Source organism: Peromyscus leucopus, chromosome 2 (genome assembly GCF_004664715.2).
Source record: "Peromyscus leucopus breed LL Stock chromosome 2, UCI_PerLeu_2.1, whole genome shotgun sequence".
In the NCBI taxonomy this organism is placed as follows: domain Eukaryota; kingdom Metazoa; phylum Chordata; class Mammalia; order Rodentia; family Cricetidae; genus Peromyscus; species Peromyscus leucopus.
In genome coordinates this window covers 24,296,825-24,441,003 of record NC_051064.1, presented here as the reverse complement: position 1 = coordinate 24,441,003, position 144,179 = coordinate 24,296,825, and the positions used below count along the sequence as shown (strand labels likewise).

The 144,179-nt window shown below is 41.9% G+C and overlaps 2 protein-coding genes and 1 pseudogene across 4 annotated transcripts; 1 reads left to right on the top strand and 2 right to left on the bottom strand.

Moving 5' to 3' along the window:
• Positions 1-37,027: 37,027 nt before the first annotated feature.
• On the top strand, positions 37,028-63,821 carry LOC114699452 (syndecan binding protein). Of its 2 annotated transcripts, none has more exons than XM_028878524.2 (9): positions 37,028-37,131; positions 48,083-48,149; positions 50,121-50,199; positions 51,670-51,779; positions 55,571-55,729; positions 57,446-57,621; positions 60,769-60,940; positions 61,767-61,858; positions 62,687-63,821. In XM_028878524.2, exons 2-9 carry the CDS (start codon positions 48,099-48,101, stop codon positions 62,739-62,741), a joined length of 894 nt encoding a protein of 297 aa, XP_028734357.1. In that variant the 5' UTR covers positions 37,028-37,131; positions 48,083-48,098; the 3' UTR covers positions 62,742-63,821. The 2 variants fall into 2 exon arrangements, with proteins under 2 accessions (XP_028734357.1, XP_037058326.1); XM_037202431.1 differs by having other exon boundaries at positions 37,107-37,131; positions 48,084-48,149; positions 55,568-55,729.
• Positions 63,822-64,369: 548 nt separating this feature from the next.
• Nsmaf (neutral sphingomyelinase activation associated factor) lies at positions 64,370-123,602 on the bottom strand. 2 transcript variants are annotated; one of them, XM_037202430.1, is made up of 31 exons: positions 123,466-123,602; positions 110,105-110,194; positions 108,116-108,194; positions 107,948-108,015; positions 107,838-107,874; positions 105,299-105,349; positions 102,811-102,882; positions 102,363-102,410; positions 102,224-102,276; positions 93,487-93,616; positions 91,376-91,447; positions 89,814-89,922; positions 87,889-88,065; positions 85,988-86,067; positions 85,484-85,574; positions 85,335-85,398; positions 83,902-83,953; positions 83,694-83,814; positions 83,148-83,279; positions 81,489-81,531; positions 80,702-80,865; positions 79,302-79,410; positions 76,881-76,939; positions 73,697-73,764; positions 72,926-72,993; positions 72,406-72,529; positions 70,506-70,589; positions 66,618-66,768; positions 66,195-66,297; positions 65,981-66,090; positions 64,370-65,025 (listed from the first exon to the last, which is right to left on the bottom strand). In XM_037202430.1, the coding sequence occupies exons 1-31, from the start codon at positions 123,471-123,473 to the stop codon at positions 64,931-64,933; spliced, it is 2,712 nt and encodes a 903-aa protein (XP_037058325.1). In that variant the 5' UTR covers positions 123,474-123,602; the 3' UTR covers positions 64,370-64,930. The 2 variants fall into 2 exon arrangements, with proteins under 2 accessions (XP_037058325.1, XP_028734355.1); XM_028878522.2 differs by lacking the exon at positions 123,466-123,602 and adding an exon at positions 123,292-123,458.
• On the bottom strand, positions 123,505-138,250 carry LOC114699433 (annotated as a pseudogene).
• Positions 138,251-144,179: the final 5,929 nt, after the last annotated feature.

Genomic DNA, 144,179 nt, shown 5'->3' with positions numbered 1-144,179 from the left:
TTAGAATCCCAAACAACAGGTTTTATTAGCATGTTCTCACACATACATATCACCGTACTTGGCTTGCATTCATCCTGCACTGCTCTCTTTAGTCTCCTTCCTGTCCCCACTGATACCCTTCTTCCATGTAAAAAGCCCTTCTACCTTTGTGTCATGTATATGAATATATATCTGAATCTTTATTATGTATTAGAGAAAATAGGTGTCATTTGTCTTCTCAGTTGTACTCTCTTCTTCCTCTTCTTCCCCTCCTGTAGAGCCTGTTCTATTTCATTCCTATTACTATAATAAAGTAATCTAACCAAAAAAAAAAATAATAAAACCCTTAGGCTTGGACGTAACCCTCTATCTGATGTTTCCCCCAATGTATGTAGGCCTACTGAGGTTTTTTTTATAGGTTTAACACTGCATCTTATACAATATTAAAAGGTTCCAAGTTTTAATTGATTGACTGGGTGAAGTATTTAGAAATATTTACCAAAAGATAACCAACTAAGAATGAGCTGGAAATGCATGATAACTTTGGCTTACCATTAGTGAAGGTACTCAAAGACTCAAGGAAATTAGGAAGTTCGAGTGAGTTTAAAACTTAATCCTCCCTGATGAGGGCCCAGAAAACTTGCCTCTCACCGGTACTATGAGACACAAATTGGTGAGAGGAGCACAGGCACATTTTGTTGGACCCCAAAATTTAGGGTCTCAAGTGGGTGCCCCAAGAACCCAGACTCCAGTCCAGTTGATGCAATAGCAGGAGGATTTATTAAGCTTCTGTACAGAAGGGCTCCTCTGCTCCCAAGAGCAAGAGTCGCATCTTACTGCAGCCCCATAAGGGCTTATAAAGGAAAAACCCACAAAACCCACAAAACCCACAAAACCCACAAAACCCACAAGATTACAATTCCCATACAATTTCGTTTCACAAGATCATGGTCTGATCACAGAGTGATCACAGAGGGGGTACAGTTACGTCAATAGGTACATTCTTCCTGAAACCTCAAGGGGGGAGGTATCAAGGCGGGAGTGGAGTTTACACACAGTGGTCCTTCCTGGAACACCTGCAACTATCCCAGTCACAGTTGAGTACATCTCTTAACAGAAATCTTTTTACATTGTTATATGGTTGCCAGGGAGATTGAACAATGGCTAAGTCAGGTAGCCCTTGGAACTAGATGTTTAGTTTCTCATTTCCTGGTACTTGAAGTTTCTCCTTTCCTGGGGCTTGAGGGTGTAAGCCTGAAGGGCTAGGGTCTTTCACATTTAAAGAGCTTTGTAATGGCCTCCTCCTTGTGCCAAACATTTTGGAGAGATGCATCTACTAATTGAATGAATTAAATTCATTGGGTCTAATTGGATCCTGGAATAGCAGGGACCAAGTGTCAACACTGAGTCACCAATGTACTTAGATTACAGCATGGGCAAAATAATGTCTATAATGACCTGAATCTCTGAAGCTTTGGCTCAGGCTACTCAATCATGGTATTCCCAGGGGTGCCATAAATACTCAGCCTACTAGGTTCTTGCTTCATCTCTATAATAATAAAATATAAATAAAAAAACTTTAAAACTCTGAAAAATTAAGAAAAAGAATACCCTGAACCAGAACAATAGGCAAACACAGCCTGTCAACCAACTTCCAGATCTGAGCTAATTTATAGGTCCAGAACCCCTTGAATGGAGGCCATGCCCCCTTGAAGAAGGACCTTGTTACAATAAAAAAAAAAAAAGTTTAATACTTATCCTTCTCCCATTGTTCCCCCAAAGGGATTTATAGACCTTTACTAGGACAACTGTACATTAGGGGAAAGGAAATAATTAGACCATTTGTGACCTACTTGATACTGGTTCTGAATTGTTACAGATTCAGGGAGACTCAAAAAAGATCATTGTCCTCCAATTAAAGTATAGGCAGGTGAATGTTAGCCAAAGTCCAACTCGCAGTAGGTTTGGTAGACTTCCAGACTCATGCAGTGTTTAGTTCCTCAGAATGAAAAACTGGCATAAATGTACTTAACAGTTGGCAAAATCTCCATATTGGTTCCCTGACCTGTAGAATGAGGCCTATTATGATTGGAAAGGCAAAATGGACTGCACTAGAGCTGTGTCTATCAAAGAAAATAGGGAATCAAAAACAATATTGCAGCCAGGCAGTAGTGGCGCACTCGGGAGACAGAGGCAAGCGGATCTCTGTGAGTTTGAGGCCATCCTGGTATACAAATCAAGTTCCAGGAAAGGCGCAAAGCTACACAGAGAAACCCTGTCTCGAAAAACCAAAATAAATAAATAAATAAATAAATAAATAAATAAATAAATAAATACCAATATTGCACCCCCGGTGGCATTACAGAAATTTGTGCCACTATCAAAGACTTGAAAGTTACAAAGGTGTAGTTTCTACAACATCTCATTTTATCTCTTCTCTTTAGCCTATGCAGAAAACAAATTGATCATAAACAATGACAGCTGACCATGACAAACTTAATAAAATAATTACTCCCAAAGCAGCTTCTGTACCAGACATGCTGCCCTCACTTGAACAATAGAAGGATACTCCTAGAATATAATATGCAGCTATTGATTGTGCAAATGCTTTTAGCTCCATATTTGTCCATAAGGACCACTAAAAGAAGTTTGCGTTTGCTGCCAAAGCCAGAAGTATGTTCTCACTGTTATACCTCAAGGGTCTGTTAACTCTCCAATGCTGTCATTTCCTGTCTCTTCCACAAGGTATCACACTGGTTCACTGCATTGATGACATTACTGTGATTGGAGCAAGTGAGCATGAAGTAGCAACTACTCTGGACAACTTGGTAAAATACATGCATATCAGAGGATTAGAAATGAATCCAACCAAAATTCAAGGGCCTTCTACCTCAGAGAAATTTCTTAGAGCCCAATGGCATGGGGGATGGGAAGATATTCCTTCTAGTATAAGGACAGTCCATGTGGCCCTTCCCACCAACAAGAAAGAATCACATTGTGTAGTGGGCCTATTTGGATTTTGGAGGCAGCACATTCCTCACTTGGATGTGTTTCTCCAGCCTGTATACCGAAAGACTGAGAAAGCTGCCAGTTTTGAGTGTGGCCTGGAACAGGAGAAGGTTTTTCAACAGGTTTAAGCTTTAGTGCAGGCTGCTCTTCCATATCTACCTTAGCATACTTGAGGTGTTGGTGGCAGATAGGAACACTGTTTATACCTGTTGGTAGGCTCCTACAGATGAATCATAGTAGAAGACCTTGGATTTTTAGAAGGTCCTATTGTCACCTACTGATAACTATTCTGCCTTTGAGTGACATCCAGTTTGCTGGCCTTAGTAGAAACTGCACAATAGACAATGGGTCATTGAGTACCATGAAACCTGAGCTGCCCATCGTGAGCAATATTACCTGACCCATCAAGTCATAACGCTTGCATAGTAGCAAGGAAGTGATGAGATCAGGCCTGAGCAGGTCATGGTGGCACAATCAAGTTACACAAAGTTCCTGCTCTTGCTTTCTGTCTCCAAGCATGTACCTATGGTCTCACGGGTGTGCTGTATAACCAACTGACTGGGGAAGAGAAGATTAGGGCATGGCTTACAGACAGTTCTACACATTAGGCAGGTACCACTCAGAAGCTGACAGCTGCAGAAGTATAGCCCCATTCTAAGGACAGTATAAACCCATCCTGAAGGACAACTGGTGAAGAAAAATCTTTACAGTGGACTTTGAAGGCCCACAAAGATTCCCAAGTGAGATCTGAGCTTTCTTTACCCAGCAGACTGCATTAAAGGATTGCTTGACCCTGTGCGTGGTTACTAAGTGATTGGAAGGATCCTCACTTGGCTGAGCTAGGGGGAGGTCTTTTGCTCCTTCTGTTGCCATTCCTATAAATAGCCTGTGAGAAGAGCCAGAAGGGGCCAGTGGATCTTTTCTCAATAAAACATGGATGGAGGATAGTCCGCTTTTACCCCAGAATGGTCCTCCTTTGTAGAGGCATGGAGGTCTTTGTGCTCAGAGACACAGTGTTGTTTCTTCAAGGGAAGAAATGCAATACCTATCTACCCAGAAGGTTAGCAAAGGGTGTGTGAGGTCTGCTGTCACAGGTAGCAAAAATGTCACCAGGTCATTGACGATATCCACTCCCAGCCTTCTGGGCAAGAAAACAGGTATTTTATCTCCTCTGTGGGGGAGAGAGGCCCCTGTGTGTTTAACATTCCCGGTGCCCTAGTGCTCTGTGGGGCAAGGACCTTTCACTGTGGTGCTAAGCTATGGTTGCCTTTGCCTGCTAGGCTTCAAGGAAAGATGTTTTTTCCAGAAACTGTAGAGACTGATTGCTAGTGTTTCACAGTGAACTGTATGGTCCTCGAGAAAAATGAACACAGGAAGGGAGGATATGGATCAGCTGAAGAGGTTAAAAATTGGAAATTGGGAGAAAAATAGAGAATGGATACATGAGCAGAGGTGGAATCCGCCTGGGCAGATCTACAGCTTAGATACCACAGCTCTCGACAGCTCCTTCCCGAACTGAAGCACGCTCACAGGTCTCTTGTCAATTATCCTGCACTTAGTGGTGTTGTTTCCTTTGTGACACACATACTTAGCACACCATCCCTCCCTACGAATACCACTTTTCAACTATATGAAGATGTTTCAACATTCCACGGCTTGTCTCTACTTAGTTTGTGGTGTCACTGGGTTGGACACAGGTGCTAGTTTGAAAAACTGAACCTATAAAAATAGCTAAGTACTGCTGATGGCTCCTGTGCATTGCATTGTGAGCAGTGCACAGTTACAATGTGCCTAGAGCTTTCTCCTGCCCATTTTCCCATCCTGCATACATTCTTGACATGTCAAAGCTGGTTATTTTCTAACCCACTTATTCCTTCTCTGAATGTTTCACTGGTCCACAGAAATTTTTAAAAATAATTTTTCTTTATTTTTATTTAAATGTACACATGTATTGGCTGTATGTTTGTCTGGACACCATAAGCATGCAGTGCCCAAGGTGGCCAGGAGAGGATATCAGGTTCCCCCAAGATTGGAGTTACTGATGTTTGTTAACCATCATGTAGGTACTGCATGTTGAACCTCTGAAAGAGGACTGTTGTTTGTTTCAACATACAGATTTTTCTCATTTAACTATTTCAAAAAAGTATGATCACATCTATAATGGGACTTGCTCTTCTGTAGTTCATCTTTCCCATCATATACTTCCCAAGTGTCCCTCTGGTGCTATCTACCATCTCTCTATCTTGTGTGCATGCATGTGTGCATGCCTCTGTGTGTGTGTGTGTGTGTGTGTGTGTGTGTGTGTGTGTGTGTGCTGGGAATTAAACCCAGTCTCATATATGTTAAGTATACACTTTACCACTGAGTTACACTCTGAGTACTTTTTTTTTATTTAGAGTTTTGGGATATTTTCCACCATGCAGGCTAATGTGTAGAGAAGGAGTACACACAGTAAGACTTTCCCAAATATGAAGATTTATCACATAGTTATCAGTCCTTCTATTACCAGCAGAGAAAGAAGAATATCATTCTGAATACTATTTTGGAGTTACAGTTTTTGGAGCATAGATACTGTGTGTGTGTGTGGAGGGGTAAGCATATTTAAAAGCAAAATTCAGTTAAATGATCAACTCAGCCGGGCGGTGGTGGTGTACTCTTTAATCCCAGCACTCGGGAGGCAGAGGCAGGTGGATCTCTGTGAGTTCGAGGCCAGCCTGGGCTACCAAGTGAGTTCCAGGAAAGGCACAAAACTACACAGAGAAACCCTGTCTCGAAAAATTTAAAAAAAAAAAAAAAATGATCAACTCAGTGAGCACAGGATCTCAGACTACACCCACTGTACCTTCTTCACGGGGGTTTGACCACTCTACCATGGAGACTCTGGCCTGAAGTTTAGTTCCTAAATTGCGCATTTGAATAAAGTCAACTTTCCTTGATAAAGGGCACGTAGAAAAGCTGTGAGTTCTGATCCTGACTTACTCAGTAGACTGCTATTTAACTGTTTCCCCAGCTTGTGCAAATAGAAACTCATAAAGACAAAGTGAACAAATAGAAAGCTTGATTCTAACCCAAGTGGTGGATAATAAAAATCAAGTCTACCCTGTCAGAATGGTAAGAATGTCCCTCTATTTGGTATGTTTTGCTTTTATATATGATATAGTATAAAAATAGCCAGAGCTACACAGTAAGACCCCGTCTTGAAAACCCAAAAACAACAACAAAAAATTATTATTTTCATGTACTAGTGGGCATTGTCATGCTCACTCATCCTACTTTTTTGTTTGTTTGTTTCTCAATAACCACTGTGTTTTGTCTCCTTCTTCCTGTGTTGGACCGGGGAACTCTCATTCATATTTCTTTTTTTTTTTAATCTGTGACATAAGTGTTGAATGGGAAATGTCTCCCATAGTCTTGAGCAGCTGAACATTTGATCTGCAATTGGTGGTGCTGTGTGGGGAGGTGTAGGAAGTCTAGCCTTGCTGGAGGAAGTATGTCACTGGGGACCATTTTTGAATGAACAAGCAAGTCTTCCCTATTCTAGTTTTCTCTCTTTTTCATGCTTGCAGTCGGATGTGAGCATTCAGCTTCCTGCTCTGGCTGCCTCTTTTGCCTGTTGCCTTGCTGCGATGCATGAAGGATTCTTAACACAAGCTTTCCTTCCTTAAGTGCTTCTGTCTTGGTGTTTGCTCACAGCGATAGGAAAGGAACTAACATGGTGATTAGACACATAGTCCTTTTGATTTGGGGAACAGGATCTTGCTATGTAGCCATGGCTCACCTGATACTCACTATGAACTTTGTACTTAAGGCTGGCCTTGAACTCTTGGCAACCCTCCTGCTTCAATCTCCAGAATGCTAGAATTACAAGTGTGAGCCACCATACCTGGCTTTTTGTCATACATCTTTAACACATGTATTTAATTTATACCCTTCTAGTAGACCAGACATATCTGTTCCCTTGTAAAGCATTCGCTAGTGTGAGATGAAGTGAACAGGATTTGAATTTCCTCACTCTCAACACCTGTAAACTATGCAGATATAATTGTTATTTTAAATTTTTTATGTTTCCATTTATATACCAGCCGTTAGATGCAACTACAGATTTTTTTTTTTTTAAGATTTGTTTATTTATCATGTATACCGTGTTCTACCTGTATGTCTGCCTGCAGGCCAGAAGAGGGCACCAGATCCAGATCTTATTATGGATGGTTGTGAGCCACCATGTGGTTGCTGGCAATTGAACTCAGGACCTCTGGAAGAGCAGGCAGTGCTCTTAACCACTGAGCCATCACTCCACCCCGCAACTACAGATTTTAATAGTATTAAAAAAAACTACTTTAAAAAAATCTTACATTTATTCTGCTTCCTATGGTCATCTTAACTTGCTTACTTTGCATTTTATTTATGGTAGGATGTAGCCTCAATTCTTTTAAAAAAGAGTGTGTAGGCATAATTTTTCCTTGTGTGTCTCTGAGGATTGCTTAAGCTTGTTCTGTTTTTCTCCAGAAACTGGTCATTGGAAACAATTTGCAGCTTGTCTGGCCCCAGTTTCCTCACTTGGGGGTTTAATCTCTGAGTTGATTGCTTGTGCCTGTTGTCCAAAGAAGGGGAGGAGAGGAAGGCTGGGTAAGTGTGTGGGCCCCACATCCAGTTTCTCAGGTAAAACCTGCTGAATATTCTAACTTTCTTGCTTACTTTATCTACTTAATCTTTGGCTGTAACTGCTCTAAAACAGACATGATCCGAATTAGAATTCTTCTGCCTGTGCTTATGGCTAAAATTGCCTTCAGTGTGGTTGCCCTGAGAAATTTCCAAAGAAGCCACTTCACTACCACCCTGTCACTGAGTGCTTCTGAGTGTCATTGGTAAGTTTGTTTCACTGGTTCCTACTCCTGCTCTCAGCTGCAGGGGCAGCCAGCTATGGAGAACAGGGGCGTGGACAGCAGTATAGTAGATCCAGGCACTGCAGTGATGGAGCAGACAGAACAAGGTCTTCTAAAGAAGTCCTTGGCACTTGAGAATATGTGGAGAAGCAGGGGCTTATCTGAAGAACTCTGGTGAGTTCAGGTGGCATGAAATGTCCTTGGACATAACATGAGGAATAGATGACCTAAACCCACAGCATCACTATTGACATTTGTACCATACTAGTTCCTTCTTGAGGTGGCAAATTTCTATAACTTCAGTGTCTTAAGACAACATAAATGTATATTATTTTTCATTCTGAAAATCAGAACTCTGAAATGGAGCCATGGACTAAATCAAGGGTTTTGCCAGAGCTAGGTCCCTTTGGGATACTGTAGAAAAGAATTGGTTTCTTTGCTTTTTCTAATTTTAGAAGCTTCATACATCCCTTGACACATGATATTTTCTTGCCTGGAATACTTTGCTACATCACCCCATGCTCCCAACACATTTTGGATTGGTGTATTGGGGGGGGGGGTCCCACGATGCCCTTAATTCCTCCTCTATCTTTCTTTTTCTTTTTCAACAAGTGAAGGGAAAGAATGTTTGATCTAGTTAGGATTTTATTTGGTTGTACACAGAATCCTAAAATAAAGTAGCCTAAGCAAGGTTAACATTTTTTGTTGTTGTTACACAAGAAGAAATCTAGAAGTGAAATCTCAGGATACAAAAATTCCTGCTCACTAGTTACCACACCCACATTCCAGATAGCAGGAAGGAGCTAACACAGATGAGGTCAAAACCTCCGGGAAGCTTCAAAATACTTGAGTTATATCTCCCCAGCCACATTTAGCTGCCAAAAGTCTGAAATATCACTGCTTTGCCCAGCAGAGTTCCCGGTTCCCACTATTAAGGAAGAAAAGAGAACAAATGTTTGCCAGATAATTGGCTTTCTCCACTTCACACTGCAATTCCAAGTGTGAATATCATATACCATAAGCTCTATGAAGTGGGGGTTTAGAATATTCCTTTACACTATGTGAATATATGTCACTATGATTAGGTTAATAAAGATGCTGGCTTGCTGATAGCTAGGCAGAATAAGGTTAGGTGGGAGAACTGGACTAAGAGGATGCAGGGAAGAAGGAGGGAAGAGTCTCAGGAATCTTGAGGAAACACAGAGAGAAACATGATGAACTTGCTGTGTTGGGAAAAAGGAATGGCCACGTGGCAGAGTATAGATAAGAAATATGAGTTAATTTAAAATTTAAGAGTTAGCTAGTTACAAGCCTGAGCTGTTGGGTGAGCATCTATGATTAATAATAAGTCTCAATGTGGTTATTTGGGAGCAGCTGCCGGGACACAGAGAAGCTCTGCCTACGTGGTGGGAATTTCAAACTTGGCTCCTCCCATTACAGACACATATCCTGTGATATGAAAGTTCCTGGGAGGGGCTGGGAGTGTAGTTTAGTTGATGAAGTGCTACCTGAGTCCTATCCCAGATCCCACAAACAACCCGAGCACACTGGCCAGCCAGCTTAGCCTACAGGAGGAGCTCTGGGGCAATGAGGTGGACAGTAGCTGAGGACTGACACCTAAAGCTGTTCTCTGGCCTCCACATGCATGCACACACACATACACATGTAACCAAGTTTACACATAAACACACATGTGCCCAAACATTCAAGAATGATCAGAAGGCTGTAGGACAAGGATTCAGTCATGGTAGAGTATATACCCCGAGTATAGCTCAAATTTTGTTCTGTTTAATTAATTACCATCCACTTATGGGTCAGGGAAGATTTTTCTCATATAGGAGGATCAAGAACAAATTTGATCTAGTTAGGATTTTATTTGGTTGTACACAGAATCCTAAAATAAAGAACACACTTCCTGGAGGAAAAGAACTTAAGTCCTAATGTTTGTTTATTAAGATTTGAAGTTATAGATATCTTCCAGAATCTTCCAGTATGACACAAATAAAATACGAGGTTAGATATGGCAACAGGAGCTAGAAATAGTATTACTACAGAGTGGGAGCCAGCTCTGATGTAGACTCAGAGAGGAAGCAGGTGAAGAGGAAAGCACCTTGGCCATGTGAGTTTGGGTCCTAGTTCAGGGTTTGGACCTAAGTCAGTTTGGAGTGTATGGATCAGTTACGAATTATGAGATGGGGTGATTATCCTGAATCACTAGAGTGGGTTCAGTGTAATCTCCAGGCTCCTAGATTCCTGGGGCCTGGAGAGTGTGGAGGACCACAAAAGCAGAGTTTAATCGTGTGCTTTGAAGATAAGGAAGGGATCATTTTTTAATTAAAACAGAATTACATCACTTTCCCCCTTCCCTTTCCTCCCTCCAACCCCTCTCAGGTCCTTCCCTCCAACCCCTCCCAGGTCCTTCCCTCCAACCCCTCCCAGGTCCCTCCCTCCAACCCCTCCCAGGTCCTTCCCTCTAATTCCTCCCAGGTCCCTCTCAAAATGTATAGCCTCTTTTTCTTTGATATCCGTGTGTGTGTGTGTGTGTGTGTGTGTGTGTGTGTGTGTGTGTGTGTGTGTGTATTATGCACAAATGTATAAATACAACCTTTTGAGTCTGTTTTTGTTGTTTGTATATATGCAGCTTCAGGACTGACACTTTGTATTGAACAACCAATCAGAGGGTTCATCCCCGGGAGAGGCTCAATCCCCCTCTCCCAACTACCAACTCTCATCAAAGAGGTTTTTTTCTTTCTTTCCTTCTTTCTTTCTTTCTTTCTTTCTTTCTTTCTTTCTTTCTTTCTTTCTTTCTTTCTCTCTCTCTCTCTCTCTTTCTCTCTCTCTCTCTCTCTCTCTCTCTCTCTCTCTCTCTCTCTCTCTCTTTCTTTCTTTCTTTCTTTCCTTCCTTCTTTTTTTTTTTTGGTTTCTCGAGACAGGGTTTCTCTGCGTAGTTTTGCGCCTTTCCTGGAGCTCACTTGCTAGTCCAGGCTGGCCTCGAACTCACAGAGATCCGCCTGCCTCTGCCTCCCGAGTGCTGGGATAAAAGGCATGCGCCGCCGCCGCCAACGCCGCCGCCGCCGCCTCCCGGCAAAGAGGTTTTTCTTTACAGCAAATAGAGGCCACAACAGCAAACCATGTGTTTAAATCATGTGAATTAGCTCACAAGAAATAATAATAAATGGGGAAGTGATGCAATGTAATAATATCAAAGCAGTTTGAGTCATAAGCATGAGATGCTCCCAGTGTGCCCAATCCATTAATCAGTGACAACCTTTCTCCACAATTAAAGAACAAACCTCAACTCATAAGAAAACCCTTAAAAGTGGTGCCTTCCTTTAGTGAATCAAAGGCTAAGCTGGTGGTTTCAGGAGTTGCTATGAGTTTTTTGATGTTTAAATGGTTTATAAAGTGTGGTAACCGGGAAGGAAGCTGACAGAAGACAAAGAATGATTAGAGAGACGGAGGGAGGGGGAGAGGAAAAAGAGAAAAGAATGCCTCTTGGTTTCCAAAAAGGATGATGGCCCATTTCTCAAGCTTTTGATTTTTATAAAGCTGAGCTGTTAAAAACAAACATGTTGAAAAAGAGGAGACAAGTCCTTGCTGTGGCATTTAAGGTACCAAGGGAGAGATGAGAAAGCCCATGAACAGAATTGCCAAATGCTGGCACACACTATCTGAGCAGCTGCCTGAAGGTTTCCAGGTCCCTGTTTTAAGTGGGCTAGAAAAGGTCACTGGGTTTATTCATGCCCTGTCCAAGGCAGGCCATCAATTGAGCCTTGTCCGAAGTGCCACTGAGAGGGACACTGGTCAGCTGACTCCCCCCCACTCCCACCCCCGTGCACCTCATGGCATGGGGGCATCAAACCAAGGCCACCCTCCAGCTATCTCCTAGGCCTGGTCACGAGCTCACTGGGAACCAGGATAGCCATTGCAATATTGGGGCAATCCATTTCCTTTCTTTTGGACACCAAGCCACTTAATCCTGAGGGAGTTTTGGGGCCCCACCTCTCCTCCTTTCCCTGTCATTGGGTTAGGGGGACAGCCTTTCCCACCTCACCAGACCCCACCACTCAGTTGTACTTTCAGGGGTACCTAATGGGAAGAGAGTTTCCAGCTAAGGTAGGAGCTTTCATTGCATTTTCTCCCTCCATTTGCCTCACTCCAGCCCGGCCAGCAGTGCTTCTCCTCCTCATGCACAGTGACACAGACAGGGCCCTGCTCTCTCTCTCTCTCTCAAGTTTCAGAGGACATCAGGATCCACTGCCTTGTCACCAATTCCAGAAGAATAAGGTCTCACCCCACAAGCTCTTCCTTCCTGTTTCCCTCTTCTAATTAACTATTCAGCTAATTGTTACAGGATCACCATAGAGCTGGAGGCCAAGAACCATCAAGCATACCCAGGCGGTAAGGAACAGTAACAGTCCAAAGGTATTTATACCCCTGACCTACAAAGGTCTGGGCTCTGCAAAAAACAGACTTTAATATAACAATATATTACTGTTAGCCATCAGCAATTGATCACCTGTGTCTCCTGAATGCTAAACTAATATTGGAAACAGGTGCCTTAAAATAATCTATCTCAGATAAGACTTATCTCAGGTAAAAATTAAAAGCATGTTCCAAATATCCTGTCCCCACTAACACTAACCAATACAGCAGATTACTAAAACATTACAATATCATGGTCACCAGCTCAAGATTTTAAATTTCCGCACTCTGGAATTGCTTTAGTTAAAGTCATTTTAGATATAACTTTATCATTGTGGATCCAGTTGTCAGCTGTTGAGTTATCAGGTCTTTGAAAAATGAATTTTATGAGAGATACATCTTATAATGTGTTACGATGAAGTGTATCATTGACTTTTGACTTGTAGGAGTTATGGGTATTTAAAATTTGTGGTAGCAGCACTTGAAAGGCAGAAGCATGAGGAGCACAGGCTTTAGGCCAGCCTGGCCTACATAGCGAGACTCTGTCTCAAAAAAACAAGGGCTCAGGTATAGCTTAGGGGAGCACTTGTCTAGCATGTGTAAGCTCATGCCTCAGCACTGCAAAAGCAACAAAGTCCACTGTGATGAACAGTCACAGGAATTACAGAAGTTTATGAGCTCAGCCAGCAGGTTTCAGTGGAGTTCTGTCAGGATAGAAGGACCTCAAAGGACCAAGTGAATGGCAGAGCCAGGCCCTGTTGCTCCCCATTTGGTTGTTGCTGTTTACATTCCTTTGTTGGACCCACACTTTCATAAGCTTTTTCACAGGTAAATTCACTTCTGCTTCACGGTGAAGACAGAGACAAAGGCCATCCATACAGGCAGCTCCTGGCTTGTCTGTTTCCTTCTGTCTTTTTATATGAGTATGTCTGTCTACTGCTTCATCTTGATTTATAAGCAACACTTACAAAAATAAATGTTTTGTGGTTTATCTAAATAATACAGAAAATATTACTGTTATTTTTCGTGAATAAGATCAATTTTGTACAGTTTATTTCAATCTAAATAAAATGTGAATTTTGTTTAAAAAAAGATTTTAAATTTCCCATAGCTGCTTCTTAATATGTTTAAAAATTCTTCCCAGCTCCATAGAATCCACCTGGACAGGTCAGCAAGCTCCAGAGCCAGCTTGAATCCACCTGGACAGCACCTTGTCAGACTGCTCCAGAGCAGCAGATGACAATCCTCCATCCCAGGATGCCTGGCCACCTCAGAAGCCCCCTTCCCTACCTGCCCCGCCCACAAGAGTCAACCAACACCAACCAAGTCAGCCGGAAGCAGTTCCCAGGAGACACGGTGACCCTATTCCTGTTCACCTGCCTTTTTTTTTTTATAATAAGCAAAGACCGTGGAATGTTGGAATTCCTGGCCACTCCTCAGCTACATGATGGCACATGCGCAGTTTAGTAGCCAGGCAAGGGATCTTACGTCCTTCGAAATCTGTGCTCCACGTGATCTTGTAATTTGCATGCAGCGTGATCACACAATCTGTGCACATGCATGGTGCAGCTCCATAAGCCCATATGCACATGTGCAGGGGAATCCATAAGAAGCAGATCACAGACTCCTCTCCCTCCTTCTGCTCCCCTCCCCTTGCCTTCTCTCTCTGCACATGTCTTCCACAGGCCTGGTCATGTTCTCTTCTGCCCCTCCCTTCTCCTAACAAAACTCTTATAGTGAGTTCTGTCATACCTCGTGGCTTTTCTCGCATGATAACAATCCCGCTTAATGAATAACATTGTGCTGCCCCATAAAACCAACACTGGTGCCATGTCTACTACCTTCGTTTCAGCCACACCAGGCACTTTATTGGAATAGCCCCAGGACACTTCTTGGACCCATAGTCTACAGTGACACTATAGAGAAGAACAACATATGACCAATAAACAGTGTGTGCTCAGGCTAGGGCGGTCCACTTTAGGCTAGTGGAGATGCTATTCTAGCATTGCTCTAGGGAATCTCCAGTGAACTGCTAGATAGTTTACACCACAATGTCTACTTTTAATAAAGCAGGTGTTATATTTATTTGGTTGTCTGGAATATATATATATATATATATATATATATATATATATATATATGCCACAACTATGAAAGGTTGTAGCTGCACACCATGCTTTACTCCCACGCCCTGAGGAGTCACAAGCCCCAACTAACAGTGCTCAGAGCTTTCTTCCCTTAGTCCCATTTCCATACATAACCCTCCTCTTTTCTCATCACTGTATGTATGTGCCGGCAACAACTGACTCTGGGGCCCAAAACATGGGGTGAAAAGGCAATCCTCCTCCTCCCCCTCCAGGAAGTCTCAAGGAATATCATGCTCTGTAGCAGAACCTCAAATGGGGGTGACCTGATCTTCCCAGACAGCTCATTTAGGATATGCACTGCTCCATTCAGGCAGATATTCCATTCCTTGAGGGGCAGAGGATCTGTTTCCACACATGACTTGTCTTTTAACAGACCATTATACATCTCTATAATCCCTGTGGTTCCAGTTTGCTTTCTGTTGTTGAAATGAATACCATGGCCAACAGAAACTTGGGGAGGAAAGTCAGCTTATGCTTTACAGTCCATCATTGAAGGGTACCAAGGCAGCAATTCAAGGCAGGAATTTGAAGCAGAAACCACAGAGGAACTCTGTTTACTGGCTTGCGTTCCATGGATTGCTAAGTTTTCTTTCCTATTCAGCCTAGGATCACCTGTCCAAGGTAATCACCTTACCAGTGTGGGCTGGTTTCTCCCATATCAGTCATTAAGAGAATGACCCCCCCCCCCAAAAAAAAATGCCTGTTGCAGGATATTTGATCACACTGTGAAACTCTGAGACTGTGTTAATAAAATTAACCTTGGATCAGGGGCATCAATGGATCCAGCAGCTAGTTGACAAGAAATAGCCATAGAGAGTACAGATGACCTTGTTACAGACAGATAGATCCACAGGAAGGAGTAGGGAGAGAGTTAGAGATTTGCAGTCCTTTTGGATTTGGTACGGGAAGAAGGATGCTCTCTTGCTGGGTCTCTGGCTAAAAGGGGAGGTCAGCTGGCTGCCTCTTCACTTCTCTGACCTAGCAGGTTTTCACACCAGCATCTGACTCCCAAGTCCTTATTGGTAAATAGAATAACTTAGATAAAAACAACAAATGCCTACAGACCAATCTGATGGAGGCAGTTTCTCAATTGAGGGTCCTTCTTGTTAGTATTCTGGTTTGCCCCTTGGGGACCTGCCCAGCATCCTGACGTCATTGAAGACCCCTTTAAGAGGAAAGCCCCCCCCCTCTTCCTCCCTCCCTCCCTCCCTTCCTTTCTTCCTTTCTCTTTAATAATAAAACTTTCTACACGGATGCCATGTCTGCATGGTGTGAGTGACTTTCCACCCAGGTTCACTGCCTCCGCCCTCCTCTTCTGCATGGTGTGCCTCCTTTTCCCATCAGGCACCTAAGGCTCAAACCTGACAAGGCCTATAGAGCTGTTTCACAACATTGGTGCTGCATGAATCAGCAGGCCCTCATGGCGCCCAACGTGTTGCAAGAGTTTCTACCTAAAAACTGAAAAAAGATTCTAAAATGGAGCTAAAAACAGCTTCCTAATTGTCTCTCTCAAATGAGCAGCAGCCTGCTGGTTTGAGCTACTGGCGGGTTCCTAGCGTGCGAGCTCGATCTGCAGTACGGCAGGAATGAGGCCTCTGCAAGTGGCACATTAAGCTTCATGGTGGATTTAGCCTTTGCTAGTATAAAACAAAAAGAGGTTTCTGGGCTACACACTGCTTGGATAAAAGCATAGACCCAGGATGGCTCCCAGAGCTGGCGGAAAAGGTACCACCGCCATGTTGGGAAGCTGAAGTGGGCAGAGCCAGCAGCCGCAGCGCCGTTTCAGGCTTAAAAGGTGCAGTTTAAAGCAATAGGCTCAAGGTAATATAAAAAATAAGCCACATAAAGATGGCTACCACACAGAGAATCTGGATTATGTTGTCTTTGATATTCGTAACTAAAGAAAAACATTTAATTGCAAAAGCTGTTGAGTTATGCCAAAATGTATATTTTAAAGGTACCTTGACTTCAAAATTTGGATTTAAGGATATGTTGCTTTGGAAAAGAGGTTCTGCTTTTGTTTCCACAGAAAGCCAGAGGCTGTGGATTTGTTCCAGATTAAGATACATCAGGTTTGACCAGCCAAGACCCCCTGAAAGGTCTCTGATGACACCATGGCCCAGATGATCCAACATCCAGAAAGGTTTCAAGGCAACTGTCTCAGACGATACAGCCTCACGGACTACTCCATGATCCTTAAATTTTCTTTGTGTCCCCATAAGATACAGCGCCCCCCTCCAGCAGGAAGTAGTAAAAGAAGCTACGCCCAAATTCCCAAATATACCAAGCTAGCTTTGGAGATGTGTAAAAGTTAAAACCTTCCTTTTTAAAAAAAGAAAAGGAGAAGTGCTGTTGGATGGTCTGTATGGCAAATTGCTCTGATTGGTCAATAAATAAAACACTGATTGGCCAGTGGCCAGGCAGGAAGTAGGTGGGGCAAGGAGAGAGGAGAACTCTGGGAAGCGGAAGGCTGAGGCGGGGAGACACTGCCAGCTGCTGCCATGACCAGCAGCATGTGAAGACACCGGTAAGCCACCAGCCACATGGCAAGGAATAGATTTATGGAAATGGACTAATTTAAGCTAGAAGAACAGTTAGCAAGAAGCCTGCCATGGCCATAAGTTTGTATGCAATATAAGTCTCTGTGTTTACTTGGTTGGGTCTGAGCAGCTGTGGGACTGGCGGGTGACAAAGATTTGTCCTCACGTTTGTATGCAATATAAGTCTCTGTGTTTACTTGGTTGGGTCTGAGCAGCTGTGGGACTGGCGGGTGACAAAGATTTGTCCTCACTGTGGGCAAGGCAGGGAAACTCTAGCTACAGCCCTCTTGGCACTTTCTCCTACCCAGTGGCAGTCTGAGAAATGCTGGGACCCTGTACCTCCCAACACCATCACTTTTCCAACTGGAGGATCGCTAGGACCCTTCATCCTATCGGTAAGCCCCTCCCTTCTGGCCATTTTCCACGTGAGGATTCGTCTCCGCTCGACTGTGGTTTCTCAACTTTTGGCCTTGTCCAAAAGCCCCAGTACCAAACAACAAGGTGTCTCAGGCAGCCCTCATGATGACTCACCCCACGACCCCTAGATCTTTGGATGACAATCCACTGACGAGCCTGCACCGCCATAGGAGTTCAGTCTGTGGGACCTTCTACCTCACTCATGGAAAATACACCTGCCACCACAGTCAGACTTGGTCCCATACCCCTCATCCATCGGTCTCCCACCGCCTGTTTGTCCTCTCGCCTGACCACTTGCTCTCTCATGCTTTCGCTCAGTGTCTGGTACTGTTATGTCTCTGTCAGCTCTCTGCTTCCCACTGTCACTGTAGGCACCACTGGGGAGAGCCGCTGAGCCCATGTACCCCCCCCCCACCTCCTCCACCCCTCCCCGACCCCGGCAGCCCACCCTCCCACGGCCTTGGTTTGGGCTCTACCACGCTGCAGTCAGGGCACTCCCTCTTTCCCACCGCTCCAATACTGTGTTTCCCAGTTTTCTCCTCACTCCTGAGGCCGCTGCTGCCTCGGCTGCTGCACCAGGACTGACCATGGCCAGCTGCAGCGCCCAGGGTCAACACCTCCACCACCTTGGCAGGAAATGTCTTTCAGTCTTATGTTCCTTACAGGCTGCCTTATATTGTAAACTCTTATTTTATGATTTTCAACTTGGTCAGCTGAAACTTTCCCAGGATCTCCCTGTCAAAAAAAGTCTGTTTCTTCTGTATGGATGTGAATGTATGAATGATGTGGCCATGTGACTGTGTTTCTGACTGATCTTTGAACAATCTATGTTCTGTATTTGTTCCTTTTGTCTTACCAAAAAAAAAAAAAAACCAAAAAACAAACAAACAAACAAAAAACAAACAAACCAAAACCCACGTGACCATTTGGTCAGGCACCATCTTGACTAAGGTCAAAGACAGACAGGTCTTATGGCCTCATCACCACTCCGGGGCCGTCTTTACTAAGAGCAGCAGGAAGTCACTTCCTATTTGTGGCTCAAGCATTGGTGGGAAGGGTGGGGCGCAAGGGGAGGTCAGTGGGGTGGCCCGGAAATCTCAGGGCATGCATGCCGCGCATTGTTATACCGGGTTGAGGACTTGAGCCTGGAGCTTCGCAGGCCCCTGTGGGCTCTGGTCACAGCCTGGTGCTCCTCCGTGGCCCCCCCATGCTCTCGTAAGGACGGGGGACCCTGGAGACTCCGGCAGGCCTTGCCGTGGGGATGGTTACACTGCCTTGTCAATACCATCCTCTCCCTCCCTCTCAGGCATCACCAGCTTGCATTTCCCTGTGGGTGGGCAGCACGCTCCTGTGGCCCCAGAAGACCCGCCTTCCTGGCCCCTCCACTGGAGCCACCCGCTCCCATGCCAAGAGGAAGGGCTTCATCTGTTCCAGGGTAGGATGGAAACACTGAAATACTTGTGAGATTCCGAAAGTTTCCCTTACCTTGTTGAAAAGTTAGCTATTTCTAAAAGTGTTTTCTGGTATATTCGTAAGTTTTGTTACAATTTGGGCTAACACAAGTTCAATGTCTTTTTAATATAGACAACGTTAAAATTGCTTTATGCTGTGCTTCTTCATTAAGAGAAAAAAAACTGGCTCTAGAGTTGCATTATGGCTCTTCCTTCACTAGACCTGGATGGACCTTCACAGTTTCGCCAGGTGATGGCCTCCAGAAGCACCAGCCAGAGTGACATGGAGATCTAGAAGGTAGTCTATGTATCTGCTGCCAAGGATGGATCAAAGAAGTGTCCAAGAGGATTATGAATAAATCTCAGATATCAAAGTTTAGATTGCTGGCACTATTGCAGTTAGACTGTGATTATGCCATGTTTTCTCCCTCTTAAAATAAAAGAGGGTGCTTTATTTTTGATATTACAGGAAGATGTTTGAGAGATTTTAAACTTTTTCTTAAGAACAGTTTTAAGACATTTAAATAGTTAAGGCTATGGCCAACTTCTCGGCTCATTTTGTATATAAAAGTCAAGCCTCACTTTTTCTAAAGCTACTAGGTATCTTGCTAAAAACTGTTCTAAGATATAAAAGTCCATGCAAGCTTTGAAGGTCTCAAAAATGATTCAGGATATAAATAACCAGTTACAAAAATATAGAGAGAGATGATTTAAATGTTCCAGATTACTTTCCCTTTCTATAATATTGTTATATTAAGATTTCAAAAGTTCAAAGTTTAACATTAATAGAACTGTTTGGGTCACAAACTCAAGATTTTAGATTTTTTTTTTTTTGGTTGTCTTCTAAATATACAGGTATGCGTCTATCCCTGCTGTTTCGCAGACACCTGTTACCTGCTTTTACACAATACAGCCTGAGTTTTCCCCACCTGTCCAATTACTAAGACTATGGGCCTAAAAGTTCCAAATAAGCTTATAAATTTTAACTTCTGTTCCTAGTTTAAACTTGTCTCAACAGGTTACCACTTGGCTGGCAGACACATCCAAGTAGCAGTTGCTGACTGCAACCTGCTCACTTCAACCTGTGAGCCATAGACTTACTAAAAGCTGATATGAACCAACCCAGCTGATATAAATGCTCCTTGTTTCCAACTAGGTCAAATCAGGTGCTTCTGATAAATACTCCGTTGCCTAAATTCCCTCCTTTCTTTTGCTTAGCCTTTCAGCCTTCCTGAATTCTGACCATCTACGCCCCTTTTCAGCATGGAGCCGTTATAGAAGAGAGTACATTGTCCCTACCCCTGAAACAGGCTAAAAAGGCTAAGTCAAAGAAAAACTCCCTGACATAGGGAAAAAAATGGCTACATTCTAGGAAACTGGGCCCATAATTGTCATTGATGGACTTATTAACTAAAATGGTTCTTTAATAAGATAAGACACTTGGCCTTCCTTATGTATAACCAAAGAGGTGTTATATGGCCATAAGAAATTTCTATATAAATCATTCAGGACTATAATCTGGCTGTATTTAAAGATCAGATCAAAACTGCAGGGACTTAAAAATGGCAGTAGATACAGATATCGCTGCCGTAGAAAAAGTTGTTGCACATTTAGAGGAATCGCTCTACTCTCTAGCTGAAATAGTTCTCCAGGATAGAAGGGGCCTTGAGCTAAAATTTGTTCAAATGGTCCCCCTGGTCATCATTCCTTCAACAACGGGGCCTATTCGAGGCCTTAGGTGAGCAATGCTTTTATGTTAACTGCTCTGGAGTCTTTAGAAACTTCATGGCCCTACCCAGCCCCTTAATCTTGCCTCTTTTTACAGGAGTAGCCTAGGACCACCTGCATGTCAGATGTTTGTATTGAGATTCATAATGACAAAACTACAGAAAATGTCTCTCCTTATCTAAGGTATATTCTGGCTAACAAAGACCAATTTATGCCTAACCTTCTCACTTTCACTTACATATTGGTAAGCTTTAAAGAGGCTGAGGAGGGTCTCCAATCCCCATACAGGAATTGGTGAAAATGGCCTTTTTTAACACCCAAAAAAAGACAACCTTCTCGACAGGTCCAGCTTCAACAGAAGGCTACTTTCCAAGCTGATGCCTTGGCAGCTGCCGTAAAGCCACTGGGCTCCTTACCCACCAGGGAAGAGCACTATGAGGCTCCATCCTGCCAGAGCCCAGCCCAAGTCACCTCTGCCAGGAGCCTGCATCAAATGCAGCCTGGGTGTAGTGATAACGCCCATGCTACCACCACCCGTTCACCATGTCCGAGTGAGGGGCAGTGGATCAAAAAACAGAGACAAAAGACAGTGGGTCATTTGCCTCAGCAGAATGCCGAATGCCGTTTATTGAAAGAAGGAGGAAACCTTAAATACAGGCTTACAGCACAATGGAGGATCCACAGAGGGCAGAAGTTCACTACCGAACATTCTTGCATCTAAGCTGTTAATGCCCAATATGCAGGATACACAAACAAGGAACTTCCCTTAAGTATTCAGAAGGGTGGATACCAGCAGGGAATTATCATAGGGAGGACATCTGGTCAAGGTCGGCAAGCAGGCAACGGCTTTACTCAATATGGGAGGAGACCAGGGCCCTACACCTGGGGCCACTGGTCATGGTATTTCCCTGACCCAAGGTCATGCCCTGTCTGCTGACAACCTGGACACTGGAGATCAGAATGCCCTGTGTGGACTCATCCTCTATGCCATGCCATGGGGGTCCAGCTTCATCAACACTGGCATCTGACTCTCTGGGCCTTTGAACTCCTAAGCCTGCTGGAGGACTCACAGCATCTAGATTTGGTGACTTCTATTCCCTCTCCAAGCCTGACGTGGTGCTACAGGCTGGTGAGTAGGCCCATGGAACTTCTACGGAACTTGGGAGCTACCTTCTCGGTTTAACCTCTTCCTCAGGTCCCACAGTTCCCTTGCCAATTCCTGTCACAGAGGTGGATGGGACCCCCCTCCTTCCCATTTAAGAGTAAACTGGGACTGCCTACATAGCTGGAAAGCTGTCTCACTTCTGCTCATTTACTTATCCTTCTCAGGTCTGATGGTGTTTGGTGACGAGGGTACTAATAGATTTGGCAATTAACAGCTCTCTTCCCCAACCCCAAGGCTACAAGCACCTTGGTAGCTCCTTAGTAAGCTTCCTGTTAAAAGTACAGATGGGTATGCCTCATTCACAGACTTCATGGCACAGGAAAAACCAGTTTCAGATGTAAATTCGGAGGTTCAAAGTTTTAATATTGATAAATGCAGTTTTGATAAACCAATATATCACTGATTACAAACAGTTTTAGAAGTCCTTAAATTTCTGTGGATTTTGCTGGTCCCAGCTTTTAGAGACAGGTTAGCATTTGAGAGGGTATGGAAGCCTCCCTGCTCCTCCTTCACTCACTCAACCACTTCCGTTCAGTAAATTTCCTCTGGTTATAGATTTAAAGATATATTTCACTGGACTGAAACCAGGCCCTAGAAAATGTTCAGACCTTTTGGCCCAAGGCCATAGCTTTTGTGATGACACCAAGATGTAGGTCTGTTCTAGTTGTTTTACAGACACAGATCCCTGCACAGATCCACCCCTCCTGCCAGACTTATGCCAAGGTCAGACCCTCAAAGGCCCTCCAGATACACAACCAGCCACTGGACCAACCAAGGACAACAACTGGGCAAATACTGGCAGGTTAACTTCACCCATGTGCCTACTCATAAAACTCTGTTATCTCCTAATTCATTGACACTTTTACAGGATGGATGGGGGCATTTCCTTTCTCCAGAGTAGCAGCAGATGTAGTGGCTCCTGTATTCCTGATTTGGTGTGCCATTCCCCAAATCTCCTGGAACCTCACTGCTGGTACCACCACTCCAGACTCAAGGGCGTATCTGCTCTTTCACCTGGCTCTTCCACACCACCCCTTCTGCACTCCAGGCCACTTCTCCATCCCCTCCATCCCATTCTTTGTGGCAGTAACCACTCTTCCCATGGCTAGCCCTGTTCATGAGGCCAATGATAACAATCTATTTTTTCCCTAGCAACCTGCCTTCTCTGCTCCCGCAAGGGCTCTCCAGGATGACAGTTCCTGAATGCTTCTTCACTCACACCTCCTTCCGTGCATCACTCCCAAGGCCATAGCTTTTGCGATGACACCAAGATGTAGGTCTGTTCTCCCCACCTCACCCCACTTCACCCCATAGGAAGCAGTCTCAAGAATTTGGCACCCCTCTCCACTTGCTATCCATAACTCACCATTTTATAATAATCAAAAAGGGAAGAATGTTAGCATTCTGACTTTCTATGTTGCCCAGGGCTGTGGTCACCTCCTGTATAGGCTAGCCCACATAGTACTGCATTCAAAGACCCAATCAAATCCCTCATTCTGGTGGTGAAATGCCACGTCTCAGGCCACAGGAGTTCACATCAAACATAGCCCCTACTATCTGAATAAAGCCAGTGTACAACGCCCTTTTAGTCATAGGCCCTGGCAATTTGCCAGCACCAGACCATACCAGAAAAGTTTCAGCTGTTATCCAGCTCATTGCCAAGTGTTCTCCCAGACTCTATGTTCTCAGGACAAGCAAACATTTCCTTAAGAGGGGTGGGTGGTGACGGAGGCCAGTTTCCCCACCCACTCTGCACTGTACGGTCTGCACCTTCACTGCAGAAGTACAGCAGTCAAGCAGGGACTGGCGCCCCTGGACTCTTCTGCTTTCCCAGCTGCAGCTCTGTGAGATTACAGGGAATGTAAGACATGTTTCTGCGGCTGTCATCTGCCTTGGGCCTGACCACACTGACCCAGGGGGCTGCTGCTCTGCCTCTATCTTCTGCTTAATTACCAGTGGAGCTTGCAAAAGTAGGTGGGGCATTTCCTCATACTCTGCCTCACCTTGGATGGTGGGTCCCTAAATCACATTCCCAGGATTCCAGCTCCTCCATAGCTCTTAGCTGACTCCCTGGCCTCCCACTGCAGGGCATCTTTATGACAAGCCAGCATATCTTTTCTGCTTCCATCTGTTCCTTTCCTGTCACGGCATCCACTGGGACCCCCAGACCTTTCCCCATCCAGCTTTCATCTGGGGCCCAATAGGCAAGAAAGACCACCACACTCCTTTGTGCCTCCTTCAGCCACTGTGGATGATGGTTCATTTATTTCTGTGGTCCTACCCTTCACTATACCAAATGGTGAGGTTCAATTCAGGGGTCAGGGGTGGAAGATCATGAAGAGATGGAAGATTTAAAAAGATGCCTGGATCCACTGGAAGATATGAGGATGTGCCTTTAGTCCCATTTTATTGAGACATTTTATTTAAAAAATCACACAAAAGTGGCGTCTTGCCAAAGCTGGTTACATAATGAGTTACATAACAATCACTTTTTTTTTTTTTTTTTTTTTGCTTATTCATGGTTCCCTGAATATCTGGTAGCAGCTACCTGGATACCCACACCAGTGCCATGTGGTCCATACTGAGAAGAAGTGAAATGTGAGGTAAATGCTGTAGGCATGGATGTCTTGTTGGACTAGTGTGGAAAAGTGACTGAAGCATGCACTTTGCAGTATCTCAGTCAGTCTGGTAATCACCATGAGCAAAGGATTAGTAGGTAAGTGGCATATGCAGCAGCACAGATACTAGAACAGGAGTGAGTCATGTCCTGGATGGGACACAATAGGATAAAGCAGATGGTCTGAGATTTCAATCTCACACTCAAAAGAACAATTTTAAGTTGGTAAATTATTTATTTCTAGAAATTTCGGTTAACATTTTTACTATTACTCTCAGGAATTGAAAACGAAGGCACCAAAACCATAATAAGGGAAGGCATAATGTGTCTGGGTAGTTTTGAATATAAGAAAAGTGGCATCTAACTTTTGGGTAGACACTGAGATAAATAATATGTGAGGATATGAACAGCTAGTTCTAACTTGTTTTGCAAAAGAAGACAGTTGAAGGTACTTGCATCCCCTCAGTATGCAGAATGGATGAAGGGTCCTGGGATTGCTCTTGGGATTTTATTCGAAGAATAATGCTTTGTGCATGTATGTGGGGAGTACATGTATGCATGTGCCCTATACAAACACGTGTGTGTGCAGGCCAGAAAACAACCTGAGGTATCATTCTTTCTCAGGAGGCATCACCTTGTGATTTTGTTGTTGTTTATTTGTTTGTTTTTGAGTTGGGGTTTCTCATTGGTTGACCTATAGTTTTCTAGTTAAGCTAAGCTAACTGTTAGGTGAGCAGTGGGGATCCTCCTGTTTCCACCAATACTGGGGGGGGGGGGGAGTACTGAGCTCTTCATAAGTCAGAGGCTCTTCACTCCAACTTCCAGTTTTCTACTTAGAACAGGTTTATTTATGCTAAATGCAGGGAATACAAGCCCCGTTTAAGACCAGTGACCTAGCTCAGAGGATCAATCTATCTTCCCCAAATATGGTCAAGACTCCATCTCTGCATTACCTTGTATGAAAGTGCAGTGACAGTTCTGGTTGTGTTTTGTTCATGTTGCTACTACTGAGACTGCTCATGGAGACTTCTGCCTTTAAATGCTGGCAGGACTTCCTGGAGTCCCACATACCTCATGCTCCCAAGATTCACTTGTTGATTCTCTAAGACTCCCACATAGATGTTCTGTGCATCGGGCCAATTATGTGCACGGAGATGTAAGGCTCCTTCACAGGCCAGTTATTGGGGAAGAGTTCAGAACCCTGAAAGAGGAACAAGGTCTTTATACAAAGCTGACAGCACAGGACTCTCTGGCCTCCATTTGTAGCCTTTGGTGGTCTTGAGTTACCTCATTGTACAAACTTTTTAAAGGTAGCTTTATTGACAAAAGGAATCCTAACTTAAGTTAAAGATTTAACAGTTAGATACTGTGACTGCAAATATTGCAAGGGAGCTGACAGTCTTCTCATGGGACAACTACAGCTCATGATAAACTTGAACTGGAAAAAAAAAAAAGCATCTTCAAGTTACTTTTTTGCCAGACACCATGATGACAGAAACTTGAAGTTCTAAAGTGTTAAGATGTAAAGAAATACTATGGACTTTATAAGAAGGAAAACACTTTTATTAGAGACATGGAGCTTTTCACTTCCTCAGGCACTGCTCCAGTGTCAAAGAGAACCAGAAGTAAAACCAGCTGAGCTCTCAGGCAGATAGGAATGGATGGTTAATACTCAAGAGACAGCAGGGAAGAGAAGACCACTCTGGATAAAATGTAAAACTGTATGAAGGCTATAGCAAGAACTGAATGGTAAGGCTAAGATCCAGTGGTCAAAGTAGTGTAGTTGTTCAATTATCTATGTGTGGGAAAATTAGTGAATAACAGAGGTATACAATTTTCTATAGGAATATGATCAGAAATTGTGCATCCCCCGGATGTGTAAATAACTGTGAGGCTGAGCATTTGGAACACATTCTGCTCTGAGCAACTTGGAAATAAGCCTTTGGCACCTTTCCTAAGGGCGTGTGTATTCACAGCTTAGAGTGGCATCCTGGAGAGAATTCCACAGTTGAAAGCAGAAAGGTTAGCACACAGAAGGAGTTCTGACCACATCCTAAAGAGGGAGGGACAGATCAATAAATGATGCACCAATGTCAGCATGGCACACACCTGGCAAAGGACAGATGTGTTCAGGTATGTTAATTACTTTATTCAGGTATTCTTAAATAGTCCAGATAGTATTAAAATTTAAGCTGAATATAAGTGTCCACAAAACATTGTAACATTCCTGTAAAAATTGTTCTCAACACTGTTGCATTCCATCCTCTCCACTAACATGGCAATATCAAAGCTACTGTACTATATCCTTGCACATTTTTTATCGTTTCTTTTTATTTTCTGTTCTAGGAATCTTGTTTCAAATGGCCTAATACATTTTAAATTTTCTTTCCTTATAAGTGTATTCATGGCAACTAACTCAAGAAGACAGTTTTGAAATACAGTGAGTGACCGAGTCACTAACCGTTTATGCAATAATTGAAACTCCCTTTTTAGAAAAAGTCACAAGTCACTTTAGCACTGTCTTAAATTTTTTCATATGTTAAAAAATGTATTTGGAACAAGGGAGATATTTCAAAACTAAGAAAAATTTTTTTTTATTCCTTAGAGAAGCAGAAGCCAGACTAGAGGTATAGCTTAGTGGTTAAAGTGCTTGACATGCCTGAGGTGGAGGTGGGTGGTACAGGGGTGGCCACAGAAGCCAATACATTACTTCTGAAAGAGGGTTCAATTAAAAGGTTTGGGGAGTCAAGTGTTGCATAAATTAACTTATGTTGTGTTTAACATACATTGCATTGTTTAACAATGTTTTTACCACCTCTAAGAGGTATGGGTCATGTGACTGTATACATATATTTCACAATGAAAAAAATATGCTGTCATAGAACAGCTTTAAAAATAGCCTTGTAACATGTTCAGTTTAGCAACAGGGACTTTATCGCTTACCCAGGTATCATCTCTGCTAAATCCATGTGTTCAATAATATTGAGGAATAATTATTCACCTTTGCAAGTACTTAAGCTTTACACAATGATTTATTCCAATGTTCTTTGTGTTGTTTATTTATTGAATCCATGACTTCTCACATGGGAGGCAAGTACTCTACCACTGAGCAGCCCTGCCTGTCTTCAACGTTTTTATTAAATATGGAGCTACCCAGTGCACTCAGGGGGTCATTCAACAGACAGCAATGTGTTCAGATACATACTCTCTTCTCCATGAGATTCTCTAGGAAGTGCACAGCTACGTTTGCTGTGTACAAGATCTAGCCAGTGGCGATTCCAGGAAAAAATGGGGGAAGGGCTCAAAAGGCCCCACCCCTAGCTGAGGAACTCTTGGCAGTTGATGATTGCTGGGAGACCGGAGTCAATTTTCTTAAAGGGTGTGGCCTGGTTAGTTGCCCATGCTCAGGTTGGTGGCCCTGGACGCATGCACTTATGGGAAGCTCTAATTGGACTCCTTGGGTTTTAAAATACAGAAAAGAGGACATGAAGTTAGGAGGGGAATGGATGGAATTCTCAGAAAAAAAAATATATATATTATAGAAAAATCACAACCAGAGTTAATTTTGTTGTTGTTGTTTTGTTTTCCCTGAGGAGGGTGGCTGGGGAGTGTGTTTAGGTGTTCTTACTGTTTAACACAAAGTCCACAATATTGCTGCATCACCCCCAGGGCGGGGGCGGGGGTGGGGGGGAGACAAGGTTCTGGAACAAAGGCTGATTTAAGGACTTTCAGGAAGCTGCTTGTCATGTGGCTGAGACTCTTTGAAAGAGGAAGTTACATCCCTCAGCAGAACAAGTGACCTGCCGATGGTCCACTCCTTTGAGCCGTGTGGTGAGAGCTGCGAAGCTAATTTTAGTGGCTCCAGGCAATTTCAAACAAGGAAATTCTCAGTTCTGAAGATTCGATTTTTATGATAGTTACTTCCAGTTTTACTCGTTCAAATAAGTAGTAATGCACTTTATGCACAGCGTGAGGTGGGTGCTAAGGAAGTTTTTATAAGCTGCTGTACATTTGGTTGGTCGTGCCCTACAGGGTAATTGCTAGGGTATATACACATTTATGAACTTTTTGTTACATCAGGCTCTTGAAAATCCTAAATAAGAACATGTTCTGGAAAATAAATTAGTATCTGTGGCCAACCTGTGGTTGTTACTGGGTTTGGGGGGTCCTTTTGGGTCAGCAAATGATACCAGGGAAATCAGGGTCTCCTATTAATTCCGTTAATAAAAGAATTTTAAGGTGGAACTAAGCAGAAGCGTAGGACAATTTTATTAGAATTTAAAAGAAAAGTAACCCAGGCGAGGAAAAATGTAAACCTCAAAAGCTACTGAGAGGAGGAGCGTGGAGGAGAAAAGGATGCCGCTGTGCAACTGGGGGTTAGCTGGCATGGGGGCAGGCAGACACATGGTGGAGATGGGGTGCTCTGGAGAAAGGGGGGAGCCCAAAGAGCTAGGGAAGCATACTCAGGAAGTGATAGAATGAGACAAAGAAAGTTAAACTTTTCTGAACAATTCAGAAAAGCATGCAGACTTAGGAGCAGGCTGTGCTCTGTGAGAGTCTGTGCTGGGGGCAGGAACTCTGGAAATTAAAAGTACATTAGCCAACTGAAGGATAATGGTTCTGCCTGCCTCTTTGGCATGGCTTAAGGTAAATCCACTTTCCTAGGAGGGTTCCACCTTCCTAAGTACCAGAGATCCTATTCTCTTGACCAGAGGAGTGTTTGTTAGTGGGCCTTCATTGCTACTCTAATGCGATCATGTTTGGTCCTAAAATAATAATACTTTAATCTTACTGTGTTTGCATAAAGATTATTCAAATACAAGAGTCATTTATAGTAAAAATTTGGAGACAAAATCTCACTATGTGACACAGACTGTAATTGAGCTCCTGATCATTCTGCCTCAACCTTCTGAGTGTTGAGATTATGTGTCCACATATTAGGCTGATGGTATTTCTTTTCTTGATCAATTTGCCTCATTTACTATTTACTGTTTGAATGAAAATTTGGACATGGCTGCTCCAAGATATGATTGAGGGGAAGGTTTTTGTTGTGGATATGAGGGAGAGTATAGCCTTGGGCATCTGAAAGAGTACAGACTGAACTGAGGCCATGAAACAAAGGAGGGGGCTTGAGAGAGGAAGAGAAGGAAGCCAAGACTGAGGCTGAAGAGAGAGAATCAAGACAGTGCATGACTGAAATGGGCAAGCTTACACAGGGATGAGAAGCTGGGGGAAGAGAAGCTCAGCCTGGAGATGGTTAGGGTAGGGGGCAGGGAAAGAAGTGCTGGGAAGAGCACAGGTGCCGAGCTTTGCCCAGGGGGTTTCTTAGGGACATGACACTGTATTCTAAGTCTCTCCCTCTCCACTCTCTGCCTCTTGTTTTGATCTAGTACTAAGGATTGAGCCCAGGGCTTGGCACATGCTAGGCAAGTACTATAACACTGAGCTGTGTCCTTAGCCCAAATGGGGTGTTTGTGGTTTCATTCTTTGTTAAATTCTTATTGTTAATCTGTCTTCCTGCTTTCTGCTAGAGAAAGGATTCCTTCAGTATGCTCAAATCAAAACAATAGCCCATCTCAAAATGCTAAACTCAACCATACCTTCAAAGTACCTTTTACAATTTCTAATCTTGCCTTCTGTATGTGCTCATCCTAGTGTACCTTATCTCAGAACCTGTGCCTCTCTCAGCACTGAGCTTATGTCAGAATGCTGACAGTCATCTGGACATCTCCTTGGAATTAATCCACACCTGACCAATCACTAAGTCTTTCCAACTCCTTTTCTTAAAGTTACTTAAACTCTGAGTTTCTACATCTCCACTCACAGTAACTGAAACATAAAGATTGCTGTAGTGGTTCCCTGTGCTATGTTGCAATACTGGAAGCTGGGCATTTAGAACTTTATTGAGCTCACAGTTTGGTGGCTGAAAGTCCAACATATCAGAGAGTCCCGTCTGTCCAGCTTCTGGTGAGAGTCTACTTGGCTGTGTCACAGTCTGACACAAAAATGGAAAGAAGTCACCAAGTATAGAAGAGAAAAATCACATGGGCAGATAGGAAGCCAGTGCAGGATTGAGAAGTTTGGTCTTTTAAATCAACTAATTTCACAAGCCAGGTATGAATTTCTTCCCAGGACAATGCCAACAATGATCCATCACCTTTAACTGAGCCCCAACTCTTAAAGACGCCAAACACTTCCTAATACCACCATATGGGGACTGGCTTGCCTTCAGGGGCCAGACCACGTCCAAGTCTTAGTGCAGACTTGTCCGCACATCTAATCTGTCCCCCACTCAGCAGGCAAGCTGTGCTGTTAAGGTACCCCGATCATGCTTCTCTGTGTTCAGCAAGCACCTCCTACTCTTTGACCTCACCTTGCCTGTTTTGTCTCTTATCCTGATGTTCTAACCACAGGGCCTTTCAGCTTCAGAGCGTGTCAAGGTTCAGTTCATCATATGCAAAGCTCTGCCTGGGACGCTTTCCCTCCATTAGTTCCTTGGCTAATTCCTACCCATCGGCTAAAAGCTACGGCTCCAAGCAAGCATTAGTGAACTCCTAGGCTAATTGATTACCTTGTAATATCATTTTATAGTGCCTGAAGTTTTTTTTCTTCAAATCTCTATCAGAGCTTTGAACAGTTATTTTGGTTTTGTATTACTTTTATTCTTTAAAACAGTGTATTGAGCTGGGTATAGTGGAGTATGCCTTTAATGCCAGCACCATATGAGCTTGATGCTAATTTGTTCGGTTTAAGGCTAGCCTGGTCTACAGAGGTAGTTCTAGGACAGCCATGACTATACAAAAAAACAAAACAAAACAAAACAAAAAACCCTGTACAAAAAGCCAAACAAACAAATAAGCAAAAACCAGTCTTTTGTGTTTATATGAAAATTAACCTGATATTATGGAGAACTCACATACACTCCCTCTACTCTGCACACAGCTTTCCGTGATGTAAACAGTAGTACACTTAGTGTAATTCGTGACTCAATATGGATATAATATTAACTGAAAACCAGTGTTCATCAAAGCCCTCTCTGTGTTACACAGTATGATCTGTTCTGTCAACAGTTCTCTGACGCCTGCTGAGTCTTCTAGTGTTTAATGCAACTTTGATATTGAGTGCTTCCAGTTCACCACAGACCCCATCTGGTAAAGATCTCCAACAAAATTTGCCCTGGCTTCCTCATGCTGCTCACACTGTTCTCTCACTAGGGCATCCATCTGAAGGTAGCCTCCTCCCCTCCCACTCAGGCTTAATGATTAGCTAGGATGACTCACAGAACTCACCAAGAGGACTGCACTTAGGATTGTAGGTTTGTTTTTTTTTTTAATGGAGGATACAGCTGAACAGGTAAAAAGACATGAGGCTAAGGTCCGGAAGATCCCAATGGCTAAGGCCTTTATACTTGAGGAAAGGACCCGAGTTATCACACCCCGGGAGCCTTGATTTTTGATTTGGGATTTCGTGGTCTCACCAAGTCCACAAACTCAGACTTCAGACCTTTCCTCTTTGGATGTCACTGGCTGTGGCTGAAAGCTCAGCCCTAACCACATACTTGGTATTTCTGGTGACTACTCTCAGCCTGAAGCTCTTTAGAACCCTTCACCTCAGTCCAGCCACAAACCATCTCATTAGGTTAACAAAGCCCCTTATCATTCAGAACACTACATTTAAAAGTTTTTGAAGATTTGTGATAGGAACTAGGGACAAAAAGCACATAGGTACCTACATACACATACACATATATCATATATAAACAATCACATCACACACATATATATGCACATACACATAAAACAATGCATCTGTCCTATGTTCTTTGACAAATGCATAATATCATGTATCTCCTGTCATGGTATCACATAAAATCTCTAAAAATCTCCTGTAATCCACATATTTAAACATTTCTCTGTCTTCTTCAACTTCTGGTAATCCCTGGTATTTTTTAACCATCACAATTCACTTTCCTGTTGCCTTCTGGTTAAGATGCAGCCAGCACCATGTCTGCCTGCAGGCTATCATGCTCCCCACCATGATGACAATGGCCTAAACCTCTGAACTGTAAGCAAGCCCCCAAATAAATGCTTTCCTTTATAAAAATTGCCATGGTCATGGTGTCTCTTCACAGCAATAGAAACCCCAACTAAGACACATAGATACCCTGTGTTCCTCAGATACCATCCTCCTCCTTTTTTTGAGATAGAGTCTCTCACTGTCTAGAACTCACTGACTAGGGCTAGGCTGATTGGCCAGTGAACCTCAAGAGTCCACCTGTCTCTGCCTCCTGGGTGCTGAGATTACAAGTGTGCATCACCACACCAGCACTCTTCGCTTCTTTGTATGAGTTCTGAGGATAAGACTCAGGTCTTTGGGCTTACAAGGCAAGCACTTTACTGATGGAGTCATCTCACTTGCCTAATAGCTCATTTTTTAAGTTTGATGGATAAAACTTCATTGTTTCTTTGTGCATTTATTGAAGACCATCTTGGTGGCCAAATTTGGTAATTATGAATAACTCTGATATAAATATTCTTGCACAGCTGTTTGGTGGACTTAAGTTTTCAGCTAATTTAAGTGCCCAAAAGCATGGCTATTACATTTGACAAAATTACAGTTAGATTTGTAAGAAAGTTCTATGCTGTCCAGTGGCTATGCTCCTTGAATGTTGCTCCATTGTAGCTGGCATTCATTATATCAACGCTTTGGATTTTCAGCATTCTACCAGATGTGTATTGTGGTCTCATTTTTAAATTTGCAGTCTCCTACTGTTAATAGGATTCTGAATTTCACAAATTGCCTTCATCTATATCTTCTTTGCTGAGATGTCTGTTCAGATGACTTTTTGTCAAGTTTGTAATGACTTAACTTTTGTTTATTTATTTGTTTGTTTATTCCAGGACAGGGTTTCTCCATGTAGCCCTGGCTGTTGTGGAACTCAGTCTTTAGACCAGGCTGGCCTTGAACTCAGAAATCTTCCTGCCCCTGCCTCGTGAGTACTGGGATTAGAGGCGTGCACCACTACTACCAGGCTCATTGACTTTTTTATTGCTGAGTTTAAGTGTAATTGGTGTCTTGGGAAGATAAATCCTTTCTCAGATGTGTTTTCTTACCTTCTTCTCCCTCTGGTCTGTACCATTTTCTCTGGACTGTGTTTCACAGTGAAAGCACTTTTCTTTCTAATGAAGGCCAGTTTGTCAGGTGTTCCTTCCACAGAATATGCATTTGTTGTTACATCTAAAAACTTTTCCCCAAACCCAAGTTCCCATAGATTTTTCTCCTAATATTATTTTCTAGGAGTTTTAGAGTTTTGCATTTTAAATTTAGGATCATAATCCATTTCAAAGTGGATTTTATAAAGGATCTAAAGTCCACATCTAGGTTTATCTGAGGAAACCCATGTGGTAAGGAACACCCATCTTCTGTCTCCTTTCCACTCTTCCTCCTCTCCCCATAGCCAAAGTGAAATGGCTGCTGTTATATTCTCCTCTCTTCATCTTCTCTTTTATGATACTGGGTGTGTGGGGGTGGGTGGGTGGGGGTCAACCCCGGGCTGTGTGCATTCTAAGCAGGTGCTCTATCACTAAGCAGATTTTTTAATTTTTCCTTTGAAAGACTTTGCTTCTTTGTCAAAGATATATTCAATGTATTTGTTGATTCTACTCCTATGCTGCATTTGCCTGTCAAATCTACTCTCTTGATTACTACAACATCAAAGGACGTTTTGTGTTGAGTACTGCTTTGAGCAGGATGGTTGAGTCTCTAACCCCAAATTTCTACATTGAAGCCCACTCTGCAGTGTGATTCATGAACTCTCCTCTCTTCCCTAACCCCCCTCCCCATTTTTCTCTCTTTCTTTCAGATGTAATGAGAAGATAACTATCTGCAGATTAAGAAATGGGTACTCATTGGTCCCAAGATCTTCATCTAGATATTTCCTGTCTCGAGAGTTCAGAGAGAAATGTTTTTGTTGCTTCAACCACCTAGCCTTTGGCAATTTGTTCTTGTAGCCAAAGCACAACTGTCTATTGGTGAAATTATTATGGCCACTCCACGTAGTTAAAAGGATATTTATTTAATGCCGTAACTCACAAATTAAGGGATAGGTAGGTCGTAGGGTCTGGGGAAGGTGTATCGCAGTCCAGAGGTGTTCTCTGGAGCTCTGCTCAGTCCACCTCCACTGTTCAGGGTCCCGGCACAGAGAAAGCGCTCGCCCATCCAGATCTTAGGTCTCCAGGCACCTCCTCTGGCCCTGCCTCATAGGCTTTTGCTTTCTCCATTATATTTAGGGACCAGTATCAGCACAAGACGCCCCAAGATCAAGTTCTCAGACCAAGATCTCAGCACAAAGGAGATTTATTTTCCCTAGAGGGAAAAAAGACAGGGAATAAAGGACAAAGACAGGAGAGAGAGGGCAGGAGAGAAGGGGAAGAGAACAAGGGACAGGAGGAGGGGATATTTGTCCTGGAGATACAAAGGACTGCCTCTGAATAGAGGGGAGACAGACATGGTCCATAGAAAAATATGTTTATAAAGGTAAAAGGGGAAACTCTGTGTTGGGATCAGTTGGTTAATTTTGATTGGGTGTATTAATTAAGGCAGCCAAAAGGGGGTTTTTGATTGCTGAACTTCAATATTTAATAGCTGGGCCTTGGTAGTCAGCCTCAGGAGGAGGACTTTGTCAAGTAAAGGAAGAGACTATGGTGGCCAACTTTTGGAAGAGGGAATAGGGGAAGGGCAAGTTCTATCAAAGCTATATTTGCCATGCTCCACCTACTAGAGTCTCTTCAGAATCCTTTAAGATTATTTTATTTATTGTTTGTGTGTGCACGTGTGTGTTTACAAGATCTCTCATGCCACACAGCACCAGTGTGGCCTCAGAGGACAGCAGTAAGCCTGGCTGTTTCCTTCCAGGCTGATAGGGTTTTTTTTTTTTTTTTTTTTTTTTTTTTAATTTTTATTTCATGTGTGTTGGTGTTTTGCCATGGGTGTCAGGTCCCCTGGTTCTGGAGTTACAGACAGTTATAATCTGCCATGTGGATGCTGGGAATTGAACCCCGGTCTTCTGAAGAGCAGTCAATGCCCTTAACCACTGAGCCATCTCTCCAGCCTCTAGGCTGATAGGTTTTTGGCAGCAAGTACTCTTACCCCACTGAGCCATCTTGCCAGCCATGGTCCTTGTTTGTTTTTATAAACTGTAGAATCAGTTTGTTGGCATGTCTGGCTTGGTGGGACTGTGACTGAGATTGTATGATATCTACAGATAAAGGTGGAAAGAATTGGCATCTCTACAAAATTGACTCTTCCTACTTATAAACACGGTGTCTTTCAATTTACTTAGCTCTTTAATTTTCTTTAGAACTCCTCTGTCAGCACAAAACAGTAGTTCTCATCTTCAAGGGGCTAAGAGTTTATTTTGGGGCCATTTTGAGTGACCATGGCCTGGGAACACAGTTTTAGGTTACCACAAACACCATGTTTCATAATGGAAGCAGTATCATGTAGTTTTTATAGTTTTACAGAACAGAGAAAGTCAAACTAAGGCAAGTTTAAAATACATAGGTGGGTACATCAGAGAGGCAGGTACATAAAGACAGGGAAGCTTTTCTATGGGCCTAAGGTGCTCTCTGAAGGCATTCTGAGCTTTTGGATTGGTAGAAGCCAGTTGCCTGCTAATTCAATAGATTCTAGAAGACTTTTGTCTGTTGTCATAGGATGTTTGGACACAGCGGGCAAGGAATGGCTGTTCTGGAGGTCAGAGTTTAGTCCAAGATAAAGTAATTATTCCTCTGGACCTGCAACATCCCAACCTCTCCACAGTATGAAATTCTGATCAGACAATCCATCTCTGCAGGCACAGATTCCTTCAGGAGTTTTCCTTCACATTCTTGCCCTTCATATAGACATACAATCAACTAGGCCTGTAGCTAAGTATTTTATTTTGATGTTTTTGTAATTTCTAATTCCAGTTGCTCATTTGGGGCAGAGAGGAAAGTAAATAACTTCTGTATACTAACCTTGTATCCTGGCAACTTTGCTACAACAGCTTAATACTGTTTATTTTGTTTATGTAGATAACTATGCCATCTGTGAACAGAGCTGTATGTCTTCTTTTTCGATTGTGTATTTTTACAAGTTTTTCATCAGTTAAGACATAAGCTCCCTTGGGATCAAATTTTTATTTTATTTGTCATGTGTTTAATGCTTATTGTTTTAGTAGTTACCAGAAATAAAATTTCAAATTACTGTGAACTAAATAATTTAGATAGACAATTGCTTGCCTGCGAATGATGTCATAATCCGTTACTAGGAGACGCTCAGGTAATGGCCTCTGCCATGGAATGTTGCGCTGGTTTCGCAGATTAATGCGGACCCAAAACATAGCTTGAGTTCTCGCATCAGCATCATCAACTCTCAGGAATCAGTCTGTGTTTTCAGAATAGGATATGGCTTTTACTCTCTGTGCGTTAACGAGAGTACACGTCAGCAGCCAATGAGCTTTCGCTCTGGGAACAAAGGGTAGTAAAAGGCGGCGGGGGGGCTCCGAGGAAAACACCGCGGGAGCGGGGTCTTGGGCGGATTTCGGCGGAGGAGGCTGGGCCGGGAGGTCGCGCGGGATGCGCCGCGTTGTCATGGGGACGGCGCGTGCGCCTGCGCCTGCGCGGCGGAAGGCGGGGGCGGCGATGACGCGCAGGGCGGGCCGTGAGGTTCGCTAGTCCGGTGCCCGAGCGAGCGAGCGAGCGGCGGGAGCAGCGCGGTCGTCGGTGCAGGTGAGCGGCAGCGAGGGCCCGGGATCCGGGAGGTCGGGAAGCTGCTCGGGGCACCGGTGGGCCCGGCCGGCACCCCCTCCCGCACTCGGCCGTCCTCGGTCGCGTCCTCGGCGGCATCAGGACGGCCCGGGCGGGGACCGACCGGAGGCGACAACGGTTAGCGGCTGAGCAGCGGCTCTTGGAGGGGGCGGGGAGGGTGTGTGCACAGGAACTGTCCCTGGAGGTCTGGTGACTCAGCTCTCCCGTGAGGATTTCCTTCTGATACCGGGAGGAGGGAGGCAGTGGACGTGGAAACTTTCCAGTTTTCGAAGTGCAGTTATGGAGCCGTGGAGTGTGTGGGATCGTCTGTTGTATTCGTCCTGACTTCAGACACAGCGGCGTTTTCCCCTGAGGTAGATTAGAAAGTGTGGGGTTTGACATTCTTAACATGCCCGCATTACACCAAGAACAATGTTTAAGATCGAAAGTTACATTAAAATAGCTGCTGGCCTGGTAAATTGTCATGCCTTTTCAATGTAAAGGTGATACATTAAACAGATTTATACACTCATTTTCTCGTTTTAAGGCTGAGGACAAACTGAAAATCTTCATTTCCATCCTGTGAAAAGCTTAGTTCCTTAAACTTTTAGGTCTTACGTGGTACATGACTATTACTGACCCAATGGTGTATGCCAGGAAATAAGGAAGTGGAATGACTCAAAAGTTTCAGTAAACAATCACTCTATTATAACAGAGTTACTTAACTTTGGAAGCAGACTTTGGCTGTGGGCTGTAACCATTAAAGAGGATTTAAAAATCATGAACCAGAAGGGACTGATTAGCAGTTAAATGTACTTTTTAATTAAACAGTTCCATAAAACGAGCATGACACCATTTCCCACTGTTTTTGCCAGATCTGATGATAATTGTTCCTCAACTAGAGTGTGTGGCCGTGTTTTTGAACCATTGTGAAGATTTCAAATATATCTCTGTTCTAACACATCATTGCTTTTGGTTTTTCTTGCATTTGGGTCATCAGAACACAATATTGATTCCAGATCTCAACTATCAGTGGGTTCTGTCAGTACTATTTGTTGATTTTTTTATTTCTCTGGTCAAATATAATATCTTTAATAACTTGAGTGGTTTAGGATGATGGTGAGAGTATCTATTTTTGTTCCCTGTTTAAAGAGATTTTCGTTTAGGCTAAAATATTAAGTAGAATAATCAGTGTAGTTGGTTTTTTTAAACTGCCTACTTTAATGGTTCCTGCTGATCACCTTTCATACATGTTTTCCACAGTTGGCCTCTGTAAACATGCACAGTAAATCTGGAATTCAAGTAAAGCCGTGGAAGAAAACTAACACCTCTTAGTGAGATTGGTGGTTGGGGTTTGTCTAAAAATGCCACAGGACCAAGTTCTTCCTGTGCACTGAAGAATCTTGTTTCTCCTACTAAATAGAAATATGTTGTTTATTCACCGATTCTCAGGTTTGAAGCACTTCGGCTAGGATATCATCCAAAAACCTCAGTGTATATGGTGAGGTCCCTCACTGTAAGCCTGTAATAAACCAGCTGGTCTTATATGCATCCCCCTCCCCTTTAGTTTTCTGCTCTGTAACTGTGGCCAAAAGAGGAAAATTCTAGATTTTTATTATGCTCATCATCATCAATAACAACAACCCTAGTTTTTCCAAAATATCACTTCCCTTATTTGAGCTGTGAGTGGGTCAGAGGCCCAAGGAAGCAACACCATATTGCTTGGTGTTGAGGGATAGGTAGAAAATTCTTACCAATCTAGAAGTTACTTCTTCAGTCACTAATTTTTCCAAATGATGCTAAACAACCAACCAGCCAAACAAACAAAAACCCTAAGATGCCTACAGGAACAGTAGGATTGCTCAGAACAACAGCGCAGCAGTGAAATGAAGCATTACTCTGTTTGTCCCACCCAAAGTAACTGTCCTTTCTAGAAGGCATCAGGTCTACAGATAAAATTTTTGTAGTCCTTTTCATTGTTGTCTTTATGTTTTGAAGAGATTCTGATATGACCCAAATCATTAGAAAAAAGTCTTTGCAACAGACACACCTTTGGGCGACATTTTCTAAAGCCTACTGGTGCATTGGGTTCAGGGCTATTCGTAAGACATGATGGAGTATTAGGGGTTCAGCCAATGTGTGGTAGCGCAGTCCTGCTTGAGGGGCTGATTGTTGAAAGCTTCAGTTCTTTCCAAGGAATAAGAACAGCAGAGCAACTGCTGTGGAGGTTGCAGTCAAACTCCTCGGATATCGAGGACTTTGGGTGCTGATTTGACTCTGGGAGCCTTCAGGGGCCTTGGGTGATATATCGTGCCATCACTTTGAATGGGAGGCCTAGAACAGAATTCTGTGAGTTAGTCGGCACATGATGGTTTAATAGGAATTGTAAGGGATTAAAATGAGAACTCTTGACTGGTGTAATATTTTCAGAATTCTCTTAATTCACTTGGCCATTGTAAAATTCCAGTCAAGGGTAGTTTCACGGTCCTGCACAAAGAGCTCAATACTTTTGACACTTGGAATCAGATGAGAGACTCAGCCCCTGTGACTGGGGGTGGAGGGAAGTAGAGGAAGCTGGGAACGGCTTTTGGCAAACTGTTCTGTACCCTGGAATCAATGCCAGATTCAATCTCAGTTTATGGGATACAGTACAGGTCGCATAGGTGGATTAGTAATTGGCTTTGCTGTGGAAATAGTAATTAAATGACCCATTCCTTGCTTCAACGGGGTCGGTTTGTTCTTCTGGTTGTGGTATGGAAGATAAATGCCTATGGTCTCATCCACCGACAATGATAGACACTTAGCTTGAGTGATTTTGTTGGATTTTTCTAGCACTGTTGCTTATGTAAAACTAACAGAACAAGGGGACGGAGAGAGGCTGGAAGCAGTCTTGATCCTGCAAAAGGGGGTCATTGAAGGCCCAGTTCTGTCCCAGGAGCCTCTCTTGCCAGCACCCCTTCCTTCCCTTGTCGGCAGCGGGAGGAGTTTTCTGGGGAGCTGGGGAGCTGAGGCTGCATGGGGTGGGTGCATGAGTGGGTGTGTAGAAGGCTAGGGTTGCTGAGGGAAGGAGAAGGGTTGTAGCTGTCCTGTGCTGCCTTCTAGACTGTCAGTTGATTCTGGTTAGAAGGGACTTCTTTCTAAAGGAAGATTGTGAGAGCAGAAAGTGCCATGCATGATATCTGTAAACATCTGTTTGGTATAGGTAGAAAAAGGTTAGTATACCAAGGAGAACAAGGTGAGAACGGTGAGCGGGACCAGCAGGAGGCAGAGTGGCAAACTCAAATCCTAGTCTAGAGAAGTCAGCTTGTTCTTGGAGGGAGGGGCCAGAACAAAGGGATATCCCTGGCTCAAGCTGAAAGTAGATCAAAGTTCAGAGGCCTAAAGGGAAGAGAAGTTTCAGCAAAGGTTGATCAATGAGTATATGTTTTGTTCACTAAGGAGAAAACTATTCAGTCAATTGTTAATATGGAAAACAGAAACCAAGCACAGCTGGGGCCAGTGAGTGGCCTAAAGCAAGAGAGCATCCCATCATCATAATGCAGAGGACATTTCTTTACTGTGATGGCAAGCATGCAGGGATGGGAGAGTCTTTCTCGTAGCTGTTTATGAAGATCAGCTAGGCGCTCCACTGCTGCCCTGCGCCACCCCCCACCCCCACTTGGTGCATCTCTGTTAGTTTTGTACACTATACTAAACTGGGAAGATAAGTAGCATTTTGCTGAGGTTTGATGATTTCTGTCAAATTATGGAACTTGAGGATGTTTCAGGAACACTTGATTTATAAGCCATCATGCTGATAAAAAATTTGTTAATCCCACCAGGTGAGAATAAGACCACATTTTTTGAGCCAACTTTGAAGCAAGATTTTTTATAAATACTAGCTAGGACAATGGACTCTGGCCATGTCCATACCTGGGATCCCCAGAGAATGACCACAAATTACAATACAATAGTCGGGTGCCTATAAAGGCAAAACCCGCAAACCCACAGGGCTACGACATACTTCCCATCTTCATCCAGTGGGGGTAAGCATACATCCTGCCTACACACTTCCCACCTATGTGTGATCAAGCAAGTTGGGCAACCAATCTTGTTTACAAAAGTGAAAATAAGTGGCTTGTTACAGGAACAGAAGCCCCTAGCATTCCAGGAAGTTGTCTGTCCTTGGGTAAGTAGGATTTACAAGTTAAAGGCATTTTTGTTCGCACAGTAATTTAAACTTACAACTTTAGCCTTCAGAAACTTTCAGAGGAGAGAAGGGACTGAAAATCTGCTTTAAAAATATGCCCCAAACTCCCAAATCTGGGGAAAGGAAAGGATAGTCAAGGAATCCTGTACATAGCAAATCAGAAGAATCAAAGGAACAAATTAGAGAGAGCTGCCAGAGAAGAACAACTCATCCTGTAAAGGGCCTGGGTAGGGCTAAGGGCAGAGTTTTCGGCAGAATGTATACAGGCCTACGAAGAGTGTTGATATAGCCAAAGTTTGATAATCCTTCTGCAAAGTGTAGCAGAACTGCCCTTCATAGACAAAGCTGTAGTGCCCTAGAAAAAAAACGGTGGAGAGAGTTTCCTACCAGGTTGGCCCTTTAACAGGTGCTAAAAGGAATCCAACAAATGGCCTCTGGTAGAGGATGTTCATCAGCAAAACATGACAACAGCACAGAGCTCATTTGTAAAGGGTAAGTGTGGGGCCTGGGAGGTGATTCAGCTGGCAAAGGCTTTTGCCTCGCAATCCTAACAAGCTGAGTTTGATTCCTATACCATGGTGGAAGGAGAGGTCCCAGTCCTGAAAATGGTTACCTCCTCACACAGGCGGTCAGCTGTTTGAAGCCTCACGGTAACCACAAAGAGGGTTGGTTATAGAAAGGAAGTGAGAACAGTGAGAAGTGAGTAGCTACACAGGCACACACAAGTGAGAGAGAGGCAAGATGCTACAAGACAGTAAACAACAAAATGTTGGTAAGGAAGTTACAGGTACATAAAGACTAACCTGCTAAGCAGAAGACACAAAAAAATTAATGAATGAATGGAAAAAGTCAGCTGTCTACACTGTGCATGAGATGCTATAGAAACATGGGCTGAAAGCGGTGGTACAGGAGTAAATGGTAAGCCAAGTAACTATTAGCTGGCTCGTTTTTCTCCTCAGTGAATAAAAGCGTATTCTTTGATCAGCCTTTGCTTAAGCTTCTCTTTCCTCTAGGCCAGTGGTTCTTAGCCTTCCTGCTACTGCAATTCCTACCCTTTAATACAGTTTCTCATGTTATGGTGATCGCCAATCATAGAATTATTTTGTTGCTACTTCATAACTGTAATTTTGCTACTGATATGAATCATAATGTAAATATCTGATATGTACGATATCTGATGTATGATGCCTGTGAAAGGATCTTTTGAATCCAAGGGGGTTGCAACCCATAGGTTGAGAACTATTGCTCCAGGCCTTTGATGTCTTTCAGCATGAGCCAAGGTATAGCCCTTCTTTCTGACCCCTCCCTCTAAGTTCAGTAATTTGACAGAAGTACTTGTCCTTCCCAGTTTAGAGACTTATTTTTTCTTTCTTTTTTGGTTTTTTGAGACAGGGTTTCATTGTGTATCCTTGGCTATCCTAGAACTTATTCTGTAGTTTAGGCTGGTCTCAAATTCACAAAGATCTGGTTACCTCTGCCTCCTGAGTGCTGGGATTAGATATTAGTATATGGTAAGTTGAGCATGTTTCCTGTGGTAAGCATAAGATTAGTGGTTCTCAACCTGTGGATCATGACCCTTTTGGAGGTCGAAAGACCCTTTTAGAAGGGATTGCATATTAGATATTCTGCATGTCAGATATTTATATTACAATTCATACAGTAGCAAAATTACATTAATGAAGTAGCAATGAAAACAGTTTTGTGGTTGGGGTCACCATAACATAAGGAACTGTATTAAATGTTGCAGCATTAGGAAGGTTGGGAAACACTGGCATAGGACACTCCAGAAGCAAAGGTGTGGTGCTGTAATGCTAAGAGCACCCACTTAGAAAGCAAACACTTACAACCTCAAATTCTTAAAATACATAAAGCAGTTAGGGACAAAGGAGAAACAGCAGCATAATGGACTTTCTTATGAGAGCTCTGATTGTGGAGAGGACATCCAAATGGAGCATTAGCAAGACAGCAGGGGACTTGAGCAATACTGTTGACCAAATGGACCTAAAGACATTAGCAGGCCATTCCATCCACTAGAAGACACTTTCAAGTACATGTACAGCATACTCCTAAGAAAGATCACCTATGAGGTCATTACATCTTAACAGTTCTAAGAATATATCAGGCATCTTTTTGACCACAGGGAAAAGTAGAAACCAAAGTATATTCATGAATACTTTTTAGGGTAAAAGAAATTGAAGGGGAAACTGAAAAATATCAGTGACAAAAATAAAATACAATGGATTTAAACTTGAACAGTTAAGGCAGTTGTAAACTGTCAACATTGGTGCTGGGAACTGATCCTCTACAAGAGTAGTGTGTGCTCTTAACCACTCAGATATCTCTCCAGCCCCCAGATCTGTGTATATGCCCATAAGTGCAGATTCTATACTTAAAATTTGTTAAAAGGTAAAGAGTGGGAAGAGTAACCAGGATGCACTGTGTGAACTTGTCAGAGATTGAAATTTAATAGAAAATGCTGATTCTAAAATTCACACTAAACTAAAATGGATGTAGAATAACCATAGAATCTTAAAAAAATAGTGTGGGAAAATTCATACTCAAAACAGTACAAAGGTATAGTAATCAAAACTGGTACTGGTTAAAATAAACCAGTAGAATAGGAGCTAGGAACAATGATATACTTCACCATCAATTGACTTGAACTAGGCTAAGACAATTCAGTAAGAAAAACCTAGCCTTTTCCAAAGACAGTGCCAGAGCCAACATCTTGATGTCCAAGTAGAAAAGAATTAAATTGCATCACTGCTTTATCTGTGTACAAAAACTATTCAAAATAGATAAAAGATGCAAATATTATAGCCAAATCTGTTAAATTATTAGACAAAAACAGTGTTTTAATGACCATGAGTTTTTTTTTATGTTGGATTTAATGCACAAATAGCCAGAGGGAAACACATTTAACTTTATCAAAACAAAATACTTGTGTGCTACAAAGGGCACTCAAAATGAAAGACAATCTAAAGAATGAAAGCAAAGTATTTGGAAATCATATCTGATAGGAGTATGTGGTATGTCTGAATGTATCTGCTCCTCCAAAATTCATTGTTTAAACCTGTAAGCACCAAGATAAAAGTGGGTGTTTGGGACTGAGATTTTGAGGGCTCTGCTGTTATGAGTGGCACCTAGTACCCTTTCAGTAGAGACTCCATAGAGCTGTTTTGTCCCTTTTTCATGAGAAGACACAATGAAAAGATGCTGTCAGTGGCACAGGACATGGCATTTCATCTTGTTCCTAGACTTCCCAGTGTGCAGATAGATTTGTATTTATAAGGAACCAGCTCCATTGATTTTTTTTTTTTTTTTTTGTAACCTGAATGGATTAAAAACCTAATTTCTAGAATAGAAGCAGAACAATTACCATTAAAAAATAATGATCCAGTTAAATAAACAGGCAGTGGATTTGAATGGGCATCTTCACAGACAGAAGATGTAGATGTAGTAAGGTCTGCCTACTTACTACAGGAAAGGATGCCAGCATTGTCGGTTGTTAGGGAAATGAAATTCCAACCACAGTGAGATGCTGTTTCACTCCTAGAGTGGCTATCAGAACCACAGACTGTAGCAGCGAGGAAATGGAGAAATTAGAATTCTGTGAGTATAGAAATAGTATAATCCTTTTAGAAACCAGTTTGATGATTTACAAAAAAGTTAAATGTAGGGTTACCATATTGATTTAGAAGTTATGTTCTTAGCTATGTATATCAAAAGAATTAAAGACATACCTTTATGTAAAAACTTCTAAATCATATATATATTATATTATATATATTTAGTATATATATAATATATATATATTACTTACCAGTAATGCAAAAGAGTGCTAGCATTATCAACAGCATTATTTTTATGGCCTCAAGGTACAGACTAGAATGAATAAACATACAGTGGTATGTAAACAATGTAATGTATTCAGCCTTAAAAGGATAAAAGCACTGGTAGATGCCACAGCATTGATGAACCTTTAAAATGCCATACATTATGAAAGAAGCCAGACATAAAAGGCCATGCAGTCTATAATCCTAGTTAAAAGGCCCACATCAGGTAAGTCCCACTCACTTTGGCATGTATGTTATTGTCCTTATTCAGCTCAGGTTTAAGCAGTCATGTTGGTGAGACTTTATGGGTGTAGCTTCTGACATTCTAGGGTACACAATGTTACAGCAAACTCCCTGATCTCTGGCTCTTACAGTCTTTCCACCCTATCTGCAATGTTCCCTGAGCCTTAGGTATAGGAGTGTTTTATAGATGTATCCATTGGGACTGGTCCCCCACAGCTCTGCATTTTGATTGGTTGTGATTATCTGTATTCGTCTCCATCTGTTGCAAAAGCAAGTTTCCTTGATGAATAGTGAAGACTACACTTTAAGGACAGATATTTAGAATATAGTTAAGGATTGTGCTGGTTTAGTAAAGCAGTAATTGTAGGTTCTCCTCTAGTATCCATGACTTCACTAGCTCTGAGTAGTTAGCTAGGTTTCCAGTACCAGGTTCCCTTCTTGTTGAGCAAGTCTTAAGGCCCAGTTAGAGAGTGGTTGGTTACCGACAGGGTGTGTGTGCCACTACTGCACCTATAGTGTTACTGTGCCTGTAGTGGTTGTTGGTGTGGGTCACAGACATCATAGCTGGATAGGACTGATAGTTGCCTTCCTCCTTTGGAAGCTTGTATGATGCCTTCTGGTATCATGAAAGCTGGTCCTCAGGGAAGAGGCATTCAGGTTAAGTTCCAACTCAGGAATCTCTGGGCCCTGTTTCTGGTATGCATGTTATCGTCAGCAGTAGGGACATTTTCCATCTCTATGGGGCAACCAAGGGTAGTAGCAATAGGCTATATGTTTTGGGAGTCTCTTAGACAGTTGTCTTAATTAGGATTTCTATTGTTACAAAGAGACACCATGGCCATGGCAACTCTTACAAAGGAAAAGTATTTAATTGGGGTGGCAGTTCACAGTTTCAGAAGTTCAGTCCATTATCATCATGGTGGGACATGGTGGCATGCAGGCAGACGTGGTGCTGGAGAAGGAGCTGAGAGTCCTACATCTTGATACGCAGGCAGTGAACTGTCTCACTGGGTGTAGCTTGAGCATAGGAGACTTCAAAGCTTACTGGCCCACAGTCAAGACAAATCTCTCTCACCCGCCAGTCCCACAGCCGCTTAGACCCAACCAAGTAAACACAGAGACTTATATTGCTTACAAACTGTATGGCCGTGCCAGGCTTCTTGCTAACTGTTCTTATATCTTAAATTAATCCATTTCTATAAATCTATACCTTGCAACATGGCTCATGGCTTAACGGCATCTTCACATGCAGCTTGTCATGGTGGAGGCTGGCAGTGACTCCTTCTGCCTTCCTGTTCTTTCTTTTCTCCTGTTAGTCCCACCTATACTTCCTGCCTAGCCACTGGCCAATCAGTGTTTTATTTATTGACCAATCAGAGCAACACATTTGCCATACAGAACATCCCACAGCAGCTTACCCCCACAGTGATACACTTCCTCCTACAAGGCCACACCTCTTAGTAGTGCCACTCCCTATGGGGGGCCATTTTCTTTCAAACTATCACAACAGCCCTGGCTAATAACTCAAAGAGGACTTCTCATGTCTGTTATTGGGGTTTTTGTTTTAATAAGTAGCCACTACTAAGACCAAGAGAGTACCACAGAAGCAAGCTACCTGCTGATTTGTTCTGTGACTTGTGAGGTACTCCTTGATAGACATGGCAGAACTTCACCAGTGAGTGTTTATTAACACATGTCACATTTTAGAATTTACTGCAAAGCCACAGGAAAGGGTTTTGGGCGATGTGCTCCAATATGATTGATGGCTTTCTGCTCAACATAGCAGGCTAAGCTGCGTGAGTCTTCTCCCTGTGATGCTGAATGCTAGAGAAGCAGGTCTTGTGGGCTGGTTGGAGAGGGTGCTGGCCCTAGCAAGGCTGGGCGCCTCTTCACAACTTTGGCTGCCCTTGCTGAGCGTGAGGCCTCCTGCCTTCTGTCAGCAGGGCATGGTTTAAGGTTCAGTTGGTTTTGAAGAGCAGGAGATAAGAAATGGGTTTGGAAGTGGGAAGTTGATAAGCTGGCTCAGTAATTGCCAAAACCTGTTAGCAATTAGGGTACATACTGTTTTATTTGGTTAAGTGGAAGTCTTGGGTATTTATCTCAGACTATCTAAACAAAATGTAAAATATGTATCTGTTTTTATTTCAGTGTTAAATGTTCCAGAGAATTTTATTTTAAATTGTTGCAAAAAACAACGTATGGTAGCTTAAAAAAACATTGAACAGTATAGAAATGTTAAGAATGAAAGGTAATAGTTTCCTTCTTGTATCTGTTTGCGTATGTTAGTTTTTCCGTGTACATATGTATATTCTCCCAGTGCTGTTTTACATGGGACATTGCATAATGTTTGCTCTTGGCTCTCGTTGTTAGAAGTAATGTGTCTTGTGAAGGTCACTTCCTGACCCTGGTTTTGTGCGGAGCACCGTGTCAGCTAAGCATATGCCACAGGCCTTTTGTGAAGTGGTGCAGCTTTGCTTGTGAAGTTTAAAGTCCGTGATGAATGCAGTTTGGTAGCTGTGGGAACAGAGACAGAGTTTGGTAACAACTGTTGTTTTGGCTTTTGAAGTTACATGTTTATTGTATTAACAGTTGTCCATGTTCATGTTGCCGGCTGTGCACACTGTAAATTTCTGTGACATTTGAAAATGTTTTTATTTTCCTTTAGAAAAAAACCTGCAAAAATGTCTCTTTATCCATCTCTTGAAGATTTGAAGGTAGACAAAGTAATTCAGGTATGTTTGCTTTCAGTTTTAAAAATTACTTCATAATGTGTTCACTTATGAACTGAAATGGGAAGCATGCATTTGTTGGTGTAGTTGTACGTCTGTTTAGGTCTGTTGTAGACTAAAACGTTACAAGAAGACTAGAAATTCTTTATTATTTCTCTATATCCATCAGCCCTGGCATAGTATTTCTTTTTTAGATAAACAAAACTGTGTGTGTGTGTGTGTGTGTATGTGTGTGTGTGTGTGTGTGTGTGTGTGTGTGTGTGTACCACAGACATGTGAGTGCAGACTCCTGTGAGACCAGAAGAGGTCTCCCTGGAAGCTAGAGTTAGAGGTGGTTGTGCACTGCCAGGCTCCTGTGCTGGGAACAGAACTTGGGTCTGCTTCAAGAGTACTGTACTTCTCCACCTTAACTTCTGAGTCGCCACTCCAGCCAGATAGTATTTCTTTAAAATTTGTTTTACAATCTTCAGAGGGCTTAATTTCTTAGTACAGTTTAAATTGCATATAGCTCATATAAGTTGGAGTGTATAATATGCATACCCACCTTAGATAGTTGTAGTTTTATGTAAAGTTGGTGCAGTTTTCTTGATACCACCCTCAGGTGAAAGGAGAGTGAACAGAATAGAAATAGCAGCTCAGCTGTCCTAGGGACTGACCTAGTGGCACTGGGTGGGGAAATTGCTTCGTAGACAGTTTTCCAGGAAGGCTATTGAAATGTGGCTTTTAGCATCTGAAGTGTGCAGTTGAGCTGCCCAGGAGGGATGATTTTAAGCTGTGAGCAGCATGCTCTGTCATTTTAAATGGATGCCGTTTCTTTCTGTAGTGTTCAGTCTTCCCCCTCTGGTAATTTTCACAAAGTTCATCTGAACATGTACTTTTTTCAAAAAGCTTTTATCTGAAATATTCACCCTAAAACAATTAATATTACATTAAGGGTTAGCACACAGATTGCAAAGAATAATCTTTGTCCATGTTTTTCTTAATGGCTGTGTATGGAATTGAACTTAAATTAACCACAGTTGACTTTTAGTAGAGCGTTTTCACTTTGAAAATACAGAAGGCAGTTGATGTTGGCGGATGTTTTTCTGTTAAAAACTTCAGTTTATGTCAGCTGACCCCTTTAAGAGAAGCAGGTTCCTTTAGAGGACCTTCAGTATTCAGAGCAGAGAGCTAGCTGCTGGGAGACGGAATCGGGCCAGGTGGAGGTGGGGTATGGCTCTTCTGTTCCTACTAGATTTCAGACATTCCTAGTCCAGCCTCTTGGACTAGTTCTGCTTCGTCATCTAGGTGAGTGACTGGTGTGTTTTTATCTTGAGACACCCTGGCAAGAAGTTACAGAGGAGTGCAACACTCCTTCTTTTTGTCTGGCTCTTTCCACCCCAGCAGTGAACTGGCAGTTCATATTTTCTAAGTGATTTTATAGTAGCCATTAAGCCATGGCTTTTAGCACTACATGATCAATCCTAGAACTATTTTCAGTTCCAAACTCTTAACAGCCTATGCTTGTCTGGTATGCATGAAGCCCTGGATTCAGTCCATCCCCAACATTAAACTGAGCAGAGTGGCACATGCCTATAATCCCAGCACTTGGGAGGTGGAGGCATGAGAATTAAGAGCTGATGGTAATACAATATTCAGCTAAATGGGGAATTTGAGGCCAGCCTGTGTTACATTAAACTTTGTCTCCAATACCAAGAGAAAGCACATACAGTTGATTTATTTGCAGGAGATTGCTAAGCATTGACTATAAATAACATGTATCATATAAATAAGTGGTGTCATTCAGTTTTTAAGGTACTCCTAAAATTTTTCATTTATAGGTTTCCTTTGGAAAGTAAATGGTTGCTGAAGTATTTAAAATGAAACTTTGAGTAAAACTTCAGTTGTTCATTTCTTTGGGAAGTTCTAGATATAACTTATAAATCATATAAGAAAGATATGTATTTATGATATTGATAGAATTTTCTTTTCCAGGCTCAGACTGCCTTCTCTGCCAGCCCTGCCACCCAAGCAGTTTTGGTGGATGTTTCTGCTGCTTACCCTCCAGATGGAAGTAGGTTCATACTTTGGGCTCATTTTCTTTGGACAGAAATACATACAAAGCCCCCCCCCCCCCCCCGAAATTCAGAACCTAGGATTTTGACATGTTATATGAATTTGTGATTAATGATTTAGTAGCAATAAGGAAAAATGGTTTACTAAAGAACTAACCTGTATAATCAAGAGAGTGATCTCTGATTATGAAGGTGTGTTTTAGGGCATAATTAAATTGTATTTTATTTGGACTCATAGGCCTTAACACCGTCGGTTCATTAACGGGAAAGCACTCTTGCATGGAGCTAAGCTTTCCTGACTGCTGTAGCAGCTGGCAGACACTGAGCTGCTTCCTTTCACCTTTGCCAGGGAGCTTGGGAAGCTTCTGACTAGCTCCCATTGGGTCTCACATCAAATCTAAGAGTTACTCTCCAGACTCCATACTGATTCAGGGGCTTCAGGACAGTGCTTTAAGACATTGGGATACAAAGTCAATAGTAAATTCCTAAGTTTCTGTGGCCTTTCATCTTCTGCATGGCCATCTAACATTATTCTTTGGAGTGAATCTACTCTGAAGTCAAAGTAGATCATAGGAAAAGATTTTAGAAGTAGCACACTTCTAAAAATGTTAAATATTGTTAATGTTTAAAAATTCTGTTTGCGTGACTTCATTGGACTATGGCTGCCATTCTTAAAGTGGTAGGAAACTGAGCAAATTCACAAGCTTTGCCTTTTTCTCCTGTTAGGTGAGAGGAACCGTCACGTCTCATAGCTGTTCATGGAGTGAGTTGAGCAGTTGTGACAGTGAATACGTTGGGTTGTTTTGAACAGAAGAATTCATGCCATAATCCCCAAATTTCTAATGCATAGGGTTATCTTAAACAGAAAGGGCAAGATCATTTATTTAGAAAAGTAATTTTTACCTTTGAGTAGTCACCCCTCTGTATTCTCTACTTCTGTCTAAATTTTTTATCTGTACTGTGAACGTGCAACAGCCATTAGCGTTGGGTGATTGTGTATGATAGTATCCAGCAGGGGTCACAAGTTGACAGCAGGGTTTGCACAGGTCTGCTGATGGCTAGAAGGCCTTCTTTTCTTTCTACTTATTTCAACTTTAAGCCTTGCTGTCTAGCCCTGGCTGGTCTCAGGTCTGTGGCAGTCCCCCTGCTTCTGCCACATGACTAGAGCTCTGGCTTGTAGTCATCCCCACCAGCCAGCTTCAGACCATGTTAAATGAGGGACTTGAACACCTGCAGATTATGAACCCAGTGCTTTGGCCACAAAGGGATGACTGCATAGGAAAGCCCAGACTATCTCAGATGTATTTATATTTTAGGGCTTTCACATTAAACATTTTATGGATCTTTTAAATATGTCTAAATCTTTGTACCTTAAATGTGATTTTTTTTTTATAAAATACAGTAAGTCCATAGTAAGTTATTATTTTGAATATTCTGCCAATGCCTTTTTCCTCATTTGTTTATATTAGATCTCTATCCTAAACTGTATCCAGAGCTCTCCCAATACATGGGATTGACTTTAAATGAAGAAGAAATATGTACAAATATGCCCATGGTCTCTGGAGCACCAACCCAAGGGGTATGTACAGTATAATTTTGAATTCTATAAAATGCTCTTTATATGTAGATGTAAACTCTTTTATAGGGAACTTACATATTTAGAACATTAGTGTTGACGTCTCCGATTTTAGATTTTTCTTTTGTTTGTTTGTTTTTTGAGACAGGATTTCTCTGTGTAGCCCTAGATGTCCTGGAACTTACTCTGTAGACCAGAGAGCTGGTCTACCTGCCTCTGCCTCCTGAATGCTGAGATTAAAAGCATGCACCACCACGCCCAGCCTGATTTTAGATTTCTTTATAGATGTATTTCTGAACATTGTTGCCCACTGTTGGATTATTAGGTCTTTGTCTCTCTTTTGTCTTTTGCATTTTGTCCTTTCCGAAAACATTGTGGTTGGGCCTCTGCCCTGTGTGCTTGTTTTCTCCTTTCTAGTTGTATTACTGCATTGAGTTTTGTACTTCCGACCTCAACTGTTCAGTTTTTTCTTCCATAGCTCAGCAATTCCTACTTCAGACAGTATTGCAGTGAGGATAGTTAGTCATGGGAAGTATATATCTGCCATATTATTTTGCTCACAATTTTATTATTCCTCTTATAATTAGAAGCCAAGCTTCTTGTAATTAGACTGAGGTGCTAGGCTTACATATAACATATAGCACTTGATACGATTATAGTTACATACTTCATGACTGAATCTACTTCTCTTTTGCCATAATGCCACTGTTTAATACAGTACGTAGCATTTATTTATTGAAATTTCAATATTTATTGAAAACTTACTTGGATTAGTCAGGATCCAGTTGAAAACAAGAGTATTTCAACTGAGGTAATTTTAAGAAATTAGATAGTCAGAGATTTCCAAAGGAAAAAGTAGAACCAGTTAGAACTATAGGGAGCCAGCTGCTGTCCTGGGATAGAGTGGACAAGGTGCTTAGGGTGGAGTCTGCTGCAGCTTTGACCTTGGGAAGCGTTTCTGGTAGCTGCAGCCCCCTGAGGGGTTGGGTGAATTGGTAAGAGGTGGCTCAGTACCTCTCTTGCAGAGGAGCTCCAGAGAATCTGACGACCTCTCCTGACTCCCTTGGGCAGCCACACAAGTGCCAAATACTCAGAGATGCACATATAGATAATTATATAAAAGTAAATCTTTAAAAGGAGGTATGGAGAAACAAAGGTTAACTGCTATATTTATAGAAAATTTATCTTCTCATATCGGAAAAAAAAACCCAATTATAGGTATTCTTTAATGCTGAGGCTCCGGCTAGTGTGTCTGACCTCCTTTGCCCAGGTCTGCACTTTGATCCCTTTAATGTAATGAGCACACCAGGGCCCCTCCATGTGTACATTTCTGGCCTCGAAGGTAACCTGAAGTTTCCTTTAGAAGTATCTGCATGTATAAGGCTCTTTGGGGTGCTCGTTTATTTTTCTATCATTTTGTTATATTTAATTTGTTCTGGAGATTACTATTAACTCTTCCATGTAGTGACCAGTTCATTTCACATACCATATATTTTTTGTTTTTGTGTTCCATCTAGTTGTTTTCTCCCCCAGCTTTATTAAAATTATGTATATTGAAGGTGTACAATGTATTACATATTAATTTATGTACGTTGTGAAATGGTCCCACAATCAAGCCAATGAATATATCCCCCTAGAGTTACAACTTTTAGTATGTAGTTATAACACTAGCAAGTTCAGTTACACGGTATTAACAGCATGGTTACTGTGCTGTTCATTATAGCCCAGAATTACTTTATCATTGAAAGTCTGTGTATCTCCCCATTTCTCCTCTGCCCACCCCTTACCCCACAAGTATCCTGCTCTGTACTTCTGAGACTCTGTATTTATTGTTTTCATAGTAAGAACAGACTATACTGTCATTCTGTCTCTGACTTATTTCCTTTAGTGTAAGTCCTCCAGGGTCATCCATACTGTACAAATGCCCATGTTTTTATGGCTGGAGTAATATGCCATTGTGTATTTTTTTTATTCATTTATCTGTTGACAGACACTTTGTTTCTAAGCTTTGGTCACTATGAATTATGCTGCAGTGAACATGGGAATGCAGGTATCCTTGGGATATAGTGATTTTATTTCCCTTTTGATATTTGCCCAGAAGTGGGATTGACACATGGCAAATGTGTTTTCATTTTATGAGGATCCTCCATATGGTTTTTCATAATGCTTATATTAAGTACGTTTGGTGTATGACAGTGCACAAAAGTTTACCAACACATCTGTCTTTTTGGTAGATACATTGTGAGGTGGTAATGTCATCTTCTGGTTTTGATTTATATCTGCTAATGATAAATGATCCCTTTCACATACCTATGAGACTTTTGTTATCTTTGGGAAAAATGTCCTATGTAGGCTTTTTTGCCTATTTTTTAATTACTTGCTTTTTTGCTGTTGAGTTTTGAGTTCTTTATACATCTGGATATTTGCCCCTTAATACATGATTTGTAGATAACTTCTTCATTCCCATGGGTTGCTCTCAGTTTGCTGAATGCCTCTTTTGCTGTGAAGAACATAACATGTTTTGAGATAGGGTCTTTGTAGACCATGGTGGCCTTGAACTTAGAGATATACCTACCTCTGTTAGGATCAAAGGTGTACACCACCATGCCTGGTCCCAGCTGTGAAGAACCTTTTTAAGTTTGATGTAGTCTTACATATTTTTGCTTATGCTTCTGGTGTGAAAAATTTTTTAAAAATCATTGTCAAATATATATATATATATATATATATATATATATATATATATATATATATATAATTGAATGAATAGTGTGAATGTAACCTATGAATACCACAAATGTGATTATATCATGAGTATAATTAATGAATATCATGAGTGTAATTTAAAAAATAAAAAATCATTGTCAAGATTAGTATTAAAGAGATTTGTCTTGCGTTTTCTGCAAATCTGAACAGTTAAGCCTTTTGAATCCATTTGGAGTTGGTTTGTATGTTTGGTATAAGGTCAGCCCCAGTTCCCCTGCCCTGCATTGGACGCTTCAGTTTTCCCAGTCCCATTGTACATTCTTGACCTAAGTCCTTGATCATATTAAGTTTAAGTTGGTAATTTTATGATTATACCACAGAAATTCTCTGGAAAATGCATGTTGCAAAAATCCTGAGTGACCTCTTGGTTCTAGGAAAATATCTTCAAAATGAAGGTGAACGAGCATAGTTGTTGGTGACAGGGATGTTTTCTGAGAAATGGTTCATGTGTTGCTTTTTTTTTTTTTTTGGTTTTTCAAGACAGGGTTTCTCTGTGTAGTTTTGGTGCCTGTCCTTGATCTCACTCTGTAGACCAGGCTGGCCTCGAACTCAAGAGATCCTGGCTCTGCCTCTCAAGTGCTAGGATTAAAGGTGTGCACCACCACTGCCCGGCTCATGTGTTGCTTTCAATGCTGTGGCAGCTTCATGTAGTGTACTTACCCAGCCTGAGGTCTTATGACCTCATTTGACAATGCAGTCTTTAGAGATTGCTGCCACTTAAGTGTTCTCTGATAGAGGTAGTTCGGCAGCAGATGATGATTCATACACAAGAGTGCCAGTTGAGTTAAAGTAACAAGCCTGGAGCAAAAAGTCCATGAGTCTTATCTATCCAGGGATAATGGAGTAAACTGCTAGAGGACCGAAGAAATGAAAACCAGTGCCATTATTGTAGAAATCAACTTCACTGGGGGGTCTTATTTTTGGAGCAATATTTCTTAGAACTAGAACTGAGCATGCTCCAGTTTTCTGTCGATTACTTTCAGGGAAAGTGCTTCTAGACACTGACAGATTATGTATTGTTCCAGCAGTTGGTAACAAGACCATCCAGTGTGAACTATATGGTAGCACCTGTGACAGGCAACGATGCTGGAATTCGAAGAGCAGAAATTAAGCAAGGGATTCGTGAAGTCATTCTGTGTAAGGATCAAGATGGAAAAATTGGGCTCAGACTTAAGTCAATAGATAATGTAAGTATTTTTATTTCAGAAATATTAACATCAGACAATTAGAAATGAAAATAGTTTGGCTAGCTGTAACAACACATCTACAGTGAGGAATATTACAAATCTACTGACTTAATTTTCCACTTCCAAGTGGAGACAGCCTGTGCTGGAACTTGTAAGCAGATCACCATGAATGAGCTTTTCTTTTTTATTCTCTTTACTGAAATATGAATGATGTCACTAGCTTTACATAAACCCTATGACAGAGTTTGTATGGTAGAATTCTGGGCTTGGCATAGGGCAGCATATGTGAAAGCAATGGAAAAATTGACAGTGAGAATTGGGTGTGCATTTTTAAACTAAGTGATAATTATTTAATTTGTGAGATGCTTTTGCAAAGTTGGTTGTTCTTTCTGTCTGTAAAACTTTAACTTGATGACCATTTGTGAACAAGTTCTTTGTAATTCAGGCAGTGAATCCCCTTGGCACACTAAAGACATGAGACCAGGTTTCCCAGATACATTTTAAAATGTTATAGACATGGTGGGTCTTATAAACCTCAGTTTATGATTTTCTTTTTTTATAATTAGTGTCTTTCTGGATTCTGTTTCAGTCTTAAGACTCCTTAGCTCAGTGAGTCCAACTTTCTACAGACAAAATAAGTATGGCACACTGTTGAGCTGAATGATGCTGGTCTTGGCAGGAAATGCCAGCACCACCTTTCTACTCAACGGGCTGAGAGCATGGTGTGTGTAGCCCTCAACACATGTCCATTGTGCTTGTTGTAAAGCCTTGACCTCACTGATGTTCTCCTTCTCTTGCGTGCCTGCAGGATACTGCAGCAGAGATTCTCCGGGCCCATTCTCGTTTGGCACCATTCTAGTTGGTGTGGTGAGGCGCTGCCTGTGCATAGCACCTCATGGCAGAAATCCTGTCTGCCCATCTTAGATTGTAGGGAAGGCCTAGCCTTATAGATGTGTCTGCACATCCCTAGCTTTCCTTTTACGTTTGTCCATTTGGTTCAACATCTGATTGAATTTACATAAGTATCAATGTCTGTGTGAGTTAGTTGTTAGAGGTACCCTTCTGAGTTTCATAATGGATTATTTATAAGCATTCATGTTATAGTTAACATGTTTATCTTTTTAGCTTGTTTAATCTCGGCTGTATTGATATTTTAAGAGATGTGGAAAGTGGTATTTGAACTAAAAAAATGGAATTATTACCCCAGACTATCATTTATTTTTAAAATTTATTTAATTTTATGTTTTGAGTGTTGGCTGCATGTATGTGTGTGCACCACATACACGCTTGGTACCCTCAGAGGTCACAAGGTGATACAAGATCCCCAGGAACTGGAGTTAGACATGGTTGTGAGCCACCATAGTGGTGCTGGGGACTGAACCTGAGTCCTCCTGTATATATACTTAAGCAGGAAAACAACTCACCAGACATGCAGTGCTTGGTGTGATCAGAACCTGCAGTGTAGAGGTTTGCATTGGGCAAAGTTGCTCGTTCCTGTAACTTGACTCTACGCAGGGTGATGTGACCAAGGATGCTCAGGTAGGTCCCGACTGAGATCTGTTTATTTTTATTTGTTTGGGGGTATTATTGCTTTAATAAAGTTTTGTTTCTTTTTAAGAAATGACTTGACACTCGGACAGTCCTAGGAGGATTTATCATCAGCCACTTTCTTGGTCACAGCAGTGGAAAATGATAACTTCCTTTCTTCTTATCTAGGGTGTATTTGTTCAGCTAGTCCAGGCTAATTCCCCAGCCTCCTTGGTTGGTCTGAGATTTGGGGACCAAGTACTCCAGATCAATGGCGACAACTGTGCGGGTTGGAGCTCCGATAAGGCACACAAGGTGCTCAAGCAGGCATTTGGAGAGAAGATCACCATGACCATTCGTGATAGGTGAGCTGTGACCCAACAGTGAAAATGGAGATTCAAGTACACTTTGGTTTTCATTTCAGTGTTCTGCAAATACAGCTTTCTACTTTTGCTTTTTTTAAAGAAAATGTTGATTCATTACAGTCATGGAGTTGCTGCAGTTGTGTGCTACAGATTTTTCTAACATAGATTTTTATAGAATTCTGCTTTTGCATATATTCTTTACTGCACTTTATGGGACTCTGTCCGCTGGGCAGTAATTTTCCTGTCTGTCTCTCTAGAAAGGATGTGTATGCTAGAGGAGTAACTGACATGGTAAAGACGCCGTGGGCTCACGCTGCAGCCCACTGCTTAAGCATCCTTACCAGGGCCCGTTGTCACGAGGACTGAAAGAGACACAGAGTTCCCAAGAACTCAGTTTTGAAACCAAATCTGGTCTCTGGGGTGGTTGTGCAATTAAGTAAAAGAGGATGAATCGTTCTGCATGGTGGGTAGTCTATTTTTATCTTAAAATGACATTGGTCTAAAAAATTTTATTAAATTCCTAAATATATCAAAAATTGAAAATGGAAAAGTCTTATAATTTTTTTTTTAGTCTGTAAGCAGAATTTCATAAAGTTGGACCAGGGATGGTTAAGAGTACACACTGTTCCCAGAGGACCCAAGTTGGGAAGGGCACAACTGCCTATAACTCCAGCTCCAGGGGCTCCGACGACACCTTGTTTCTTCATAGGCACCTGCACTCACATGCACAGACCCACTTATGTCTTTTTTTAAGAAATGTTAATGTTGCAAATAAAAAAAAAAATCACATGTTGAAATTAGCCAGATCGAAAGACTGTCTCAGTGAATCTCTATACAGAGTAGCTATTTGGAACAGAAGCTGTGGAGCTTCACATTGGATTTTATATTTTCACTGTGGAATATATTTTCTGACACCCACCACCATAAATAAATCCATGAGAGTTAAAATTAGTAAAAATAATTTCATATATTCATTTGTAACTAGTGTTCACTACCTGAATTCAGTCCTTTCTCATGCCCTAATATTTACTCTTCCTTGTTCTTTTTCTGTTATGTCATGTGGGCCTTTGCTAATATAAATATATATATATATTTCACTGCCTAGGTCCTGCATATAAAGAATGTGCTTATTTTCTAAGATTTTGTTACTTTGAGTAATAGTATAAGTCCATTTTTCTTGCAACTTTTATGAATGCATTTTTCTTTAGAGCTGAATACTAGTCATTTATTTTTACATACACACACACACATACACCCATATATACATTTTACCCATTTATCTGTTAATGAACATCTAGGTTAATTCTAGTTCGTTGCTATAGTGAGTAAGTAGCACAGAGTACAGGGCATATGTATCTGCAGTAGGGTATGAAGTCTCTGGGTGTATGCCTAGGAGTGAAGTAGTGGGATCATGTGGTAGTTCTATTTTTAATTGCTTGAGAAACTTCCAAACATTTCCACAATTGGTGTATTAATTTGCAGACAGACACATAGATCCCATTTTGATAATAGCCATTCTGACAAGTTAGCTAATATATTCCAAAGTAGTTCTAATTTGCATTTCCTTGGTGGCTAGTAATACTGAACTTTTTTTTGAGACAGGTTTGTGTAGCCCTGACTAGAACTCGCTCTAGATCAGGCTGGCCTGGAACTCACAGAGATCTGCCTGCTTCTGCCTCCCCGAGTGCTAGGATTAAAGGCATGCACACCACTGCCTGGCTTGTGGTCCATTTTTATTTTTGCACAAAGTGAAAGAATCTAATTTCATCCGTCCGCGTCATTTCTTGATTAGTCTTCTTACTACGTTTTTTGCCTTCATTGCCAAAAATTACATGGGCATAGCTTTACCACCTTATTTATGGGCCCTCTTTCTGTTCCATTGATCTTCTGTCTGTTTAATGCCAGCACCAGACTTTCTTTATGACTATAGCTATGGTATGATCTGTGGTTGAGTATTGTAAAACCCCAACAAATGTTCTTCTTTAGATTGCTTTGGCTATTTGTGATCTTTTAAGGTTCCAAATGAATTCTTGAGGGTTTTTTTTTTTTTGTTTATTTTTTCCTAAAACTTTGAAATCTGATATCAGAATTTTAATAGGTATTGCATTAAATGTGTAAATTAATTTTGGTGTAATATAGCTATTTTTACAATATTCGGCCAGTCCAGTTGCATGGATTTTCCATCATCAACTATCTTCTGTGATTTCCTTTTTCACTCTCTTGAAGTTTGTACTGGAGAGAGGTCTTTCACTTCTTAAATAATTTTAAACATTTTGCATAAGAGAAGTTTTTTTTTTATAAGTGGGACCAATAGGAAGATACAGCTACAGAATTTCATAATGTGAACAAACCAGGTGGCCTTAAAATCTTAAGTAACACTATGGCAGAGTTGCAGAACATCAGCATGGATTACACTGCATGGCAGCATCTGAGATAGATGCTCATGGCCTTTGTAATAGTAGTTTGTGCCTCCCTTACAGTCAGGCTTGAAGAATCCTCTCATTGCTTCTCTGGTGGCTTTTTTGTTTTTGTTTCTGTTTTTTTTTTTTTTTTTTTTTAAATTTCTTACCACAGATTAGAGCAGACAGCTTTGTCTATAATCCCAGCACTTGAGAAGATTGGATTGCATATAATGAGACCCTGTCTCAAACCAATAAAGCTGACATGATGTTTCAGTGGGTGAGGCATTCACAACTAGGCCTGATGACCTGAGTTTGATTCTCAGAACTCATGTGGTGGACAGAACTGACTCCTGCAACTTAACCCATATACATGCACCTGTGCACATACAATCAATAAATAGTGTTTTAAAATTTAAATGCCCTAAGATCAGTTGGCTCCCAGAAGTATTGAAGGTATTCAGTGATTTAGTTTAAAGCCATCTCGTTGTTAATGCAAAATATGGTGAACTGTAAGGAAAAATGTATTGATATAATGATAACTCCACAAAGCACTCTGTTCTGTTTTCTCAAACTTAACAGAAGGATATCTTGATTAGCAAGTCAGTCAAATCATGAGATGAACAAAAAGGCTGCTGAAGTGTCCCATGTGTCGAGTCAGAGTCATAGTAAATTATTAGAAACAGCACTTACTGTAACAAAATACTGAATTTAAAGCTTCAATCTAACCCAACCCTTATGCTTACAGGCCCTTTGAGCGGACCATTACTATGCATAAGGACAGCAGCGGGCATGTTGGTTTTATCTTTAAAAGTGGAAAAATCACATCCATAGTGAAAGATAGTTCTGCTGCCAGAAATGGCCTTCTCACCGATCATCACATCTGTGAGATCAACGGGCAGAATGTCATTGGCTTGAAGGTAAGGAATGCACTGGACCCTGGTTTAGAAAACACTTAGGTGGTATGACTTCGGCGGTGGCCTTCAAACACTGAAACTTGGTGGGAGGTAAGTGTAGCAACTGGGGCCCTGGCTAGCTAGCAGTGCTCGTGGACCATTGCGGAAATAACTCTGGGATGGTACGGGGAATTCTCTTTCCCATAATGAGGTGGCTAAACTGATTTCTGGCATCCCTCAAGCTATAATTCTGTGGAAACGGGCAGGGAAATTTTTAGACATTCGAATGGGTGAATGTCCAACTTTTTTCAGTCCAGAAATATAGAAAAGGAATAAGTCTTGGTATATATTAATACTTTGTTTTTATACATTTTGATCTGCAAAGTTTTTGTGGGCTTGTTTGTAGACGGTCTCTCTAAATAGCCCTGGCTGTCCTGGAACTCACTATGTAGGCCATCCTGTTCTCTAAGTCTGAGAGATCTGCCTGCTTCTCAAAGGCATGTGAAACCCGGCTCGGCTTATAAATTCTTGAATTAAGACTATCTTAAAATCTAAAGGTTTTAAGTAAAACTTTAATTCATAAATTCTAGAATCAGTTGACTGTATATGGGGCAAGCTATCCATTCTCAAGTAAGGAAAGGATTTTATTCAGTATCTTCAACTTTGTTACCAGCTTAAGAAACGTATGTCAGTAAAATTAAAATTCAGACATACCAGGGATTGCAACTCTAGAGATATTAGCATGAGAACAGCAAATATAGTGAGTTTTTTTTTTTTTAACCTAACAATTACAGTTTCATGTTTATTAAATAAAGCCTCAGTGAAATTCAATTCTATTCTGTTTCATTAGGACTCTCAGATTGCAGACATACTGTCAACAGCTGGGACTGTAGTCACCATTACAATCATGCCTGCTTTTCTCTTTGAACACATTATTAAACGGTAAGTGGACAGCTCTACTTTATGCTTGTGGTCACCTGACATAAATGTAAACACTACTTTCAGTCTGCAGTTCTGCTTTATAGAAATCTAGTCATGGTGGCTGTGACGGGGATTTCCTGCCTGTGAGATATGAAGAGTGGCCGTTGCTGTTCTTCCCAGTGTCTCTCAGGAGGTAGAGAGGTGCATGATGCTTGCTCTCTGTCCTCTGGAACGGAGGAACGTAAAGTCCATGAGAGTTGACAAGGGCCAGCAAGGGGTGACTCTGCCCAGAGCTTTTCTGCTCCTCTCTTCCTTATAGTTGTTACCATGGTATCTTGGAAACTCTTCATTCAAAATCCTGATACAGCACGTGAAAGTGAGACTTGGAAGATACATAAGCATAACTGTTGTAATGAAATCTTTGTCTATATATTTGGCTTTTGGATAGAATGCAGCTAGCTACCCTGGTGGGGGGGGGGAAGTAGGAAGGAAAAAAAAATAGTTGTTCTGTAGTCTTTTTTTCTTTTTTAACTGTTGGTAGGTCCATTCTCCCCCCTTTTCTTCTGACTCATCATAGCCTTGCTATTTTAATTAAACTGCCAGTCTTAATATAAAGGACTCACACTGTCTCTAGCATATCTACCCTGGTACAGATGTCTATTCTTCCTGGACAGTCTCAGCCAACTAATTCAGTTATCAGTTCCTTGACTTTGAGCTCATTGAAAGACCTTTTCTTCCCCTCAGGCTCATCAATGATAATAGTGCTAAACTGGAATTGGGGTTGTCTTGGATTAACATGGCATTTTTGCACGTAAGTCATCACTTATATAACGAGTGGCTTTCTTGTAGGATGGCACCAAGCATTATGAAAAGCCTGATGGATCACACCATTCCTGAGGTTTAAGAACCTGTACAACATACACAGCTGAATGTTTCCAGTTTTCTTCTTCGGCAACTTCTATATTTTGCATATGAAGCTTTCCCGGAGCCAGGGAGAATATGCTGCATGGGGACCTGTCTATCTTCATCATGGCTGGAAACCTCACTCTATCTGATGTCTTCTGCAGATTTTAAGATAGGTGTAGCCTTATCCTGGTTTTACAGATGTGAAACTTACTGACTTTCCTAGAATTGTTTCTCTACTGGAAACCTGATGTTTTTATAAGCCATTGTGGTTAGGATGACTGGTGTAGTCTTAGCTGTGTGTGAACCTTTGTCCTAGATAAAGCACAGTGCTAGTCGTGTGCTTCAGTTCTGTGGCATACTTGGATTTTAGAACATCAGCATAGAACATTGAGGATGATTGCCTTTGATAGTTATTTTTTAAGTTTTCTCCGTATGTGTGTAGAATTCCAGTTAATCAACACTGGTTTCATTCCACAAAAGCATTATACAGTGTGTGTAGTTTGCAAGAGACTATCATGATTGTCACTAAATTTTAACTACCTTCACTTACTATGCTTCAACTGTCGCCTTAACTACAGTAAGCATTTAGAATAAAAGCCAAAATAGAATTATTGCTGCCTTCTGAGACCTGAGATGTTAGCTCTCTATCTAGCTGGTAGATGCTAGCCCCAAGCAGCTTACTGGTAAAGCAGAGCTGCCTAGTTGTGTGGAGATTTTCTAGTCACTGCATAAAGGAAACGCCTAAAAGTTGCCGTAATGCTTTCTGAAAAACAAATCGCTATATATTTCATGTAAAAGTTGTTATATAAACAGAACAAATCTTGGAGTTTCCTTTTCATTTGTAGATTATTAAGTGGGCAATATTTAATTTGGCATTTGAATCCTAACATTATGTAACTTAGCTACCTTGGGTAGTCTTAGAATGTTTCCCTAGCCATTTTAATTTGTTCCATTTTTCTGACTCCGTCCTCTAAACAAAAATGGCAATGACACTTTATCTTGATTTTTTTCTTCTTGGCTTATGCCTCTCCTAGTATTTTATCTGATATTATCCTAGTAAATGTATAAAAATGTTAAACTTTTGTCTGTCTGTTATTCCTTCGGTCCTTTCATATCCACAGTCTCTGAGAACAGCCATAGAGCTGTGTCTGGAAATACACTTGCTTGGGAGCCCTAGATGGCCAGACTGGTGGCCCCGTTCACCCTCTACACTTGTAGGTGATGAAGGAACCTACTGAGACTGCTGCATCTCTGGTGAAATCAGAGACCACACACATGTATTCAGTAATGCTTAAAACTGACTTTCAAGTTTCTACTACTTCGGTCTGGTTTGGGAATCTTCCCTCTTAACCACACTATAAAAATACTTTCAATAGCACAGAAAATTTGTAATCATATGGTTGCTATTCAGAGATTAAATAAAAAGGAAGTCATTGCTATTGCTACATAGCTTACCTTGTTGGAAATTTACATTTCCCAGTTTACCTACCTTACTGTCTGGACTTGGTTCTGAAGGTAGGCCCAAAAGAAATGGAATTATATTTGTCATTAAGTATCATTTTGTAGAAGGATTAATATTTGTAATTCTTAAAAGAGATTATTTAAATAAAAGGAAAAATTCTTTCATTACAGAAAAATATTTTTAATGTAGAAAAGATGAACATTAGTAGCGTAATGAAATATAAACCGTTACTATACACAGTAACAGACTTACTGTTATAAGAACTGCTATTCCTCCCTTAGATTCTTAGAATCTGGGCACACAGCACTGTAGAAAGGCAGCAGCAGTCCATGAAAACACATCCAAGAACCTTGTGACAACCAGGCAACTTGGATCAGAGGCTCCTGCACTGCTTCTCGGAGAACTGAGCTGCCAGTGCTGCCCGATGGTCTCAGTCCAACGGTTATTTCTTCTTGTCCTTTACCACCCAGTACAGTCTTCTGTCATCACATGTGACAGTCCTCTGTCTAAAAAGAATGTTCTTGCCCGTAATGCTGCCATATTTTTATCTGCCTTAACAGATGACAAATGGCTTTGAATGAAGTCACCATGATTTAGGAAGTTGAAACCACAAATTCTTCATGTGGTGAAACTTCTAAGTACTATATCATTGCACATTCACCAGTTAAAAGTTTGGTTTAAAAATACATTAAATAGAATTGAACTTAATGGAGAGGAAAAGGCACTTAATACTGCAATTTCCAAAACATAATTTGTCTGTCTTCCCCTCCTGTGATGATACTGCTACACTGTTCGTTCATCCATATGCATGTCACGGCACCTGAAAGACAGGGAGGCAACCAAAGTAGACTCGGTGACTGCATGCTGACTGCCGTACACTTACCAAGATGCCATCATTATTCCTTGTCATTGTATAACAAAAGCTGTCTAGTTTAAAAGCACCCACTTCTATAGAGAACTTGAGAGGAATGAAACCAATTCAATATGAATCTAAAAGCAACATGATTGATGCCAACACACACCTTGGCAAATGGTATAAGAAAAGTAAAGAGATTTTATGGGAAGGGAAATGAGTAGCCTGTGACCACGACTGCAGATTTATGCCTTTTCCATGGAAAGATTAACAGATGAATTGCAACTGTTAAAAAACCCACTGAACTGAGGGGGAAAGCATAGCTACATAATTTTAAGATAGATGTCTAAGAAGAAATAAAGCATATGAAATTATATGACAAGAAAAGAGAGTGAAGGTGTCTCACAGTGGGAAGATGCAACGGTTAAAACAGCCCTGCAAATGTAAGCGGATGACATTGAGTCTTCCAAGAGTCTGCAAATGAAAAGGGGGAGGGAGCAGGGAGCTTTACATGATACTGTATGCTGTGCAATTCTCTCCACATCATGCTTCCGGAAAGATCCATATGGGATTCACCGGCAAACACCCCTCAAGACTGGGATGTAGGAGTTGAGTTTGACACTAGTAGGTAGGAGGATGCCTTAGTTTCCATGGGAGTTTATTTTTCATTGTCTTTTCGTAGCTGCATTATTTTTTAAGAATCAGTTGTACAGCTTTGCCATATTTTTTAGTTCTCTACATGGAAGTAAAAATTTTTTCAGAGGCTAAAATAAATATAAGTCTTCAGGAAACTGAAATACATAACCACTGGCCAATCAGAATGCAAGGGCAATGTTAACAACCCAGAGCACACCTGGGGTCTGCCTACAAGTGTTCCCTGCTAGAAAGGGGCCTGAGTCAGCAACAGCTGCAGTCCACTCACCAGTGTGGCCCTGTATCCGCTCACTGATTTTTGCTCCAAGGAGGTCCCAAACAAGCAGCTCACCAGACCGACTTCCAGATAAGACTGAATTGCCATCCCAGACGAAGCACCTGCAAGCACAATCAGGAGACAGTCTGTCATAAAGGAAGTACGTGACCAGAGGACACGAGCACGAACAAACTGCAGATGTCATCACCGCACTCAGCAGCTGTACCTCTGTGGCTCCCCTGAGGTCATGGAGGAGATGAGCATGCCCGTCTGCACATCAATCACGTTCAGACAGCCGTCTGCTCCCGTGCTGAGGACGTGGCGACTATCTGCCATAAAGACACACAGGAAGCTGCTTCAGAAAGCAGGTCTCATCACTCAGACTTGACTGCTGAATCTACTGCCTACTTCGTTTCCTTGAGCTCCTTGAAGTTTTTGTTTTGTTTTGTTTTACAGTTTCTAAGACTTGTGCTCTTCTCAGGCCTTGTTCCCCAAAGAAATCACATGGCTCTTCCCATGTATCCAGAAATGAACCAGCCTTAGTTATAGGAAGAACCTCTCATTAGTAAGGTATGTTTTACTTTTGAATTTTTAATTTCAGAGTTCTAGCTGAGCTGATATGTTCTATTTGGAAAAGGATAATACTTACCTGGGCTAAAAGCAGCATCACATACTGTCCCTGAATGGCATGAAATCTGGTGTAATAAGGTGGCCGTAGTGAGGTCCCAAATATTCACCATGCCTTCTTTGGTACCAGAAACTAACAGTGTACTTTCAACATTTAAATTGATGGTATTGACCTAAGAAGAAACAGTGATAAATAATTGGCTCAGACTCCTCATTAACTATGCTTTTCCCATGCTCCTTAAAGTATCCACTCACAATGACAAAAATTAAGCTTTACTGTGCAGTGTGTACTGGTACAACTAATACGATTATATTATATTTTAGTAATATCTAATGACCATTTATTTTAAAAAGAAGTAAAATTCTAAGTATGCTAGAAAAATACCCACATTTTTCATTAAGAAAAAACTAAAACAAACTAAAATTCAAGTGGAATCAGAAAAAAACTCCAGATAGCTAAATTAATCCTGAGCAAAAAGAATAATAAGGAAGAGACTATAATTCCAGATTTATAATAAAACAGGGTACTGGCACAAAAACAGACATGTAGACCAAAGGAATACTCAAATATGAGTATTCATAACTACTGTCATCTGATTATTTGATCTAAAGGCAAAAAATATATCCTGGAGGAAAGACAGCATCTTCTATAAATGGTACTGGCAAAATTGGATGTCTACATGTAGAAGAATGAACTTAGAACTATATCTGTCCTGCTGTACAAAAATTAGATCCAAGTGGGTCAAAGACCTCAATTTTAAATCTGAAACAATGCTAAAACTGCTAGAAGGAAAAATAGGTAATACCCTATAAGATATAAATGTAAGAAAGGACTTTCTAAACAACTCCATTAGCCAAGGAATCAAGGCCAGCAACTGACAAGTAGGACCTCATAAAACTAAAAAGCTTCCATATAGCTAAGAAAACAATCGACTAGGTGGAGAAAAAACCCACAGAATGGGGGAGAATCTTTGCCAGATACATATCTGACAGAGGATTAACATTCAGAATATACAAGGAACTAAAACACATAACCATACAAAACAAAACAAAAAAAAATCAAAGCCAAAAAACCAAAGAGTCAAGGAAACAACCCAAATGAAAAGTGGGCTGGGGATCTAAACAGAGTTCTCAATAGAAGAAATAAAAATGGCTAAGAATACTTCAAACACTGTTCATCATCCTTAGCAAATAGAGTAATGGAAATGAAAACAACTTTGGGATTTCATCTCATCCCAATCAGAATGGCTAAGATCAACAAAACAACTGACAACCAATGCTTAGAGTCTGTGGAGACAAACTCTTTCATTCACTGTTGGTGGGAATGCAAATTGGTACAGCAGCCACTCTGGAGATCAGTACGGAGAATCCTCAAAAAACTGAAAAATAATCTACCATATGACCAAGCTCTTTGGCATATGCACAAAAGACTCAACATCCTTTTCCAGATATTTGCTCAACCATGTCCATTACAACCCTATTCACAATAGCTAGGAAATAGAAACAACCTAATGCCCAACAGATAACTGGATAGTGAGAATGTGGTACATTGGTACACAATGGAATACTATTCAGCTGTACATAAATAGGAAATTGGCAGGTAACCTAGAAAAGATTATACTGAGTGAGGAAATCCAAACCCAGAAAGACAGTTGTCACATATTCTTTCTCATCTGCAGTTCCTACCTCCAAATGTGAGTATTCCACATAGAAACTTGGAGAGTATAAAGGGATCACCGGTGTGGAGAATAGCAGGTGAAGTGGGAAATGGAATAATTAGGAGGGGGCGCAGGCTGGGGGAGGTCAATACAGAAGAAGAGACAAGGGACAAGTAACACCAAAGTTGTTTGGTAATGCCTCAAGAAATCATATTACTTTATACTGATTATACACAATACGTAAGTGTATGTACACACACAGGAAGTTAAGCCACCTGGGCTGACAATGCTCCCCACAAGAATCATATACTAACAAATACTTCAGTACCGGGCATGAGAAATTGCCTTTTGAGTGGTCATGGTAGTCCAAGTGACTCCCTAAACAATATAGATTATTGATATAGCTCTTGGTGCCTCTCAGGAGGTGAAGCTGGGCCCTTACTCCTGAAGACACTACACCTGAGGACACAGGACTCAGATGACTTGAGCTGGATCTGACCTGAAAGCCTCTTTTCTGTGGTCTAGCTTCTATGGTTCCAGAAATTACTATGCAAGCTGCTAAGGGAAGGAAGCAATTACAACAGTCTTACCCATCTGTAACCCCTAGGAACAAGACAATTACCAGCAAGGTAAGATCTGCATAAAAGCACAACAAGTGGCACTCATGCATCAGTGGCAACCAACAGTTATCTAATTGGACTTAAGGCCGCGTAACAGGAGGGAAAGCATTCCTGGTACATTCCTAAAATAGCCAGCTTCCTGGACTTTAGTAAACAATCTACTACTACCACTTAGCTAAACCTTGTCTTTATACCCACAGATAAGTGTAGTTACCACCCCTTATCAAAGAAGTCTCTCTTGATAGTAAACAGAGACCGTTAACAGAAGACCACAACTGGACACAATGCTGAGATTATAGGGAGTCCAGCCCCACTGGATACATCTGTATCACAGCTCCTGTATCTATGGCTCAAGGAACATGGAGGAAGAGAGGGCAGAGAGAGTATAAGAGCCAGAATACCAGAAGCCAGCTGTAAAACAGTCTCTCTCAGAAATGGCTACATAAACAAGACTGGAACAGTGGCAATATCAGCAGACATGTTAATGTGGAAAAATTTTACAGGGTTTCACAACTAGACAAGAAACGATAGGCAATTGATGACTACTAGGAGAACCTTTCCCAGGGATGAGCCTTATTGATTGTTCAATGCAGAGTGGTCAGCCTTGAAACCATCTGCACACTACCAACAAAAACAGCCTCGGCACATTGTATTTATATATGTATATGTATATGTATATATATCCGTTTATATACATATACATATGCATATGTATGTAACAATAATGAAGAAAAAGGCTATGAACTTGAGAGTGAGGGGACTTAGATGGGAGGGGTTGAAGGGAGGAAATGGAGGCGAGAAGGTGATACAATTCTATTTCCATTAAAATATATTTTAAAAAGTTAACACTGAGGGGCTGGAAATGGCTCAGTGGTTAAGGGCACTGGCTGCTCTCCCAGAGGTCCTGAGTTCAATTCTCAGCAACCACATGGTGGCTCATAATCATCTGTAACGATATCTGGTGTCTGCTTCTGGCCTGCAGGCAGAAGAACACTGTATACATAATAATTAAACCTTAAAAAAAGTTAACACTGAATAATAAATAATAATCATATTGAGGCAGCAAACTACGTGAAGCAGGGCTGATCCATGACTATTTGAAGGCTGTGTGGAGTGAAGGAACTTGAGTTGCATACTAAATGTCTTCAACCTCGAAGCCCATGAAAATGCAGCATCACTTTGCAGCCGCTGGACAAAGGCAGTACTGTAAACTATAGCCTAAGACACGGTAGCATGACTCGATAAACCAGGAACAAGTTCTGTTTTGGCTCTGTGGCTGGGCTGTGCATTCCTGGCCATCCCCACAGCTTGTCAGTGCTCTCAGCTTGGGGATAGCTATCTCCAGGACAGACAGCCCCTTCTACCTTCCAGGTCAGAAGGCATGACGATGATGGGTCCTACCTCAGAACTGACTTTTGAAAAGTAATTGGGACAGAAGCTAATTCTCTCAGGTAAATGTGCCAGTGAACCTATTAGAGGGGGAAGGAAGGCAGAGTCGAGCACCTAACAGGACCACCCAAAGAGCTGGCCTATAATCTCTACTATGCAAAAGAAAATGGACAAAACATATACAAATCCAAGTACTTACTGCCCACCCACCCTCTGGACCCAGAGCTTTGTTGTTGGACTCACACTGACATCATGTTCCAGCTCAGCCAGCAAGTCAAACTGGTGTCTTTTGGTGCCTGGCATTTCTGCAGGAACACCGGACCACACCTAGGACAAAGCACATTGCAGAAGGTGCCTTTAAATTTTAATACAAAATTCTCCACACATTTGCAAAAGACTCCCATCCAGCATGCCTGCCAGTGAATGCTGGGACAGGTCCAGTGTCTCCCATGGGCTGCTTCTCCACTAGTACACACACGCCTCTGTCCACATCCATCCCTTGAATATGTTACTCTGTGTGGTTTAATCACTCTGTGAATCAAGGGAATGTTGAATGCACAAGTGTTGCAATATCTAGTAGTGTTTCAAGAAGTAGGTAACCAAACCCCCAAATTATAATATTATATATAGGAAACTTATCTATAAGTTTGGAGAAAAAATGCCGACAAACTCTGCAAGAAACATAATGGTTTTTGTTTCTTCCCTGTACACAGAATCAAACTGGAAATCTAAGCACTAGAGAAGCTTGTATGGGAAAACAGGAGTCTGAAGAGCAAGCTGATGACCCTGTACAGCACAGACACAGTGGGAACACATGGGTGCCTGTCTCACATTTAAACACTCTGATCTTTCAACGATCCCTCAACTTCACTTCAACTAGTAGGGCTCCAGTCTGTGTCTGCAGTCATCAAACAAGAAGAGCTCCAATTCTGTTTCTGAAGAAGACCTGTGAACACCTAGGTAAACACACTGGGCACAAGCACACAGTGAGACCCTATGAAGACACAACACACGTGTATTGAAGGACCTACGAAATCAAGCTGGAACCAACCTGGAAATTTCTTCCCTGCTGCACAGCTTTCAGTGTCAGTCACTGGGGGGCGGTGGGGTGGGGTGGGGAGTGGGTCATGAATGGATTTATCCAACAGTGGATCCTGAATGCTGTTAGACTGAGAGCCAGTCAAGATGTGCTTGCTGTGCACAATAATGGCTTTCCAACTGGATCTGAGCCTTACTCCACAGGAAGGAATTCATGTCTTGTCCTATAAACCTGGTCAAAGGCCCAGAGCTGGGGAAGTCCTAGGCCTTAGGTGAAAGCCCTTTACTGCTGTTTTGCTAAACAGCCACATTGCCAATCTGCCATGTACATATTTATGTTTAGACCCATAGATGGGTGCTGCCCTTAACCTTGGTCAGGAAGCTGCTTCTGCAGTAGGAAGCAGTTGATGTAGACACTCCTAACTGGTTAAAGTACGGAGAGTAAGTGACTGTTGGTTGCTCAGTCCTTCATGAACATTCACATCAACAGCCCAGTGCTGAGAGAGCAGCAGCATGGAAGAGGATGGAAGAGTCTGCAGGATGGGGAGGAGTGCTATGAAGTGTCCTCTGGACATGACAAGGCTGTTGCACCCATGAACTCATGTCACTTATGGTCACCTGCACAAGACTTCCCCAGCATTCCACCACTGACAGGAGAAGCCCTCATGAGACTCTGTCCCAGCTAAGCAGTTACTGGCAACTTGTTGGGGTAGAGGTACCACTTTCCTTTAGGGGTGTGGCATCTGATAGGCCACTCAAGCTCTTGTGGATGGCCTATACCCATTTTGCATGCCGGCAACACTAACTGTTTTAAAAACAGAGGAGGAGGAGGAGGATTTGAAGGTGGGAGAGGGAAGTATTGTGAGAGTGAAAAGAAGGGGAGATTTGTGTTGGACATGATCAAGATACATTATATGCATGTGTAAAACTATCAAAGAATAAAAAAGAAATATGGAAGAAGGGCTCAGTACAATAACTTTAAGAAAATGCAGTAATAACATATCCTTGTATATCATTTACGTACTTTCTGAACCTATTGATAGGAAACTGAATGGCTCACAATATTATATAATCAAACATTTTCAGTTAAAAAGTATATACAGACCTTTACGGTAGAGTCCCAAGATGCAGAAAACAGCCTGTCATTATGCCAACAGATCTTACTGACAGCATCATCATGTCCCATCAGTGTGTCTTGGCGTCTTCCAAATGCTATGGAATAAAAATAGCTAAAAGATAACAACGACTGTTAAAATAATATCCAGCTTACTGTTAAGAGTCTTAAACATGCATTTAAGAAACAAATATTTCTAAACTACTAATGCTTACTAGAATTACAAATTACTTGTTCTTGTATTATTAAGAGAAAAATACTCAACATTTGAATTTGAAATTATATTACTTCCAAATCTATCTTAGCTACATTTCACCTGAGTTTAAAATATAGAAAAAAATAGATTCTAATTGGAGAAATTATTATACTAAAATAATGGTATTTGACCCCAATGATACTGTCCTCATCTCTACATGTCTCCTCTCATGCAAGCCTGCTTATCCCTCACATCCATGTGAGCAGCCTCTAAGCATGCAGAATCAATTACAAAGAAGCAGGCATAGATACACACACGTTGTTATCCCACGAAGAACTGATGACCGTGGTGTCTCCTGGCAAAAGTAAGCAAGATGATAAAGCCTGAAATACAAAAGATTTGGTATTAATGACTTGCAATATAGTAAACCCTTCACTGGTATACTTCAATTATGGATTCCTGCCAAACAGATGTCAGATTCTTTCTATAGTGGCTTTCTTCATCACTATCCAGGACTCAGAGTTGCTAAGTCCAGATACTGGTTTTCTCCCACATGCTCAAAGTTGTCAGGAATACTGTAACCCAGCCTAATGCTTCTTGGGCTCTCGCAGGTCTGGAGGAATGTTGCTAATCTGGAGTAGAGCATGGTAGGAGAATAGTCCTTAAGGATGAAATGGCCCTCTCTGTGTTGCAGAGATGTGGCTAAGGAAAATGTACAAAGTTCCCAAGGGAATTAGAAAATCTCCTGGAGTGTTGATGTTAAAAATAAGGCCCATTCTTTAATAACTGGTTTTATTTCCACAAGTAATCAGAAGTCCCTAATTATTCAAGTAGCACAGAAATACTTCTTTTCTGATAGCTAAAAGAAAGGATAAATGTATTAAGGAGAATTCTACTGGGTATCCAGGATTTTAGGTTAAATCACACTGGTATGAGAAAAAGTAAGGAGAAACTGCCCTCCCTTATTCCTTCCTGCCAAGCTCCCTCCCTCCCACCCTCCAGATTCAGGACCCAGGACCTTGCACTGAACTATACCCCAGGTCCCATGGGTTTCTACCATAAATAACACTGATAAGATAAACTTACCATATTTGAAAATGATATACTTCTCTGTAGCATTTTGGATTCCTTAGAAAACATCTTCAGAGTGGAATCTAAGAGTCAGAAAAGAGATGAAAGACTGCCCAAGCATTACAGACACCAAGGACAATCACCCTACTGACTTGTGGAGTGCAAAAGTCAGCATCGTTCCACGGAAAACTAAGTGTATGCAGGCCTCTGAGGCCATGCCAACATGAAGATTATAAGATGACATAACTTCATGGCTGAAACCATCCAATGCCAGCACAGACATAGTTTGCCGCTGGTATTTCCAAAGGCCTGCATGCACAGTGAAGCCCACACTCAAGTGCATGGAAAGTTAGAGAGGAGGGGGGCAGGAATCTCAATACTAAACAAGTATTATCCTTTTAACAAAGATTTACAGGTGTGTGAGTGCATATATGAGTGGCTCTTTGTAAAAGGCATTCATGTGTATCCCATATGTGCCTGCTGCCTGCGAAGACCAGGAAAGGGTGCTGCATTCCCTGGAACTGGAGTTCTAGATGGTTTTAAACTAGCATGTGTGTGCCAAGAACCAAACCCATATTCGCTAAAGAGCAGTATTTTAAAATACTGAGCCATATCTGCCGGCCCAATTTTAATTTTAAGAAAGACTTTGCCAATAGAAGTAATGTTTTTAAATGAATGGCCTAATTATAGAGTGACATTTTTTTAAAAAAAATTATTTATAGATGAATAGTACTCTTATTTTTATTATTTTTTTTTCTTTACTGAGGAAGGAAAATGTTTTGTTGTATAATGAATGGTACCTAAAGCAGGTACTTAGAGTCCTGAGCTCTGCCCCACACACTCCTGTTTAAAAAGGTATTGGACAAGCAGAGCTGGAATTGAAAAGAAAGGCCGGGTTAAGGTTAACAAACTGGAAGGGAGTGGGATGCAGAATCAGTCAAACACTTTTAATTCTGCAGCAGAGCCGATGCCAATCAAGTGTCTACACTGGCTGGGAGAACCACTAGCTTGTAAAAGAATAATTTTATGCAGGAAGGAAAATACCCAAATGTTTAATTTCCTTTACTAATAAACACTGTGCCAGCTCACCAACACAAACTGTTAAAAAGCCAGAGCAGAGGCTCAGTGAAGAGCACCACCATGGGGTCAAAGCCGTGGTACAATCTCCAGCACCACAAACCCCAAGATGCACAACTCCATGTTGCTACAGCTATTCATCCTGCAGTAACCTACTTCCTAGATATCCACCATGGTAACCCATCATAACGAGCTTTAATCAATTTCTTCTCTACAGTAAAACATCACATTTCGACCTAATCTTAGCAACAGAATTCATGAAAATTATAAAGAGGAGCCGCAGTAAGACTTTACTTAGCACTAGCTTGGGAACAAACATAGAAACACAACAGCACTTGGCCATTCCTTCAGGGTGTCATTGATCTTGGGATGTCATCCCAATTTGCTTTTGGTCCTGTTAGGCAGTTCTGAGTGCTCACCACAAAGTCTACCAGAGACAATTTGGCCATTTTAAAGAAACATAAAGCAGCCAAGACACTTTTCTCGAAATCAGAGATGCTCTCCCAGCACTCAATGTCACCAGGTTAAAGACGGCAGTGAGTGCTGGTCCCCCAGGTAGCGATCCCTGTGAATGGTCCCAAAACGTAAGCATCTGAGTCACAAACACTGTGCATCAGAACAAGAAATTTAACTTTGAGGCCAATATTAGAATGCATATAAACCAGTAATACAAATCATGAAAATCTAAACTTGAGAAATGTAAATTAAAACAAAAATACAAATGTTTGACTTTAACAAAAATCCTTCCTTTTCACTTAGCAAACTCACACAGCAGTGGTATTGGGGGAGATCTGAAGCCCTGATGGTTATAACATAAAACTCATGGTTTACAAGGTCACGTGAGTACAAAGATTTGAAGATTCGACATACAATGGCAGACAAACCCTATGAACCACTAGCCCAGTGCTTCTCAACCTTCTTAATGCTTTGACCATTTAATATATTTCCTCATGGTGTGGTGACCCCCAACCATAAAATTATTTTGTTGCAACTTCATAATTGTAATTTTGCTATTGTTATAAATCATAATATAAATATCTGATATGTAAGGTATCTGCTATGTGACCCCTGTGAAAGGATCATACCACTTTAAAGGGGATGTGACCCACTGGTTGAGAACTGCTGCACTAGAGACTTTGTTAAAAGACACAAATGTTTGTTGGTTGCTTAATGGGTCAACACAGTAGCTAGAAATCCTGGTGAAACACAGATGGCTTCCTCCTTCCTGAGCAGCACTGCAGATACCCTGACATGTCCAGTGTAGGGTCCTGCATATAAGCTTTCCTACCCAATTATTTTGTAGACTGGGAAATTCTATTTTATGGAATCCAAGGTGGTATGTGAATAGAAAAGAATGAAATGCTTCAGGTTACACATCACAGTGACACAATATGGTAGCAGTGACTCATCTACCTGGATGTGGTTAGCTGTATAGCATCATTTATAAACATGACAGATAGGAACTACAGTCTCCTGTGCTAATCTAGGACTAAAGAGTAGCTTCATGAAAAATAATCACTAGCTTTGTCAGAACTGGTTGTCCTGACACTAAAGCATACTTCAATTAATGATAGACCTCCAGAAAAACATATATGCAGCAAGAGATGAATTTTACTGTTCTTACAGATCAGCACAGCCAAATTCTAATGCATCATTAAGATATAGTACTAAGTCTTATCAATAAGGCACACGTAAATTATCACTATATGAATTCAATGCTATGTTAATTTCTACAAAAAAAATTCTAGAGCTATATGCTGAATGTCAGGGTGAAACCTAACAGCAAATATGCATTCCACAAGCTAATGTGTACCACCACCCTGGCAATCCAGGTCTGTCTTAGCCCTGGCTACTCCTCCATGCCATTCTGAGTTCTGCAGACCATGCAGCAGACCTGGAACCTCTTGCAGTAAGACAGCCTGGAGTAAGCAAGGCCATGGCCAACGGACTCTTCCTGCCTTATGCCTTCATCTAGGAAACCTTGTCAGCAACAGGAAGCCTTTCTTTTTTGGCAGACTATAACAAAACTTTTCCAAGCCTATTTTATGTGGAAGCAGCACATGCCAGTAAAGCCCAGACACTGTAATTCCAGCTAAAGAGCTTTCCAGGTGGGAAAACATACCTTGTGATGTGGTAAAGACTGAAGACCCATTGCAAGACACTGCTATCCCTGTAACCGCCCTGTTGAAAATCAAAGTTTTATAAATTACCATTAGCCCTGTGCTGGCACACCGGCTTTATCTTACTAAGCTCCTTTCATTTTGTGTTCACAGCTTCTTCACTCGGTCTCTTCTCTGCGTGCTCCTGCCATGACAAGTCATTGCTTGGCAGTGCCCACCTTTGTTCAGACAACACCCTGCTGGTGGAAAACATCCCCACTCTTTGCTCCCCAAGCTGCTGCAGAACATGCTAACATGTTTCTGACACGTGAAAACTGCTTCTCTTACACCTGACCTGACCACCCACAACGTGACGGCACTCACTCTTTACAATCACTTAGCTTGCTTCATTGGAGCGCACCGTCCCTAATGTCTGTCAATGGGGAACACGTGGGGCTCCAGTGGACCCTTTTAAGAACATCCAAGGCTCAACCATTAAACATTACTTGTATAAACACAGTTTATTCACACCATCGTCTTGTCTTTGACCACATGAACTCTTCCTATGTGCCTTTCTGGGAAGTCGAGGGAAGAAAAGCTACTCTAAAAGAAACAAGGTAGAACTAGCTGTCTATTTTCAAGATGCTATACTATGCTTTGAGCCACACACCTAAAACAAAGCCAGGCATTAGCACACCCAAACCTACTCATGACCAATGGAATACACGGCCACTACCTGTGTGAGAGTGCTGACAGCCAGGGAGCTGTCCCAGGGCCTGAGCTCAGGCTTGGGTTTTCTTTATGAAGCAGGTTGGCCCATTAGGCCCATCTCTTAAGCTTTCCTACCAGGGTACATGAACATTCTGAGAGATTATACATGGAAGGCTTTCATTCACAAACCCAAGTTCCTTGAAGTTACAGGTGTCTTTAAAAAAATGCAGATTTTACAATGGATATGTTTTTCTGTTTCTCTCCTTCCCTCTCTCCCTGTCTTTCACTCATCCTGCACATCCCCTTTTCCTCTTACCACATTTGACTTCATTACCTTATGGTGCCTCTCTTTTTCTACCCATGTGTTATCATTACCTTATGAAAGATCTTTATCAACTGTCCCATTCATCCATATATCCATTTACTCACCCACCCACATTTGTTATAATTTTTTGCATGTGAATATGTGTGTGGTATGCATGTGTATTCATATTTGCATGTCTGTGGGAGCACGTGTCTGTATGGGTGTCTGTGCATGTGGATGTCTTCCGTGATGGCTCTCCATGCACTTTACTAAGGCAAGGCCTCTCACTGAATCTCTGCTAGTGATCTTGCCCAGGGATCCTCTGTCTCTCTCCTGAGTTCTGGGATTACAGATGGCCTCCACTATACCTGCCCAGCTTCCACACGGGTTCTAGGGATCTCAATTCCACCCTAACACTTGCAGGAAAAGGGCTTTATCCAGTGAGCTACCTTGTTCGCCCTGTTTTTTTTTTAAAGATGTACTTTCTCCTACACTATAAGTAAATTCAAAGCTTGGTGACAGACACACTTGTCCCAATTTTTAAGGTTTGAGGGGTGGTATATATAGTTTAGAGGTACAAACTCCAGGCTGCCTGCCAGCCCAATCTCATTCTAGAACAGTGGTTCTCAACCTGTGTGTTGCAACTCTTTTGGGGTCAAATGACCCTTTCACAGGGGCCACATATCAGTTATCATGTATGTCAGATATTTACATTACTATTCATAACAGTAGCAAAATTACAGTTATGAAGTAGCAACAAAATAATTTTATGGTTGGGGATCACCATAACATGAGGAACCGTATTAGAGAGTCACAGCATTAGGAAGGTTGAGAACCACTGCTCTAGAACAGCCTACGACAGAAATGGCAGTATGGAAGAACATGGGGTCCAAAACTAACCATTTCCTGCCAAGTTTCCCCTTGCCACAATGGCTTCATATCAGAAATCACTGTAGACATTTTGCAGGCTGGGAACCAAAGGCAGCAACACTGAATGGACACTTCCCGCCTGACTTGGCGTTAGGATTCTGCCCTCACTCCAGCTACATTACTGCACCTGCGCAGTTTGGGGTCTTGTGTCTTACATCACCAGTAGGTGCTGGCGACTACATCCTGTCGTAGTCACATAATCTGCGCCTTCAAAGCCAGATGCAGACCCCATGCTCTCTCTGCTCTCTCTCTCTTCTGATCTGCTCCCCCCATCTTTTCTCTCTTTCCAGGCCTGGCTCTCCTCTTTCCCCTCCTTCACTCCTTTTTCCCTCCTAATAAAGCTCTGAAAAATAACACTGGGTTCTGTCGTGACTGTGACCTTTCCACAGGGTAACCAGCACCGCCACCAGTGCCATTTATCATCCTTTCACTTGGCTTCTGCAGTTCACCCCCACACCGAGACCCCAGCTTTTACAGACGAGGCACGAGGCACGCTTACTCTTTGTGGAGTTTGTACTGCTCATGCAGCTGCAACTTGGTGATGTTGTTCCAGGCCAGGCTCCTGCTTTCCTCGGTCAGGTCTTCAAATGACTCCTCCCCTGGAGAAACTACAGGAAACTGGTGCTGAGTGAGTTAGGAATCACAGAAAGGCAGCTGCACCAGACTCACCCTATTTTCTATTGAAATTAAGGAACCAAGAAAACAAGTTGCCCACCAAAATATGCTTTAAAGGTCTTCGTCATACGGCCTAATGTTAGCCAAGAACCAATTAGACATAGAAAGTTTCGCTGAAACCTCCAGGCTTCCTAGTGTTTGCAAAGTCCTGATCTGACCAGTCGAATAGGCATCACGGGAAATAGAAGTCCGAGCGGCCATTTCCTTCTCAACCTTTTCCTCTGTAAAACCTCACAGCTGCCTAGGAAAACTGAAACTTTATGGTGATCTTGAGAAGGATAAAGAAAACAAGAAATAAAATAAGGTTTCTGGTCCCACAAAGGGTTTCTGGGCAGAAGTGACGCTCTCACTTCTTCATGAAGAAAATCTGGATTGATTACCCTGGTTAAAATGGTCACGATGGTGGTTATGGCTGGTGACTAAGGGATGAAGACAGCATTTCCAACTTAACCCTGCATGCCTTCAAGTAGTATTTTAAGCTGCCCCTAGGTCAAACCCTCACAGGAAAATGCTGGAAAGCGGGCTTTGCTATTCTTGCAGCCTCCCTGAGAGGCTCAGCATGCCTTGGTGTCATAAGACAAAACTGAAGAAAAGGAGACATTTTGTTGATAAGATGCTGTGTTGTCACATGACTCCTCATGTGAAGCTCTATGACATACAAAACATGGTCACATTGATGAAGGTGTGTGATCTTAAAGTTCATCATAGTAGCCAGCATGGCCTGGATGGAAGGTACTCTACACACACTTGCCACATGTTAATAAGAAAATTAAACAAAAAAGAACAAAGTTAAGAAGTGAAGCAGTCTGAACTGAATTCAAGCTCTGTATGGGGGTTTGGTAGAGTCAAGGCCAAGTCTTTTCTAGAAAAGTGTGGAGTAGGTGACTGGGAACATGTCTGACAGTGCCGCAAAGCACTGCGTGGAAACTTAAAAAGCACAGCATTGGAAGGTGCCAGGACAATCACAGCCACAGGAAATGACCTTTCCTCAAAGTTGATAGTTACGAACAACCTTCAACAAAGACAGGGGTAGGAGAAATAAGTGTTTTGTGGTGCTTGGGACTGAGCCCTGCACATACTAGCCCTGCCACTGAAGTAGCTTAAAGCCTTCTACAGATGCAAACAACTGTAAGCAACTCAGCAGTTCGTGTTTCATCTCTGCTTCAGAATCTTCAGAAAGACAAACAAAGGCCCCTACCTTACACTACTGGTCACAGGACTTACCTGGGGAATCTGTCATAGAAGCATTATAGCTGGAGGCCTGGGACACACTTTTAAACTTGGGGGTGATCCTTCGAGGATGTGGTGTCACAAACAACTGTTTTGGTGTCTGCCCAAATTCCAAAATTTGGGTCAGCATGGCTACTTTCTCGTCGGGATCCTCAATGCTTTAGGAAGAAAGACAAAAGACGCAGTAAACCACCAGCTTCAAGTCCTGAAGCATGAACTTCAAACAGTGCAGGTCAACAGGGAGACAGAACCTCAGATAAAAAGCCAACATGGGTGAGGACTAAACCTCTTTGTACACCTTTACATAATACGTTTTTCTTTGTTCCGTCTGCTTTGCTTTGAGACAGGGTTTCTCTGTGTAGCCGGGCTCACTCTGTATCAGGCTAACCTCAAACTCAGAGATCCATCACTTCTGCCTCTTGAGTGCTGGGGTTAATATTGCCAGGTGGTGGTGGTGAATGCCACATCTGTATGGGTGGCCGAGGAGGCCAGAAGCAGGCGTTTGATTCCTCAGCACTGGAGTTCCAGGCAGCTCTGAGCTATCTATCCCACGTGGGTGCTAGGAATCGAACTCAAGTCCTTTGGAAGAGCAGCTAGAGCCCTTAACTGCTGAGCTGTCTCTCTGGCCCCCATTTTCTGTGTCTTAGCAACTAACAATGTTGAAAGCAAGATATAAATCATTTCAAAATTTCTATATCTTAACTTCTCAAATAAGTGTATTAATAATTCAGACAGAAGTGTTTTATAATGAAGCAGAAACACCTTGTAGACATATACATACCTGTTCAAGTCTACACCACCTTCATAGGTCAGAGGATGAAATACTGAAGGAGAGATATAAACACTAATGAAAAAACTGTACATTTAGTTATAAATATCCTGTCCAGATTCTGCACAATTCAAAGCTGTATTCAAAGAAATTCATTTTCATTTGTAAAACATTAATATTCAAACAGTAAATATTATCTTGTATTATTATCTTTTGGTGAATAAAAATGTAACTGGCAGATGTGATGTGCTGTTATCTGGGTGTTTTCCTTGGTTATTTCTTTCTCCTTTAGGGAAGCATTAGTCACAGCACTGATGTGGCTGCACTGCACATGAGTCACTTCTGGATTTCAGCTCAAGTTCCTTGCTACTGACAGAGAGAATCAGAGAAACTTGAGGCAGATAAGCACTGAGGCTGAAGAGATGGACAGCTGCCATCTTCTTCATGCTTAATTAAAAGCAAGCTTTGGGCCTTCGCAGGCATTGGAGTTACTGCTCTGTTACAGAGGTTTGTGTTTGGTTTGTAGTCATGTAGCCCAGACTGGCCCTGAGCTCATGTCCTCGTCTCCAGCTTGTTCGTCTGTCTGTCTGCTTTCTCACCACACACTAAGTGAAAGGAAACATCAGCTGCTGTGGATATTGCTCTATATATAAATAAAACACTGATGGCCAGTGACCAGGCAGGAAGTAGGTTGCCAGGCAGGAAGTAGGTGGGACAAGGAGAGAGGAGAATTCTGGGAAGCGGGAGGCTGAGGAGAGAGACTGCAGCCACCGCCAGGACAAGCAGCATGTGAAGACGCTGGTAAGCCACCAGCCACGTGGCAAGGTATAGATTTATAAAAATGGGTTAATTTAAGATATAAGAACAGTTAGCAAGAAGCCTGCCATGGACATACAGTTTATAAGTGATATAAGCGTCTGAGTGATTATTTTATATGTGGATTGTGGGACTGCGGGGCTTGGGGAACCTGGAGAGAAGCCCTCCAGCAACAAATGGCGCCCAACGTGGGGCCCGAACCCACGACCCTGAGATTAAGAGTCTCATGCTCTACCGACTGAGCTCTCCTTTCTGGACAGGCGGGACACAAGGAAAGCGACCACTGTACTCTGCCAAGACAGGGTAAGATGGTCTTTCAGAAATCCTGCTTCTGAAAATGGTCTGTCAGATACTCTAGGCCTGTAGCCAATTTGAATACACCAACAATGCTGAGAAACATTAGGTGACTGTCCAGGCTGCCAGCTGTCTTGGTCTACTTTTGCAAGATTCCCGAAAGTTGCTTGCATCCATCTACTATTTCTCAGGTACCATTATGTTCCTTCTCAGGTCTTTGATGTGGTTGAAAACTAGATAGTTGTAATTTCCTCAGTTATGATAAAAGATAAGTTAGACATAAAACCTTAAACTCACAAATATAAGATAGATAGGACATCTTCTTTAATATTGTAACTATAATTCTTGCTCAGTAATTGTTTTGTTATATGTAATTTTACCATTTTAAAGTTAAAACCTTCCTTTTTAAAAAAAGAAGAAACGGGGAAGTGCTGTGGATATTGCTCTATATATAAATAAAACACTGATGGCCAGTGACCAGGCAGGAAGTAGGTTGCCAGGCAGGAAGCTTGGGGAACCTGGAGAGAAGCCCTCCAGCAACAATCAGCCAATGTTACATACCATTATGGGCCCCTACGGCTTCACTTCCTTTCTGCTTATAGCCAAATATCAGGTCAATCCACTCGTGGAGGTGCTCAGACACATAAGTGCTTTCCAAGGCATCCTTGTTCTTCTGGAGAAAGTCTTGGGGACCTATCAGGGTAGACTTCATCAGAATTTTATGCCATCTCTATTGTATTTTCTTTCATTTCTTGTACCTATCCATTTGTGCTTAAAACTTTCAGGAGAAAAGAGATACATGCGTCTTTTTTTTTTTTTCCTTTAAAGACACACATATTTCTAATGAGTTTTTATTCTTTATCTTACATATTTTTTTTCTGAGGAAGTGGCAGGAAGCATTTTTATAACATTTAGGTCTGTCAAACATATACTGATGTCTTTACAATGTAGACTCAGCATACTTCTGATTGGGAAGGACAGATTCCAGTTCAATTAAGTAGGTATTTTTAAAAGCCACAAGAATACAGTACAATGAATGGCATCACAACTCCACTACTCGGGAAAGCATGCAACATGCTGTGCTGTCACGCCTCAGGAGGAACTTACTTGAGGCCCATGCTGGAAGCTCCACATCGTCAACCATCTGCCCTCCTTGTCTCTTTCCAAGATCCAACTTCAGACTATTGACTAAAAAGCTGACGTCTTCATCATAAAATTCTGGAATCAACTGCAAGTTGGGGGAGGGGTGGCAACATGTTCTTAAAGCATTTAGAAACCAACGCCCTATGGAGTGCCAGTTTCCTGAACTGCTTACCTCTTTAAAATCGGTTGCACCATCCAAACAGTTTTTCCAGGTTTCTGCAATACTAGATATGAAAAAGAGTGATGTGCTCATGATCAACCTGAGCTACGTCAGCAGCAGCAGCGGCTTTCCTCCACATCCTCCCACTAACACCTACTGTTCTAGACTCTGGCACCCCAGCTTTCTCACCAACACAGCTTTTAACATGCATGTGAGGCCCCTTGACCAAAAAGAAAAGTGTGGCCCAGGGTGCTGGTGGAACTTCACTAGAAATCACAGGAGAGTGAAGCAAGCCCACACCACCACATGCACAGTGCCCCATGAAAGGTGCACACCACACCATCCCACACCACCACATGTACACTACCCCATGGAAGGTGCACATCACACCATCCCACACCACCACATGCACACTGCCCCATGGAAGGTGCCATATCATTTGAGCAACTATTTTGTGCCTCCAGAAAAGATCAAACCAAAAACGTGTGGTGGGACACAAGGGGACTTTGCTTCCTTTTTGTATTCTGGGAAGGAAATGTTAATCATGCAAATATGTAAGCCAATTTTAATGGTTTCACTATAGTAGAATTATTAATAAGAATAAAATTTGGCTGGACAAATCTAATTGCCCAATAGAGAATAACAGTTTAAGTAAATTGTGGTATATTATAAAACATGACACAATAAATTTTTAAAGTCATTGTTGCAAAATATTCTTCATAGTATGGAAAAAAACTGCTCAGGCTACACAGGACAGGGGAAAAAAAATCTATATTTAAAAAACTGTGCCTAAGCCTGGTGTGGTGACATATGCCTTTAATCCCAGCACTTGGATAGCAGAGGCAGGCAGATCTCATAGAGTTCGAGGCCAGCCTGGTCTACAGAATGAGTTCCAGAACAGCATGGGTTACAGACAGAAACCCTGTTTTGAAACAAAACAGAACAAAAATCTGTTTCTAGGACTGGAGAGATGGCTCAGTGGACGTGGGATAGATTCCCAGCTCCCACATGGTGGATCACAGCCCTCTCTGTGACTCCAGTTCTGGATCATCTCCTGGCTCCTGTAGGTAGGGCATGCACATGGTACACATACACATAGGCAGACACATACTCATCCACATAAAATAAATTAAAAATAATAAAAAACATGTTTCCCTATATATACACAAACTATGAAAGCTTGAAAAAAAATGACTTATGTTTGAGAAACAGTCTCACTATATAGTCCTGGCTGTCCTGGAACTCTATAAAGACCAGGCTGGCCTAGAACTCACAAAGATCTGCCTGCCTCTGTCTCTTGAGTGTTGGGGTTAAAAGTATATGCCTTTAGGCCTGGTTAGGCTTTACATTTCTTTGTGGTTTTGTTTATCTCTAGTATTTTAACATGAGCATACTGTACACATATAATCAGAAAGTGTTCAAAATGGTGAGATGGTTTATCAAACCTGTTGAACATTCTATCTGCATTATCAAATCTTCCATTCTGTAGACATAGCATATACTCTGGTGCTAGATGGGGGAAAAACAAGGTTAAATCAGACTGTAGAATTATCTGGGAATCCAAGTGAAACTGTGGATGATGCTAGAGCCTTACCGATCCTAACGAGGTAAAAGAGCACATAGCCTGGGGAAGAGTAGTGACTGCCATACATGAACTTCGGCTCGGGCATTTCCTGGTACCGAGTCTACAACATAAGAACAAACAGGAACTGACTCAAGGTGTCAGCCCTCGGAGCAGCAGAGGGCCAGCGGGAAAGCGCGTCCGAGACTAGCAGCACTTCTTCCTGCTGTGCATTCTCCTTTCCCGGCTTACAGAGCGGAAGGTGCCCACATCCAACAAACGGGACTAATTGCAGGCACCTCTTCTGCACTTTATCAAAGAATATCTTCATGAAAATAATTCAAGCAGGTCACCCTTCTACCTCCCCAACTAAAGACAACGACAAACACACAGAAACGCTGAGCCGCCAGTCAGGGCAGGAAAGGGCTGAGGGCATCCTGACACTGAGCACCTAAGTCTGGGAGCTGAGCTTCAGTTACTGAGCAGGCACGGGCCACGACTCGTGTGCTGCTAAGAAGCAGGGAGTCCCGCACATACCAGCAGTCGCTCCAGCCGTTCCTGATTGAGGGCTCCCACGGGCTTACTCAGGTCTCGGAAGGTTCCAGGATTTGACAAGTCTGTAAACACGAACACAGTGACATTACACCTTCACTCTCCTGGAATGAGCCAAGTTCACACTTGTTTCTACAAAGTAGTTTTAAAAACCAAGGCAAGTACACAAGTAGTAAGCACCTATGTTATTTATATATATAAAAAGGAAAAAAACCCACATCCACTTAAAAGTGACATCTGTAGTGTACGATATTCTAAATATAGACTGTTCAAAAAAAGACTTGCTGCAGCAGGCCAGATGGATCTGTGGGTAAAGACACCTGCCATGGAGGATGACAACCTGAGTTCAATCCCTGGGACCCACTCGGTGGAAGGAGAGAAGAGACTCCCATTGGCTGTCTGACCTCCACGGGTCCACCTTGGCATATGTGCATCCACACACCCAAACCCCCACACACATACAAATAAGTAAATGTCATTTTAAAGTACTTTCTAATAAAAAAACAAAGGAACAAATTCTTAACCCATATTCTTCCACTAAGGTTTACTTTCTATATCTAACCTACAGTGAATATTCTTTTGTGACATTAGCAAAAGAAATTATTATTATTATTTATTTTTTTGGAGACAAGAGTTTTTCTGGGTAGCCTTGGCTGTCCTGGAACTCACTCTGTAGACCAGCATGCTTCACAGAGATCGAATTCACAGAGATCCACCTGCCTCTGCCTCCTGTGTGCCACCACAGCCCAGCTACATTAACAAAACTTAAAAACCAAGGATTTGAAAATTATTAAAGAAATACATTCTTATATCCCTAGACAATTTGTTATAACTTTCAATGACAAAGGATCAACTCCCTGAACTGTCAAAAAAGTATTTGATCATAATATATAATTTAAAAATGTTATGATATAAAATGACAATATTATCAAATTTTAGAAACATTACTTAAGGGAACAAGAAAGAAGTATTGGAGCCATAAAAATGAAAGTGTTGTGATGGTCTTGAGTGTCAACTTGAGTGGACTGAGAAATGTCTAAATTAGAAAGAAGTTTCTGGGTGTATCTTCTCAGCATTTCCTGAGACAATCAGAAGAGGAGGGCTCTTACCAAATGAATGTACTGATCCTTCAGTTGGTTCATAATATGATGTCAGTATTAGGAAGCAGTGAAAAATGGAGGAGGAAGGTCACTAGGACATGTCTTCCAGGCTGTATCTTGTCCTAGCCCTTTGCTCTGCTCTGCTCTGCTTCCTGGCTACCGAGTTTCCTGGCTGCCAAGCTTCCTGGCTACCTTGTTTCCTGGCTCTGCTTACTGTCCTTGCCATGATGCACTGAACCCCTGGAAACCATGGGCTAAAATCAATCTTTCCACCTATCATTTGGTTTACTTGGGTATTCTGTCCCAGTAACAACACAAAAGTCTGAGCAGTACTGTTCCCTCTCATACTGTGACTATGGATGACTTCCATTTCCATTAGTGGATGGTTGATTTTTTTTTTTTTTTTTGGTATTCAAAATTTCAATGTAAATCTAAAATAATAAACTATCTTAGAATTTTCAGCAAGAAATTTAAATGTTTCAGAACTTGGCACTTACACATAATAATGGGAAGACTGAATTAAAATTAAAATAAATTAATTTAATTTTAATTAAAATTAAAATTAAAATAAATTTCCTATGCATAACCTTCAAAGAAGTGGTAAATACATATAAAACACTATTTATACAACATCTGTCCAGTATTGTGAAATGGAAATTGGCACTCTTTAGTGAGAAAACTGAAATGAGTTCTAATTTGTTCCTATAATCCAATATAATATAAAATAAAATGCATATGCCCTTTTGGAAGCAGATCCTCATCAGGCCCATGCACGACAGTGCTCACCTAATTCTGTGCTGGAGTAGTCATTTATTATCCACGGGAACACGGGGTACTGGGAGAGGTCGTTGCAACTGCGGTCGGCCAGGTTGTTGAGGTGAAGCAGGTACTGGTAGTTGGAGAGGTGCCCGCGCTGCCACTGCAGCATGTAGCTCTCTGCAGTGTGTTCTGCGACATGGTGTTCTGAGGGGAGAGGGACCGGAGAGCTCACTGTGCTTCCAGCTGCTACTTAGTGTGCAAGAACTAGCTTCGTTAGTGTTTTCAAAGTGTCTTGATTTGTTTTCACAAAGATACAGGAAAAGAAGTTATTAAATATATCGAACTACTATCAAACCACTCCCAAATATTATATAACTTATTTAAGACTACGGAGTGAACACACAAGTATCACGTGGCCTCAGAGGGCAATCACACAATGAGTCACAGAGTTCTATCAAGTCTGTTGCGTTGTTCTGATGGAGTTTTAGAGACCATGGCCACATGCACACACTTCCCTCTTTTATTATAAACCAGAACAAAACCATATAGGGCTTAATTAATTTTTTTCAGATTCTGAAGAGGTGGACTACTGCCAATTGATCAGTAGTTACATATTTGTGAACTTGAAAAACACAATATTTCCAAAGAAGAAGGGGAATTTTGTGGCACTGACCGTTAAACCAGAACAACCAGGAAGGCCCTCCTGGGAAAAACGGTCTCTCCGTGAGAACTCTTGTTCTAGAAAAGTCAGAATGACTCAACTGTTCTACAAATGAACAGATTATCATCTTGTTTAGGAGACTCTGCATTTCTGAATCTAAAAACTCTTTACTGGCTGTATCAAGCATCTTAACTCAAGTGCTGTTACTATGTATGTAGTGTGTTATTGTATGTGTTCTTACTTACTTCTTACCAAATTAATTAGCTACTAGGAAAGACGTCGAGAGTGAAACTTTTTTTTTACTCTTGGAACCCTCTGGAGAAGCTGGGGCAAACTCAGAAATGAGCTCAGACAGAGGGGGTGGCTTTGACTGCAGCTTCAGCATCCCCCTAAAACAGTGACTTTTCTACTGTTGTCTTGTCATTGTTAGAAAAAGAAAACAAACCTGGGCATAGACAATAAAAATAAACTCATAACCAATCTCTGCTTATTCACTATGTTAATGTAATGGGCTCAATGAGGGGAAAAATAACAATAAGCTACTATTGGATAAAATGTATTCCTGCTGGAATGAAATCTTTCCCTAAAGGGAAATTTCATTTCAAGGAAAGATATCCTTTGCCACACATTTATCTAGAAATGATCTCACTGCACACTAGAGAGAAACAAATTAGAATGTATTAATAAAACCTCAACTTCTATTTAAAAATCATTCCATTTTGGTAATATGACAATTATGTAAATTAGGAATTTAATTTAGTCACATAGCTTAACAGAGTTCACAACTGATGAAAATGTAGGAGATTTTTCTGATAAAGGGGGAGAACTTCACATTTTCCATGAGGATTGAGGAATCATTCCTAAGGAAAGTAGATTCTATTCCAAGGGTGCTGAGCTGAGCATAGAGGATTCACCTGCTCCTTCCACCTCAACTAGTGATCACAAACATATTCTCCCACCTTAAAAAAATGCAGTTTTGGTTTTCAGAAATTAAATCATGACATGAAAAAACACTTGAGTAGATTCTCTGCAACCCACTCAAGTTGGAGGGCATTAAAATAGAGAAGCATTTAACATATTCATCAGGAGCTTTCAAAACACACAAATCAACTATTACCAAAATGTTGTGCATGAAAATTACCAACATTTCCCTAGTTTGTAGGATATTATATCACAGAACAAAACAAGTAATACTATGGCAAAGCACTGTTTCTTCTCTTATTTGCTGTCCCAACTTCTAAGGAGTTGAGCTACCTTCCCATGAACAGACAGTGAAGTGAGACCAGCAAACCTAGGTACGTGGCAATGTAGAAATAGAGATCATCTCTGTCTTGAGGCTCATAGAACTTTAGGTATATGTCGGAACACAAGTCGTCTTCTGTGCAAAATACTTCCAAACCCTGAAAATTCAGAAAGAATAAAACAAATAGTTCCATGTTCATCCTGGAATCACACAATCTCAAAAGTCAGCTAAGCATTTCTATGCTTGAGCCTTAAGTCTGCTGACATTTATAAATTGATTCAAGTTCTATATCCCTATATTCATATGTTTTCTTATAAACATCTTGAGAACAAGAAATGTACATCAGGCAAACAATGTTATTCTCTTTAGTACCAAATATTGTTATTGACGTAGCTTTTTATTCTGAAATTTAAAATTAGATTTCCAATGAACTCACATTTCTTTCTAGCACATAAATGTTTAGCTTCCTTGTACAAATTAAATAACTATGAAACACAACAAATTAATAATTAAATAACGCATTAAATTATGGTTATTTTAAAGGAAACTATGAGTTGAATGCCTATTTTCTTAGCACTCAGGAGGCTGAGGCAGGAAATCATGAGCTCTGGGCCACCTGGGCTGTAGTAAAGCCAAGTCTCAAGAGAAAAGAAAACTGTAAGCTTCATGGGCATTGTGCTGGCAAAGTAAGATGGGGGAAGACAACAAGGAGAGCCCAGATGGGTCCTGGGTTCAAGTCCAGGCTATAGGCATTCACTAACTAGTGAAGTTAGGAAGTTAATTCTTGGGCTCACAACTGCTTTATCTGTAATGTACAGGGCTGTGATAGAAATGCGTGAGTCTAACCAATGCTAATTTCTTCACTTTTACTGACTGCTCTTCTATACTGAGAGCACAAGATTTTTAATAGTATCTGTTTTCTGTAATTTTCTACTATCATTAGAAATGGACATAAAATAGGTAGCAAAGTGCTTGAATTTCACAAATTAAAAGTACAAAAATGAGCTAGTTATAATCTGCAAAAGAAAATGAATTTTTATTGGTGTCGATCCAAAACATCATGGAACCATCTAATTTCTAAGGTGCACATATGAGATAATGGTAAGGGTGCTGTTTACATAGCGAGGAGGTGGTGGCAAGAACCAACCATGGGCTTTAATGGTTATCCTCTCTATTTCCCTCTCCCTGAGCTCAGAGGCTTAATTAACCTCTGTGGCTGCATTAGTGTACGCCTCTTCCATACTAAAGAATTTTAAGGATTTCAGTATTACTCTGAGACCTGGCTGCAGTGCCTGTGTGGTGGGAGGAACCCGGGAACGTTCCACAAGCACTGTTCTAGCCTTAGCCCAGGAGCTCTGGAAATTCAGGAGGGAGAAAGTCAAGGACTCTCTAGCCTTTTTGCTCTTTGAAAAAAAAATATTTCTGCAACAGAACCTCTGATTTCCAGAGAAGAGTTATTCTTCTATCGAGGTCCAGCTTCCACATGCTCACATACAGCACTGTTGGGCTTTCAGCTACGGAGGCCCGTCTGTCAACCAGCCGCCTCTCTGCAGGTCTGCAGGTCTGCAGTCCCCCCCAGGGTCTGTCCTGCACCTGTGAACTGAACTTACCAGAGGCATGAGGCCGTGCCTCCTTTTGTAAATGCGCCGGACGTCTTGGAGTGTTATCTGGACCACAGGTTTCTTTAAAAAGCACAAAGGCAGTGTCAAGGGTCACCATTCTAACACAATTACAAGTTGTTCTTTTGTATCTGACAGCAGGGAAGGAAAGAGCCACAAACCCTTGCCTTCCCAGTGTGCCGCAGTTGAACACCCAGGAGACCTTGGAACAAATGGTACCCGGTTTCAGTTTACTCTGACACACCTAACCTTCCTCAGTGAACTCAGGTAGTGGTGCCCTCATCTTTCAGGTTACTGCAAGGATTGCTGTGTGGTGTGCAGCACTCAGGAATGAGTATAAGTAACTACTCAAGAAGTTTGCTCTTTCAAAACATATATTTATTATTTATTTGCCTGTGTGTGTGTGTGTCTGCGTGCGTGCGCGCGCGCGCGTGATATCTGAATGTATACATGCACTGAGGGGTTACATGTACCTGTGTGTGTGTGTATATGTATGCACCTACGTGTGAGGGGCTACTTGTGCCTGTGTGTGTGCGCGTGTGCTTGCATGTGCATGTGTGTGCATGCACCGGTGTGTATATGTACCTGTGTAATCATGTGTGAAGGCCAAGAGAAGTCTATTCTTTAGGGCAGGTTCTCTCCCTGGACCTACCTCCACCTGGCTCACAGCTGAGGGTACAGATACACAGGTATGTGTGGGACACCATGGGCTCTGTAGGACATAGGATTCTAGCTCTAGTCCTGATGACTGGGCAGCATATGCTCTTAACTGCTAAACCATCCCTCCAGCCCTGAGTATTGGTCTAGAATTTGCTTTGTCCTAACATCCATTTATTCAAGAACTATGTTTTTAATTTCCTTTATTACAGAGTTTTAAACTTCATCAATTACAATATAAGGTAAGACCTTTAAACCTCATAAATTAAATATAAGGCAAGACTGTTAGAGGAAAAGATGTTTTTGATTCTCTGGAACTGGAAAAGAATAGTAAGGAGAATCAAAATTAGAAAATACTGTGTGCTCAGCTAGAAGGCAATCTTCTACATGGCTGCTCGCAGGTGTCAGGAAAGCCAGGCTCTGCAGCACTGAGAACGGCCTTAAAGACCCCAACACTATCCAAGAAGCCTAGCCAGGGCTTTGGGAAGAAATACATGCTCACTGTGTCCCTGGAAGCTGTTCTGTCAGACATTTTTCCTACAAGTTTTTGACCAAAAATAGTAATAATAGCCAATATCAGAGAACACCATGCCAGCCAGCCATGTGCCATGTTGCTGGATTTGAGCAGTATCTGCTACCACCTAGTGGACAGAATTGCTACACCATGTCTGACCAGTTTAGTGCCAATGACGAGACTGAAGAATGTCCAGGGCATACTCTTCTTCCACAGAAAACACTTCCTGTCAGTTAAAGTGCCTGTCAATGGCCCATAGCGTGGCCAGAGGGACAGAACTTCCGGTCCTCTCACGACCCACTCCAAAAAGGACCATTTCTGTGCGAACAATAAATCTTCACAAGTTCTTGTAGAGATGAGTTGCTGTTTACTTCCCATCATAGTTCTAAGTCTAATGTTACTTTTAACAAGAAGATGTTTTCCTACACTATAGGAGGAGTCCTAGACTATGGAAGGCGTCCCATAGACCCAGATGTAGCATCTCTACACAACCCCACACTGACTGTGAGAGGCTCACACCACCACTCAAGGAAGAAGTATCAGGCAAAGTGCACATGGGAGACCAATTTCTCATTCATTACAGCACTTTCTTGGTGTCTTTCCCTGTGCTTTCTAAAAGAAGGATAAGTCTCCCCTGATGTGACTATAACCAGGAGGGTGGAGTTTCTCTACACACTACTAGGAACAAGGTCCTTCAGAATGTCTGGACGCAGGTCAGAGGGGACTGCATTCAGTGAGTGTGTACCAACTACTCAGGGCACTAGGAAGCCACACTGCTGCAGGGGCTGCTAAATGACTTTGAACTTCCCCAAGAAGTGCGGGGAAGTAACTCAAGTAAATCAAGGCAGTAATTCTGATGTCAGGTCCTGGAAAATCAAGCTGAAAGACAGAAGCAAGCACTGCACATAGCCCCCTGCCCGGGACCACGTACTGGGTGTCCATTGAGAGGCTGGAAATACAGGCTGGTGTCTGTAATGCACACGTGTCCTGGATTCGTCACCAGAGGTGTTACCATCTCTGCTTTGCACTCCATATGCAGCTTCTCAGAAACATTTTGGAACCTGGAAAGAATGTTTTGCAGCAAGAGTCAGAAAAGTCATAAATCGATCTACTCTCTAGGCTTAATCACAATGTAAATTTGCCTGCTATCTGTCTAAACACTACATTTACTATGAAAAAGGTGGTAATATAAATTGGCTGCTTAAATAAGGTTGATATTATTTTAGATGGCATAACAGAAGTCTGACTTTTTATTAACAGAAGAGATTACATTTCACAGAAACAAAATCTCTCCCAAAATGAACAGTCCTGAAGCTATTCCTACAACCATGTAATGTCCTACTGTTACACAGTTAAGAAAGATCTCCTTGTAGAGCACAGGTTCACACCTGTTATCTCAGCTCTAGGGATGTTGAGGCAGAATATCCTGAGTTTCAGAGTAGCCTGGGCTACAGAGTAAGACCCTATCCTTAGCACATTTACTTTATCAGGTTTTGATACATAATTACGATTACTTGAAGGTCAGTTTGATACATAACATAAAACCACTCAAAGATGCCATTTAGACTCTTAAAATGTCTAACTAAAAAAACCCTCCATTTTTGATTTGTTAATTTAAAGAACAGTGGAAACAACTAAATTATCAATATTACAGGGCAATTATTAAATTATTAAAAGTAAATCTCATGGACCCGGGAGTGCAGCTCAACACTAGAACATATGTTTATCATGCAGGAGCCGTGGTTCAATCCTGGCACCAAAGACAAGTAAAAACAGAAAGAAATACAGGACATGACACTGGGACAAACTTTTCTCTAAGTGAAAATGTGAAAACCAGAAGAGACCCTTGAGGCTCTTGACTAATGATCAAAATCAACTGTAAGCTGAATAGTCCTCATGAGTTCTCAGAACCAATCATAAATGCGATAATAAAGTCTGTAGGTCAGGACAGCTTCAGAGAAAGAGAAGTAACTGAATAACCATTACTGTCAGCTTTAATATCTCTCTCCAGCAATAGTGAGTCAACAGAGCAGTCACTATGGTATATATACACTGGAAACAACCATCATGTGAGCGCCATTACAGATATCGGATCCAAGAGCTACAGGAAATAGGAAATATTCACCAAGATCGACCATATACTGGACTATGAGACAAATTCAAGCAAACACGAAAAGACTGAAACATAAAACATATTTTCTGATCACCTAATATTAATTAATAATCAGCAACAGTAAGATAACTATAAAATCCTCAATTGTGTGAAAAGCAACATACTTCTAATTACCTATAGATTAAAAAAAATGGCCAAGTTAATTACAAAAGAAACAACAACGAAACCTGAGCTGCACTTCCTAAGGAGACTGAGTTGAAGTGCTACTGGAACAAGAGAAAGCTGTGCTACTGCAGCTTTGCACTCAGCACCAGAGGACACCCCCTCTGCTCTCTGTAAGCTGAGGAAAGAGATCATAAAAGCAGACATCAGCTGTAAATAAAATGGATGACCAAAAAATAACTAAGTCAAAGGGCATTACTTGAGATTAATAAAATTGGTAATCCTTTCACAACAGTGATAAGGGGAAATGGACAACCGAAAGCATCAACAACAGGCATGAATATACATAACTACACAGTCTACTAGCATTAAAACTTCTGGAACCCACATGGTAGGAGGAGAGAACTGACTCTGACCTCCACACATGTGTCAGGACATGCATGAACCTGCAGCCCACTCCCAACAAAACAATAAACTTTTTTTTTTTTTAACAAATGTTAAAGGACACTAAGAAACACATGTCTGATAAGTCAGAAAAAATGGACACATTTTTGAAACATACAACTTAACAAAATGTGGGAGCCCACAGAGGCTATCTAGTGAGACCTTACTCTCAGGGTCAGAGAATCTAAGCTTGCTTTACCCAGCAGGGCTGCATAATTGGATGATTTGACCAAAGGCATGTTTACCAGGTGTTTGGAAGGGTCTTGGCTGTATGGTGTGCTTTGATCTTGCAAAGGGGGAGGTCTTTTGCCTCTCCCCTCGGCATATTATAAAAAGCCCTTTTGAATAAAGTTCTGGGCTCTTGGGTATTGACCCAGGCCCTCCCAAAGCTATCCTGTGTCTCTGTCTTTCTTCTCATCATCTAGGTCTATCTTTCTATCTGATATTTTCTCATTCCTCTCTCCTCCACCCAAGAACCCTTCCAAAGGTGGGATCAGGTCAGAGCTGGACTCCAGCAGACTCCCATATAAGGCGTTTGAACAGGGATTTGGGTATGGAGGATAAAAGAGTAGGAACGCAGCAGGTTAAGGGGGCATGCCTGGTAATTAATTAAATGGAGGCGGTGAAATTCTATTCTTCCAGAGTAAAATTGTAAATATAAAGCAAGTAGTTAAAGTTAGGCTGCAGCAAGTATCTCTCTCTGTTCCCGTCTATGTCTCTCTGTTTCTATCTATTTACTAGGTTAGGTTTAAAGTTGTAAAGAAGTTTTGGTGAAAGTTGAGAAATACAGGCTTTAGGGATGTGGTGAAGGTTTAGTAAAAAAGTAACTTAGGGTAGAATGGATTTCGCTGCGGCAGGACCTGGGATGCAGAAAGCATCATTTGGGACCAAGCAGCTACTTCAGACTTTGAAGTCTGAGAAACAGAAGCTGCTTCAGAGACTGCCAGCTTCAGAAAACAGCAGCAGCAACAGCAACAGCAGCAGCAGCAGCAGCAGCAGCAGCAGCAGCAGCAGAGACTTTGGACTCCTGTGGACAGGGCAGGTCTGTCATTAGGAGCTGGAGTCCCTGGGCAGCCAGAGCCTAGCAGAGACACCACGGAAGAGTCAAACATCGAGCAGCAGTGAGCAGCAGAAGCCTGTGGAGGCGAGGCTGCTGTCCCAGGCTCCAGCAGGCACAGGAACTGCTGAGTGAGGCAGAGCCATGCTCCAGGCTGAACTGTGGCAATGATGGAAGACAGGAGCAGCCCAAGCTCCAAGCAGCAGGGTGTGGCTGGAGCTGTGCGGCAGCCCTGGGGTTGGTGATCGTCTGTGCAAGCAGGGCGGTACACAGAGGCTTCTGGAATCCGGGGTGCGGAGCACCAGGCCCACCAGTGGAGCAGGTAATAGGACCCGAGGAAGCCATAGCTTGTAGCCTCCAGGAGGCACCAGGAGGCCCCTGCAGCCCCTGCAGCAGGAGTCAGTTGAGAGCCCTTGGGCCTCAGGACTGGGATTGTAAAGGCTCTGTTCCACTTATGCTAGCAGCTAAAATCATGCAGCTTCGGTTTGCTGTATGCACAGAGCTTTTTCAAAGAGCTCTGCAGCTCAGTTACTGTGACAGCTACCTTTGTCCTGAGGCAGAGTTCCTAGGGTAAAACTGTCATAAAATGCTGCTGTAACTGAAAGCAAAGTTTCAGAGACTCGTGTTTGAACTGAATTGTTGCACTCAAGGAAACTACAAAAAAAAATTTGGTTGTGGGTTTCTGGTATCAGAAGTGGTTTTTGAACTTTTCAGTCTGCAGAAATGAGACAATTCTGATTTCACCTATATACATTATCAACTGAGTGACTTACGAATTGTTTTGTGTATGCATATATGCTTTACACTCAAGAACTCTTTTGTGTAAAAATGGAACTGTTTGGTGTAGGAATAGAGATTTTTTTTTTTTTACCCAGGCTTAAGATGCAATTTAAAAAAATTAAAAAGAAAAAGGGGAGTTGATATTCCTCAGTCTCTTTAATTTTTTTTTTAAAAAAAATATTTTCTTGTCCCTTGAGTGGATTAATGTTAATTTGTGTTAATGTATCCTATGTTTTGCTAGCAAAAAGTGTAAAAGATCTTTTAAGAGATTGCTTTTGGATGTTTGCTACAGTTTGTAAAGTGTAAGTAGTTCTATTGGGAGTTTACTTTTGGATGTAAGTTTGTGAGAATTGTAATTACATATAGTAATATTTATGTTAGAATTATGATGTTAACCTGTTAATGTTAATGGTGATGCTAAATAGTCTTTAGATTTGATGCAGTTGCATCAGGAGTTTACTGATTTTTTTTGATGTGGTTGCATCAGGAGTTTATTGATTTAAAAAAGGGCTTGATACAGATAAAATTGCTATAGTCTGTAGATGTAACCAACCGTCTTATTAAATAAGAAACACAGAAACAATGTAAAAGAGAAAGTCGAGAGGTCAGAGCTCAGAGCTAAATCTCACCCTTCCTTCTGCTGTCCCAGCTTCGCGAAAAGAGACCTACTTCCTGTCGGCTTGTTTTTTTATAGTATGTCGTTCTGCCTTCTCATTGGTTGTAAACCCAAACACATGACTGCCTCGTCACTGTCTGAATGTACAGCCCCCTAGGTCTTAAAGGTATATGTCTCCAATGCTGACTGTATCCCTGAACACACAGAGATCTTATGGGATTAAAGGCGTGTGCCACCACCGCCACACTCTTGCTATGGCTCTAATAGCTCTGACCCTGAACACACAGAGATCTTATGGGATTAAAGGCGTGTGCCACCACCGCCACACTCTTGCTATGGCTCTAATAGCTCTGACCCCCAGACAACTTTATTTATTAGCATACAATCAAAATAATATTTCAGTACAATTAGATTACCACCACAATAGTCATCTTAGACCCATTTAAAAAGACCATTCTATCTTGATCATCCTCTACTCCTTTACTAGGAGGTATAGCAGTCATAAAGAGCAGAAGTATTGCTATGATTATTCCATCTATTTGCAAGCTCTTAGTGGGAAAGCTGATTCAAAGTTACATAGAGTTAAGCTCTGAATCTTCACATATTATTTAAGAAGGGGGAGCTGTGGTGGCCCACAGAAGATATCTAGTGAGACCTTACTCAGGGTCACAGAATCTGAGCTTGCTTTACCCAGCAGGGCTGCATAATTGGATGATTTGACCAAAGGCATGTTTACCAGGTGTTTGAAGGGTCTATACTTGGCTGTATGGTATGTTTTGATCTTGCAAGGGGGAGGTCTTTTACCTCTCCTCTTGGCATATTATAAAAAGCCCTTTTGAATAAAGTTCTGGGCTGTTGGGTATTGACCCAGGTCCTCCCGAAGCTATCCTGTGTCTCTGTCTTTCTTCTCATCAGCTAGGTCTATCTTTCTATCTGATATTTTCTCATTCCTCTCTCCTCCACTTAAGAACCCTTCAAAAGGTGGGTACAGGTCAGAACTGGCCCCCACAGACTCCCACACCAAAATAGATTTTAAAAAAAAAGCTTCTTGGAAATTAAATAGTCCTGCATCTAATTTAAAACATAAGTAAGGCCAGGGCTGAAGAGATGGCTCAGTGGTTAAGAGCACTTGATGATCTTGCAGAGGACTGAGGTGTGATTCCTACTACCCACACAGTGGCTCACAACCATCTGTAATGCCAGTTTTAGGGAAACCAAAACCCTCTCCTGGGCTTCACGGGTACCAGAAATCCACACAGTACACACTCACACATGTAGGCAAAACATCCATATACATGACAAAAACAAACATAAAGAAATGAGATAAACTGGGTGTGGCGGCCTCACTTCTTTCACAGTGCTGAGGAGACTGGAGCAAAAGGATTGCAAGCTCAAGGCCAGTTTCAGCCACAGAGCAAGATCCTCTCTCAAAATAAGAGTAATAAGGATGGTGGTACTAATTAATAATAATAAACTACACTAAGTACCATCCCTAAAAATACTTCATACGTATATACCTTTATCTGTAAATTATACCAAAAAATAAGGAAAAAATATCACCAAGCATCATTCTTCCTTTAAACACAGGATCACAGAACACACCCAAATGCATTCTATGAGGTCAGCAGAAGTTTATAACAAAACAGCTACTAGAGAATGACAGAGCAATGCCCTGCATGTACACAGATGCAAAAACATCTGATAAAACATCCACAAAGCAATAGAGAGGGTCACACACCATGTTAAATAATATTTTTACATGAATTTAAAGTTCATTTAACATTAAAAAATCAATATAATTTATAATATTAATAAATAAGAAATTATCATGTCCATAAGTACAGAAAAAATACTTGACAAAATTCTGTACCTTTACTGAAAACACATTCAGCAAACCAAATAAAAACTAGTTTCCTTACTGTGACAATGAGTACCTATGAAAAACCTACAGCCACCATTATTCCTTAATGATAAAGACTAAACTATCCTCCCTCAACATCAAGAATAGGCAGGGCTTCTGCACCCAAGGTATTCACTAACAAAACCGTACAATGAGACAGCAAGTAGAAAATAAACAGAAATTTCTGTGAAATTGCCCTTGTCCAGAAATGACTGCAAACATGAAAACAATATAGATTCCGCTAAAAACCCATCTAGGATTCACTCATGGATGAATTTAGAAATAGCAGGGTATGCCGGGCGTGGTGGTGCACACCTTTAATCCCAGCACTCTGGAGGCAGAGGCAGGAAGATCTCTGTGAGTTTGAGGCCAGCCTGGGCTACAGAGTGAGTTGCAGGAAAGGTTCCAAAAGCTACACAGAGAAACCCTGTCTCAAAAAAAAGAAAGAAAGAAATGGCAGGGTACAAAGCCAGTATTAAAAAATAATTTATTATATTCTGCACCAGTAACAAATATCTGGAAAAGAAGAGTTCAGCGGCATCAAGCAAATACCTAGAAATGTGCCCAAGGAAAGATGGCAACGTCTACACACCCATCCTAATACTAGGGAGAGCTCAATGATGAACGAAGGGAGTTCTATAGAATCTTTCCATTTAAAAATCTAAACATTCTAAAATAAAGAATTTTTTAAAAAACTTTTGGTGAATATGGATGTGGAGCTGTGTTAGAAGATAGTATGGCTAATTGGACATGATAATGATACCAAGGACTGCAACAAAGACTCTTTAAAACATTTATGCCTAAATACTGATGGGACACTGCCATGATGTCCTACAACCTAGTGTCAAACAATTCGAAAAATTATACTCAGCATGCAAACACGTACATATATACTACATAGAGATTTCACCACACGTGCGCGAGCGCGCACGCGCACACACGCACACACACACACACACATGCACCCAACTCTGCAGTCATCTAAATTCCTTATCTACAAGGACATAGTATTTGCATAAGCTACAGCCACCTCCTATGTTAAACTGGTATAACCAGATGACTTAGAATAGCTAATGCCCTCCAAGTGCTACACAGAGGTTGCCTTGCTGCACTACTGAGGGCTAATGACAGGAAGAAAGACTGAATAAAACACACACACACACCAGAGCACATGAGTATCAATGAGCATGGCAATGTCTAAAGCAAACTGGAAAGACATGAACAAGCACACACCTAGTAAGTCATAGGATATCTGGGTTCTTTATACTATCTTTCACCTTGACAGAATTTGAACCCTTTCAACATAAAAAGTAGAGAAAACATATATCTTCAATAAGAGACATATCTTAAAAAATATGATGAAAGCTCACATTCTCAAGTTTGCTTTCACTGTTTTAGAAGCAGTGTACATGACTGGAATATCCCATTTCACACTGCAAAGACTCCTCCCTAAATCCCTCAGCACAACAGTTCAGGTTCTGGATGAATAAATTAAAACTTTCAAAGTGAACCACTCTTTAATTTTCCTAAGATTTATTTATTTCAATTTATTTTGTATAAGTTTTGCCCACATGTATGTTTGTGCATGTGTGTGCCTGGTACCCTAGGAGGCCAGATCTCCTGGCACTATAAATGGTTATGGACTACCAGGTATCAATAGTCACTGTTAAGATAAAGTAATACAGAAGAATATGAAATGAAAACAAAGGCAAATAGCCCACATCTAAGGCAAGAAATAAATAAGAAACTAGGATAAAAATAAATAGCATCATTATTTTCAGAAACTGTATTGCATACTTAATAAAGCCAAGAAAATCAATGGGAAAACCATTAGAACAATAAGTATACTCTCTTGGGCCCTGTGGGGAATGATAGGAAAGTCTCAATGCAATTACTTTCTTTAAGAATGGATAGCTAAGCTAAAAGCAGAAAGCCCGGTTAGTCAGCAGCAAAAGACAGGCAGATACACATTCCATACATGAGAAAACAAGGGGCAAAGATAGAGGAGGAGATGAGAGAGAATGAGGGAATGAGAGAATATGACCAAGGCTTAGAGGGCAGAGAGTGGGTGACCAGCAGTGCCTTGCTTCCTTTGTGAGCAGCCAGAGCTCAGAACTCATGAGAACCGACAGCTACCTGGAGCAAGGGGCAGTGAACAGGCACCGCCACAGAAGCGGCTGAGGCCATGGCAGCAGGTCACTGTAACTTCCAACAGTCGAGTGATAGATGTGTTCTTTACACAGGCCACAATTTAGTGGGTCATTAGGTTGGGGGGTGAAGAGGAACTGAGCAGGGAGACCAACACTGAGAAGATGGACTAAGGGTTGCTGTGGCAAGCCCTGTGGGTAAGACTGGACAGGCTGGTGAGACGGCAGTGGTGGGATGCACAGGCTTCTAAGTGGCAGATGCCAGGAAGGAGGAGAGCAGAGGAAACTCCGAGAGTTGTCATCCCTAGCCTGGACCATTCCCTAAGATGAGCAGGAATAAGATGATGAAAGCCGTGCTGGGGCCTGAACCAAAGTGTTAGGCCAGTGCTCCCCACTTCCCAGCCCACATCAGTGCATTCTTGTCAGAAAACAAAATGTTGACATCTTACCTGTTTTTGTCAAATGATGTTCTAGCCAAACGTGACTGTAAGATAGCTGTTATCTACAAGAAGAACCATTTAAAAATGAGTGTAAGCGACTCAACAGATGTTAACTTCTAGGCAAACAGCAGTTAGTCAGAACACTCACCATGGCCGTTTGGTCACCAAGTTTATCAAGACAGGATGCCCTGTGCAACTACAATGTGACAAATACACACAATTAGCTTCCTTGCAGATGACAGCAAGTACTTCTTTAGAGGCAATGGAAAACACTGATTACTCTTTCACTTAGTAACAGCAGAGATAACTCCTGATGTCTGTGGCTTTTCCTACTTAAGTTTCCAAATTCAAGTAAATCAGCACATTTAGAAAAGTGATAGCTATCTGGACAAGATGAAATAGGAGATTGAAAAGATGGCTTCTGAGCAGACGTGGTGCATGCCTTTAATCCCAGTTCCAGGGACAGAGAGGCAGGAGGGAGGCCAGCCTGAGCTACATGAGCCCTGCCTCAAAACAAAAGTGAAAACAAAACTGAGGCTTCCGGCTCATTCTGCTCTGTGTTCTGTGGTGCCAGACTGAAGGGCCAGCTGGCTTACCTGTAGCAACGTCTCCACAACATCTTCCACCTTCCCAGAAACTTCCAGGTCAAAGACATACTCCATTTTCCCCTGATGAGGACAGAAGCAGAGCGTGTCAGCCTGCTACTTTAAGAGCACCTGCCCAGCAGCTGCCAACTCTGCATGTTTCTGCTCTCATCCCCAAACTGAGAGCCCGCGGGGAGCAAGCACAAGACCCACAGCAGTCTCGTCACTCAGTGTCTTCCATGCCCCTGCACTTGGTCTGTACTTCCTGCTCTCATTCCCTGAGGGGTGGAGTTAGTTTTATGTTGAGTCTTTCCTTTTGTAATGTAGACATCTAATTTACATTTCTCTTAATGCTGCTTTGCTCCCATAAACGGACATTCTCTTTTGATTTGTCATGCAATGTTTCCAAGTTTCTCTTTTCAGTTCTTTTACCCACTACTGGCTTGACAATATGCTGTGGAAATGCACTATCCTGGCTTTCCAATTGATTTCACCTCACTGTGGTGGGGCAGTGATTTCAATCTCACCTTGGCTATGGCTTGCTTTGTGACCTAACATGTGATATGTGTCACTGTGGCGAGAATGTTCTGTGCTATATCCATGGGTCCATCTGGCCTCCAATGCTGACTCCTGGCTGGTGTTCTCTCCGCATGCTCTTCTCGTTCGTGAGTGGGACAGAACTCTCTCACTGTCACTGTATTGATATCTAGTTCTCCCTCAGCTCCCTCAATATTCACTCCATGTACTGAGGTGCCCCAGGGACAGGAACGCATGTACATGATGGCTACCATTACATGTTAACTTGATTGGGCCACAAAATGCCAATATATTTCAGTAAACATTGTTTCTGTATGTCTATGAGAAAGAATTAACATCTAGTCACTAGACTGACTAAAATGGACTAAGCTATTCAATGTAAGTTAGTCTTGTCTGTCAAGGTCCAAAGAGAACAAAAGACTACCAATAGAAACTTCTACCTTTGTGACTATCTTCTGGATGGAATGCTGGGTTTCCCTTCCCTTCAGATGCAGACTTGTCTTAGACTGTGTGCTCTTCAGAGGCTGGATGTCTCAGTCTTTATTATCTCCCCACTGATTCCTTGTAATAAATTCCTTTTAACAATCTCTCTCTGTCTTATCTCCACGCCCCCCTCCCATACATAAATGTAATGTCCAGATGGTCTGCATCCCTAGAGAACCCTCACATGCATTGATAGCTATGTGCCTGGCACTTGAGAAACAGGTCTGTACTTCAGATGGTCTCAGCAGAGCTACCTGAGGAAGGGTACCCAGGAGTGCTCTCAACCTGACAGGAGGGTAGGCTATTGCCCATGGAGGCTTTTGTCAAAGTGTAGAGGCAATGTCACAACAAGAGAACAGTCACAAGACATGAAGCATTTAGCAGGGAGGAAGGGACACTCACACATAGTGGTCAAACTCCTGGGTCATCTGCACATGCAAGTTTTCTTGTCTATAAAACTGCTTAAGCAGTTTGTGTTTCATAAGCTGCTAGACAAGATACTGCAGGCTGGCCTGCACCTGGAGCTGACTCAGCATGTGGGCCTGGGTTTGCACAGAGTGTGTGGCTTTTCTCATTCACAGAAGTGTCCTTATTAGGAGCTGGCTCCATCCCTGGTCCTATAAAAACCCCTTTAATAGGAGTGATGCCGTCCCCACACAGTTTGCTGCGGCGTGAAGGATCACAACAGAGGTGAAGTCACATACATGCCTATGCTTCCTTGACAAATCCTTATAACTTCCACCAAATTATGACTTTATAAAAGTTGTTATCAAATATAGGGTATTTTAAAAACTAAGTAGTTCTTGACTACTCTTAAAAATAAATTTTCAGATGGTGGCGCACACCTTTAATCCCAGCATTCGGGAGGCAGAAGCAGGTGGATCTCTGTGAGTTTGAGGCCAGCCTGGTCTACAGAGCAAGATCCAGGACAGGCACCAAAACTACACAGAGAAACCTTGTCTCAGAAGAAAAAATAAATAAAAAATAAATTTTCAGCAAAAAATTCTCAGTGATACACAGTAAACTATGCTTATAAATTTGTACACTGACTTCAGTTTCTTCCTTCCTTTCTTAGAAGGTGATATTTTTATTTTGTGTATAGTTATTTTGCCTGCATACATATCTATGTACTGTGTGTACAGTGCCTGCAGAGGCCAGAAGAAGACATCAGATCCTCTGGAACTGGAGTTACAAATGGTTTTTAGCTGCCATGTAAGTAACAAATCCCCAGTACTCTTAACCCCTGAGCATCTCTCCTTTTCTTCCACTTCTAATATCATCTCTAAGCTTTTGCTATTAGGGCTAAAGTCTATGTATCCCTTGGGCACTTTTGCATTAACTGTTAATAAACTTTGAAGTACCCAGTATTACCATATTTGATTAAAGATGTTTATAGAACCATAAAAGTCCTACTGCTCCAAATCACTGTATACATTTCCAATAATCACTGCATTCATTTCCAATGAAAAACTTTACTTACCCGTTCTATCTTATATGGTGCCACAATATTGTGTTCTTTAATGAAATATACCTGAGAAAGGCAAATCAACACTGAAATAATGAAGTTTTCATGTGAAAAATTCCTACAAAGATACTATGAATTCAATGTTTACATGTTATACAGCTCTAGTTGGAAGTCTTTCTGGATTGTTATCCTTTATGCACTGCAACTACGTCATCAGCACACTCCCAGGCTTGTCTTTAGCACGTACCCAGAAAATGAGCAGGGCTCACCAGCCTGATGCAGAGTACTCGGGTCTCCTGGCTCCACTCCTGATCCTCACCAGAAGGTTTCAAATGCATACAAACCAGGTCAGACTACTCTTACAGCTCCCCAGTGGTTTTCTCATTTGCTCTTTACAGCCTTACCATGGTTCAGAGGCCACCATGAAAGTGGCCTGCTGCTATGCCAGCCTTCCTCTGAGCATGTACTCTGCTCTGACCCCTCTACGCGGACTCCACTCAACTCCTGTCTTGTGATCACTGCTGGCTCACCTTGCTGGCACTGCTAGTGGCTCTTTCTCTCTTTGCTAACCACTCTGTCTTAAGGAGCACAGCAACATTCCCTAGAATGCCCTACACTTTTGTCCTGCTTCTCATTTTCTTCATAAAATTTATCACTAACTGACACAGGAAGAGATTTTGCCCCCTCATCATCTATCTCCCCTATTGAACATATGGCTTAAAACTAATGTTCATACATGCACACATAATATACACACAAACATGTTATTCCAACAACAACAACAAAATCTGAAAACAAAACTCTATACCAAAACCTCTTTCTGAGACTTGGTGAAAGTCTTCTGGACATATGAAGCTTAAAATAACCCTTGGAAGAGTAGCTTACCCTGGGTGCCCCTTGATTTTGAATTGATTAGTCTGACCTGTATTTCTAAAACCAAGTTATTCATCCTCTACTAAGATGGGTAGTTCTCTAAAGAAAATGTTACTTTTAACTTAAAAAAAAGTTCCCTTTCCTCCCAAGATATGGATGCCCTTCAATAAGCGCATGATGTAAAAAGAAATACACTGTGAACACACCCAGGGGAAGGGATAGTAACAGGACTCCCCCACAAAGCACCACATGGGCTTTATCTGTTTGCATCTGGAGCATTAAATATGAAGTTGAAGATAGTTCATCTCTTCCTTTTTTAAAACTGGAATTACAGAAGGTGCTAACAGAAAGTTACTGAACTCAAAATCTCCCAGATTTCATAAGAGAAATGTCAAGGCATGTTAGACAGTGTTCTATGAACAAAGGGTTCCATGATGAGAGACAGCAGAGGCCGCTCTTGCCTCCTCCCACTCCACTCCCCCAGATGCTTCAGTGTTGCAGACTATTACTTAAAGGTGTGTTACTTTTCTTTATGTTGCACTTGTTTAACTCTGTGAAGCTGTGACACTGTGCCTGTCTAAAACACCTGATGGTCTAATAAAGAGTTGAATGGCCAATAGCAAGGCAGGAGAAAGGACAGGCAGGGCTCGCAGGCAGAGAGAATATACAGAAGGAGAAATCTGGGAGAAAAGAAGAAGTGGCCAGAGAAGGAGGAGGATATCAGGGGCCAGCTACACAGCAAGCCATGGAGTAAGAGAATGGGACAAGCCCAGAGGCAAAAGGTAGACAGGATAAGTTAAGTTAAGGAAAGCTGGCTAGAAACAGGCCAAGCTAAGGCCAGACATTCATAATTAAGAATATGCCTATGTGTGTGATTTATTTGGGAACTGGGTGACAGGTCCCCAAAAAGAACAAACAACAGCCAACAACACTTCAGGCACTGTCCTGCGCAAATCTCTGGATCAAGTGCTCAGCTGCAGTCACATTCCCCACAGAGTTCCTGCACGCATTGGATCACAGAATGTTTCTCTGGACCCTGACAATGCACAGAACTAGAGCATTGCAGAGTCTAGGCAACCCTGACAACAAATCCTGAGACAGTTAAGGAATGTGGAGCCCAAAACCAAAAGAACAAAGAAAGACCTCTGCTCTTTCTTTACTTAATTTTTTAATCTACAAACTAATTAATGATATGCCAGCAGAAAAATTACATTTTAAATGTCATGTGATGCCAATACTGAATTGAGTACTGCAGTGAATGCAGTATGTCTCTGGAATGAACAAAAGACAACAGCTCAGGTCATTCCTGACAGGAGAGACTACCCTTCTGGAGCACTGCCTGAGGCTGGTTCCGCAGCCTGGCACTGGCTTGCCACCTTTAGCAGTGGGAGGTCGCACAACCTTCCCACACTGATTCTGAGGACAAACTGCAATCCTTATACTTAGTAAACATGGAAGGGCCAATGGTAGAATCTTATCTTTTAAAATGTTTACTTCTCAATGACTAAATTCTCAAGGCATTTAAACATCTAATTCCAAGTGTTTTCAGTTGAGATCTATATTAAGTGAATAATTTCATCATGCAAAAAATTATACATACTCATGCACAGAAATCTTCATACAAATTTGGAAAAATACATACTAACATTTTTAGTAAAAATTTTTACTACATGCTTCTCACCTGTCTGAAAATGAGTGAAATACCCGAAGACTTTGCCCTGGAATACAGAAAAAGTCATCAGATACGTAAAATTTTTGTTGAAGTAAAATTAAAAGTGAAAAATGACATACTTTGCAAAGTGTCTGTTGGCTCCATTTTCTCCGTGTTTTCCTATTTTTAAACAATCTCTCAAAGGAATCTGGATAAAATTGAAAGAATATTATAAAAGTAAGCAAAAATAAAAGTACATGCACACACACGATTAGGAATGTCTCTGCACATATTTAAAACACCTTTACCTTAATGATGGGCTGAGATACTGCATCTGGCTCAAAAATCACTGATTTTGAACATATTTTTAATGATCCTCTGATTTTCCTAGGAGCCAAAGCAGAAAAGATTATTTGATGAACACCAGGACAATCACAAAAGTTATGATTCAGTTTACAACTCTCCTTTCTCAAAAGGTTTTGAAAATGTACATTTTTTCATGTTGTTAAGTGCATTTACTTTTAATATCCAAACTTATCAACAGTTAAATTTGTTAATAGTATGAAATTTCTAAGTATAAGCAAATAGAATAGAAAATGCCCATATACCTATCACCTAACTTTAGCATTGGTCATTTTTGCTTCTTGTATAAGACCTCCTTAGCCCAGCTGGTCTACATATAGAGCTCTGAGGAAGCACTCTTTTAATAATGGCTCTATTATAATCATGCTTAAAAATGAATAACTCTTTAAGGTCTCCACATACATTATGTTCAAAAACTTTCCATTTTATAAATGTATTTTCAGTTTGTTTACTCAAATCAAAATCCAAACAAAGTCCCCATTATATTTGATTCATATACCACTCACACTTGCTAATCTGAAATTATTTCCCGCCGAGCGGTGGTGGCACATGCCTTTAATCTCAGTACTCGGGAGGCAGAGGCAGGCGGATCTTTTGTGAGTTCGAGGCCAGCCTGGTCTACAGAGCAAGATCCAGGAAAGGCACAAAGCTACACAGAGAAACTCTGTCTCGAAAAACCAAAATAAATAAATAAATAAAATTATTTCCCACATAGTGACTTTTTTGTTGTCCCTTTTGCAATCATAGGCTGGAACCCATGTTCTCTTGGGGATTCCAGACCAGAGCCTCCCACTGAAACAGCAGCCCCACCTCCCAGCCCATAGCTGCTCTTACTGCATCTGTGTGACAGCCCTCTACATGTCCTTCCTTTATAGTCTCCATGGGATTAGATCAGATTCTGTTACATCTTCTGACAACAAGTCAGGGGGCAGGCAGACAGGTAGTGCCTTTACATCAGCAGGAAATACGAAGGACTTGAGGTGGTATTAATCTTGACATGCCCATTACAAAACTTCTCATTAACCTCTCATCCAATGGTTTTAGCAGCCACTGAAGATTATGATACACCATATAATTATAGTAAATAATTTCTATGAAGAGTCAGACAAGGGTATCTTTATAGATCATGCAGTCTCTGTCACAACTGTCACAGGGTGAGCAAACATGGGCCACATGGAAACAAATGGCAGTGGTTTCTCCCAAACAAGGGGTCATATACCAGTAAAAGCAGGTGGCCACTCAGATTGGGTCCAAACCTGTGTGTAGTTGCTGACCCCTCATACAGAACCATTACTTCATCCAGGGTTTAAATTCTACCACCCCTTTGTATTTACTAACTAGAATTTTTCAACTAAAAATAACTTCACATTAATCAGCAATTTAGTGACACTGAAGTACAATTTGTACAGGGAGAACAAAAATGCAAAGACAAAATATGCTTTGATTAATAGTTTTCAAAAAATTGAACCAAGCAACTGGATCTGTTTTTAAAGGAGTAATTAGTAGTTATGGAGGAGGTAGATTTTGCTCTGGTTCACACTGCATTATTTATTACTTCTGGAAGAGGCTGACATCTTTCACTGCTCCATGGTTTTTGATCATTACTTTACTGCATCATCATCCCAGTGACCAAGAGCAGGGAGCACTGTTACAAGAGAGATCCGGGAGCAAAGTCATGACCAGAGCCCTGCTCGGCAGCCTCAGGGGAGCCAGAACCACTCTAGGAGCCCTGCTCTGCTCGGCAGCCTCTGTCAGAGGAGCCAGAACTACCCTAGGAGCCCTGCTCTGCTCGGCAGCCTCTGTCAGAGGAGCAGAACCACTGTAAGTTATGCCACCATCTGGCTACCTAATTAAAGAGGGACTCCTACATAGTCCTGTGTTTATTTTAAAGACATCAGACCTCACAGTGCCCAGAGCTGCGTGAGCTCGCTCACCTTTCCTCATGGCTGCCCTGGTGCTGGACGTGGAAAGCTGTGTGCTGCTCAAAGTAGTACTCCTCCAAGTTGAGCAGCAGTAAGGAAAACCTAAACATGGAAGAAGAAGAAGACAGTTTCATGTTACATCTGGTTTACGGAGGTATAGAAGGCTTTGCACATAAAGAGCCTGCTCCCACATCCCCAGGCAGCACTCTGTGAAGCCCACACTCTCTCCCATGCCCCAAATGGAGTCCTTCACAGCGCAGATGCACTCTCCGAACACACACAAAAGCCCCAAACTGTGAAATTAAGTGTTTATGACAACCTTGCTCTCCTCCCCACGGAACTTTTGTGTCAGTGCGCACTGATGGTGCATGCCAGGCTTTCCTGTCCCTACCCTGCCATAACCCTGAGACCATGTCCCACACTGTCTTGAGTTCTTACGACTCCCACGAGGTAATGAGCTCTAGGAGGCAGGTGCGCAGATGGCTACTGTGAGACCAAAATGAGCCATCTTAGAAATAAGACCAAAATGCTTTCACCCTAAAATTAAGGCCTAAGATTTCTCCTTTTGAGAACAGGCCAGAAGTTACTGAGACCAGTCAGTTCAGATTCCAGAAACCAGGAAGTGTAAAAGTACAGAGTCACAAGGTAGTCAGGAGGTAATGGCTGCCAGACTATGGAATGTCCTCTCCCTGGCCCCCTAGGCAACTGCTTGACCATAGAATGTCCCAACCCTAGTTTCCATAGTGACTGTGTAATCACCAGATGCCCCCATCTGGGGGCAGCCAATGAAAAATGGTGGTGGGCAACTACTTCCTTAGAAGGAAAACTGAATTGTGATTTCTGGAATCCCTAGAAGCGAGCCAATCAGAATTGTACCTGTACTAGCACCCCTAAATGATGTAACCTTGTGACTTTTCCCTTTAAAAACTGAGCTTGCAGACAGGTGGGCGCTTCCTCCAGCCTCCACTGCGTTGGATGTATTGGACGAAGTCCCTGCCTAGGCTTGTATTGCTTTTGGATATCCAGAATTAAACCTTGCTTTTGCATTCCGGCATGCTCGTCTTTGGTGGTCTCTCTGGGGGTCACGATCTGGGCACAACACTACAACCAACCTGACGTGTAAATACCATACAAGTAGACTGAGTTGTATAGTTCCTTCAGTTTTAAGTGCTTTGTACTTTAAAAGCACAATGGCAGAAGTGTACGATGGTAAGGTGACTAGGGTAAAGGTGACTGCTGCTAAAGCCCTATGACCTGAGTGACCCCGGAACCCCGACCCCGGGGGAAGGGAAAAACTGACTCCTGGGAGTTGTCCATCATAGACCTCCACATGTGAACCACGGGGAGTGCACATGCACAACTAAAAAAATAAAGTAACAATTTAGTTGAACTGCCACAGAAATAGGTACATGGCAAAAAAGTGAAAGAAGCGTGTTTTTGGCTGCAGAGTATCAGGGAACGCTGACAGCATTTAGTCACGGAGCAGCTTCCAGAAGGCATCAGACTTCAGGTGGATCTAGACGCTCTGCTGTCCTTGAGGGAGATACCCAGATTAAATGTGCATTATACAGAATATTGCTTATTTTGCTTCCTCCTGGAACAAAACTAAGATGCGAATAAAATATTTTTAAAAGACAAAACCCAAAGATGACAGCAAACTAGAAAGATATCCAAGCACGGAAGAGATGTGAGCTGATCTGTGGAAGGCAGGGAACAGATGGGAATGAGCTATACAGAGAAATCAGTGCAGATGCTTCCTGGGACGATACCACTCATCCGAAAACCAGCGCAAGCACACGGCTTTACCCGGTGTCCGGCACCGAAGAGTCCCTCCAAGATGAGAAGCTTCTACTGTGAAAGAACAAGACACAAACAAGCACAGGAATACCAACTGAGGGAACAGAGACAATACAGGGTCAGAAGAAAAGGTCAAGACTAATATTACCCTTATAAAGACCAAACATGACAGAGTAACACCCAAATAACCGGGGAGAATGCACAAGAAGGACTAGAGACAACACAAGGAACAGAAGAAAAGGTGAAAACACTCTGAGTGACATGAGAGATTGTTCATTCAGAACACAACCTGACTGCGGTGGGATAATGCTTTTGTACACTGGTTTAATAAAACGCTGATCATCCAGTAGCCAGGCAGGAAGTATAGGCTAGATAAGCAGACAAGGAGAATTCTGGGAAGAGGAAGGCTGAGTCAGGAGATGCCAGCCGTCCAGGGAGCAGCACATAATGACAAACAGGTAAAGTCATGGAAAATATGGCAACATATAGATGAACAGAAATGGGCTGAGTTTAAGTGTAAGGGCTAGTCAATAGCAAGCCTGAGCTAATGGCTGAGCAGCTTTAATTAATATAAGCCTGTGTGTTTACTTGGGTCTGAGTGCCTCCGGGACTGGTGGGTGAGAGAGATTTGTCCTGACTGCAGGCCAGGCGGGACACAGAAAAACTTCAGCTACACCTGACCCAAAGGACTGACTTATGAAATTAAAATTAATGATAACAGGAACTAGTTTTACCATCAAAGTTTTACTGACCTGTCCTGCATTTAAAAAATTTCTGAACAATTAATCATAAAGAAGTCATAAATAATCTCCAGTATATTAAAAAAAAATTAGTCATAAGCCAAACTGCCAGAGCACAACTCGAAATCCTTTGCAGCCCATCTGATTTCCAGTACAGTCATCAGATTCAGGAGGATGGTGTCACTCCTTTGATGTGTCAGGTGATGTCCAGGAAGGCACCAATCAGGAACTTATTCACTAATTACTGCCCCCTGCCCTAGATCTTGGCTGCACCTGAATGGTGGTATGCAGTCCTTCCTTCTGTCCCCTGCTATCCCCTCTCCTCCCATGGGAAGGGGAAACAGAGTAAGTGTTCTTTAACAAGACACATGCATGAATTTACGGCTAGGAAACACAGATCACCTCCCAAAACAACTGTTCTTCTACGTGGTGATTAAGATAGATGCCCACCACAGTTTGGCACTAAATCTATCATAAATGAATAGTAGTTTCCTTTGTTTATAAACACTTCCATTTTATAAGAAATGCAAACCTACAGAGAAGGAACCTAAGCAATCACACTCCTTAACATTAACGGCTTAAGGGCTGTTTGTTTTGTTTCCACTGAAGCCTTTACTGGTACCTGCTTTAAACATATTCTGTGTGAAAATTATTTCAATTATCTTTCAACAATAGTTTCCAAACAATATTCTATGGAGTAAAAGCTAATGCTTTAAAAACTTTAAATTCAGGGCTAGATAGGTGGCTCATTAGTAAGAGCACTGACTGCTCTTCCAGAGGACCCAGGTTCAATTCCCAGCACCCACATGGTAGCTCACAACTGTCTGTAACTCCAGTTCCGGGGGATTTAACACCTTCACACAGACATACATGCAGGCAAAACACCAATGCATGTAAAAATAAATAAATTATTAAAAACATTTGAAGTCACTTTTTTGCAGTTTCATGATTTTGCGCTCTCACGCACTAATGTTACAGCTAGCCATTAATCACTTCTTTAGACTTGTGCCCCTGGGTCTGCGTAGTCTCAGTGTAACCCACCTTCAGAGTGTGGGTCATTTTCTAGATACATTTCAATTTAGCGAGTCATTTATATCAAACACATGTTATTCTATCCTCGAGTCACCTGAATTTAAAACATATTGATGATATGCTTAACACTTGACTGACTGTTCCACTCCAGACAGCCAGAGGGACAACCCTGCATGCACGGCGACTCCACAGTTATTCCCAGTCATGCTGACAGTGGGTACCAGTCAAGCCTGTGTCTAGGTTACATGTGTAAATCTGGCACAAGCTCAACGGAAAACCTGCTTTGACACCAGAGTGGCACTGCACAAGCCACAGGACAGCCACACTTTCAGGGTTTGCCACCCATACCCTGAAGATTAAGCCAGGCTGTTGTGGTCCTACTAGAGAGCTGGCTGAGCAAACAAGTCATTTAAAATTCAAAAAACAAAATAAACAAACAGAAAAAAACCCTTCTTGGAATACTGAAGAGATTAAGAAAACAGACAAACAGAGAGATTACAGTCTGGTGACACCACCCTGCAAACAACATGCCACGCCCACACATCAGCAACATCTGAAGAGAGCTGGAGGGGCAGAAACAGCAAAACCTGTCCTTGTCCATCACAAGAGCCACACCCACCACTCCTATAACAAAGGCAGGCTCACAAGAGACAGGCTTAACAAAGGTATTTAGACTTTTGCATGACTGGAAAGCATTCCAAACACCCAGAGAAAACTGTCTCCCTTTTACGCTTATATCTGAGACACAGGCAAAGCAGACAGCTGTGTGGAAATGTGAACGTCAGAAGGTGCTGGATGAACAGTGCACCCAACAACAGTTCTGCTGAGTCTTCTTGGCCTCCAGCTATGTGTATGGTCAGGACCTCGCACAGTGAAGGGCTTCAAGAGAGGAACAGAAACTGACCTCTCTAGTTTCTGTGGTTGGTTAGGGGAGAGGGACTCGAGGCTCTATGAGACAGCTTGGAGGGAAGTTCTGGATTCAAGACTCACTTCGGGGAGAAGGGGACAGAAGCAGGAGGTCAGGGACCTCACATATGAGACGTTTTCAGCTCTTTAGTTCAAGCACTCAGCACACTAAGACCATCCTCTGGAAGAGTCTTTCAGACTCTCAACAGTTACTTACATTAGACTCCATCTAACTACATGAACATCAATCTCCCCATTTTAATTTTGTTCACACAAAAAAACCTAAAAACAAACAAGAAAACAAACACTTTATCCTCCGCCCAAGCGAAGGTGACTGAACTCTACTTCATTTTTACCTTCCAATCAGAACTCTGCCCACAGAGATTAGAGGCCTAGGGCAGGACTTCACTGGTAACTCATGCTGGAGATTGGTGACAACTTCCTCCGTCTGTGTCTGTGAACCTTCTGTCCATCCAGCGCTAACAAGCAGCCAGTACATGCATGCTCTCTCAGCATCTCTCAGAGTCCCCAGGTCACTAGAAAACTGCAGTCCTAACGCAAGCTCTCCCTGCGTTTTTACATCAGCAGACACCTGTGTCCACTGCATCTTCACACACCTTACGAAATTCTCTTTTAGACGAAGGCCGTTGTCGAGAAGAGCACAAAAGAAGAGTCACTTTCTCTGTCCTAAGTCCTCATGGCCCTGCCTAATAGCTACATATGTCCTCATTTCAAACACAACTTTAGAAAATTCTGGTTTTGTTTTCTTAACCGACAGCGTTTTTCAAAGCTTCCATTCAGGGGAGGCTCCAGTTTTCTTGAAGCCAGTTATAAGTGAGGACTCAGCTCTGGAAATCAATGTGGAGGAACACGATCATATGGCTGTTTGTGTTCCCTTGCAGTTCCCTTTGGCAACTGCTCAGGAAAGGCAATTCGGACCAGAAGTTCTAAATTATATTTTGATGATAGTATATACTTCTTGAGTGAAACTGCTTTCCTGAACTGTCCAATAATAGTGGCTTTCTTTTTCACTTTCAAGTTTTAATACTGCTTTCTTTAAAAATCTAGGTTTTTAGGCTGTAGCCTCACTCCCTTGATTCAAATAGGTGCCCTGCATCACGGCTTTCTCTGAAGGTTTCCTCACTGCTACTGGGTTCACTCACGTCTCTTTAATGTTCAGAATCAAGTAAACTTCACAAGCTCTGCAGTCAGTAAATTAAAACTTTAAAAGGGGAAGTGGGGAGCTGTAATTAGCTCAACCATGCTTCTCAGCATTTGTCACGGCTGCCACTTCCTGTTTCCTGATCTACCCCAGGTACACCTCTCTCACTTTTTCCCCTGTTCACTGCCAGGGCCCGCAGTGAATGAATGCAAGTATGTTATCTCTGTTCCTCTTTCCAAAGGTCCTCACTGTATGGGGGACCTCATACACTCTGGTCCTGAGCTCCACAAACTGACATTCAGAACTCACTGCCTCTCCTTGCGGGTTGATACTTACGTGTCAATCTGCAGCTTTTCACCACTGGATCCTAATGTCAGCTCCTGTCCCCCAAGCTTCAGTGACACCTCAAACACACATTAACCCTCGTCCTGGTTTGCGTTTTGTTCTTGTGATAAACTCCATGACCAAAACCAACTCAGGGAGGAAAGTCTTTATTTCTGTTTACAGGTTACAGTTCATCATCCAGAGCAGTGGCTCTCAACCTGGGGGTCCAACTACCCTTACACAGGGCCCCTAAAACCATCAGAAAACACAAATGTTTATATTACAGTTCATAACTGCAGCAAAATTAATTATGAAGTAGCAACGAAAGTAATTTTATGGTTGGAGGTCACAAGGAACTGTATTAAAAGGGCTGCAGCATTAGGAAGGTTGAGAACCACTGCTCCAGAGAAACCAGAGTAGAAACTCAAGGCAGAAACTTGGAGCCAGGAGCTGAATAAACCTCTGAGAGGAGCACTGCTTACTGGTTTGCTTCCAGGTTCGTGTAAAACTACCTTTCTTGGACAACCAGAACAACCTGCTCAGGACAGCGCCTCCCACAATAGGTAGACCCTCCTCTACGAATTAGCAATCAAGAAAACGCCCCCACAGACAGCTCACAGTCCAATCTGAGGAAGGCAACTCCTCACATGCGGTCCCCTCTTCCCATGTGTCTAGTTAGTGTCAAGTTATCCACATTCTACAAATTTGCACAGGAATATGAGTGATTAAATAGTATTTCTAGTTCCTGTGCCCAATGGCTCATGTAAATTACTGGCCCTTCTTTCTCTGCAGAAGGTGTGGTTCCCTAGCAAAACCATTTCACTATTTCAGCTGACTTTCCTAGTCCTTCCCCTCCACAGCACATTTATCGCTTCATTACTTAGCCCAACTCTAAGAAATTATACTCCCTTCTCAGTGGTGAGATAATTACTTCCTGACCCAGCTCAGCTAACAAAACCCCTCCCGCTGACACTACCCATAAAGCCTCCTGCTTCTAATTTCAAGTCTCCACATCTATGATGATAAAGGTAGAAACATGACCAGTGCTCTTAAAAACCCTTCGGCTTTCTCACTCATCAAGACTCATAGCCCAATGGACTGGGTGACAAAGCTCAGTGCTGAAGCGCTTACCCAGCACATGCAGGGCCTTGATGCACCCTGCAGTACACACACAAAGCCACGGCAGCGGTGCAGGGAGCCGTGGGGACCCCACAGCGGCAAAGGAGCAGTTGGAAAGAAGTAGCAAACAGACAGAAAACACGGATGCCTAACTGACATCACCTTGAGTTCTCTGACTTTCATGTGCGCACAGTCATCTAGGAAGCATGTTGAAATGAGATTCTGAAATGGACCTGGGGCGGAGCCTCTGACTCTTCCAGGCATGCTCATGCACTGGTCTGCGGATGCAGTGAGACTGAGATTCCAGTGTCATATAAAGTATGTTTCCATCACACCAGAATCATTTAAACTTCAGAGAACTTAACAGTGAGCACTGCCCAGAGGTTCCCAGGCCTTGTAAGTCACCGTGGGACAAAGGCTGCATTTGGGCCCAAGAACTCGGAGCTAGTCCTAGTCTGCACTTAGTCTCGGTGTCAGTTTTGTCTTGTGACTCAGTTTCACGGATTTTAGTCTCTCTTGGCAGAAAGGCAGCAGCAGCAGCTAGGATCAGTTGTCCCAGGACACAGAGAGAACTGCCTAGGCTAACAGGCTCCTTCCTTTCCTCTTGCATCCCATAATGGCCATTCACATTCTGGATGTGTCTTGCCCTCTGCTAATCTTCTCTGGAAATGTCTTCAGACACACTGAGAAGTGTGTCAACAGGGGCTTCCCAATGCAACCAAGGTGACGAAATAAGCCGCCACACACGACCAAGCCATGTGACCTAGTCAAATCATTCACTTAGTTTCTTAAGTTCAACTACAAGATGTAGTAGAGATATTGAATAGATGACCTTATTTAGAAAACAGACCCAAAAAATCTGAGTTTAAAGAAATCAGAAGGGCTGGAGAAGCGGCAGCAACCACCACAGAGAGGAGGCCTCCTGAGCTTCCAGAGAAGACATTCTACTTAAAAACAAAGGTGGTGTCCTGGGAAGCTGCCCAGAATCTGGTTATGGCTTTGTGTTTAAGGCCATCAATCCTGGTTGTCCACAGGCTTAGACCCCAGCTCCCAAATGATGCCAGGGAACACGCTCATGCTTCCCAACTGTGGACAGGGATACCACAAGTCCTGCCAGATCTTACAGATTTAAGCAGTCCCCTGTCAAGCCAGTGGGGTTAATGACAATCCAAAGCCACAAATACTGGGCTGCCCAGGGGTAACAAGCAGGACCTATCATGTCTTGCCACCTGGTCATTCTGAAGGATTCAAGTTTCTCTCTCTCAAGTGGCAAAGCTGGACAGCTGAGTGCTCTCAAGGGGAGCAGGGCAAACCTGCAGCCAACCATTTCTCTGCTGGGTATCACGATTTACTGCTTCTCCAGCAAGTCCTGGTCTGTTCTCTGGTATCTGCCTTAGTTTAGAATCTTCAAAATGCTAAGAAAATGATACATCTAGCAAGACTATTCTCAAAGCATGGGCAAAATAAGGATACATTCAGACATACAAAAACAAGGGCAGTGTACTATCATCAGACCCCCGCTCAGAGGAACTTTTACAGGATATTATTAAGAAAGAAAATTTTCATAAGGAAGACATGAGATGCAAGAAGGAAAACCCATCAAAGACTGTAGCAAGCATGCACATAAAACTACAAAATTATTAGTCAGGCAGTCATAATGTCTAATGTGTCGATTTAACTGGACAACAGTGAACTATAATTCAGTATGGGACGACAGGAGTAATTACTCCAGGGGCTGCACACTGACAGAGAGGAAAGCAGGAGAATGACTAGCTGCAGACAGTATATTAAATGTTAGCATTTCAAGCATGAGCACTAAAACAAAGATAAAATTAGAATATAGCACGCCACACTCTGCATGAACACTAAAGAGAGCACAGGAACTTCAGTTAATCCAAAGGAAAGGGGCTGAGGGAGGAGATGAAGTCCAAGACCGCAGTGAGATGGCAGAAATAAATCTGTAATAATAATAAATGAACTATTTCTTAAAACAAAGATTCAAATTAAACTACTAAAAAAATCAACAAGAAGGGATCAGCAAATGGCTCAGTGTTTGCTGCCGAGCCTGAGTTTGATATCTTGGTGGAAGCAGAGACCTGCCTCCTGCAACTGACTGCCACTCACACATGCTCACACATACACACATGCACACATGCACAAAATAAATGAACAAAATGTAATAAAGTTTAAAAGTTAGATCATACACTAGTTCGTAAGAAACATGCATAAAACATGAGGTTACAGAAAATGTAAAAAAATGGAAAATTTTATATAATGAAAATCACCTGATACAGCTATATGAATATCAGACAAAATAAAAAAATATTACTAGAAACAGTGAGATTATTATATGTTCCTAAAAGATTCACTTCAGGAAAAAGATAACAATTCAAAGTTTCTCATAAAATACAAATTAACAGTAAGTAAGAGGCTGCACAGAACATTTGCCTACCATCTGCAAGTCACTATGTACAATCCCCAGCATCCCCAGCACTGAGGAAAAAAGGAATAAGTAAAATAATAATAATAATCAATAAAAAAATAAACCAAAGACAATTTTTTGAAAGCTTTTTGACTTAAAAATGTTAGGACAATTTCTAAATATCTGGTGTTAAAATGGAGACCATAGTGGTATTTAGAAGAAACTAGTCAAAGATATAACTCAGAGGTAAAGTGTTTACCTTCCATGCACAGGGCCCTGAGTTCGATCCCCAGTACATCAACAATAACAAAAGAGGAAAGTATCACTGCACCATGGTTAATACAATGTGGGTATGACACACGCTTGTATCATAGCAGTTAGAGGTGCAGGCAAGAGGGTTAATAATTCAAGTCTAGCCTGGGCTATATGTGACCCTATCTCATAAAAGAAAGAAAGGAAGAATGGGATGGTAGTGAAGGCAGGAAGAGAAAGAAACTAAAATTAAGTACTGAATCCTTAAGCATCCACTCCTATTTATATCACACTTAAAATGATATAGCTGATGCAAATCATACAGCAAAAACTCAAACCCCATGTATTCTTGTTTAGGAATAAGTTAATTTGAAATAATAATGGAATAAGGAGATAGGCTACTAAGCATTTTCTGATGAAGCCAATATAAATTTTAAGTTAATTAAAATAGTTGCAACATTTATTTTCTCTCTCATTGATATATGTGATAAAAACTGGACCTTTCTTCTTCTTCTTCTTTTTTTTTTTTTTTTTTTTTGGTTTTTTGAGACAGGGTTTCTCTGTGTAGTTTTGGTATCTGTCCTGGATCTCACTCTGTAGACTAGGGTGGCCTCAAACTCACAGAGATCCGCCTGGCTCTGCTTCCCAAGTGCTGGGATTAAAGGCTTGCTCCACCAACGCCCATTTTCAGCCATTTTTTTAAAGGCACAACTTTTTTTTATCCATTACATTCCCAACTGACTGAGTGCTGATTCTGTACGTTATCTCCTTTTCCAATATCTGGCATAACCAACAAAAGGGGAATAAAAGACTAGAATGCTCCATGACAGAAATGGAAGATTTACATGGGAGAATAACAAATCACTTAGTATTCTAAAAAGATATTTTTAATAAATGCAAACTCAATTGATAAACAAATATGTTGAGTAAAAACAAAAATTAATATCAGCGTAACCAAAGAATTATATATCCATGGGCTCTCTGAAGCCTAGTGGAAGTCTCAGGAATGCCTGTAAGACTATTAATGTAATGTACAGGCATACAACAGAAAATTAAGACTCATTAACACTTTAGCCCAACATGACAGCTTACAAACCACAGTTGTTCGTTCTATTACATCACAGAAATAAAACGACAGCTTTTGCTTTGAAGGCCTGTGTCTCAACGATGTAAACTTCTACATAAGTAAGATAAAAATAGTTGTGAAGACAAAATTTAAATAGAAGTATTCATAAATAGAAAAGCAAGTGGCAGTTTGTAGAATATCCTCAGTTGCTTACCCACTGACCATGCTCTCAACTATTTCAAAGAATATATGTGAATTTCTCTCTTTACTTTTTCATTAGCCTTCATCAATATCTAAGCATGGTATTTTTAAATAACTAGAAAAATAATTATGGCTCCTGACATAATCGTAGGGATACAAAAGCACTTAATTGAACAAATAAAATGAATCGTTTATTTGCTTTCTAATCCTAAAAATAACTAAAGCATAAAGTTTTTTCATAAACTTCAGGAAACAGTACCAGTGCATGGTTATACAAATCAGAAGTCTCAGTGCAGGGCTGTGTAATTTAACAAGTAGCAGTACAGGATTCCAGTTAAAGTTCAATTTTAGATAAACAATATACTTAGTCTATACTGAGTTTTTAGTATAAATATATCCCCAAATCTACATGGGACATATGCCAAAACCCTGCAATTAATATTTAACTGAGTGTGTCATACCTAACAATCCCAGGCCAGCCGGGCTTCCTTCTCCAGCCCTGGTAAATGCCGTATACCATCCATCACCAGCCACCAGTCTCATCAAACATCTGGAATACCTATCTACTTCGCTGCATTCTTTCTTCCATCTTCACTGTGATGGAAACCACTTGTGCAGAATCTCCCAAACAGGCTCTGACTTCTACTTTTGTAGAAAATACGGCTTATTCTAATTGGAGCTGAATCAGCAATCCGAGAAATACACACCAACTTCAGCTTCTCTTTCTCTGGGGTCATTGTTTGATAGCTGTAGAAATCTAAAATCCCTAGCTCAGTATGAGAGGAGCCAGGGAGGCCACAGTGCAGAGGGAGGCCTCTGGTTATCTCTCAAGCTAGCCTCCAGCTCCTCAGGAAAAGGAACAGTTCTCTGAGACGGCTAGAGCCAATACCCTTTATCACCATTTGTCCTTAATGTTGCCAATGATAGATAAGCCAAGAAACATGTGCACAGAAATGTTAAATTTGGGTCTTAGTAAGGTTCATTTTCCAAAGTTAACTTTTAAAAGTTGGCCTTTTTGGATGGAGTCTATGATTTATAAAGAATCAATCCTCACAGTCAGAGACCGATCCTCTAATTAAAATAGATACCTATAAATAGTACCCTAAGATTGCAAAGCCATTAGGTAGAGAAAAAACATTGGGACTGGTCAGGGAGTAGAATTCAACTGCCAATGCTGATTGTTGATGCTGATAGCTGATACATGCTTGGGGTAGGAGAATTCTAACCATGGAGTATTGTGGGCCTAACGTAAACAAAACAGCATATGCGGGAAATAACAAGGGCAGCAGGTAACCCTTGCATTACAAAACAGTGTAAGATGATCAAAATACAGAATCTAAAAGACAGAACAAAACACCCCTTTCCGGTTTCCCTGCTCATCACTGAGGCCACAGGATTGTTACAAACGACTATTAATGAAGTCTAGAACATGGCAACAGTTCAAACGTTTAAAACGTTAATGTGAATGCTCATCAATGCAATACAGAACACCAACAAGTCTTAACAAGTCGTTGGTGCCAGACAAAGAACCCCCTTTTAAACTCAGGTGGGAAATGCAATTTCAGGACGGACCACCTGACCAGCCAGACATTACAGATTAAAGAGAGATGGATGTTTGCATGAAGGAAGCGGGCGGGTTGAGTAATAGCTACAGGTGAAGGGAAATCCACCCAAAATTAAAAGCTGCACCTGCGTTTCTAGGTATAACCAGCTTGGCTGGCTCCACGAGCGACAACGTGTCAGCCCGACCGCAGCTCCCACAAAGTCCGTGTTTGCAAAAACGGTTTAGCCCGCATTCCTGTTGGAACCAGAGCTGGATTTTCCGCAGGCGTGTGGGTCACAAAACCGCACTGGGAAGGACACGCGGGGCGGAAGTGCGCTTTGCTACAAGGGGACGGGATCTGCGGGAGGCCATAGCCTTACCCAAGTCCTTCCTGGGCCGCGGGTGGCCGCGACCGGGCCGCCGCCGCACACGCTTCTCCAACAGCCTCCCACGCAGGCCGGTTGCGGGAGGCCGCGGGCTGCTTGCCCCGACGCGGGCGCGGGGCTGGCCCGGCCTTCGCAGCCCGAGGCCCCGGCAGCCGGGCCCACTCGCGGCTCCCGGAGCCGGGAGGCGCCCGCGGCCTGCGGGAGAGCGCCCGGGCGCTGCCCGCCCTCCCGGCCTCCCGCCCCGCGCACCTCTCCTTGGAGTAGAGCTGCAGCTGCTGCTCGCGCTGCCTCTTCCGGGTGAACGCCATGGAGGCCCGGGGCGCGCAGGCCGCCGACTGTCCCGAGCAGTCCCGAGCGGCGCCGCCGGGCGGCCGAGAGCCCCACTCTGCGCCCCAGGGCCCGCGGCGTCCCGACCGCGCTCACCGCAGCATCCTCGCGTGGGGACTCGGGCGACGCCGTGACTCAGGCCCGGAGGAGGGGCGCGCGCTGACCCGGGGCCGCGGAGCCGCGTCCTCCGCTGTCCCGACTAACCTCTGCAGCGCTGCTGCGGCGTGGATACCTCACACGTGAAAGCCGACACTGGCCCGGGAGCCCCCCAGTTGTTGGCGGCGGGGACATGAAATAACAACGTTTTGAATTTTCAATCCCAAATTTCAGTTATTGAAATAACTGATGGCATTTTTTAAAATAACAACATTAATGAGGTACAACCCACGTACCAAACAATTGCCCAATTTTAGTGTTGCAGTCTATGGTTCTTACAAGTATTCATAGATAGGTGCAACTATGGCCACAGTGTGAGGATATTTGTTTTTCAAACCTTTACGTTTTAGCAAGCCTAGCTGCCTCTCCAAAAACCTTTGCCCTAGAAAACACTACTTAACTTTCTATATCTATGAATTTGCCTAGTCTGAACATTTCAAATAAAAACAGCTATACAATATGTGGTCTTTGTGTCTGATTTCTTTCATTTATCATAATGCTTTCAAGGTTCATGAGCTGTAGCATAAGTCAACATTCCGTTTCTTTTTCTCACTGACGTGTATTCTATTGTATTCCATACTACATTTCCATTAATATATTCAGCAGTTGCTAGGAATGTCAGCATTTCCACCTCTTAGCTATTAAGAATAATGCAGCTATAAGCATTCACATCCCCGTCTTTGTATGCACATGCTTTCATTTCTATGGAGCGAAGCTGAAATCAAGGAGTGGAGTTGCTAGACTTGTCTAATAACTCCGTCTCTAAACTTTGAAAACACACCATACTGCTTTCAAAGTAGCTGCACCATTCCACTCCCACTAGAAGTGAGGAATGGTTCTGACCTTCAACAATACTTATTATCTTTTGTATTAAATCTAGCTACCAAGTGTGACTAGTATTTCATGGGAGTTAGGGCTTTTCAATACTCTGAGAATAAGCTGCAGATTGCTTACCTTTGAGGGACTCTCAGATAACAAGCCTCCAAATTGTGTGCATGTTGAAGCACACCTACCATTGTCTTAAGGACCAGGTTCTTCAGGGCTAAATTAAAAACAAAACAACCAAAAAACATTGGTGGTAAAGTAGCAATGCATCTTAGCTGTCTTTATTCGGTGTCTGAATGTGGGGGGAAGTTGTGGGTAATAAATGAAGAGACCTGAGGACCCTGTGTCAGTGAATTTCTTCCTTGTGTCCCAGTGCTGCACAGATCCTGTAACTGGGAGACATTGGCTTAATGGTCCCTTGGGAAAGTGTCATTGTGTGCATATGTGCACTGTGAAATAAGATTATGAGAATTGCTGAGGTACTACATGAGAAATTTCTATGTGAGAAATATGACAATAGATACTATGAAGTCAGAGGAGAGAAATTAATTTGACTAGAAGAAGGTAAGGAAAAAATAGACCAGAATATAACTTTTCTTTCAATTAAACACTGAAGAAAGGTGTGGTCCCGGGTAGCTTGAGAGTGACAGATTCTCTCCTGGACCAAATAGCCAGGTTCCTCCAACTCTTCTTAAGTGAGCCTTGACATTGACTACAAAACCTGTGGACTTCTAGCACATACCCTTGATGTGGAATATTAAGATGTGTTACATTTGTTTATGCTGTGGAATATTTATTTAATGATACAAAGATGTGTTGCATTCTTATATGTTCCATTTGTTTAATTCTGAAGCTGTGTTACTTTGCCTGTATAAAACATCTGATGGTCTAATAAAGAGCTGAATGGCCAATGGCTGTAGTTGAAGTTTTCCTGTGTCCACCTGGCTCCTGTGTCCTTGCTTTTCCGCAGCCACTCAGACCCAAATAAACACACACAGGCTAATATTATTTATAAACTGTATCTCCATGGCAGGCTTCTTGCTATCTAGTTCTTATATCTTAAATTAACCCATTTCTATAAATCTATACCTTGTCACGTGGCTCGGGCTTACTGGTATCTTACATCTTCTCATGGCGGCAGCATCTGACAGGGTCTCCTGATTCAGCCTTCCACTTCCCAGAATTCTCCTCTCTGCTTGTCCCGCCTATACCATACTTCCTGCCTGGCTACTGGCCAATCAGCATTTTATTTATCAATCAGTCATAGCAACGCATTTTCATGGCATACAGAAAGTCATCCACAGCACTTCCCCTTTTCTTTTCTTTTTTTCCAAAAGGAAGGTTTTTAACTTTAACAATAATAAAATTACATATAACAAAGCAATTATCAAGCAAGAACTATAGTTCTATAGAACTATAATATCTAGTCTATTTGTATTTGGCAAAATTAAAGAAGATATCCTATCTATCCTATATTTGTGAGTCTAAGGTTTCATATCTAACTTATCTTTTATCATAACTAAGGAAATTATAACTATCTAGTCTTCAACTACACCAAAGACCTCAGAAGTTTATACTATTACCTGAGAAATGGGAGAAGGATGCAAGCAACTTTCAGGAGTCTTGTGAGAGTAGACAGAGACAGCTGGCAGCCTGGACAGTCATCCAAAGTTCCTCTGTAAAGTTGGGGCATCTGTCTTCAGTCCACAGGCCTAGAGTCTCTCAGTCACTTCTCTCTGTGTCATGTAGAATATCTGGCAGTTTCCTCTGTGAATCAGGAACCTGAAGGACCATTTCACCTTTCTATGGGTCCTGCATGTCCAGTCGATCAAGCAGTCCAGGCAAGAACAGTTTCTTGCCCAAATGGCTATTTTTGCCAAGAAGAAGATAAACTCCATATGGAGTGTCTTCGAGGCCCATCCTCCTCTCTGAAGCAAATTGGTGCTGCCAGGAGCAGACATGTCTCACTGTCCAGAAAGTCTAAATTTTTAAAACATTTTAAATGCCATATTCTGTAGGTTTTTGAAGTGTTTGAAGATTACCTACCTAATTAAATTATATCTATGTATACCTAGAAAACTTAACATGACTGTAAGTTTGACTATCATAGAAGACTAATTATTAATCTGTATTGATTATCCATTACACTTTAAATGAGTTACATAAACATAATACCTTAAACAAGAGTAGAAATATACATACAGTATAACAAAATCAACTCTAAATGTGTATCAATAAACTAAAATCTATACCAATGTAAAACATTTTAAACAAGTTGCTCTTTAAAAGTAGGTTCAAAGCCGGGCAGTGGTGGCACACGCCTTTAATCCCAGCACTCGGGAGGCAGAGGCAGGCGGATCTCTGTGAGTTCGAGGCCAGCCTGGACTACCAAGTGAGTTCCAGGAAAGGCGCAAAGCTACACAGAGAAACCCTGTCTCGGAAAACCAAAAAAAAAAAAAAAAAAAAAAAAAAAAAAAAAGTAGGTTCAATAATTCACCCTTTTATCCTATCTTATCTATATCCTGTATTTCTATATTATATCCCCCTTTCTTCTTTAGAAAGAGATTGCATTTATAATCAACCTGTTTTAAATAAAAATATTGGTTTTTCTCTGTCCCACACCAGAGGGCTCTTCTGATATGGGACAGAAGACTCTCTCAACCTTTTGTTTTAGCAATATGCTTGGGTTTAGAGAAGGAGTGAGCCAATTCCATCTCCAAAGCCCACTTGGTATATTTGTGAATTTGGGTGTAGCTTCTCTTACTGATTCCTGCTGGATGGGGGCACTGTATCTTATGGGGACACAAAAAATTTTTTAGCATTATGGGGTAGTCCATGAGGCTGTATTGTCTGAGCCAGTTACCTTGAAACTGTTCTGGATGTTGTATCATCTGGGCCATGGTGTCATCAGAGACCTTTTAGGGGATCTTGGCTGGTCAAACTTGATCTATCTTAATCTGGAACAAATCCATAGCCTTTTGCTTTCTGTGGAAACAAAAACAGAGCCTCCTTTCCAAAGCAACATATACTTAGATCCAAATTTTGAAGTCAAGGTACCTTTAAAATAAAAGGTGGAGTTTCTCAGAGCCAGGAGTAAGGTGCAAGGAAGGAAAGGTGGAGGAGGAAGGAACAGAGGACAAAGATGAGGTCAAAAGCATGGGGGCTTAGTTAGGACTGTGAGAAGACAGGAAAAGCAGGAGAGAAGCTGAATGTGAGGATGGAGCTGAAGCTGTATAGATAGAATTTTGTCTTGGAGAAATAAACAGATGAAAGAGCATGGTGTACATAGATTCTTTTCCCTCAGATAACCCACCGCTGGATGTAGTGTCTTCCCCAGGATCCTGGGAGGGACTTTCTCAGAGAAGGCCCTTGGGAAAATTCCGATAATTGCCCACCCACAGGACCCTCTCAAATTGAGAATTTAGAAAGTCATTGACCCAGCTAAGTAGCTGAACAATGATTATGACTATGTTTGTCCTCCTCCCTGGCCTGTACCAGCCTGGATCCCCCTATTACTTTTAACGGCTGGGCAGAAGGTTCATAACCCTCATTGGCCCTGCAACCTCACTTGGTTTGTTACTGATTTAGAAACTGGGGAAATCCTGAGTGAAACCACTGGCCTGGCCCCAGTGGGAACCTAGTTCCCTGACCTGCATTTAGACCTAACCACTCTGACACTTGGTTCCTTCACACTGAGAGACTTCACATTGAGAGGCCCATACTAACAGAGAGACTCCTGTCTTCTCCAAGAGCAATATTTTTTAATCTTTTTTTCATTTAAATTTTTTTCACTTTATATACCATCTCCAGTTCCCACTTCTTCCCCTTCCCCCATCCCTCCACTTTTCCAATTCCTCCACTTCCCCCATCTCCCCACCTCTTCCACATCCCACTCCTCAGAGGGGGTAAGGCCTCCCTTGGGTAGTCAACAAAGTCTGGTGTACCAAGTTGAGACAGGGCCTAGCCCCTCCCCTTTGCATCATGGCTGAGCAAGGGAATCCACCATAGGGGATGGAAGAGCAATGTTTCTATATCTACCCTGGCCATATTAGGGACAGGAAATGGGAGACAAAATGTAGGGGAGCAGATAAATACTATTGTACCTCTTGGGATTGTGTCTCAAGGGCCACATCCCTAGCGCAGGCCTCCCAGCCTGCGAGAGGGTTCGGGTATGAGCAAGGCACAATCCAATACTAAATTTGGTTTACCGAGTCAGGCAGAAAGGCTACAGAATGGACATCAGATAAAACCTGGGGACTGTGATTCAGGGCATGTCAATTTGGTGATCCTGGGAAGCTGTTTTCTATATAACTGCATGCTCAACCTCTGTTATCATCCAAGCCTTTGGGTCCAATAAGGTATTGGCTGCTCCAGCTAAGCCAAAAGGCATAGAGCCCCAATATCTACCACTGAAATCCCTCATTCAGACATACCCTCTAGCCCAGGGCCCTTGGGGCTCTTATCAACCACCATCTCAGTTCTGAATGCTTCAAAGCCCAGTCTCACTGAAAACTGCTGATTATGCCTAGGTACCAAAGCCCCCTGTTACAAAGGGATAGCAGTTAAGGGAAACTGTACTGTATCCCATAACTTACAAGCTTGCAGATAGCAACAACCTATTAAGGGGAGGCTCACTTTGCCATTAGTGACAGGAAATGACCTCTGTTAGGTAACCCCCCACATGGCTATTCCCATCTCTACAATCTTACTCAGAATCCAATGGGAGCTGACTTCCTGATCTGCCAGATGACACCTGGTAAGCATGTGCCTCTGGCCTAAGCCCCTGTGTTAATGTTCAGGTTTTGAATCAGACCAAAGATTTCTGTGTCCTGGCTCAGCTAGTCCCCAAGATAGTCTACTACCCTGATGATAAAGACATTTACCAATTAGAAACGTCACCAAGACAGGGGAAATGAGAAGTCAGTCACAGCCGTCTTGGTATCCACCCTCCTAGGCATCTGTGTAGCTGGAGCCATAGGCACTGGAACTTCAGCTTTGATACTACAAGATCAGAACTACAGGGCCTTGAGATGCAGATATAGCCACCCTAGAAAAGTCTATCACCCACCTAGAGGAATCTCTCTCTTCCCTTGCTCAGGCAGTCCTTCAAAACAGGAGGGAACTTGATTACTATTTCTGGAACAGGTGACTATGCACAGCCTTTTTGAGAACAACGCTGCTTCTATGCAACCATTCTGAAGTTATCAGGGACTCCATCACCCTGCTTAGAGAAAGGCTACATGATAGACAATTAGAAAAACAACAGAATGAGGGATGGTATGAATCTTTATTCAGTTGGTCACCCTGGTTATCCACCCTGTACTCCTGATTCTTCTTCTTTTAGCCCTGACTTGTGGACCTTGTATCATTAATGCCTTAATAAGGTTTGTTAAGGAATGTATCTCCATAGTCCAACTGATGATTTTAAAGCAACAATACAAACCTGTAAGCCTGGAAGAAGCATCTCTAGGATCGGAGATGATGCACTACTCAAGTGAGGAATGAGAGGGCCAGGCAAATATCATGACAGGCCCCTAATAACTCAGTTAAGAACTAGGCCTCAGTTCACAAGCAAAGGGCAATCAATCACCAACACCCCTGACAGTGGACAAGGAGAGTAGCACACACACCTGGGCCAACTCCCTCCACCCCCCCCCACACACACACAGGTAATACCCAAATAAAGGACGATGCCTAGGACTTGTCCAGATTTGCCCAAGAATGGAAAAACTATAGCCTTAACCCCACCCCTGCTAGCCCTAACCAATTAGAAATGTACTAACATAACTGCCACTCACTTAAGCCAATCGTAGATAAAATGACCAAATGATCTAACTGCCCTAGGAACTCCCCTTAGCTGTGCTTAAAAGGAGCTTACACGTTTTTCTCAAGGTCGTCACCATTCCCCACATGCCTGTGGTGTAATAAATGCCCCCTTGCTGATCGCATCATGACTGGTGATCTTTTGGGGGACTTCTCATGGACCCCAACAACTAAGAGCTCCAAATGTACTTTGCAACTGTAAAACTTCCCAGAATGAAGACAAACACAGCCTCTAAGTTTTATGAGGATAAAGGAATGAGGCCTCTCCAGAGCTCACCTGAGAGGGGCAATAACCAACATCTGTGGTAACAGTACCTCAAGCTGTAGTTGTCTACCATTAAATAAGCCTGAGTTAAACCTTCACTTTGCCTTACTGAAAGTCCTATGCTATGTCAGGAATTCTTGTTCCCAAAAGGACATACATTCCAAAGGTATCTCTCAGTCAGCCTCTACTCAATGCTTACACTTGGCTGTTAAAACTGACATTTCGTGCCGGGGGTGGTGGCGGCGGCGGCGCACACCTTTAATCCCAGCACTTGGGAGGCAGAGGCAGGCGGATCTTTGTGAGTTCGAGGCCAGCCTGGGCTACCAAGTGAGCTCCAGGAAAGGCACAAAGCTACACAGAGAAACCCTGTCTCGAAAAAACCAAAAAAAAAAAAAAAAAAAAAAAGGAAGGAAAACTGACATTTCTCCTCATGTCTGACCTGAGAGGAAGGAGCCCATGACAAAGCCTTCAACTGTAGTACTCAGCCAGCTTTCTGCTGCTGTGACCAAATACCCGAGAGAAGATCTACCTGAAGGGAGAAGGAGCTCCTTTGCCTTAGGGTGTCAGTTTTGTTGCTTTGGGGCCTTGTGGAAAGGTACCCACTATTAGAGGAAGAGGCCAGATTTTCAGTATTCCATCAAGGCATGCCACCATCTGGGCCCACCTCCTACAGGTTCTACCCCCTCCCAATAGTGCCAACAGCTCGGACCAAACCTTTGAAGAAGTTTGATTTCTTAAGCAACACACATAACCTAACTCTTAAGTAGACTTACCCAAGTTTTTTGAGATGTTTACCCTGAGCCAGAACAAACAGCTTAAGGCTAGCAGAAATTTCTGTCTTCAATAGCCCTTCAGTTCCTCTGTTACAGAACTGGTTAAGTTACTGGTCAGTGAGCACAGAGAATCAACACTATGATATCAAGTGTGGGGGTGGGGCAGCAAAGGGATCAAGCAGCAGGCAGTAAGGTAGGAGAACAGCAAGAGAACCATGGGGCTGGCAGGAATGAAGTACTCCAGACAGGAGCTATGTTGCATGCTGTTTCAGCTACTCTGGGTTCTGCTGATAGTTCAGAGAAGATGGAGATAAAGTGGCGAATGAATGTGGAGATTTGATAAGGAAGCATTGTGGAGGAGAGGTCGTAATTGAAGCCCAATCAAAATGGACAGAACAGATGAGAAAAAATGGAGACGGTATAGGCAGTCAGATGTGTCAAGCAGTTCTGTCAGGAATGAGATGCTGGAAGGAAATGCAAGATAAGGGAAAGCTTGTCTTAATCTTGAAATATGTTACCCTCCCCTCTGAGCTCAGGGAATCCCATGAAAGAGGAGGTCATAAGACTTAGAGCCAGAATGGAAGACACCAGGAGAACAAAGCCCTCTGAATCAACTAAACAAGGCACATATGAACTCAGAGACTGAAGCAGAAAGCACAGGACCCACACGGCCTGCATCAGATCTTCTGCATATATATTATAGCTATTAGCTTAGTGCTTTCATGGGACTCCTGACTATGAGAACAAATGGGTCTCTGCCTCTTGTTCCTGCTCTTCGGGCTCCTTTCCTCTTGTTGGGTTGCTGTGTCCAACATGATAGTTTTTGCTTCATCTTGTATTTTATTTTGTCATCTTGGTTGTTATCTCTTAGGAGCCTGTTCTTTTCTAATGATAGACAGAAAGGAAGTGGATCAGGAGGGAAAAGGAGATGGGGAGGGGCTCAGAGGAGTAGAGGGGGTGGAAACTGTAATCAGGATATATTTTATGACAAAATAATATTTTTTCAATAAAATGAGAAAAAAATATATTGCTGTTCAGATAGGAATAATCCAATAGTGAGGGGTATTGGTGAAATTATTAAGGCCACTCCACGTAGTTAAAAGGGAGGTTTATTTAGTGGTGTAACTTATAAATGAAGGGATAGGTAGGTTGCAGGGTCTGGGAAAGGTGTAGCGCAGTCTGGCGGTGTTCTCTGGAGAACTCTGCTCGGTCTACCTCCAGCATCCAGGGTCCAGGAACCAAGGGAGGCAGTGCATCTGGATCTCGGGTCTTCAGAGTCCTCTCGGCCCCGCCTTATAGGCGTGACAGTTACCGAAGCCTCAGTGGGGGTTGGAACTTCCAGATCAAAGCTGGAATAGCTACCCACTACAGAGGGGAGACAGACCAACTAAGAGAATGACAGAAGAAAGCATAATTCCAGATTCTCACTTGCTGGAAAGAAAGAAGTTAGCCTTTGATAGGAACATTTATACCTTTAAAAATATAAACAAAGATGGAACACAAGAGAAGCAGTTAGGTAGAGATTAGGTGGTGGGAAGATGAGAGTACCAGTCCTTGGTTCTCTTAAAATTTCTAGCTCCTAACAAATTAATACAGCAAAAACATTTCTCTACTGGGATAATGTTGAAGAAAACCCTTTGAAAATATTTCTCCCTTCTTCTTGTCCAAGAAAAGCTTAAAGTAGGAAGGACCACTTTTAATCAGAAATGTGCTGTTGGAATAGGTGCAGGAGATGAACTGAACTTGGATTAGTGGAAAGGTGGGGTAAATACTCTGAAGGAACAGCAGAGGACTCAGAAAGAGCCATGAGAGGTCAAGAAAAAGTGAAAAACTACAAAGGGCTAGTCAGTATAAACAAGGTTAGGCAGCTGTGTATGCTGGCTGGCAATGATAGAAGTCAGAATTCTGTCTTCCTGCACAGGAGGAGCACATTTCAGAAGAATGGCTCTTAGGTCCTTGAAAAAGACACTTCTGAGTTGCAGGAGATACATATGCATCCCAAAGGGACAAAGGAGTGACTGGCAGTAACAAACCAAGTGAGGTTGCAGGGCCAATGAGGGTTATGAACCTTCTGCCCAGCCGTTAAAAGTAATAGGGGGATCCAGGCTGGTACAGGCCAGGGAGGAGGACAAACACAGTAATAATCATTGTTCAGCTACTTAGCTGGGTCAATGACTTTCTAAATTCTCAATTTGAGAGGGTCCTGTGGGTGGGCAATTATCGGAATTTTCCCAAGGGCCTTCTCTGAGAAAGTCCCTCCCAGGATCCTGGGGAAGACACTACATCCAGCGGTGGGTTATCTGAGGGAAAAGAATCTATGTACACCATGCTCTTTCATCTGTTTATTTCTCCAAGACAAAATTCTATCTATACAGCTTCAGCTCCATCCTCACATTCAGCTTCTCTCCTGCTTTTCCTGTCTTCTCACAGTCCTAACTAAGCCCCCATGCTTTTGACCTCATCTTTGTCCTCTGTTCCTTCCTCCTCCACCTTTCCTTCCTTGCACCTTACTCCTGGCTCTGAGAAACTCTGCCTTCTTCTCTTCTCCCTGGCCACACAGCTCTGCCTGGGCCAGGAGTTCTGCTCCAGTCTTTATTGCTCTTGGTTATGCAAAAAGCCCTATTGTCCCGAGACAATGGCTCTGCAACACTACTAGGCCGGAAGGAAGGGCATGGTCTGAGCTTTATTTGCTCAAGAAACAAAGCTATGCATCTACAGCTGGCCTGTCTCCTGGGCCCTGCAGGGGTGTTACCTAGTGGATCAGAAGCCGGTCTGAGAAGCTAAACTGCTTGCCATAATGCCTAGTAGTATATGGGCACATAAGAATTTCATAGCAAAAAGACAGCTGGTATATATTAAAAGCTAAGTAACACTCAATATTCCTTGAAAAATGGCTTCCCTCTAGAAAAATTCCTTGATTTTTCTAGGTATAACTTTACTATACAGCTGAATCTTTATAATATATTCTTGCTGCCCACTGCAGGGAATGCCCCTGCAAAGTCCAGGGTTGGCTTCTTCTGGAGCATAGTTCTCAGGGGCAGTGTGTGGGTCCACAGGAAAATCCATAAGCTGACCCCACCCAATGGGACCTGCATCTAAGAGGAAATAACTGACATTCTAAACACTCCCTGTACCCCTAGACAAATGTCAGCCAATCAGGGTCCTGAACCCTGGAAATCCCCTCACCCCTATGCTATGATAGAAACCCCACCCTTCCTGGGCTCTGGGTTCTCTGCTCTCACTGCTGTGTCAGAGAGAGAGTCCAAGTTCTGAGCTTGAAAATAAAGGCTCTTTGCTTTTACATATGGATTTGGTTTCTGTGGTGAACTTTTGGGGGTCCCTTTGATCTGGGCATAACAAAGCCTAGTCCTTAACTGAGTTATTAGGGGCCTGTCATGATATTTGCTTGGCACTCTCATTAGTAACATACTTTCAATCCATAATCAAGTTCTGACTGTTTATGGAACTTTATGCTCATTACCAGTTCTCAAAACCTAATTTCAAAACTTAAGACAGGGACCCTTATTCACAGATATAGAAATTGTATAAATATGTTTGGTAATTTTTCAAAATTTAAAAATAGAAATATAATATGACCCAGCTACTTCACTCCTGGCACATACCCATATACTACCATAGAGATATTTGCACTCCATGTTTGTTGCTGATTTATTCACTATAGCAAAGAACTAGAATTAACAGATGTCCACCAGTAGATGAGTGGATAATGACAACTTCATATATATTGGAGTACTATTCAGCTCTAAAGAAAATGCAATCACAAAATTTGCAGGAAAATGGATGGACTGTGATTTTAATATTAAGTGTGATCACACAATCCCTAAAAGAAAAAAGCCCCACACATTGTCCCTCTAATGCCGTGCTTTGCCAATAATATATGTGTATAAAAAAACAAGCATATAAGTGGGTACAGTATGGCTTGTAGAAAAGAGAATAAGAAAAGTTAAACAGTAGGGAGTAAGGAAGGACAGAATGCAGATGATAGACAGGGGGTATAAAACTAATCGTTTTTTCCAACTCTGTCATGGATTTTCATTATTGTTGATGGACAAGTATATAAAATGTATTTGACAGAGAAAATATAAAACCCAACCTGAATTGACACTCTTCTAACTATAGAAATTCATTGAGATGTATAGACTTTGGGTCTGGTTAATTTAAAAAAAAAATTCCCATGTTTTTTAATAATGTAGTTTTAAAAACATGCTCTTGTACCTAACACTGTTTCTGAAGTTCTGGTTGTATCCACTGTCTTCCCTTCCTCAGTTGTTCTCTCTTGAACTAGCGGGAAATGTCCTACTATGTTGCCCAGGCTAGCCCCAAACTCATGAGTTCAAGTGATCCTCACAACCTCAGCCTCCCAACTCCTGACACCCACACCCATTTCTGCTTTTATGTCCAATGAAAATAATTTCATGGTTGGGGGGACAGTTACCACAACAGGAGGAACTGTATTAAAGGGTTGCAGCATTAGGAAGGCTGAGGACCACTGTGTTAAAGGATCTCTGTATAAGGGAGGCTGAGGACCACTGTGTTAAAGGGTCTCAGCATTAAGAAGGTGGAGAACCACTGCTATAAACCCATTTCACACCACTTTTTTACTCCTCGAGTTACATTTTGTTGTCAGAGGTTTATCTGTCATCTGTATAGCTTGTGTTCCTCACATGACTAAATATTAATGCATTTGCTAGAATCATACCTCATTTCCGATCTTCACCCTTTTACTTTAAAAATCTAGAATATTTTTAAGCAGGCACATTGCCCATCAGAGATAACCCACAAGTTAGATTAGATAATAATAATAATAAGGAAATTACATGAAACAGTGTGGGGCTGGAAAGATGGCTAAGTGGTTAAGAGCCATTACTGCTCTTGCAGAGGACCTGGGTATGATTCTCATTATCCTTGTGGCAGCTCACAACCACTCCAGTTCCAGGGATATAACACCCTTTCCTGGCCTCCATGGGCACCAGGCATACACATGGTGCACAGACATACATGCAAGTTAAACATCTATAAAATGAAATTTAAAATAAATGAATGAATGAATGTTTTAAAGGTATATGATCCATGTTTCCAAATATAGACATTTAGTCTCAACCCTTGCAATGTACACCTGAAAACCCAACTTAGATCCTTGGAGTTCATTGTAAAAGAAGTGAGTCAACTGTCACCTCCAATTAATGTAGTCAGAAAAATACCTCACAGACATGCCCACAGATTTGTCTCCTAGATGATTTTAGATCCTGTCAAGTTGATAATCAATATAAAATATGTGTCCACCAAAGTAAATCTAGAAATATATTCTTAAGAAGATATTCAGCAGCATGAAGATTTATGAACTAAGGTATTAACTATCATTTTATTTTTAATGTGTGAAAAATTAACAGTGATCTAGTATCTAATAAAAGACTGATAGTTAAGTCAATTATTGATGATCTATTCAATAGTATATTTGTAATATATCCACTTCAAGGTCTGCTTCTAATGAAGATTTAATTACCTGCAATGTAATTAATCACTGCAATCTATTTGTGAAAAATACTAAAATCATTTATTTTAAAAATAGGAGAAAATATAGCAACTTGTAATAGTTATCTGTGAATGGAAAGATTAGGATTTTGTGTTATCTTTATTATACTTAGACATATTTTCCAAGGACTATATATTTTTCTGAATTTGGAAGCAGACCACATTTACTACTTATTTTGTCATACAAAAAAATTGATATGTTGTGGTTATATCCAATGTGCTTTCCCCATTTTTCTCTAGTTAATTTGCAGGCATTGAATGTGTTTCTTTAACTTTTGTTCTTCTCTTCATGATTCCAGCTAATCCATCATACATGAGTTACTTTTGGCTCAGGACCATTTCCCTAGCCTGCTTGTGTCTCTGACTCTCCTGCTATGGTTTTGAGAATTCAGCTTGGTTTCTGTTTTCTTGTGACACTCACCACACATCATATCCCTTACAGTTTGTTTCTCCTAGCTTGGTAATGTTCTTTTCTTTCCATATTTCCCCCCAAGACATTGACACATTATGTCTACTTTATTCTGAGGTATGGGACTTGGGAAATTCCAGAGCATAGCCCCAGTATCTGGGCAATATACTGAGAAGTGTGCCAAACCTATCCTTTTTACCAGTGACCAAACCCAACAAAACTGATCCACTCCTATATAATCAGTTCATGATTACCTTATTACCTCTTAAAGGTCACACCTTCTTAATGTTGCTGCAATGGAAGTTAAATTCCAGCAAGATGTTCAGTGGAGACACTGATATCATAGTAGGAGGCGGACTGCAAAAGCTGCTGAGTACTTGCAGTGCACTGTGACCCCTAGTGCTGATACCAAAATTAAAGAGAAGGGGAGCTGCTCTCTTCAAGGCTTGGAAAAGATTTTGTTGTTCTAAAGTATGTGGGTATTTTAGCCAAGGCTGGCCTAGAACTCACAATCCTCCTATCTCAGCCTCTTGAGTGCCAGGATCCTAAAAATGTTCTACTATGCTCAGTTCATTCTTATGATGTGTGGAGAGAGTGTCATTATTATTATTATTATTATTATTATTATTATTATTATTATTATTATCATTATTACTAATGGAAACAAAACTATACCTAAAACTGAAGCTTCTGGAAAAACACTTGTTTTTCCCTGCCTTGCATAGCTCCTCAAGCTTAGCCTTGGCCTTCCTCCTGGCCTTGTGTTGCAGAGCTGGATCTCTGAAGACATCCTTGTTGACAACAGTTTTGTTCAAGGGGCTATCAACAGAGTTCTTTGTGGGTACAAGGTGATCATAGTTAGACACTTTCACAAAGGACTTAATTTTTGATTTCTTGGCAATTTTATTCCTGCCTGTGGCAGCTGTCACTTTTTGGGGACAGCAGTCAATTCCAGCCACTGGCTGTAAGGATGGTCTGAGGTGCCATCATTAATGTTCTTCATGATGACAGCTTTGTGTCCTGAGCAGTGTTCAGCCAGGACCAGACCACTTTTCCAGTTTTCACGAACTTGTCCATTTCAACAGCAAGCAGCAGGGGACCCAGAAGGAAAGTCTGACTTTTGTGTGCAGGAATGGGGTTCAAATCCAGGGCCTAGTGAATTCTAGCAAAAAACTGTCCCACTGAGTCTATTCCTAGCTCCAAAGCAATATTCTTTAAAAAGTGTCCTCAAGACTAGCTTCTGCGTCATCTGGGCACTTACTAGGAAAGCAGGACTTAGCTAGGCAGAGTAGTGTGCATCTGTAACCCTAAGCACCTGACATAGGAGGAAGATGAGCTCAGAGTTCAAGTATTAAGTTTGAGGCCAGCGTGAACTACTTGAGACCCTATTTCAAAACCACAAGAAAAGAAAACAGAAGAGAAAATGAAACAAACTTTCATGCTCTGTTTCAGTTCTTCTAAACTAGAAACTGTGCCATGTTGGCCAGTGATCCCTGTCTGAACAACCTCTCCAGGCAATCCTCAGTGCACCAAGATGTGAGATGGCCACTCCAGAGAGAAGTAGCGGAGGAAAAGGAGGAGAGCAGAGACTGAGAGATGTGACGTGGATTCTTGGGAAGACAATATGAGGAAGTCTTGGTGATAGAATTTGTAAATGTGAAACTAAAGGAATAGTTGATTTGTTTATTCTTTTAAAGTGATTTGCACTGTTGCTACTCTGGTCTGAACTTATAACCATCCTGTAAAATCTGTTTCACTGGGAGACTAAGGAACTTTGCAGATAAGGAGCCTGCACATAATGAAAACAGGCTCTATGTGAAGATGTCTTTTACCTGCTCAAACATAAAACAAAAAATCACCTTTAACTGACTTGTGCACACCACACAATTCATACTTGTGTTAATGTAGATATGTATGTTATCTTTAAACGTTTGTGTGTTTTCAGAAAAAAAGGAACAGACACCAATAAAAATAAGTAGCCCAAGTGATCCAGCCTCTTAGAATGCCTCTGTTGCAGTATCCTCAGTATTCTGCATCCAGAACAACTTCAAAGCTGCTGGCTGAGATGGTCCAGCCTCATGCACTACTGTAGCCAGGACTTCAGATAAGCCCTACACTCTACCATTACATAGAGACTGGACAACATATGATATAGCTAGCTCTCCCAGGACTTGACCATTATCTCAATTTTCTCAGGGTCCTCCAAGGATACTGTCATCCCAAGACAATAAGAAGCAATCTAGAGAACATGATACCCACATTCACAAGAGGTGGGGTAGGTGGTTTTTGGTCATTTGATAGGTTATAGATGTTTTTCATGTTTTAGGGGTGTTGATTACAAGTTGTTATTGGTCATGGCCAGGAAAAAATGCTGAACAAAGGAGATTAGATTCAGGGATCTGTTTCTGAAGGGGAAAAGGGGGAATATGGTATAAAAATGATGAGATAAAAGGATGGATTGTTGAGTCTACTTTTGAGCAACCACTAGTCTCAAATATTTTACATTGGTATGGATTTTTGTATATTGATACAAATTTAAGGTTATTTTTGTTATACTGTATGTATGTTTCTACTCTTGTTTAAGGTGTTGTACCTATGCAGCTCATTTAAAATTGTAATATAAAGTTTTAGTCCTTGAAAGCTATTTAGGATAATAAATAAAGACAGGTTAGTAGTTAGTCATCTATAACAATAAACTTACAGTCATGCCAGGTATGTTTTTAAGGTCAGAGACATATTTTAAATAGATAGGTGGTTTTCAAACACTTCAAAGACATACAGAATATGGCATTAAAATGTTTTAATGCCAAAGGGTTTTCATGACAGTGAGACACATCTGTTCCTGGCAGTACCAATTTACTTCAAAAAAGGATGATGAGCATCAAAGAACCTCCATATGGAGTTTGCTTTCACTGTGGCAAAGCTAGCCATTTTGGCCACAAACTGACTTTGCCTTGACTGCTAATTATGTTGTCTAAACAGAGCAAGCAGGACACAAAAGAAAGCAACTGCCAAAATTTGCCAAAAGAAGATAGGACAGTCCTTTAAAATTCCTGATTCAGAGAAAAGTCTGTCAGATATTCTAGGCTTGTAGGTCAAAGATGGATGCCCCAATGTTACAGAGGAACCTTGAATGACTATCTAGGCAGCCAGATGTCTCTGTCATTTTTATAGTTTTGGAAGTTGCTTGCTCTTCATTTCATGTTTACTCAGGTAATATTATATCCTTCTTGGATCTTTAATGGGGATTGAACACTAGATAGTATACAGTTTTCTTTGTTACCAAATTCAGAAAAAAACCCTTACATAAGAGATATAAAGATTATAAGGTTGAGAAACAAAAGCTTATGTTATTTATTTAAGAAGGTGTTTTTAGATCTAAAAAGATAGTTTTAGGATGGTAATACAAGTTATTATAGAAAAAAGTTTAGATATAAAACTTTAAACTCATCATGATAAGATAGATAATAGAGTGCTTTTTCCAAATATGCTAAATACAAGTAGACTGGATAGTGTGAATGTAAAATTTGCCAATTCTTACTTGATAATTGTTCTTATTGTATGTAGTTTTACTATGGTTGAGTTAAACATTTTTCTTTTTATTTAGATAAAAGGGGAAAATGTGGGATATTTGTACACTGTGTGAAGATATATTGCTGTGATAGGTCTGATAAAGAGCTGAATGGCCAATAGCTAGGCAGGAGGTATAGGTGGGACTTGTGGGCAGAGAAAAAGGAAGTGGAATAGAATCTAGGCATATAGGAGAAGCCAGGAAACATGGAGAGGAAATGAGAGGTGCAAGATGGGAGATTGGTAATGCTACATTACAGAACATAGATTAACATAAATGAGTTAATTTAAGTTATAAAAGCTAGTTGGGGACAAGCCTAAGCAAAAGGCTAAATGTTGATAATTGATAATAAGTCTCAGTTGTTATGTGCAGGTTGGTGGTCCTGATGAAAAAGTACTGCTACAACCCACCCCCACTTGCCCAGGGGAACTGGCTCCAGTGTCATGTGCACTGAGAGCTGGTCCCAAGACCACCAACAGCCCTGGGAAAACTTCCCTCCCCCTCAACAAGCAGCACAAAAGAGCTGGCCCTACCCCTCATAATCCATGTGTGAGGGCTAGCCCCAATGGCATGGGTGAGGGAGAGCTGGTCCTGACCCTTGCCTGAGGGGGTGGTACCAATGGAGGCCTAAACTGACCAACTCAACTACCACCCAGGCCCACATCTAGAGTTTTGAGTTGGCCCACCCAAATATCTACCTGTCCTATGACCTGCTGGGCATGTGAAGGTTCAGGTCCTGCAGAAGCATAGCTGCAGGATCTCCATGACTCAGGGCAACAGCAGTATATCTGAGAGATGTTTCAATGAGGGGCCAGTATTGATGGTGTTGCAGAAGCCAGAGACCTTGAATCAGACTAACAACTCATTGCAATGAACATTTGCAAGTAAAGCTGTTAGGGCAAAAGGGTGTACTTCATGACACATCACAGCTCTCAATGCCACTGTGACAAATGAACATGTGATGGAAAGCTGGGACAGATAGAGGAGAAAAGTGGTTTTTCTTCTTTTAAAAAAATATTTTGGGGAGGGAGGCTACAAGTGTGGAGGGCAGACAGGGAAGGACTGGGAAAGGAGTGGGATTGGGATGTATGATGTGAAATTCCCAAAGAATCAATAAAAATTATGTTAATATTTAAAAAACAAACAAACAAAAACACACATACACACAAAACAACAACAAACCCCCAAATATACGCCTCTATTTGCAGATGCTTCATAATTATCAATATCAGTGCTATCAGAATTTACTTGGAATTACTTTTTGGCAAACATTGAGCTCAATAGTTTGCATTCATTTTTCTCCTTTGATCCTAATGGGAGAATATTCTCTGATTTTCCATGACTAAACATCAACAATTTGTTCAGATACATTAATATTCTAGGTGAGTCTCTCTCTTCTTCCTGATCTCGTTCTCTCTCTGTGTCCCTATCCTTATTCCCTATGCCTCCTCCTCCTCCTCCTCCTCCTCCTTCTCTCTCTCTCTCTCTCTCTCTCTCTCTCTTTTTCTCTCCCTCCTTGTATTTTAGGGCAGTGAAGATGAAAATTTCACCTTCACCTGCCAGAGGATGTTGGCTAACATCCCAAGAAACAAATACAATATATCTTGGCCAAGGTCACAGTAGGTATTTTGGCAGCAGCCTCTCTCTAGGTAAGGGCAGTGATATTGGCATTTCTCAGGCATGACTAGATCATGTGTATAGAATGCACCTGGGCTGTGTTCTACCTCCTGATACCCAAGTGTCCAGTTAATCCTGATTGTCAAATTGGTGGGATTTAGATTTACCATTGAAACCACTCTCTGGGCATGTCTGTAAGAATTTTCTAGATTGAATTAATTGATGTAGGTAGACTCAACTATAAATGAGAGCAACACCATTCCATGGTGTAGGGAGCCGCTATTCAAAGATGGCGCTGGCTTCCTGGTAGCCTAGCTGTAAACAACTCCATATTTGGCTATGATGCACGAGTATGGTAATTGGCCTTATGTCCTCAGCCTATCCCGTGGCTCCCCGTGCTAGCATTCTGGCGGGACCCAATCACAGTACGGCACATTTGCCTGATTCCCTATATAAGCAGCTGCAGTTTAGTCCTCGGGGCCCCTCACCTCCCGCTCTCCCTTGATCAAGAGGCGCTCCAATAAAGTGTGTTCTGAGACGGATCCTCGCATGGTGGTCGTTCTTCCTCGCTGGCCGAGGAGCTCGCCGCACCATGGGCTTGGGGCCTGGACTATAAAGCAGAAAGGGCGCTGAGTACCAGCATTCATGTCCCTGCTTCCTAATGAAGACATAGTGAGACCAGCTGCTTCCTGCTGCTGCAGCCATACCTTTCTGGGCATGATGAACTGTGCGACGAATAGAGCTTCCCTTCCTTACCTTGCTCTGGTCAGGCATTTTGTCACAGGAAACGAATAACCGGAGGGGCAAGAGAAACTGATTGATGGAAGGCTGTTGGTGCCTGGTCTACCTGCAGCCACAGACTGTCTAAATCCATTTAAACTCACGGTCTCACCAGCCAACCTAACACTATCACCTGCTGCTCCTTAGCAACGGCATGGCTTGTTGGCAAATGCTTAAGGTCACTTCGTGAGATCATTCTGTTATTTCCAGTCATCAGAAGATGCCAACCCAGGCTTTAATTTAATAACAGGCACAGCTTTACTCAGTAAGTGGCAGTGACTTTATTTGATCCAAGACTGCATGACCCAAAGTCTATTTTCTTGTTTGCAGTAGCAACTTTGAGGTTAAAAGAAAGTGATGATCATCAGAATTTATTGCTTAGAGTAGAACACTCAGGGGCCTCCTGGAGGGAAAATTGTTCCCTTGTACATGCAAGGGAAGCTGCAATAACCCGTGGGTAAGAGTCTATCCCAAACAGTCCTACCTCAGGACTCTCATCTCAAATGTCTTAGAAACAGTAACCGCCAAAGAAAGGAAGAAGACACAGTGCAGGCTCAGTTTGTGGCATCAGTCTTACATTTCCTTTTCTTGAGCTTCTCTTGTAGCCATTTAGAGTAATTTTGCATTTGCAAATCCATTTTTAAAATTTTATTGAGTAGCCGGGCGTTGGTGGCGCACGCCTTTAGTCCCAGCACTCGGGAGGCAGAGGCAGGCGGATCTCTGTGAGTTCGAGGCCAGCCTGGGCTACCAAGTGAGCTCCAGGAAAGGCGCAAAGCTACACAGAGAAACCCTGTCTCGAAAAAACCAAAAAAAAAAAAAAAAAAAAAAATTTATTGAGTGTATGGGTATTTTGTCTGCATGAATATCTGTGCCCCATGTGATGATTAGTACTTACAGTACCAGAAGAGGGCATGGGATCATCTGGGGCTGGAGTTACAGAAAGTTGTGAGTTGCCATGTGAGTGCTGGGAACTGAACTCTGGTTCTCCTGAAAAGCACCAGTGTTCTACTGTTGAGCCATCTCTCCAGCCCCTGCAAA

Bases quoted from the DNA above. Each gene is read 5' to 3' on its own strand.
- LOC114699452 (XM_037202431.1), top strand. From the start codon at position 48,099: ATGTCTCTTTATCCATCTCTTGAAGATTTGAAGGTAGACAAAGTAATT. The intron at 50,200-51,669 runs GTAGGTTCATAC...TGTTTATATTAG, and splicing joins TGCTTACCCTCCAGATGGAA to ATCTCTATCCTAAACTGTAT. The intron at 61,859-62,686 runs GTAAGTGGACAG...GCTTTCTTGTAG, and splicing joins TTTGAACACATTATTAAACG to GATGGCACCAAGCATTATGA.
- Nsmaf (XM_028878522.2), bottom strand. From the start codon at position 123,350: ATGGCGTTCACCCGGAAGAGGCAGCGCGAGCAGCAGCTGCAGCTCTAC. The intron at 72,994-73,696 runs GTAAGTTTATCT...TTTGTATTTCAG, and splicing joins GTATATCATTTTCAAATATG to GCTTTATCATCTTGCTTACT. The intron at 65,026-65,980 runs GTGAGTGGACTG...CCTGTCTTTCAG, and splicing joins GCGGATACAGGGCCACACTG to GTGCCGTGACATGCATATGG.